General features: G+C 39.3%; 3 protein-coding genes across 11 annotated transcripts; 1 reads left to right on the top strand and 2 right to left on the bottom strand.

Annotated features, from left to right (window-relative positions):
• Positions 1–1,219: 1,219 nt before the first annotated feature.
• On the bottom strand, positions 1,220–3,739 carry LOC145791870 (PKS-NRPS hybrid synthetase cheA-like). The gene is made up of 3 exons (XM_082872328.1): positions 2,859–3,739; positions 1,482–2,700; positions 1,220–1,396 (listed from the first exon to the last, which is right to left on the bottom strand). The coding sequence occupies exons 1-3, from the start codon at positions 3,737–3,739 to the stop codon at positions 1,220–1,222; spliced, it is 2,277 nt and encodes a 758-aa protein (XP_082728454.1).
• Positions 3,740–66,146: 62,407 nt separating this feature from the next.
• LOC114292290 (putative RNA-dependent RNA polymerase 5) lies at positions 66,147–137,791 on the bottom strand. Of its 9 annotated transcripts, none has more exons than XM_082870444.1 (21): positions 137,044–137,639; positions 136,878–136,946; positions 136,665–136,760; positions 135,021–135,171; positions 134,794–134,929; positions 122,008–122,082; positions 121,124–121,316; positions 79,586–79,784; positions 79,387–79,474; positions 79,127–79,270; positions 75,508–75,582; positions 75,334–75,405; positions 74,263–74,369; positions 73,523–73,671; positions 72,948–73,173; positions 72,394–72,619; positions 69,797–69,945; positions 68,553–68,715; positions 67,551–67,689; positions 66,722–66,891; positions 66,147–66,644 (listed from the first exon to the last, which is right to left on the bottom strand). In XM_082870444.1, exons 1-21 carry the CDS (start codon positions 137,345–137,347, stop codon positions 66,399–66,401), a joined length of 3,177 nt encoding a protein of 1,058 aa, XP_082726570.1. In that variant the 5' UTR covers positions 137,348–137,639; the 3' UTR covers positions 66,147–66,398. The 9 variants fall into 9 exon arrangements, with proteins under 9 accessions (XP_082726570.1, XP_082726571.1, XP_082726572.1 ...); XM_082870445.1 differs by having other exon boundaries at positions 75,508–75,552; XM_082870446.1 differs by having other exon boundaries at positions 73,523–73,641; positions 75,508–75,552.
• Positions 87,616–89,160, top strand: LOC145790988 (uncharacterized). Its single transcript, XM_082870449.1, has 2 exons — positions 87,616–88,712; positions 89,027–89,160. The coding sequence occupies exons 1-2, from the start codon at positions 87,698–87,700 to the stop codon at positions 89,059–89,061; spliced, it is 1,050 nt and encodes a 349-aa protein (XP_082726575.1). The 5' UTR covers positions 87,616–87,697; the 3' UTR covers positions 89,062–89,160.
• Positions 137,792–144,179: the final 6,388 nt, after the last annotated feature.

The raw sequence follows: 144,179 nt of genomic DNA, 5'->3' as shown, positions 1-144,179 counted from the left end.
GGCGGGTTCCTCCATTGACCATTTGAAATCTTTTTGAGCCAAGCTTGACAGTTTAGTAGCTACTGATGTAAGTTTACTTATCCTGCGATAATTTAACACTTCCATTTATCTTACCCTTTATGTATTTTAATGCAAAAACACTTTACGTTTACAGGTTATTTAGGATCCATACCACAGCTGCAGAGACCGACATCCATGTAACCCAGTTACGTTCTACTATGGATGCTTAAAGTGCTTAGACGTTGTCGAACCCTATCATCCAGATAGAGTTTTGAGGCAGTTTGGCAGGGTTCAAACCATTCCAGATGCACCGCTAGCTCCCAGTCGTGGTGCGCGAGGCAACATATCTGCACGATATACAGTTATGTACAGATACTTGGATAGGATCTGGGAGGCTTGGGATAACCACGTATTATCTGAGCAACGGAGGAGCACACCAGTTCGTCAGCCTTGGGAATGTGTTCCGGGTTATATGGATTGGTATAAGAATATCACGCACCTATATGTCGAGCACACTGATGAACTGCGTGTCCATGACCATCAGGATTTCAGCGAACATGCGGATGTAATCTATTATCCTCTCTTATGCATATGTAACTTTTTTTTTTTTTTTTTTTCCTGATATGTTCCCTAAAATGTGATATTCTTTTCAAATGCAACGTATTGCACTTGCACTGCAGATTTCACATCCTATTATTGATGCTGGTTATCAGGAGGGAATTCGCCATCCTTATCGACTTTACCAGGCTATCGAGAGTATGACACATGTTCTTGAAGGTCAACACATTGACGAAGCTGGACCTAGTTCTGCTGGAGGTCGCTTTCCATCTTCGACATTGACATACAGTCGTAGGCCTAGGCGTAGGTATACAGCTGATTCGTGACATGTTATTTTGTTACATGTTATTTTGTTAGTTGATGAATCTTTTTTGGTGTTTTTTGTAAGATGACACTGTTGTAATGGTAACAGTAGTTAATATTTTCTTATTAGAATTGAATGGCAACAATGGTATTGTAATGACATTGTAATGACATTTTATTATTAGAATGGAATGGTAACAATGGTCGTTGATTTTCTAAATGATATTTTCTTATTACAATGCAATGGTAACAATGGTCGATAACATTCAATCCACATTGTAAAACATAACACATCAACATAAAAAACACATCCATTAATTTCTTCCATAATTCTAACATTGTCAAATGCATACATGTGTCATGCGACATCAACAACATCAAAAGTCTCTCGAGTAGCTACATTATCATAAATAATGTCCTTGAAATGTTGAATGCGGCGCACATATGCATCATCCCAGTCGACAGCGCAAGGGTGACGGTATTTTCTCCAATTAGTGACAATAAGAGGAACTAGATGGCCTGGCTGCAACAAAACCTGCACCAAATATCAATTGACTTAGTGGTCATACCTCATAACTTCTTGTACATGCACAAACCCAATTGATAAGTTTCTATTATACCTGGACAAAATGATTTCCGTTGACAAACCCAATGGCAATCTCACGTCTATCAAGTTGAGGTATTGGCACTGTTCTAAGAGGTAAAAAGGTGAGACATTGCTGTAAAGACAAGTGGTATAACACAAGATTGTAGCACGATGCAACAAGATGCCCCATGTCTGGCATAGTCATCCAATGTGAGTATCCAGGACTGTCTTCAAAGTATGACAATATGCTTGTCAATTCTTCAAACCTTTCATAGGACCCATAAAGTGTAATGTATTCCTCTTTGTGTGTGTGCAGCTCACCCAATAGGTCACGCCTAACTTGAGCCCAATCATCTTCTGTATGACCAATTGAAGCAGCTATAGCCCTGAAACCACAATTCCCATCTGCAACTACATCCTTGACAAACTTAATGTATGGTTTCAATCCAGCAGGGAAAGCATCAACATATGCACCAGGTTTCACTGTTCTAGTAATGTATGCCTTCCCTTTCGGATTCACCTTCTCCTTTCCCTTAACAGGTCGCTTCTTCTTGGTTTGCAAAGTAGAAGCTAATGTAGTGATTTCAGTGTCCCTAGGTGAGAAGGAATCATGTCCGGATTGCACTAACTCAAATGCACACGGGTTATGACGAGTAGAAACATTGATCTTCTTATGATCCCGAGGACGTGTTTTGGGTTTCACCTCCGGCTCAACAAGAAAAGTGCTTCCCGGATACACAATCTCTTTCAACTTTTTCAAAAGCTCCAACCGTATGGTTCTATCACTTTCATTAAACTTGTTCACAAACAACTCTACTTCTGCATGACAAGTCACCTCCGTTTCCTCTTCTTTCTTACATATGGAGATATGAAGTTGCCTCCACTGTGAGTGTATGGTAGCAAGTGGTATAGGACGATCTTGTCTGATGTAGTCAGCAATCTCATGGGCGCAAGGTAAACCATGAGTGTGGCGAAGGACGCATCCACAAGCTTCAACATCAATACCAATGGAATTGGCTCTCTTACTCTCAACAAGCAAATACTCCAATGCAGAGATAGACACATTACCCCGTAGCTCCCTGAATTGAGAAGGTTTAAATTGATGTTGCACAACAGTTAGACTTTTCTCAAATGAAGCCTTGATATCAGTGTGTTGCAACTCAAGCAGACTGTGTATTTTCTCAAATGATGCCTGAAATGAGACTTGACATGAACCCAATTGTCTTTTAAGTTTTGCATGTGCACTCTCAGCCCTGTTCAATTCAATGTAAGTCAAAGTTAAAATCAAGTACCTGGCACTTATTAATAACATATTGAAGAAAAGTAATCTTGCCGGTTCGTTGTAACATTGCCACAATGCATACATGTGTCTGTCCATGCCGCCACAAATTTGTCCTTGTAAGGAACCAACCAAGTATCCATGACGTATTTGACTGCATCAAGATAACTACTGAATTCCTTAAGTAATGATTTAAGACGCTCCTCGTATTGAATTTCAGAAGATGAATACACTACAGAGTTCCACTCATGGTTGAACTTCTCCCATTTTTGCTGTGTCTCAAACATTTTCTTGCATTTGGTCAACACATTCTTACTGATATGCCAACGACATAATAAATGTCTGGCACTCGGGAATATCTTCTGTATGGCATTCATCAAGGCTAGCTCTCTATCAGTAACAATAACTGTTGGCACAACAAACCCATCCATGACATCACGCAATATAGCTAACACCCACGTATAGTTATCGACCCTCTCATACTGTAAGTATGCAAAAGCTATAGAGAATGTCATTTCAGTTGATGTCACTCCCACAATTTCAAGAAAAGGAAGCCGATATCTGTTGGTTTTATATGTGCAATCCATAATTAATATACGTGGGAAAGACCGAAATAAGTCCAAACTGGTAGGATGTGCCCAAAACAAGTCCGTCACAGTCATCGTGGACTCTTCAGACCGATGGCGCTCAATGTAATTATACTTGGACAATTCACCCAATAAGTGTTGCATCTGTGATCTTCCAGCTCTCTGTACCACCCTGTTTCGATGGCGTACATTGTAAATGGTTTTAAGTGTGCTTACATTGAAGGCATCTCGCTGTTTCAAGGTTACTAGGATTTCTTTTGGCCGAACCATGCTCTTTGACATATCCATTAACAATGCTTTCTCATCCTTTGATAGCCTCCCCGCATATGAATGTCCTTCGAGGTGCTCCGCAGGTGGATGATTATGCAATCCGCATACTACGGTCAATGTCCATTCATCATGTGTGGTAAACCTGTGAGCCCTCATATCAAAAGGACAACCACACTTCTTCGTACCGGTTATTCTTGATGTATTGTTGCCATCATGTTTTAACTTCTTTGTTGCTCTATATTGGCCACTCCTCTCACAAGCAAGATATATCCTGGGTCTTTTTTTCCCTCCACCATAGTCTGATGTTTTGATTACAATGACCAAACCATTTCTCTTTCCAACTTCACGTACCCAGTTGAGCAATTCATCATTACTTTTGAATACCTACAAAGTTAAATAAATATTATCAAACATTTACATTTGGTGAGCAATTCGAAACATAATTGTTATAATTTCGTAGACTGAACCTGTTCAGTTGTGAATTGAGTGGTGTAATCTAACACAAAATCCGCGCAAACCTGACTTCCTTGAGTTGACACATATTCCTGCATGTTTTGTATAACATTACAAATTTTTAATGGCATTATAAAGATAATTTGCAATTTGAAACTGTAAATTTGGTATGCAGTTTGCAAATTTGGAATATAAAATGGAAAAAAAAAAATTACTTCATTCGGAAGTAGTTGTCCGAATTTTTTTTAAAATTTCAGAAGTTGAATGTTGTAAAAGTTACCTTTGTTCGGACAACAACTTCCGAATTTAAATATGTTGTTCAGACAACAACTTCCAAAATTTATTACTTTGTTCGGACATCAACTTCCGAAAATACATAATTATTTCGGTAGTAGATTTCCGAACCAAATAACACAATTCGGCTCTGGTTATCCGAACGACGCTGGGAAAAAAAAAAAAATTTTAACTCACATTTCCTTCGCTCTGCTTCACATGAACACTTATTTGCTGATTTTCAGAAGGCAAATCCTCCATAACAATGATGTTTTCCCTACGAATGACGAAGGTTGATGAACTTGGAAATGCCAAAGCCCTTTGGTTTCACTTCTACCTCAATGAACATCACATACAGAAATTGATGGAAGAAGCTATGAATGAGCATCCACAAGCTACACACACACACACACGATGCAACAGATGTGAATTCACATCTGAGGTGTGCATTGAGATGTTTTCAATTAACAATGGTGTCTAAAATAGTAATTTCACTTAAGGATAAAATTGTAATAAAATTAAATATCATTAAGTGTGTGTATTGAGGGGATTAGGTGTGTGTATATAGAAGCTCCCCGATAATTGGTTAATCACATGGATAAAAAAAAAATGATGTAATTATCTTATTTACAATAAAAGGTATATTTTTTTGGACCTAGATTGTCTCTTGTCTATAATCTAGATTGGAGGGTGTTATTGGGGGTATGTGTAAATCATCATGAATCATATTTCAATGACCTAAACTATTCATTTTCTCGTGACTTTCATATATATTATTCACAAAAAAATTAGTTTGATTCGATAATTATAATCTATGATGAGTGTGTTTTTAAAAATAGATCATTTATTTTATTTTATTTTTTGTGACAAATGAGATAAATTCAATGGGTTACAAGCATCATATTGACTAATTTTTTTTTATGAATGATATACAAAAAAGACGGGGCATTCTATTTTAACCCAAAAAATATCTTAGTACCTTCAATTTAAGTTTATAAATTTTAATTCCTTTTATATCTTAATGTGAATTTACTAATAAGGACAATCCATATTAAACCCTAAAATAAAATTTTTTTTTTCTCATGGTACATCATAATCTATTATTCCTATTCAAATCTCTACATCTTCTTTCCCAAGAAATCAATGTTAATTTGTCTTCTTCTTCTTCTTCTTTCTCACTCCAAAAGTCCAATCCACCTTATCAAAACGCACTATTATAATTAATATTATTGTCTTTATTATTATTTTGAAACTCTAAACCCTAGAAGAAAGTTTGAACAATCAAACAATGGAGGAAACACAAGTTTGGAAACCCTAATCCACCATTATTTGATTGTTCAAACTTTCTTCTAGGGTTTAGGGTTTCAAAATAATAAAAAACAATGATGTTCATGATAAATGGTGAGTTTCGGTAAGGTAGATTGGAGTTTTGGAGTGAGAAAGAAAAAGAAGAAGAAGAAGAAGACAAACTAACTTTGATCTCTTGGGGAAGGAGATGTAGAGATTTGAATAGGAATAATGGATTAGAGTGTACCATAAGAAAAAAAATTATTTTAAAATTTAATATGAATTGTCCTTATTAGTAAATTCACATTAGAATATAATAAAAATTAAAATTTATAAATTTAAATTTGGCATACTAAAATATTTTTTTGGATTCAAATAGAATGCCCTGCAAAATAAAAAGTATAAATTATCAAAACAGGCCCATTGTAGGCTTCACAGAACCCGGACAACATCCTCTAGATTATGGGTTGGAGAGGAGTCTAGTCCTATTTTTTATTAGTTATTCTTTTGTTCTTATACCATCAACATTAGTTTTTGTTTTTTTAACTATATTATAAAAAAATATTGCTATAAGTATGTCAAAACTATAATTTACTATATATATTTTCAAATTTGAATAAAGGTTAATATAATTTACCTTTTATATTTTTATATAAATTTTACACATATAATGTAGGAGTATTAAATATAATTTTTTTATATATATTTTTATACAAATTTTACACATATATAATGCAGGAGCATTATTACACATTCATAAATATTTTTTAAAGGCAAATTATACTCTTAGCTTTTCTGAAATTTGAAAAAAAATACAACAAATTTTATAATTTTGGTATAATTTACCTTCCTTTTAGTAAGGTCGATGGTCTGAAAAAATATAAAAAGAAACAAATAAAATATATATTTCAATATAAAAGATGTAATAATATCATATTTTCATTCATGTAACTAAAAAATTTCTGATAAACATGAGTCCAAATATTATATGAATTATAACCTTATAGGAGTACTATATAATTATATTAAATCTGTGATACTTACTATTTTTTTTACCAAATTTTAGGAAAAGTCAGTGTAATTTACAAAGGATAAAGCTTGGGAGCTCGAATGAGCTTCCCCCCGAATCCCCCGAAAATGGAAACAGAGGGAAACAGAGGAAAAAGAAGGGGAAAAGAGGGTGAAGGCGAGAGAGAGAGGGAGAAAGAGAGAGAAGAGGAGAGAGGGAAACAGAGGGAGAGAGAGAGAGAAGCTCGGCCGATCGCCGATCGTCGCAGCAGCTCGGCCTCCGCCTCGCCTCCGCCGCGCCTCCACCCTGGTTTATGCCCCCTCCTGTCCAGTTCTCCCTTCTCCCTTCCCTTCTTCTTCTTCTTCCTTCTTCTTCTTCGTTTCTGATTCAATCCAAAAAAAAAAAAAAGAAAAAGAAATGGAAAAACGACGTTGTTTTTTAAATTAGGGGGATTCCGAGGGGGTTGATTTCGAGCTACGTAGCATTACTCAATTTACAAATCAGTTATTCTACTTAAGCATAAACTAAGGGTTATTTAGAATGATCTAAATAGATATACTTTTTGACTTTTTGCGAAAAAAGATGTGTAGAAAAGTAAAGAGGTGATGTGACTTAAAAAATATAAAAAGACAGAAAGTGTACTTATATAGCATACCAAAAATGCTAGAGATTCCAAAAATTTTACTAAATTTTTTACTAAATGTTTCACATGGGTGTGGAACCCACATAGAATCCATATGGTATGGATCTCACACCCATATAAGACATTTGGTAAAAATTTTAATAAAATTTTTAAAATCTTTAATATTACTCATAGCACACAAACTCTAATTATAGAATCAAATTCAACAAAAAGATAGAACGCACCTTATTCCAAGGGGTTGTCTGAATTTGGATGGGTTTCTGTTTTCTAGAGTTTTTCTTTATAAATATATATTACACATTTGAATATTTTTATGCTAAAAATGACATTAAAAATAGGATTACAGCTTGCTTAGTTTCATTTTTCTAAAAACACTTTTTAGAAAATTTTACTTTCTTAATTTTTTGTTTTTTTTTTGTTTTTATTGTATTTTTTTAATATTTTAAGTAATTTTTTTACTTTTTAGACACACTTAATATAAACACACCTAAAAAATAAAAAATTATTAAAAAAATATTTTAAAAATTCACTAAATACCTAAAATACAAAAAAAAATAATACAAGAATTTAGTACATTTTTTATATTTTTATGTATTTATTAATTTTTTAAAATATTTTTTCATAAATTTTTTACTTTTTAGATACATCCAAGTAAGGTGCATTTAAAAAACTAAAAAAAATGTTTAAAATTTTAAAAATATTCACTAAAAACAAAAAAACACGAAAACCAAAAAACTCAATTTTAAAAAAATTTAATCCAAAAAACTCAAATCAAACACACTAAATCAGGATTTTTTTTTCTTCAAGTGCTTATATCTTAATTAATGCATAATATATTCTTGTTTTTCAATATGTCCTATTATTTAGAGATTTGATTCATTAAATCATAATTCTCATATTTAAGGTATTTTATGGATAATTTTATTCATATAAATATTTTTTAAACGTTAAATAATTTGGTGATGTAAACATTCACATTCAGATTCACACTAAGTGGTAACTATCCATAAGACTTGGAATATAAAAAAATAATTTAAATTAAATGGAACATCTATATAATAAGGCACAAAGGTTTTTGAAAAATGTATCAAAATGTATGTGAGATACATTTTGATCCAATGGCCAAGATCAGTTCTAAGAATATATTAATGGTACAGATCATGATAAAGGACAATGTGATTCCCGCTTAAACATCTCTTCCTCAGCCTTCCACCTACCCACGTCTCTCTCTCTCTCTCTCTCCCACTCTGTTCTCAGCCACGTCTTCTCCCCATTTCCTCTTTACCTCTCTCGCCCTCTCTGATCTTATTCTTCCCTCTTCATACTGACACTGCTCACTCCTCCCCTTACAACCCTCCCTCATCGCTCGGCTTGCAAGGTAAGATTTCCTCGATTTCTATCTCTCCACTCTCCCTCTGTTTCGATTTCTTTTTCCCTGTTCGATGCTTTGGCGCTGCTCTCGAACTCTCTCTCTATCGGGTGAAGGAGATTCCACATTTGTGATCGATTTAGTGAGATGTATGATTGTTGTTGATAAATTTATCGGAGAGTGACTCCGAACCACCAGAAAAGATAGAGAAATCAAAAGAATGGTGATGATGGCTGCTACCGCTGTGGAGGGTGCGGCCTCGACGGCTCTGTGAGCGGTGCTCCACCGAGTCCGCCAGGTTGCTGAGAGATCAGGCCGCATAGCCAATGATGTGAGGGTGGTTGCAGTGAGTAAAACCAAGCCCATCTCTCTCATCCGCCAAGCCTACGACTCTGGTCATCGCTGTTTCGGCGAGAACTATGTCCAAGAGATCATCAAAAAAGCACCTCAGGTTCTCTCTCTCTCTCTCTCTCTCTCTCTCTCTCTCTCTCTCTCTAGAAGTTTGTTTTGGAATTGAGATTGTGTGGAGTAAGAAGATGCTTGATATTGAAATTGTTGAACATTTTGCAGTTTCCTGAGGACATTGAGTGGCATTTTGTTGGGCATTTGCAGAGCAATAAAGTGAAATCACTTTTGGGTGTGGATCTCTTTTGATTGTTCAGTTAACATTCTTTTCATTATGTTTGGAGTTTCTATTATAAATTATCATTGTTGCAAGATTATTGAATTATTATTCCCTCAAATCAAATGTGTGGAACTTTTCTTGATTCTTCATCAAAGTAAGGAATCTTGATTTTATGATTTCTGAATTATTGCTCCCCTGAATAATGCGCAAGTTAGTTGCTACTAATTGTTTGAATACATAACTAAAACCTCGAACTCTCTCTCTATCGTGAATGAATTTCTTGAATCCGTAAGTGTAACTCCCACAGCTTCTGTGGTAGATTGGGGTAAATAGGTATTTAATCAGTGGAACATATTTTTAACTACTATTTTTGTCATTCAATTTCAGCTTCTGTGATAGATTGGGGCAAATAGGTATTTAATCGTTTGGTTTATATTGAAGCAATTTTTACTTCTTCATCCCCACCCCCTGGCAGACATGCAGTGAGTTGCATATTTCACTAATCATAGAAAACATGATTTGGCTACCATTGTGAATATAGTTTGCATGTGTAATTTTCTTTGTATTATATTCTTGATTTGTTGAGTTATATATGAGTGTCTCACATGTATTTTTTATAGTGTTCTTAATATAAGTTTGTATCTGATTTGTATTTCAGGATGATCTTTTTACGTCCTTGATTTTCTTTTGTAACAGCCAAAGATTGCGTCCCACAATTCACGACATTATCACTGGCAAGATCAAAGGTTATGCAGAGCACTTTAGTTGCTGAAGGGTTGGCATTGGTCAGGCCGCATTATTTGAAAGGGCATTTGGAGAGCTACCAGTTGCCAATTGGCTGGAATATCATTGGATGCTGGAACGCTATTGGAGAGCGACAGAATATGAGTGTCTCACAGAGCTACTATTTGGAGAGCGACATAATTTGATTTGTTGAGTTATATGAGTGTCTCACAGAGCTACTATTTGGAGAGCGACAGAATGGAATATCATTGGCTGGAACGCTATTAGCTGTCAGCCCTGTCTCACCTGTGATGGCTCCCATTGGAACAGCACAGGCTGTAGCAAAGGAACTTCTTAATTCGATTTTGGATGCTGTTGTTCGGATATTCGGTGAGATATAATTATGTAATACTTAGTTTTGGGTATTCTTTTCCCTTTTGTTGAATTTAAGTTTGACCATATAAATGTTCAGAGAAACATGTTATTGTTGGAGAGCTTCTAGAATCAAAATCCTCACAACAAAGTGACATGAACACACCAAAGTCAATGGCAGAGATAAATTGGAACCCTGATTCTGATGCATCTCATGATACTGGAGGCTACAGTATCGGCTTTTCATTGACAGTTTTGCTGGTAATGTCTGCCATTGTATTTGTCATTAGCTTTCTGGTGCTAATCTAGCGACCAATTGAAAAATTTTCATTTTCTGAATTTCAACATTGTCCATTTAATTAAAAATATTGGTTCATAGATTTAGTTCTCATTGAGTCTATATTTTTCTAATTTTGTATAATAGAGTGAATGCCAACAGCTTATATGTGAGATTCTGCAGGCAACTCCTGAAGCTGCATTTGCAGATGCTGCTGTACAAACAGCTAGACTTGCAAACAAGGCTCCTTCCAAAGAAAAGAGGCAGGAAACTAAAACTTTATTTTTCTTTTATGTTGTATGCATACCTTTTTGGCATTCTTTTCTCTGTAATTTCCTTCTTTGTATCTTTGAGGCTCCTTTTTTTTTTTTTTTCTTCCCCCTCTCTTGAAAATGCAGCTGGCAAGGTGTGACACCCCTGTTCCGTAGTATGTTAATTGGTCCTTAACATGATGTGATTATGTATTTTGATATGATTTTGTGTTCCACTATGTGAAAATATGTGGTTCGAAATTTTATCTGTTCATCGTAGGAATATCTGTTTGAGTAGTCTGCTTTGGAAATTTAATTGAGGGCCTTATCGGCCACGGAACCCGAAATTGATTACGCCATTGTGGTTGGCGTAATTTTTAGGGCCTACGGTGAAATTTAATTGAAATTTGATTCTGGTCAATTTAAACTGATTAAATTGATAAATTAAGTACCCCATTATTTTATATTAAAATATTTGTTAGTGGGGCTTGTTGTATATTTGTATTGCACTCTCCTTTAGCTCTCTAAAAACTCAAAATCTGAGTTAGACAATTGAGAGTGAGAGAGAGGCCGGCCATGGAGAGAAAAAGGGAGAGATTTGTGTAATTTGGGCTCAAGACTTGGGAATTTGAAGATCTAGCTCAAGATTTGGCTAGAGCTTGAGTGTTGATGCTCTTAGGTAAGTGAATTCATGGACTCTTACTTGTAATTTGTAAGTTCAAGGGTTGTTTGTGATCAAGAACATGTAATGAGTTGATTTTTGTTGAGTTTGAGGTCTTAGAACTCATGCATGTAAGAAATTACTTTGAATTTGCATGTTTGAGCTTGAAACACTTGATTCATGTAGAGTTTTGGTTAAAGCTCATGTTGTAATCACCATTTGTACCATCTAAGTTGAGAATGATGAGTATCTTCCACATGCATGTACAAATGATGGGAGTATAAGTCTTGAATGTTTGAATTTGAGCATGTTGATGATGGGTTTGAGATATTTTGGGACATGCATGTAGATAAATCATGAAATTGAGCTTCCTAATGTTGTAATCTTGTATTAGTAGCATGTGTAAATGTGTAATTTGAGCCATTGCATGCAAGAAATGTAGATGGAAAACCAATTGGGAGCTCAAGAACACGATCTGGGAAACCCAGATTTTTGAGGTCCGCTCGAGCGGGGTAATGGCCGCTCGAGCGGGAAAATCGTGCTCCCAGCATTTTTGCAGAGTTGGATGTCCGCTCGAGCGGGACACCTCACGCTCGAGCGTGGAGTTTTGTAGACAGGCCTTCAGCTCGAGCGCTCTATTCCACGCTCGAGCTCATCCTTCATGCAACCAATACTTTTGCAGGCCTTAAGGGTCCGCTCGAGCGGATAAGTTTACGCTCGAGCGGGGACCCTGTTTCCTGGAATTTTGTTCATACATTCTGTGTTTCGTTTTCCGTTCCCTTTCACTTGTAAGCACTCTTAGGCATATGTTGAGCATTGTAAACGAGTTAATGAGATATAAATAAAGCCTAAAGAGGAATATGTGAATTAAAGAACGGATTGAACTGTTAATGACCCTTTTGTGTTCATGAAATATGTAGGGTCAAGCGCCAGGGCGAATCCACAAACCGATCACTGTGAGTAATATCGATATTTGAATGCTTGTGCATGTCCAATTGTCTATTCCCTTATAAGCTTTACGAATTGCTAATTGGGATTATGGACGCAAGTCCGATACGAATAAACACAAATGGACCCAAGGTCGTTCTGATAAACATAAATGGACCCAAGGTCGTTTTGACATGAATGAATGGGCCGAAGGCCGTTTTGATATGAATGAGTAGGCTAAAAGCCGTTTTGATATGAATGAGTAGGCTAAAAGCCGTTTTGATATGAATGAGTAGGCTAAAAGCCGTTTGATATGAATGAGGAGGCTAAAAGCCGTTTTGATACGAATGAGTAGGCGAAAAGCCGTTTTGATATGAATGAGTAGGCTAAAAGCCGTTTTGATATAAATGAATGGACCGAAGGTCGTTTTGACATGAACGAGTGGGCCGAAGGCCGTTTTGACATGAATGAATGGGCCGAAGGCCGTTTTGCCACGAATGGAAACCCGAATGGACAAGAAGTCAGAATGTTTGGAACTACAGTTACTTGATTCGCATTTCGTATAGTTATATACATTGGTTAAATAGAAGTATGAATTGGGCCCAAGGCCGTTTGGAGCATGTTGTTCTACATATGCAACTGTCATATTTGATATTATTCACTGGGCTATCGCTCACGCTCATTCATGTATTTGTAGGTGAGCCAAGGGAAGTCCAAACCCAGCCCCAGTGAAGCCTGCTAGGAAAAATCCGAGTTTTGAGGAAGTCAGCCTTGCGTCTCACTCTGGAGACCTATCCTCGCCTTTGCTATGAAATTACATTTTGTCTTGCCGGCGGGGTCTTTATGTATCTATGTAAATAGTTGTCATAGGTTGACTCATTTTGGATGATCCTGTCTGTAATGAATTTTGTGAAAACTGTACTTTTGAACTGTGGGTTATTAACGTAACTGAATATGGTTTGTTGATGTGCATGTAAGCACGGCTCTATGGACAAAGTTTTTATTTGTTGCTTCCGTTTGGCCCCTTTACTCTGACAAACTATGTCTGTTTTGGTCTGAGGCCGTAGGTAATCTCAGGATTACTGGCCGGTTATGTCCTTAACCCATAGGGGCGGGTTCGGGTCATGACACAAGGGCTCTTGGGCTACAACCAAGACAAATAGCTATATGGTTTCAGAACAGGAGGGCTAGGTGGAAGACAAAGCAGTTACAGAAAGACTATAATGTTCTTAAGAGACAGTTTGATGCTATCAAGGCTGATAATGATACTCTCCAATCTCAGAACCAGAAACTTCAAGCTGAGGTATGGTTTTCGAAATTTTTGTTTTTTCAAAAACAAAAATAATGAGGAGTTCAGAAACACTCATCGTTTTCGTTTTTGTTTGAAAACAGCTGTTGAAAATTTGGAAAAGTTTTTGAAAGTGTTTTTCTAAAAGACGGGTGTTTTTAGAAATTGCCAAACAAAGTTTTCAGATCATTTTTTTTTAAAACAAAATTTGAAAACAAAACCAAAGGGAATTAATTCCAAAATTATTTTGATGCTTTGGGAAGATGCATGTGTTGATAACTGTTAGATTTTAGTTTGGACAAAATTCCCCTTCTTTATTGCCAATTGAGTAAGCAACTTTTCTTTTCTTTTGTTTTTGTTTTTGTATTTTTTTTTTTTGGTGGATTGATTAAGAAGAAGAAAAAAAAATCAATTTGAATCACTTTAGATAGCCATAATTATGGTCGTCATTTTGGGTGTTGTTTCTATTTTTCAAGTTTTCAGAAACAAAAACAATGAGTAGTTCAAAAACACCAATTGTTTTCATTCTTTTGTGAAAACAATTCAACTAAGCTTTTTTCAAAAAACTTTAATTTTCAAAAACAGTTGGCAAGCAAATTTTCTGAGTCAACTTCTATTTTCTGTTTTCCAAAGTAAAAGACAATACTAAACTCACCCAAATAGTTGTTGATTTTCATCCCATTCTGTTGCAAACACAGAAAAGAGCATAAAACATGCATTAATGAAATAAAATTTTATAAAATTCGCTGATGAGGCCCACTTTAAAAAAAAAAAAATGTCTTTCATATATAGTAATGCTACAAATCCAGAAGATTTACTTTAGAAAATCACATAGAAAAAAAAAAAATCAATAGTCTACATCTATTTTGAGTGTGTGTGATCTACATTCCATCAACTTTAAATTTACATCACACGCTCACTTTTAGAATAATATTCAAGATAAATTTTCGTGAACCATTGCATTTTATTCCATATATATTTTATGTCCGATCCTATAATCAGTTTTTATGTATCCAAAACTTCTTGATTTTTCCTATCTAAAAAACGAACTTCCTGATTTTGAATCGAATGAATGCAGATAATGTTACATGTAATCTCATTTGTTATCTTATTTTCTCACTTGAGACCCAATTACTGTGTTTAGAGATGAGAAAATTCGATAAGAAATCTATATAATAAGGGAAGAAGGTTTTTGAAAATATATAAAATGTCATAGAGATACATTTTGATCCAATGGTTTAAATTGTCTCATCTCAACTTCAATGGTTGAGATGTCTTTATTTCCCGCCCAAATGCTCTTTGAGCATCAACCGAGATCTAACGGTCCAAAATGTAAATTGAAGAAAATCTCTCATCTTTGATTCAACAAACCATTATACTTCTATAATTAGGTCTCTATACGAGTCGGAAGATCTAAGAACACACACACATGGATAACATATTAGCCAAAAACAAGAACAAGCTAAGCTAAGAGTTATTAGAGTTATTAGTATACTGGTATAGAGTTATTAGTATACTGGTATAAGACAGTTATGTCATAAAATATTAGCCAAAAGCAAGCTAAGCTTCTATATAATCCTTGAAGCATATTGATATTAACTATCCCTGTTTGGCTCCCATTTTTTTGGTATTTTTCTTCTGTTTTTAATTTTAGTAAATTTTATATACAAACATATATATAGGTTGCTAATATAATTGGCTCTTTGTAATACTTCTGCAAGTGTTCCTTATAGACATATGTTTTGATGCTTCTTCTATCTATTTCCTGCAATATAAAAGACCCTGTAATTTTTGAGTTAAAAGTTGCATTATTTGTGCTAGGAAAAAAAATTAGGCAAAGAGTACATTGTAACTACTATATTCGACAGAATTGAAATTGCACTTGCTGAAATTACAGATCTACTAACTAAATCTCATGTTCCAATCATTGGTTCTGGTAGCAGTCAGCCTTAGTGACTCCTTTGTAAACTTTGGTTCTCATATGTTATCCATGTGTGTGTGTTCATATGTATTTGTATTAGAAAATATTCAGCAGACCACTATACTTCTATAATTAGGTCTCTATACGAGTCGGAAGATCTAAGAACACACACACATGGATAACATATTAGTCAAAAAGAAGAACAATCTAAGCCAAGAGTTATTAGAGTTATTAGTATACTGGTATAGAGTTATTAGTATACTGGTATAAGACAGTCATGTCCTAAAATATTAGCCAAAAACAAGCTAAGCTTCTATATAATCCTTGAAGCATATTGATATTAACTACCCCTGTTTGGCTCCCATTTTTTTGGTATTTTTCTTCTGTTTTTAATTTTAGTAAATTTTATATGCAAACATATATATAGGTTGCTAATATAACAGGTATGGATCCAAATTCAATAAAGAACTTAAATAACATCTACATTTCAAGCTCCGACTTGATCATCCCAAATAGATAGATATCTTTTATCTATCTATTCTGCATTTATACTTGATCATCCATAATAAATCTGTGTATACTACATTTATATCTGCAGTATACTTGATCATCCATATTCTGCATTTATATTTGTGTATACTACAATTTCTGGAGGGATTGTAAGACTGATACACATATAGCACTTTGTACAAACTTCATTTCCTTCCATCATCAATCTACTTAGTGACAAGTAACAAAGGGTGTAATAGAGATTTGATTTTTTATTTAACATCTTTTCCCCTCCCCATATTAGCCTACATTTTCATGTCCTAATTTCAATCTCACATCATAATAAATATATGGATACCAAATTGGTAATAGTAAATATTCACACTCACTTTTTTGTCTAATAGATATTCATTTTCCTACCTCAACAAAAAGAAAAGATGTTGTCAAAAAAATAAAAAAATAAAAAGCAAATTGGCTGTTAACACTAAAATGTAGAGCACATATGTAGAGCACTAAAATATACTACATTTGAATATAGATTTAGATATTCTACACCGTGCCTTTAACAGCCAATTTGCTTTATGTAGAGCACTTACTGATGTGCTTTAGTGCTCTACATTTTAAATGTGAAATAGATATTCTTCTCTTTCTATTCACGTTTATGTATTTGCTATATTAGGATTTCATGCTTTAGGATCGTGTTTTGTGAAATGTGATTCGAGGTTTTTGCGAATAGGGTGAGTGATAAGTGTCAGAAAGAGAAGAGGAAGACGATCAATGGTGATGATTTGCTTTGTGCAATGGCTACTTTTAGGTTTGAAGATTACATTGTTTCGCTTAAAGTGTATCTAACTAGGTACCGGGAGGTATAATTGTCTCTATCTTTGATTTTGTATTGGTTCTGCATATGTTTAGAATCATGATTTCTAAACATTTTAAGAACTCAATTCTCTGAAGCCATTTATTGTAATAGCCACTGTCGGCTGGAGGTTTTGTTTGTTTAATTTTCTCTGCAATTGAACCAAGGATTAGCTTATATTCTTATCTGATTTTCTGTTACTTTGCATAATCATTATGAATTTAAACTGACACCATTTTTTTTTTCTTTTCTATTTTGCTCGGTTGATTTTGGGAAATAATTGTGGTTTCTCAGTTGGAGGTATTTGAGCCAATTTCTTGCCGGAATTACTATTGTTCCTTATTTTGTTCATTACTAATTCAGGCAATAAGTTGTAATTTTTTGACATGGTAACACAAAGGGATCTGCTAGCGGAGGTGATCGGTCCTCTAAAAGAGATATAGTTGGTGCTCAGATTGATCCAAATGCATTGGTAAGGCAGCAAATAGCCTTTTTTTTATTTTGCCACATGAGTGTGTAAGTTTAAATGTAATTGTCCTTTTGATCCGGTGGAATGAACTTCAAATAACAATTTCATTTTGTTGTCTTCTGTTTGCATCTGTGGTGGATAAATTTGGCAGTTTGCTCATCAACAGTCCTTCACACAAGGCATGAACTATTTGAATTCCGAAGTGTGAATTCCAAGTAAGTCTGTTTGTGTCTGTGTGATTAGCCTAATCCAAATGTAATTCTTGCTAAGTGAGCATCAACTTAGAAGTGGAGCAATTATGTGGAGATTTTTGGATACCCATGGAAGGTCACATTTTACATTACCATTTCACGCATTTCCAGCCCTCTCCACTTAAACAGTAAAGAAAATAATCAAGGAACGTCTTCATAGTGGCCCTCTAACTTCATGTTAAATTGCTTGCTTTGAATTTTCTCATTATCCACTGACCCACTAATAACTTATCAGAGTAGCAAATGCTTGTAATTATATGATTTTTATCATATTTGTTTTAAAAAAAAGTAAGTGATAAGCATAATTTTATAATAGACTTTTCATTTCTTAACGATAAACATGATGAAATTAATTAACTTATTTTATCAAATTCAAACTAGTGGTAAACCCTACTAATCAGATTACGCCTTTCCAGTTAATACCAGGACTGAAGTGAGCTGCTATGGGTGTAATTTTGTGTTGTGACCTTGAAGGAACATCTTAAATAATTGATTATTAGGCATATACAATTATGTCATATTTTATCAAATTGAAACCAGTGGTAAACTCTACAAATCAAATTACACCTTTCCAGTTAATACCATGACTGAAGTGAGCTGCTATGGGTGTAATTTTGTGTTGTTACCTTCAAGGAACATCTCAAATAATTGGTTGTTATGCAGATACAATTATGTCATATGGCTTGCTTGCATAATGTTTAAAGGGCCACCACTTTCATGGTCCCAAATTGAGAGCTTAACTCAGAAATTTTATATTTTTATCATTGAACAAAATTGTTTTCATCATCTAGAACAAAATTATTTTGTTTTCATAATTTATGTATGCTTGACAGATTTGATTCAATATCTACAGATTTTATTTCCATACAATATATGTATGGTCGACAAATTATTTAGTATAGAGCATAAATTTTTTTTCTTAATAGTCTCTACCATTTCTACATCCAAAAACTACTCTCTTGATAGTATGGTCGACCATACATACATCCAAAAACTAGAGTGAATTTGTTTTTTAACATCAAAATAACTGTCAAAAATAAAAATTTGACCTAATTCTGTTGTATGTGTATTTTTTATTTTTATTTATTTATTTATTTTTGTTCTAATTTTGTTTCCACATTATGTCATTTAGTTTTCACTACTCATGAATTGCAATGTGCGACATGGAAATTGCTCTCATTGTTGTCATTATTATTGTTTTATTTCGTTTCAAGTGTCATCTTTCAATCGCAATCTGAATTCTGCAAAGTTTCAATCAAGCATTTTTGGTACTGTTGTTCCTGGTAAGCCATCTTCCTTATAGTTGAGTAATCCACTGTTTCCTCTTTGTGCAGTTGATATTGATGTTATTTAGACTCTTCCCATTGTTATTTTGATGTCCTAAAATGCTTAACAAAGCCAAGATAGTTAGCTTTGTGTGAATGCATTTAACAGAGGGACAACGTTAAAACTTCTTAATATATTGAACGTTAAAACTTCTTAATATATTGAAAGTCAAGTTACTTATGTGTTCATGGGATATTTATGTGTTTTTTTGAATTGAATTAAGTGAATTGAATAGTATAGCATATTGCTCCATGCACCAGTTCATTTTTACACTGCCATAGCCCTATGAATAGAGCTTCAAGCCCATGACCCTTGCTTTGAAAGGTTGGGTCTCTACCAACTGTTATTATACCCAGTGTGTTAGTGTTCCCCTTCAATTATTATGTATTTGTCTACACCATTAACATTTATTGTATACAGTTTTTATTTATTTATTTATATTTTTATTATTATTATTTTATGGTTAATTGATGGAATGCTTGCAATATATTTCAGGGAGGAATTTAAGGTGAGGAGGTGGTTGATGTGAAGGCATTACACATCCAAAACTTTCTCTGAAGTTGAGTTTGTTGGTTGGTACTTTGCTTTGCATTTAACAATTGTTAGGATACTCATATCCAACAATTGTTTCTCTATCTTCTTTGATTGAAATTCATTGATTACCTAGGGACCTGTCTTAAAAAGAGATGTAATCCTAGATTTAATAATAAACCACTTGATTATCTTTTCGTCTATTGTTATTGGCCAGTTTCCAGACAAAAGAAATTTAAAAACTATGCCAATATATTGTAAGAATGTGATGGATCGCAGCCCTCTAAATCTCCATTCTCAAATTTTCACAAAATCTTAAAAAAGGGTAAATTATAAATATGCCCCTGATGTTTGTAAAATATTCTTACTCTCTCTATGGGAGCTTGCATTTTAAGATTAGTATCCAGAGTTTGGTAATGAGGTGCGGTGTTCCCTTTGAGTCAAACTTGGTTCTAAATCATGACACAATGCAATTATACAATTGGATTTGTTGATTGGGATTTTATTTTATTTATTTATTTTTATTTTTTGTCAGTCAAACTTGGTTCTTATGTAGTTATAATTTGATTAGCAGCAGTAGCACTAACTGGTGTGCATTTAAGTTTTAATTTCTTTTAAATTGCAGAGCACTGGCTGGTGTGCATTATTTGATATTTTAATTTTTTTATATTTGATTTGTTTAGAATTGTAGAGTACAGTCTGTTAAATATATTTTTATAACTGCATTTTAATCTTAATATTATTTATACCGTGCCTTTAGGCACGGGCATACGCTAGTAAGTAGATAAAGAGAAATTTATAAATAAATATCCTAATATATATATATACAATTTAAGTATTTTATCTTGGTGCCGAAAATTTCCGAGTTATTATAGGATGCACAATGACATTATACTTTTTGATAATTAGGTGTGCATAGTAATTTACACGTATCTCGACTATTAAAATTTTATAATTATTTAAAAAAGTAAATTCTATATTTTTTGAACAGGAAGAAAATGTCATTTCTATATTTTTTTTTTATAAAATGAATTCTAAAATTTGTGGTTAATAAACATTGAGAATATGTCAAGTATAATTCTTAACAATAAAAACAAAATTTCGAGTGTATTTATATATAAAAATAAAAATAAAAATAAAAAGAATGAAAGTTGAGCAATCATAGTAACTAGAGAATATTAAATAAATGATAAACGAAAAAAAAAATCATAAATTAATAAAGTATGAATCATACATGTACAGTTTTTAATGTGCAACTCTAACCTAGAAAATAATAATGTGTCCTGATGTTTCTGTTTTATCTATGTGTTTCAATATTGTTGGAGAGACTAAAATAAATTAACAAATCATTTTTAAAAAGCTTGTTGGAGATTTTTTTACAAGTCTAATTTGTAATTGTATTGCAAATGAAATGTATATATATATATAATTATTATTGAGAGGGAAAAATATAGTCTGGATTGGGCCATGGTAATACCAGGCAAATTGTGGGCCGAACACATTTGGGCCGTGGTATCCCGGGTCTACCCAGAAGTGATTTTTGCTCGGCAATGGCAAGGGCATGTGGAACCGGGCTACTTCACCTTGTCGGCATGGAGGCCGGTCAAGTAAGGATTTCACGGTTTATGCGTTGCGCGGTTGGAAAGCACACATTCATAGCTCGGCGTGAAGGCTCATGCTTGAAGCTCGGCAAGAAGGACTTTGGTTGACCGGTATGACCAATCTCAAGCTTGGCTTCGCCGGAATGTAGTTGAGCATGGCTGGAAAGGAGCTCGGTTGTTAGGGGCACCTGGGCATGAAACGCAGCATGACCGTTGACAGCCGAGGCTATAGCCCGGCTGCCGAGCTCCCAATGCATTGGGCTGGCAGTCGGGTTAGGTGATGTTCAGCAAGATTTGTGCTGACAGATGGGATAGCAGAACCACGTGTCGAGAGATCACTGGGAGTAGATTTGGGGCGCAGAAGGTATATAAGTAAGTCTGCGCCCCCCATGCTGGACACACGAACATTCAGTAAGAGAAATACTTACACTCAACCCAGTCCTCTCTCTCTCTCTCTCTATCCCTGTGTGTGTGTCTAATTTGATCGTCGAAGGGGTTTTCCGGCCACACACCACCGGGTAGCTCACTGCTGTTGTGCACGCAGGTGATCGGACGGCAACGGAGCTTGGAAGAAAGGAGTGCGGGCTTGCCTGAATATTTGCTCCCCGCACAATTGGCGCCGTCTGTGGGAAGTTTGCAGACAAAACCTTGTCTTCCAAGCTCGTTTGATCACCGTCCATGGCAAACAACGAAGAGATTCCGCTGTCCGCTGTCGACGGAGTTACCCTGGAGTCGGGGAGACGGAGAGAAGGGCATCCCACCATCGTTCATCCGATGGCGGACCTGGAGACTTCTCCAGGAGGACATTCAAGAGATGTGCGGGATAAGCGTGGAAGAAGTTATGGTCATTCACGGAGTCCAGACGGTCATCGGCGGCGGAGAGAATCATATGCCAGATGTCTGGAACACAAGTTAAGGGACCAGGACGCCGTCATCCGGTGAATGGCGGCAAAGATGGAGGAGCTGAAGCGGCATGTTAAAGGGAAGGGTGTAACTGGAGTGGGAGACCATAGTGAGCGCACCCAACCCCACCGTTCAGGCAGTCAGAGTCAGCGACACACTGCATCCATTTCCATCACCAGAAGTTACAAGGTTGGAGAGTCCGACCTGCACGAAGAGAAGTCCAGCGCACAAGACAGCACCTATCGACCCTCGTGTCCGGCGACGACGTCGAGGTATTCTTATTCCGCTCGTTCAGAGGATTTGCGGGCAGTCTTGAAGGAACGAGCTCTCCGGCGGGAGGCGCAGAGGGTGCCGACGTTCCAGCGGCTATCCTATGGGGTTCACGCCAGCGAGGAGGTCGGAATACCTCCACCCCGCCAAGCAGCGCCACTCCTAGATATAGACTTGGCAAGGCTGAGCGCCATCCCTTTCTCCTTGGAGATAGAAGCGACATCGCTTTCGGCAGGCTTCCACCAGCCTAAATTCACACTCTACGACGGGAAAACCGATCCTTACATGCATGTGAGTCACTTCCGACAGGTCATGGCTGGGCATAGGCGGAATGACGCACTTATGTGCCTAATCTTCCCGTCAAGTTTAGGCGAACTGGGCTTGAAATGGTTTGAGAAGTTGCCGGAGGGGAGCATAGAAAGGTGGCATCAGTTGGCCGAGGCCTTTGTGACACGCTTCAAAACCAACACGAAAACACCGAAGGAAGTTGACCACCTACTGAGTGTCAGAATGGAGCCGTGCGACACATTGAAGGCATACAACTCCAGATATTGGGAAACCTTCAATGAGATTTTGGATTGTCCGATCAACCTTGCAATCACACAATATAAGCGAGGTCTCCCGGTCGGACATAGACTGCGGGACTCGTTTACCATGCACCAGCCGACATCCATGGGCTAGCTAATGCAGCGCATCAATGAGTACATTCGAGTGGAGGATGATGCGTCAGCATCTACCGTGAAGGCAACTCCGGTAGCAACAGACAAGCGGTCAGCTGGCAAAGTGCACGCGGTCGGGCAAGAGTCCGGCCGATCCAGCGACCGCGTTGAGGAATCGGACCATGGCAATAATCGCAAAAACCGGGGTAGGGGACGTCGGACTGACCGAGATGACTACCCCCGGGATGACGTAGTTGATGCTAACAGAAGGTAGAAAGCAAGGACAGGCATCACCACGGTCTTTAAGATTCCAATCTATCGCATACTTAGTGAAATCCGTGACGAGGAGTATGTCCGGTTTCCTGCTAAGTTAGGCGACGGACAGAAGGGCTTCAATCCGCGGTACCGTTGCACGTTTCACTAGGAGCGGGGCCATCGGACAGAGGATTGTTTGCCTTTGAGGCAACACTTAGAAAAGCTAGTCGCAGCCGGACACTTGGACCTTTACATTGATGGCAGCGTGAAGGCCAATCAAGCTCCGGTTGACCCACGGGGACCGGATGACCGAGATGCACCTCCCCAAGGGGTTATTAATGTCATCCACGGCATAGTGGAACCGGCGCGTGTATGCAAGCTCCGAGGAATGATCAAGAAGGCAGAACACATGAGGGAAGTTTTGTCGGTTCAGCCTGCGATTAAAAGGGGGAAGACCGAAGAGAAAGACCTGATCAGTTTCTCCTCAAGAGACCTAGAGCGCATTCAGACGCCGCACAACGATGCCTTAGTGGTAACACTCCGCGTCAAAGAATTTGATGCCAAACGGATCTTGATCGATTAGGGAAGCTCGGTCGAGATCATGTACTACGACGCTTTCAAACAGCTCCAGCTCCGGGATACAGATTTGGCCCCGGCAACTTCGCCATTGGTTGGTTTTAACTCACAACCGGAGTGGCCTTTGGGAAAAATTATCCTGCCGGTCAAAGCGGGATCCGTGGTTAAACAGGTGGAGTTCTGGGTATTGCAGGTGCCATCCACTTACAATTTGATCCTTGGAAGGGGATGGCTTCACGCTATGCAAGCCGTAGCGTTAACCTACCACCAGGTGGTGAGATTTCCCTCAGTTATGGGGGCAATCGAGGAGATTTCAGGCGATCAAGTCATGCCAAAACAATGCTTCGTGGCGGTCAACGGGAACCGGGCTGCCAAAGGCTTCGTTCAAATGATTGAGGGACCGGAAGACCGAGGAGTCCTAGACGACGTGGGCACCAAGGCCGAGGACAAAGCTGTCAAGGAGTTGGTGGAAGTGCGCATTAATACAGAGCATCCGGACAAGTTCTTCTTGCTCGGCTCAAGCCTTACAGCCCAAGAACGGACCGACATGGTTGAGTTTTTGATGGCCAATATCGAAGTTTTTGCATGGTCACCTTACGACATGCCCGGTCTCGATCCAAGTTTTATATGCCATCATCTCAATGTCTTCCCCGGTGCCAAGCCGGTCATTCAGTGAACAAGGAGATTGGCGTTGCATCACGCCGAGGTAGTTGTGGAGGAAGTGAAGAATTTGCTTGAGGCGCGAGCAATTCAGGAAGTGCATTACCCTCGGTGGATTTCAAACACAGTCGTGGTGCCCGAGAAGAATAGGAAGTGGCGAGTTTGCGTTGACTACAAGACCGTCAACCAAGCTTGTCCGAAAGACAGCTTCCCTTTGCCTAGAATAGACCAGCTTGTGGACTTAATGGCTGGACATAACAGGCTCAGTTTCTTGGACGCCTACCGCGGCTACCATCAGATTGCCATGCATGGGCCCGACCAAGAGATCACCTCGTTTACTATGCCAAGGGGACTATTCTGCTATCGAGTCATGCCTTTTGGTTTGAAGAACGCCGGGCAACTTTTCAAAGGATGGTGACCAAGATGTTCGCTCCTTTGCTAGGCCGGATAATGGAGGCTTATATTGACGATATGGTGGTTAAGAGCCGGCATCAAGCAGACCATTTGTCCGATTTGGCCGAAATGTTTGCCATTCTCAAAAAGCACAAGCTACGCCTGAATGCGTCTAAGTGTGCCTTCGGCGTGGGATCTGGTAAATTTTTGGGTTTCCTAGTCACGAACCGAGGTATCGAAGCAGACCCTACACAAATCCTAGTTGTGCAAGAGCTAAAACAGCCTAGCTCGGCTAAGGATATGCAGCATTTGGCCGGAATGGCCGCCGCGCTTAACCGATTTATAAGCCGGTCATCAGATCGCTGCCGCCCTTTCTTTTAAGCCTTGAAATCAAAGTTCTCATGGGATGAAGAGTGTGACCGGGCTTTGGCCGAGCTCAAGGAGTATTTGTCTTTCGCGCCGTTGCTAGTCACACCGAAACCCGGAGAAGAACTTTACCTTTATCTGGCCGTATCGCAGCATGCAGTCAGTGCAGTGCATGTCTGGTCGGAAGGAATCAAACATCTACCCATCTTCTACGTCAGCAAAACCTTGCTACCGGCAGAGTCGAGGTATTTGCCCTTGGAAAAACTTGCGTTAGCGTTGATGATGGCTTCAAGGAAGTTGGCACACTATTTCCATGCCCATACCATCATCGTCTTGACCGAGTTCCCTCTCAAAGCATTGTTTGAACGGGCAGACTTCTTCGGTCGGATTCTTAAGTGGGCGGTCGAATTGGGACAGTTTGATGTGAAGTTCCAGCCGCGCACAGCCATAAAAGCCCAGACTCTGGTCGATTTCATTGCTGAATTCTCACATGGAACTCATCTGGTATGCCCGGTCGATATTGCCGTGGCAGATGAAGAGGTGAATGCAAGCTCGACCGAAATACCATAGCTTGACGGCATTGGCGACACGGAACTTGTGCGCCCCGCCGAAGCCCCTTCAATTAATACGATACTACAGCCCGGTGATGCGATGACGGAGTTGGCTATCACAGACCAACTCGCTTTGTCCGACACCACATCACCGAGGAGGGAAGAAATGGAACCGCTCAGCACAGAGCCTGCGGCTGGCATAATACCGCAACCTGGCGATTCGCCTACGGACTTAGGCATTGTGGATCAACTTGTTGAGTCCAGCGCCGAATCACCAAGGGGGGCTGAAGTGGAACCGCTCAGCACGGGACCGGAAGCCGAACAGCTGAGCAACCGTGATCCCATCAACCTTCAAGCTTCTCAGGACCCCTCAGAGTGTTGGAAGCTCTTTGTCGACGAAATGTGGAAACCTTTTGTTGATGGCGCCTCGAACCGTCATGGTGCTGGGCTGGGTATAGTTCTGATTTTGCCAGATGGACTGATTATAGAACATTCTATCACTCTTGGCTTCCCAGCATCCAACAACGAGGCCGAGTACGAGGCGCTATTGGCCGGCCTCAAGAGCGCGCTTCAGATGCAAGCATCCGAACTAATGGTTTACAGTGATTCCCAGCTTGTGGTTAACCAAGTTTCTAGGATTTACGAGGCAAAGGATGACAGAATGCTGAAGTACCAAGCTCTGGTCAGAGACCACATCAAGCGATTTCAGGCGATTAGGGTCTAACAGATTGGCCGAGAAGAAAACGACCGAGCAGATGAGTTGGCCGGCCTTGCTTCTATGGTCGACAGCACATCTCCCAACCCTCTTTTGATTGAATTCCTTCTGAGGCCCAGCATTGAGGAAGCCGGGCAGACAGAAGTACTTTGCGCCGAGCTAGGTCCTTCTTGGATGGACCCCATAATCCTCTTTCTCAGAGAACGGACCCTTCCAGCCGACAAGAAGGAAGCGCATAAAGTACGGGTGAAGTCCGAGCGGTTTTGGCTCTCTCCATCAGGCGCTTTATACATGAAGTCTTTCACTGGTCCCTACCTGAAGTGTGTGCACCCGAGCAGCGTGGAAGCCTTCCTTTACGAAATTCACAAAGGCATTTGTGGCAGTCTTATAGGGGGCAGGTCTTTGGCCTACCGAGCTATTTCGCAAGGCTATTGGTGGCCGTGCATGTAAGCCGACGCCCAGAAATATGTTCGCAAGTGTAAGAAATGCCAGAAATTTGCCCACCAGATCCACCAGCCGGCCAGGGAACTTCTTCCCCTCACTAGCCCTTGGCTCTTCGCGATGTGGGGGCTAGATATAGTGGGGCCGCTACCAACCGCACCAGGCAACCAGAAGTTCTTCATCGCGGCCACAGACTACTTCACCAAATGGGTTGAAGCGGAGCCTTTGGCATCAATCAAGGAGAAAGACGTGAAGCGGTTTGTCTGGCAGAATGTGGTCACGCGGTTTGGCGTCTCCAAAATTCTGATCTCTGATAACGGCACCCAATTTGACGGCCGTTTGTTTAGGGGGTTCTGTGAAGATTTGAAGATCAAATTCTACAACCCTACTTCAGCTCACCCGCAGTCCAACGGTCAAGCCGAGGCTTCGAACAAGACCATTCTTGATGGACTAAAGAAGAGGCTTGAGAAAGCCAAAGGAAAGTGGGCTGAAGAACTCCCCAGTGTCCTTTGGGCATACCGAACAACCCCGCGGTGATCTACCGGGAAAACTCCTTTTGCTTTGGCATACGGCATGGAGGCAGTCATCCCTTTGGAAGTTGGTATGCCCATCCTCAGAAGTAAAAGTTTTGAGCCCGAGCTGAACGCCGAAGCCATGGCCTTGGAATTAGACCTAGTGGATGAACGCCGGGAAAAGGCTCTTCTCTATGCGGCCATCTACCAACAAGAGCTTTCCAGGAAATACAACAAATCTGTGCACCCCAGACCGTTCAAAGTGGGTGATTGGGTCTTGCAGAAGGTCATAGGCAATACCCTGGTGCCAAGCGATGGCAAACTAGGGGCAAATTGGGAAGGACCCTACAAGATAACCGGTCTGGCGGGCAAGGGGGCATATCACTTGGAAGACTTGGATGGTAGAAGAATACCCCGGCCATGGAATGTAGCCAACCTCAAGTTATATTATTTCTAGCTTTTGCTCTCTTTTTTGTGCAAAGAAATTTTTTACCTTACCCTTCATGTAATATTCATTTTTGTCAATATATAGAAGTGACTCATCTTTGCCTTGGCATTTTTTGTTGCTTTGAGTTTTGGGTATTCTCAACCGAGATGTTTACTCCGGTTGAAAGAGTTGATGTTTTGTTCAAATTAGGTATTCTCAACCGAGATGTTCACTCCGGTTGAAAGAGTTAATGTTTTGTTCAACTTAGGTACTCTCAACCAAGATGTTCACTCCGGTTGAAAAGTTGATGTTTTGTTCAACTGAGGTGCTCTCAACCGAGATGTTTATTCCAGTTGAAAGAGTTGATATTTTGTTCAACTTAGGTACTCTCAACCAAGATCTTTATTCCGGTTGAAAGAGTTAATGTTTTGTTCAACTTAGGTATTCTCAACCGAGATGTTTACTCCGGTTGAAAGAGTTAATGTTTTGTTCAACTTAGGTATTCTCAACCGAGATGTTTACTCCGGTTAAAAGAGTTGATGTTTGTTCAACTTAGGTATTCTCAACCGAGATGATTAGTCCGGTTGAAAAGTTGATGCTTTGCTCAACTTAGGTGTTTTCAACCGGGATGTTTATTCCGGTTGAAAGACTTGAAGTTTTGCTCGACTCTGGGTATACTACCGAGATGATTTATTCCGATTATATGAGTTAATTAATGAAATTTGTCTTGCCAACATATTTTGTCCGGTTGAAGTTACTCAGCTCTAGGCCCGTGCAAACACTTGGTGAAACTAGATCTTTTTCATTAATGTAAAACGTAGTACAAAAGGAGGGGCAGAGAGCCCCGGTTACATGTGCCAAAAAAAAAAAAACTACACAAGGGGGGAAAGATTAGTGAATTCGTCATCAGTTACCTCCAGGTTGACCGTTGTTTGCTCTTGGACACCGGTCTCAGTTTCTCCGAGCTGCTCTTGGCTACTTCCTTCCTCAGCATTGGCCTCGGTTTCTTTAGCAAGCTTTTCTTCGGCCTCAGCTTGCAACGTGCTGAAGACGTCGTTGGCATAGGGCACGAGGTACACCGGCAGGAAGGTAGCCGGCGGAGAGGTAAATACGTCGGTCTCGGGACCTTGACTGAGCTGAGCATAGGCAGACTTCCAGCCCGATTTGAAATAAATGTCTTGAGTTGCGAAGACCTGCTTCTTGTAGCTGTCCTCGGCTTCCTTGAAGCCGACGTTGTTGGCATCTTCGCACTCCTTCTCCCTTGACTTCTTGAGTCCATCCAGCTCGGCCTGGAGCTCATCCCTCTTCTTCTCGGCTTCGTCAAGCTGGCCGAGCAACCTGTTGTCGTCAGTATTGGCGATTTGAAGTGAGGACTTTGCTCGTCCGAGCTCGGTCTGAAGACTCTGGACTTCGCCGGCAGTGTCATTCGCCTTCTGCCGCAGTCGATGGATTCGCTCCATGACCAAGTGTTGCTTCTGGATGGCCTGCAAGAAAAAAGTCTGATTAGAGAGGAAACCGTGCAAACACTTCGTAAAAATTTCAGTGAAAGATTGAGACTTACCCTGGCCATGGACTTAACAGACGATTTCACCAACTGGGTGTCAGGAACGTGGTCGCTGCCGACCACGTCACTCGGTAGGAGAAAGGCTTTGGAAAGGTCAAAGGCGAGCAGGTGCTCTTTGTCGCCCTTGATGGAAGTGGTAGCCGGCATGTCCTTTCCCCGGTGCTTTAGCTGCGGTCGCCACGGTGGTATTGGGTCGACAGTGACGGTGGGTTGCTCGGTGGTTAGCTCGGTAACCAGCTCGGCGGATGGGTCTGCGCGAGGCCTTTTGCCAGCCCGGCGAGCTTCTTGTCTGGGTTGCCCGGCACCTGGAGATACCAAGGCGACCACGGGGCCGCTGGATTGTCCAGCAGCTTGAGAATGGGTGATGATGCTCGGCATCTCGGTTGAGGTTACTGTGAGGAGGTTCTTGATGCGGCTTCGTTTTGCCATCTCTTGTTCTTCGGTCAGCCGGATTAGCGGCATGTCCGGTAGAGTTGGATCCGGAGGAGGTGTTGGAGCACGGAGAAAGTCTGTAACTTTGCTTCGGCGTGGAGCTGAGTATTTGTAGGTTGGAGTGTAGCCGAGCAACTCGTTGCAATCCCGGTGGCTGTAACGGAGCACGGTCTGGATGGCTTCTATGTTGGAATATTGGTAGTTGGATTGCAAGGCTTGAATTGCTGCAAAGGAATAGGAAAAATGGTTAAGTACAGAATGTTGAAAGCAGGAAATTGACCGAGCAAATTAGCGCGGCTTACATGTGGAACCAAAGTTCTTGCTGATGAACCAGCCTGGTATGTCGGCTGTTTCATAATTGCCAGATATCCAGAAGAAGTCGTCATCATGTAAGTCCTTGTCTGGGGTGCCGGTCACTATTTTCTCTTTGCCCGGTCTTATTTTTAAATAATAGGCCAGGCCGTCGCCGGTGTGACCAAGGGTGTATTGTCGTAGTATCTCGGCTAAACCTAAGCTTATTCCTAGCCGTTTGTTTAGCTCGTGCACGCCATTGTAGACACCCCATTTTTGACCGACCTTGAGACTCAGACGTCACCAGTTGAGCGCTCGGTGATATTGCATATTGTGCTCGTTCAGAAGTTTCAGAGTCTCGGCTGCGAGCCTTGCTTCTGGACTTCTGGACTCTTTTGTACTTTGTCTCGGTTTGCGAACCAGGCTCCGTTTTCTCTATTTTCTCTTCCCGAAGGGAGGGAGAGGTCTCGTAGATCATCTCTCAGTGGCCGTAGGTTACGTTTCGTGGTCGTAGGCCGTTTTGCCCGTTTGGAGTCTGGTTTCCGATTTTTCGGAGCCGTTGGCCGTGTGCCTCGGTTCGGGACTGCTTAACCACCTCCGTTTGCTTCAATTTTTGGCATACATCTTATTTACTCCCTTTTGAGGGACACTGCGGTCCGAGAGACCAACTTCGTGGTCGGACACCACTTCCGGTGCCTAACAGCCCACTTTCGGGGTTCCAAACTGCGTATTTTGGCTCCTGAACCTTCATTCTGCATTTTTGGGCTCCGACCCGAACTTGAGTTAGTCATATTTCAAGGTCCTTTTCATGTTTGATTAAGGACCTTTTTCTGTTTGAGATCTCCTACTGCCACTTGCTTCTTTACCCCTCTTTTAGGCCTTTTCTTGCATGATAGTTTAGGCCTACTTGTATTTATTTTCGTGGCTTGTCATAAACTACAAAGTGTCTTATTTTGAGCCCTTCTTCAACTTTGTTGAAGGGATCTCTTCGGTTTGAGATCTCCTACTATCACTTACCCCTTTATCTCCCTTTTAGGCCAATTTTGGGGGAAAATTCGAATTTCATTTCCCCCCCATTTTTCCCCCTCTTTTCCACCCTCTTGTGTCTATATAACGGACCCCCCAGCTGTGTTTTAGGGGTTAGAAAATTTTGGTTTGGAGCTCTCACATTAAATCTCTCTCTCTCTCTACTCTAAGTCTTAAAAAACCCTTTGATTCTTACACCATTTCCTCACCATCACCTAGCACCACTCCATTCCAGCAGCTTGGAGGGTCTTCTCAGAGCTTAGGAGGCAGCATTTCTTGGTCCAAAACGCTGTCAAAGATTAGTCTTCAAGGGTAAGTCCTCTTCTCCCTTTTTTGACCCTTTTCTTGGTTCACATCTTAGCTCTTTGTGATTGCATGTTGGGGCTCCGACCCTAACTGAAAATATTATTTTTTTGAGCTCTATTTCATGTTTGTTTAAGGGTCTCTCACTGTTTGAGGCTCCCTTTTTGCACTTGCTTCATTACCTCCTTTGTATGCCATTTTCTTGCATATTATTTTAGGCCTATATGTAAACTGTTTTGAGCTCTAGTATGAACTGTAAAGTGGCTTATTTTGAGCCCTTCTTCAACATTATTGAAGGGCTCATCACTGTTTGAGGCTTCCATTTGTCACTTTCTTTTATATCCCTCTTTTGTCCTTATTTTTGCATGTTTTGTTAGCCCCTTGTGCTTATATTTTTTGGCTGTGGTCCGAACTGTAAATAACCTTATTTTGACCCCCTCTTCATGTTTTATCAAGAGTATTTAGCTGTTTGGAGCCTCCTTTTTACTCTTTGTGTTTAAACCTCTTTTTAGGCCTTATTTTGCATAGTATTTTAGGCTTGCATGAGCACTGTTTTGGGTTTGATCATAAACTGTAAAATGCCATGTTTTGGGTCTCTCTTCAACATTGTTGAAGGGCCCTCTCCTGTTTGGGGCCATCAGCTGTGACTTGCTTCTTTATCTCACATTTAGGGCCATTTTTTCATATTGGTTTAGCCCTTTTTGTGTTCATTGTTTGGCCTTGCTTAAAACTGTAAACATGTTTTTTTTGAGACTTCCTTGAATCTGTCTTCATGCTTCATGATCAAATAATGCATGCTTTGTATAGCTATAGGTCATTGCGTATGCCTAATTTTGCATTTCGGGTACCATTTCATGCATCGGGTGCCATGTTTCCATGATTCGGGGCTGTTTTGCATCATATTTCGCTTCTGAAATTTGCATGTTTGCATATCATATTTTATGCCTTGCCATGTCTTGTTAGAGTGGCATTTGGTGCCTTAGGGTCGGTCCTCGGTTTGCGTGCATGCGTGCACGCATCTCGAGTGTCTCATTTTCATCTCATGGCCTCTTATGTGAGTGTGGCTGAGGTCCACTCATGTTAGTGTAAGCCTATATTGCATTGTGTATGCCATTTCATTTCATAGCATTGCGTATGCTAGGTTGTATGTTACCGCATTGTGTATGCCATGTTACCTCGTGCATCGTGCATGCCATTTCCTAGCATTGTGTATGCTAGGTTGTATCTTAGTTGCATTTCATGCATATCAAGCATATCATGCATATTGCATCGTTCTTGGGATATGAGTTAGCCCGAGCACGGGAAACGAGGGGCGTTTCGTACTTCGAGTGATGGAACGTGTCTCAAACGCCCCGGGAGCGACGAGCTCCCGTTCCGTTCGATATTGGGCTCACTACAGCTCAGGACTCTCAAATGTCATGGTTCTTAATCTGAACCAAAGAGTCCAAATCCGGCAAATCGTTTTGAGAAAACAGATTTTTAGAAAAGAAGTGCCAAACATGGACTGCTTTGCCAGATACAGAGTCGCCACCTAAATATTTTATTTTGGAAAATTTAGAAAACCCTGACTCGTTTGCCTAAGGCCACGTGTCCGTCATCACCAAAGTTGCCTCGGCTCGGGAACTTGGGTACGATTGGGGAAGGTCACTTCGTGAGCACCCCCGCTCGCCCGATCAAAGATCGGCCTCTACTAACCATGATATCAAGTTTTGAAAACATTGTGTGTTCTTATTCCGGTTATTAGCCTAGATTTACTATGTGATGCGTACAGCATACAAGTATAGACTGGATCGTCTGAATTGGAACAAAACATTTCATGTTTTTTGTTTGAAAATGGTTTGATGGTGCTACTCGCAAGTAAGCTAAGACGTGAATTTGCCACCCTCGGGTGGGCTTAGAAAAGATGGTTTTGCCACTATCTAGTGGGCTTAAAACTCACAGTCAATGATTTGTTCCAATCCAAATAACCCAACCTTCACCAACAGGCATTCAGGCAGTTATATCACATAAGCACATAGCCTCATGGTAAGCATGCTATTCATGGCAGTCACTCACACACATGCAAGGATGCTAAAGCATAAAACTTACCGAGTACTCCAAGCCAAAACAAAAGCTAATTAGAAATCCATGCATGATCCTAATTATACAGAAATGCCTAATGCAACACATGCAAAAATGCAACTATAGCAGGCTCGGCTATTCTAGACATGGCATATGAAATGCTACAGCTAACATGTATTCAATTTGGAATTGAAAATACAATGCAGTTAGTATGATGCGCCGAGCCCGGTGCATGCAATACAGATGAATGAATGCAAACATGCTATCATACTGTATGCTAATTGAAATATGCCCTAATCTAACCATCATAAGCAGGTAAATAAAAGAGAGAAAGACGTGGGGTTGGAAGATATGCATCACACACACGCACACTTATTACAGTTGTGCCCTCGCACGGAGGATCCGAATAAATAAGTACAGTCCTGAATAAATATTACAGTGCAAATAATTACAAAATCCTAATTAATTAGCAAAATTAACTAAGAAAACAACAAAACTGGCATGCAAGCCAGGGACTGCCTTGACTCTTCTCCGAATGAAGAATGATGCATGCTCGGGTTGCCTTGCGCGGAAATCCACGGCGATGCCCCGATTAGCCTCTGTTTGCGATTGATTTCTTGGAAAGCGCGTCAAGTCCCGGAAGACTGTTGATTCTTGATTTGCTGCAACAGAGAGCAGGAAAAGGGCATGGCAATGTATTTTCACAAATGTATGCATGCCTCGATCCTCGTGCCACCAATCACGCATCTCGATGCATGATGGCCGAGGAGTCGAATTGTGCAACTCAATATAGAATGAATGCACATGAAAACAAAACAAAACCTAGACTCCATTATGGATAATCCGGAGTGTCGGCGACTGGGAATTGAGACACGTTCCGTCACTCGGAGTCTGAAACGTACCTCGTTACTCATGCCTGGGCTAATTCCTATCCCAAACACAATGCTATATGCATGATATGCATGAAATGCAACTAAGATACAACCTAACATACACAATGCTATGAAATGGCATACACGATGCACGAGGTAACATGGCATACACAATGCGCTAACATACAACCTAGCATACAAATGCTATGAAATAAAATGGCATACACAATGCATAATGGACTTACGCCAACATGAGTGGACCTCAGCCACACTCACATCAGTAGCCATAAGATGAAAATGAGACACTCGAAATGCGTGCACACATGCACGCAAACCGAGGACCGACCCTAAGGCCCCGAATGCCACTCTAACAAGACATGGCAAGGCATGAAATATGATATGCAAACATGCAAATTTCAGCGCTAAAATATGACCCGAAACAGCCCCGAATCATGACAATATAACACCCGATGCATGAAATGGTCCCGAAATGCAAGATTAAGCACATGAAATGACTTGTAGCTACATCAAGCATGCATTATTTGTACATGAAGTATGAAGAAAGATTCAAGGCAGCCCCAAAAAAAACCTTTTTACAGTTTTAAGCAAGACCAAACAATGAACACAAATGGGGCTAAGCTAGTATACGAAAATGGCCCTAAATGTGAGATAAAGAAGCAAGTCACAGCTTCTGACCCCAAACAAGAGAGGTCTCTTCAACAAAGTTGAAGAGGGGCCCAAAACATGATATTTTCCAGTTGGTGGCCAGACCCAAAACAGTGTACAAGAATACTCAAAATGCTATGCAAAATAAGGCCAAAAAGAGAGCTATAACACAAAGTATAAAAAGGATGCCTCAAACAGTGAAATATCATTAATAAAACATGAAGAGGGGGTCAAAATAAGGTCATTTGTAGTTCGGACCAGAGCCCAAAAACAGAAGCATAAGAGGCTAACAAATCATGCAAAAATGGAGCCAAAAGAGAGATATAAAGGCAAGTGGCAAATGGAAGCCACAAACAGTGATGAGCCCTTCAACAATATTGAATAAGGGCTCAAAATAAGCTTATTTACAGTTTATGACTTGCCTCAAAACAATTTATACATAGGCCAAAAATACTACACAAGAAAATGACATACAAGGGAGCTAATGAAGCAAGTGCAACAAGGAGGTCTCAAACAGTGAGAGGCCCTTAAACAAACATGAAAAATACCTCAAAATAATGCTATTCCCAGTTAGGGTCAGAGCCCAAAACGGCAAGCAAGTATGGCTTATAAATAAATCAAGAAAAGGCTAGAAAAGGGAAAAAGGAAGCTCACCCTTGAAGACTATGCCTTGACAGCCTCTTGGCTTGAGTTTGGTGACTCCTTAGCTCTGGAAAACAGCTTCAAGTGGCTGCAATGGAGGTTGGAGGTAGGGGTGTGCATAATACCGCCGAAACCGTCGGAACCGCCAAAACCGCACCGAACCGCACCGCCAAGGCAAATTCGTTATTATTTGCCAATCGAACCGCCGGTTTTTTGTAATAAACATGGCAAATTTTAATGACACTTTTATCAATCCGCCGGTTTTCTATTTTTCTTCCAAACCGCACCGACCCGCACCGCTATTAAATCATGTTTTATAAGATTCTAAAAATTCTTTTTTACTTAAGATTGCTTGTTGTTCTATACCTTAGAATATAGTATTACATTACTGCTTGAGGGAATTCAAGATGTTAGTAATCCAAAATAAAGTTGGATTCCAATTCACCTTTCAATCTTTTTTTTTTTTTTCTGGCCATGTTGCAAACTTGCATCAGCTCACTTTTCAATTAAATACTTTTCAACAGTAAGCATTTTCAATATATTGTAAACCCTGAATGATATTAATTTTATGTATTGTATTTGATCATTGTAACTTCCATAGATGCTTGTAATGAACTGATGGCATAGTCGTTGATATTATCATGTTGTTGCTACACTTGCTGCATCAGAAGAAAGTTTTGCAAGATGCTTAACATCACGTTATCTCGTCTTTTTTTTTACTCTTTGATTTAAGTTTTGTAATTTGAATTATATTTTTTATAAACCGCCAATCCGCCCGAACCGCCAAAGCAAATCCACCATTATTTGCCAACCGAACCGCCGGTTTTTGATAAGGAAAATGGCAAATTCTAGTAACACTTTTATCAATCCGCCACCCGCCATACGGTTTCTATTTTTCTCTCAAACCGCACCGACCCGCACCGCGCACACCCCTAGTTGGAGGTATGATGGTATGGATTGGTGAAGAAATGGGTGTAGGACTTGAGAGGTTTTAAGCTTGGAAGTGTAGAGGGAGAAAGATATAAGGCAAGAGGCTTGGGGGGAATTTTTGTAACCCTAATAACAGAGCCGGAGCTGCTGTTATATAGACAAAAGAGGGGGGGAAAAGGGGGGGAAAAATGGAGGGAAAACAATCCAAGTTTCCCTCCAAAAATGCACCCCCCCGGATACACAATCTGGGGGGAAAAGGGATGCATATTTGGAATGTGCCTGCAACAAGGAGCATGGCCGGCCAGTTATTGGGACTGCAGGTGGCCGGCTGGCCACCCCCCATGGCCGGCCGGCCAAGGGTCAAAACAGTCAATGAGAATTAATGGCCGGCCACCACAGAAAGAGGGCCTCCCATGTGTTCACAACACAACCCTGTGGTAAAAAACTGGAGAAAGTGAACCAGGAGAGAGAACAACCCACTTTTCAAAGGGGTTCAAAAGGTTCAAAAGCAATTACTGGCCGGCCACCAAATATTGGTGGCCTCCCAGATGTGTACATCACAAATATGGGGTTTAGGGTGCAAGAAGAAGGCCCAAGGGTGGTCAACATTGGCTTTGAAGTGGGAGAAATCGGGCGACGGAGGGCGATGAAGGGATAAAGTTGGCTGACAGAACAATTACTGGCCTCCCACCCTTCTACGGCCTTCTTACCAATGAAACAGAGGTTCCTGCCAAAAATGAACCAAAACCGATGCAAAATGAAGGTTCGGGGGCCGAAACGCGCAGCCCGAGGCCCCAAAAATTGACTATTAGGCACCGGAAGTGGTGTTCGACCACGAAGCTGGTCTCTCGGACCACAGTGTCCCTCAAAAGGGAGCAAATAAGATGTATGCCAAAAACCGGGGCAAACGGAGGTGGTTAAGCGGTCCCGAACCGAGGCACACGGCCAACGGCTCCGAAAAACCGGAAACCGGGCTCCAAACGGGCAAAATGGCCTACGACCACGAAATGTAGCCTACGGCCACTGAGAGATGATCTACGAGACCTCTCTCTCCCTTCAGGAAGAGAAAACAGAGAAAACAGAGCCTAGTTCGCGAACCGAGGCAAGCACAAAAGAGTCCGGAAGTCCGGAGGTAAGGCTCGTAGCCGAGACTCTGAAACTTCTGAACGAGCACGATATGCAACATCACCAAGCGCTCAATCGGTGACGTCTGAGTCTTAAGGTCGGTCAAAAATGGGGTGTCTACAGTTGCCCCTCTTTGACAGAAGTCGAAAGTCATAAGTGACAGGAGTGAATGTCAAAGCCCAGAGACGACCCATTTTTGACAAGGCCGAAGACTTAGACAAACATACAAAATAACACAGATGTGCCCGCAGGCATGCCTGCAGGCAGGGGGCAAGATGCAAAATGATATGTAGGAAGATTTTGATAATTGGACTTATACGCTACGCGAAGCCGGTTTGAAAATTGGACTTATACGCTACGCGAAGCCGGTTTGATAATTGGACTTATACGCTACGCGAAGCCGGTTCGAAAATTGAGGATTCATGCAATGCACTGTAATGTAGTGGCTAAAATGCAATGTAATAGCTAAGAGGTAAAGGTACCTTACAGGGACAATTGGCAATGACTTACCTCATGCTGCTGGGGATCTTTCGCTTCTTCTTGGTTGAACTGCAGGTACTACTTTTCTCCCTGACTATGGTCGCAGCTTTCCCTATTCTCCAACAGGGTGACAGACTAGGTTGGATCAGTATCCAGAATTGAGGTGCATACAGATGCTATCTCAATCTATGGGGCTGCCATACAGATTTCAAGCCGAGAATACACCCCTGGGTATTTAAACTAGACTTTAGTCTCGGAAATCCCGAACCTTTGCGTTCTAGGCATAAGCCATTCGAACTCTAGTTTCCACCGTCTCAGTTGGTCTCCTAGGAACTCACCATAAACACAGGCAGGTGGCTATACCAGACCACCAGAAGTCGTTCGGGCACGACAAACACCAAAGGAATTGCACCTTTAGAGGATTTAAGGTCTCCTAGACCGGGGAGTGCACAAGACAGTGCGAATAAAGATGCAGGATTTAAGGTCTCCTTAGACCGGAGGATTTAAGGTCTCCTAGACCAAACAGTAAAATAGATAGAATGTAATAGATGTGATGCAATAGATGCAAAGGGTGAACACACGCCAACCACGCTGGACTCGCGAGTGGAGGAAGAACAAAGAAAATCAATCAGGAGCGCGCTCCATGCAACCTAAGATAAATTCCAAACACGCTGAAATCGTGTGAGGAAGGGAAGGCTCCAATCACGCTGAAATCGTGAGAGGAGGTCCAAAACTAACCCGCCCAGCGCGTCTACAACGCAACCTGGGATAAAATCCAAACGCACTGAAATCGTGTGAGGAAAAGAATGCTCTAACCACGCTGAAATCGTGAGAAGAGGTCCGAAAACAACCGTCCAGGTGTACGCACAACGCAACCTGAGATAAAATCCAAACACGCTGAAATCGTGTGAGGAAAAAAAACCACTTTAACCACGCTGAAATTGTGAGAAGGGGTCCGAAAAAACAACTGCCCAGGTGCGCGCACAACGCAACCTGAGATAGATTCCAAACACGCTGAAATCGCGTAAGGAACGGGACACTCAAACCACGCTGAAATTGTGAGAGGAGGCCCAAACAACAACCGCCCAAGTGCGCGCACAATGCAACCTGAGATAAATTCCAAACACGCTGAAATCACGTAAGGAACGGGACACTCAAACCACGTTGAAATCGTGAGAGGAGGCCCAAACAACAACCGCCCAGGTGCACGCACAACGCAACCTGAGATAAAATCCAAACACGCTGAAATCGATTAAGGAACGGGACACTCAAACCACGCTGAAATCGTGAGAGGAGGCCCAAACAACAACCGCCCAGGTGCGTGCACAATGCAACCTAAGATAAATTCCAAATACGCTGAAAACGCGTAAGGAATGGAACACTCAAACCACGCTGAAATCGTGAGAGGAGGTCCAAACAACAACTGTCCAGGTGCGCACACAACGCAACCTGAGATGAATTCCAAACACGTTGAAATCGTGTAAGGAATGAAACACTCAAACCACGCTGAAATCGTGAGAGAAGGTCCAAACAACAACCGCCCAGGTGCGCACACAACGCAACCTGAGATGAATTCCAAACACGCTGAAAACGCGTAAGGAATGGAACACTCAAACCACGCTGAAATCGTGAAAGGAGGTCCAAAAAAACAACAGCCCAGGTGCGCACACAACGCAACCTGAGATAAAATCCAAACACGCTGAAATTGTGTGAGGAAAAGAACACTCAAACCACGCTGAAATCGTGAGAGGAGGTCCAAAAAAACAACCGCCCAGGTGCGCACACAACGTAACCTGAGATGAATTCCAAACACACTGAAAACGCGTAAGGAATGGAACACTCAAACCACGCTGAAATCGTGAGAGGAGGTCCAAAAAAACAACCGCCCAGGTGCACGCACAACGCAACCTAAGATAAAATCCAAACACGCTGAAATCGTGTGAGGAAAAGAACACTCAAACCACGCTGAAATCGTGAGAGGAGGTCCAAAAAAACAACCGCCCAGGTGCGCGCACAACGCAACCTGAGATAAATTCCAAACACGCTGAAATCGCGTAAGGAACGGGACACTCAAACCACGCTGAAATCATGAGAAGAGGTCCGAAAACAATTACTCAAGTGCGCACACAACGCAACTAGAGATAAAATCCAAACACGCTAAAATCGTGTGAGGAACGGGACACTCAAACCACGCCGAAATCGTGGGAGGAGGTCCAAAAACAATCCGCCCAGCGCGTCTACAACACAACCTGGGATAAATTCCAAACATGCTGAAATCGCATGAGGAATGGAACACTCAAACCACGCTGAAATCGTGAGAGGAGGTCTAAAAAAAACAACCGCCCAGGTGCGCGCACAACGCAACCTGAGATAAATTCCAAACACGCTGAAATCGTGTGAGGAAAAAAAAACACTCTAACCACGCTGAAATCGTGAGAAGAGTTCCGAAAAAACAACCGCCCAGGTGCGCGCACAACGCAACCTGAGATAGATTCCACACACGCTGAAATCGCGTAAGGAATGGAACACTCAAACCACGCTGAAATCGTGAGAGGAGGTCCAAACAACAACCGCCTAGGTGGCACACAACGCAACCTGAGATAAATTCCAAACACGCTGAAATCGCGTAAGGAACGGGGCACTCAAACCACGCTGAAATCGTGAGAGGAGGCCCAAACAACAATCGCCCAGGTGCACGCACAACGCAACCTGAGATAAATTCCAAACACGTTGAAATCGCATAAGGAACGGGATACTCAAACCACGCTGAAATCGTGAGAGAAGGCCCAAACAACAACCGCCCAGGTGCGCGCACAACGCAACCTGAGATAAATTCCAAACACGCTGAAATCGCGTAAGGAATGGGACACTCAAACCACGCTGAAATCGTGAGAGGAGGCCCAAACAACAACCGCCCAGGTGCGCGCACAACGCAACCTGAGATAAATTCCAAACACGCTGAAATCGCGTAAGGAACGGGACACTCAAACCACGCTGAAATCGTGAAAGGAGGCCCAAACAACAACCGCCCAGGTGCGTGCACAACGCAACCTGAGATAAATTCCAAACACGCTGAAATCTTGTAAGGAACGGGACACTCAAACCACGCTGAAATCGTGAGAAGAGGTAAACAACTCGGGAGCGTATTCCACGCAACTTAAGTTGAGTCCCGGGGGACAACGATCCTAAACGCTGCACGGCGCAAAAGGATATAAGATAACACAAGATGCAAATAAACGCAACAAGTGCGATGATACAATACATGTTACAAGCAATGTAGAGCATGATGTTTAGGGAATGCAATGAATAGACAAAGCGGCACTCTAGAAAGCACCTCATGTAGTGAGTGGCGCTGAACCGCTTTACTCTGACGGGGAACGGTACTCAGGGAGAGCACTTCTGATCGCCATTCTGGCTTGAAACAGTGAAACAGTAAACACAGTATTCTGTTCACTTTGAACACGCAGCTCGTATCGGCATACTGCTTATTCTGAACACGCAGCTCATAACACAATATTCTACTTATTTTGGAACATACGGCTCACGCAGGACACCGCTGATTCTGAACACACGGTCCGTTCTGAACACAACTCATTCTGAACTCACAGCCCATAACACAGTATTTGGTTTATTCAGCACACAGCTCATTCTGAACAGACAGCCCATAACACAGTATTTTGTTTATTCGGCACACAGCTCATACAAGACACTGCTCATTCTGGACATACAGGATGCAATGACGAAACTTGCAGAAGTTGAAACAATCTCGGATGCCCGACATTTTCCCTCTTTTCTTTTGCTTCGTAGCCTGGAACTTTCATAGCTTCAGATGGGTCCTGATTTTACTGTTTTCACATGACCTGGGTTGAATCCCGCGGCTTTATGAAAGAACCAATCCTGATTTGCGCAAATGTGGAGAACGACACGGCACTCTGAGCACAAAACGATTTTTGAAATTGAAATGAGAAATGGGTTCTCAACCGGGTATTGAGCCTACAACTGACCACAGCCAAAACGACTCAACAATGGAAAACAAAGGTAGAACGACCTAAACACAACTCAACAAAGGAAAAACAAGGTAAAATGACCTAAACACATTTGTTGACACTCAAACGACTTAAAACAAGAAACGAGACAAACAAAATGCATAAACACAACACTTAGCTGTGTTACAAAGACGAGAGACCTCTCGGTGCACGAGGAGCTAGTTTCTCCGGGTATTGTTTCCCACCCTTTCTCATTTGTGATTCTCACATCACTCGGCCCTCAGGCTCTGTTTTTCTGAAAAAGCCCTTTTCTCACTTTTTCTCTCAGCGCACATCTCTCTATTCTTCAATCTCTCATTTTTTATCCCTCCCCTGGGTGGTTGATGGACAAACAGAAAGTTGCAGGCTCTTGCCCCTAGCATTCCGATAGATTCTTCTTCTTGTTCACAACAGTGAGTTTCTCCCACAGAGGGGTTGTGATGCGGCTGGATGTGCAGCAGATCTGTAATTGACATTGGTTGATGATGCTCCACCAGGGAGTTTGGACGTGATCAGATCATTCCAGTTCGTGCTTTGCACTTGGCTTGATACCTCGCTGCTTGGAGGATGTTGAGAGCTTTCAGCCCTTTTCTGCTAACTTCAGTTGTGCCCTCTTCTGGCGAATACGATGCCCTTTTTGGCAAGTAGAGTGCCCTTTCTGGCAAATGCATTGACAACGAGGAAAAGACAAGAAGCCTGACTCAACTATGCCCCTAGTTCATCAATTTGACCATTTTTTGTTTTGGCTTTCTAAAACAATTTTGATCAAAATGAGAGTTAGATTAACGCGCTTATTCGATTTTCTGATTTGAAATCATGCAAGTTAGGCTGTGAGCACTGAAAATTTTCCCTTTTTGGGGTCCAAGAAATGGTCCAGTTTTGGAAAAATGGAATAATTTTTGAGAGAAAATTAGTCAACTTCATTAAAAATTCTCAAAAACTATTTTTGTAAACGGCCACTGCTCAACGAGCACGGAACCCGCTCTTGAGATGCACAACTTCAGATTCGAAGAAAAATTGCCCCTTTGCTTGAGGGGAATTGCATGGCAACGGAAAGTTGCCCCTTGTTTGAACGACACCGCGGCGCATTGAATGGCAACGGAAAGTTGCCCCTTGTTTGGATGGCACCGCAGCGCATTGTAGGCAGTCCTCAGAGTGACGAACACAACCAAATCCTCAGATACAGAGAAGACAAAGATGACCAGAACCATCGCATAGACACAATCGAATTGTTTTACGGATGGACTTCAGAATGAAGTTGCCTACGTATCCCAAAGATGGGAATCAAGCCTTACGTAGTTCGGGGTTAAGGTACACTTGGGTATTTAACCTCTCCTTTTTATGCTCTAACTTTTGCCAAGGCGCCTGTTGCGGGTTTTCGACCTTGCGAGCTTTGTTTTTCATTTCTTTTCAATTCTTTTCATTTCTTTTCTTTTTTGATTTTCTTTTTTTTGTTCTTTTCTTTGCATCTTTCTTTTTTTTTGTTCTTTTTCTTCTCTTTTTTTTTTCTTGCCCTAACTTTTGCCTGGGTCGCCCTTCCGGGTTTTCGGCCCAGCGAGCCTCAAGGATAAAAGTGTAGCTTTGTCCATGTCCAATGATTTTGAGATCCTGAAGTCGTCTGAATGCAGGAGAATGGCTGTTATTTGCTGACGAAGTAGAAGTGCATCCAATGGGGGCTGAATTTGCCCCTAGTGTTGTGGATAGGAACTCGGCTGTCCTTCAGCAATACTTTCTTCTTTCCTCCCTTCTGGGATTTGGCATTCTTGTCGATCTTCATTGACTTGTGGAATGATCCACCTTTGGCTCTTCGAGCTGTCTAACATTTTTTTTTTTGCCCCTAGTTCAAAGGGTGCTTCTGACCTAGCTTCGCAAGCTTCTTTTGATGACATCTGGTCTTCTTGATCTTACTTCTTTGCCTCTTGTTCGAGGGCTGCTTTGAATCTGGCCACACAGGCCTCACATTGTAGTTGACCGTCGAACGTTCTGAATTCGAGTTCAAGGTTTTGAAAGCAGAGGGGTCAAGTCTTGAGGCTGAGAGTGATCCTAAGCTGCACAATCTCAAGAGCGATTCTACACAGGTCTTCGCAGGACCACGCAAAACATTTTTTGAAATCTTTTAAGAAAGCGACCAGTCGCTCGCGCTGAAGACAGTGTAGAACCAATCTGGATCAAGCCAGGATCCTTCCCAGTACTCACACTAACAAGCATGATTTCATTCATTAAGGGCTTAGCACGCCTTTCTTTCTCTCGAATGATCAAATTTTTGCAAAACCCGAGGAATTCCTTCATCTTCGTTTTCACCGCAGTGTTCGAAAAGTTTTGAAAAACTTAGGTCGATGCAATGAATTCAAAGTACAGAAAAGACATAGCTTCTAATCAAATACTGCCATCTCATTTGGAATTTCTGGTACAACTGGCACAAGGCAGAAGCAAATGTGAGAGCGTGAAAATCACTGCTGTTTCATTCAAAATCTGTTGGCACAACTGGCTCCCTGATAGAAACAGACTCAAAATAAAACGAAAAAACAAACACAAAACAAAATGGTGATGCCCGAGGCAACACCCCCTAGAATCACCCGACTTCTATACAACAGGACTGACTCGATACAACAAGACAGACCCAAAACAAAAAAAAAGACTGACTCAAAACAAAAAGACAGACTCAAAACAAAACAACAAGACTGACTCAATACCCAAGCCAGAAAGCACAAAAGCTAGCATTCGCAAATGCTCAAAATAGTGCATGCCATCCACCATATCTGGAGTAAACTGAGCGCTGCTCGCAGGTGGTTCATCCCCCCAATCACATCACATTATTCTCCCAAATTCACTGATCAAGTGCCGATAGGCTTCGCAGGACCTGGTGCGGGGATGACCCCGTTGTCAATCAAATTTTGTATCTCGTGGCGGAGACGGACGCAACTGTTGGTGTCATGACCGGTTTGTTGATGAAAAGCGCAGTACTGGGTAGCATCATGCATAGCCGGAAGAGGGTTCGGGAGAGGCCGAGGCTCAAGGGGTTTGAGATGGCCTTGTCCAACAAGGATTTGAAGAGCTTTGGACAAAGGCATATAGAGAGCATGGAAGACTCTCTGACCTCGGGGTAGATACTTCGAGGTTTGTGGATTTTTGCTGGACGCACCAGTAAAGGGATTGGCAGGTGCTGGCCTGGTTTGTTGATCTCTTGTGAGTGCAGGATTATAACTGAAAGGATCGTTTCTGATACAACGACCCTTCTCCCGGCTTGCCCCTTGATTCAAAATGCTCTCATTCTGAGTGGCAAAAGTGTCGTCCACAGTTTTTGCAACAACTGCGAGCACTTGTTCTTTGTTCAGTCCCTCGGCTTTCAAAGCCTCAACAGCCAATAGAAGATGTTCATGGGGATCCATGTCCGCCCCTATCTTGTTTTTTCCACTCGCCTCCACTTTGCCAAGGGATTGGCATTCCTCAAATACAACCCGTTCCAAGATTGGGGAGCCTTTTGACATGAACTCCCTGGTATGTGATGTGGTTGATGACGGAGCCGATGTCCAGGAGGCCAAATCTGTCACAGTTTTCTGAAGATCTTCGATCATTCTCTTTAGCTCAGAAGTAGTGGGCTCACGGGTTTAAGATGATTGGGGTCCAGGTGCATCCATCATGCATAAGTCCATGCTTTCTGGAATGAACACCTCAGGCTTGGGTAAATGGGCTGGGGTGATGCATATGCTGGGGTCGAAGGTGGATGGCAGTGTATGAATGAGGTTGAGATGGGGAGGTGACGAATCAGTACTAACCTGAGGTCCTTTTGGTGGAGCTAGGGTCTCTTCGTCAATAAGATCCTGAATCTTATGACGGAGGCGGATGCAACGGTTCGTATCATGACCGTGTTGTTGATGATAGGCACAGTATTTAGCTGGGTCGTATCTTGGTGGAAGAGGATTTGGAAGGGGTTGGGGTTCTAGGAGTTCTAGGTGTCCTTCCTCTTGTAGCTTTTTCAAAGCTTGGGAAAGACTCATGTAAAGAGGGTTGAACTTTTGGGCTTGGGGTCGAGTTGAAGTGGTTGGTTTTTGGCCATTGAGGGAAGTGGTGATAGTGTCTACTTTTGAGCATTTCGCAACTGTGCTACCATCAGTAGTAGCATTGGAACTGCGAGCAACATTCCTCTTCAAAGGCTCATTATCTTCTCCGAAGACCCCCTGTTTGATGGCGTCCTCGATTTGAACCCCCATTTCATGAAGGGCTGGAAAGGTAAACAGAGGTAGAACGACCATCTTTTGTAGCAACTTGCCATGCAGATTCCGGATAATCATCCTGATCTGATCTTTGTCGGAAGGCCTTGTAGTCATCATTGAGGCCTTCGCTCTCCATCTCGTTACGAACTCTGAGAAACCCTCCTTTGGCTCTTGGCGGGTGACTTCAAGATTACGAGTTGTGACCTCGATCTGTGTGTTGTAGGAGTATTGAGCAATAAAGGCCTCAGCTAGCTCTTCCCAGTTCCATTTCACAGAGTTCTCTAATTTTGCATACCAGATTGCGGCTATCCCAGACAGGGTTCAGCCGAATAGTGACAATTTCTGGGCTGTGGTCAAACCCATTGGCCTCAAGATATCAGAAAACAGCTGGAGGTGCACCATTGGCTCTTCAGAGCCATCGAATCGATCGATATGTGGCATCTTGAACCGATCCGGTAATGTCACCACTGAGTCAGTATAACCATCCTCTATATCGGGAATAGAGTGGGCCCCTTGAGACTTTTTGAACAATTTCTCAAGCTTGCTCACTTTCAATGCCATGGGATCCGTCTCGAACTCAAAGGGGGAGTCCGGTAGGTTGATTGGTGCTTTAGACAGCTGGGGTAGAACAGGGGGCAGAGCTGGCCCGCCTGGAATGTCCGTATCATCCTGGACGTGGGTTGCCTCCCCGAGTATGGAAACTCTTGGTGGGAGAGGAGCCTGGTGTGAAGTAGATACTCCGGTTTGCTGCTCTAACCTGGCAATTGTCTCTGCCTGTTGGGCTATGACCACAGCCTGTTGCTTGGCGAATTCCGCTTGACGGACAGCATCTTGCTGCATAGATTTCATACTATCCTGGAGCTGGCGCACCATCTCTTCTAAGCCTGACATACTGTCCTGATCTGATTGAACCACCAGTATATCTATCTCTACAGTAGACTCAAAATCTCAACCTGGCTGTTCAAAGACCACTGAGCTGGTAGCTACTGTACTGGTGGTCTGTGCCTGACTGACCTTTTTACCCTACCTCTATTGCCCTTGAACTGAATCTCTGACCCGACAAAGTCTATCAGCACAAGTTCGGTGTACCTGGGGGATATTGGAGCCTTCTGAAGCTATGGTTCCAGGACTATCTAGCAAAAGAGAAAACATGCAGCATCTCAGCCTGATTTCACCAGAACAGATATGAGCATAACGGGATGACTGTACCCTCTACTGAATTCTGCCCCAAAATTCGGCCTGTAAACTGTTACCCTCGGGTAAACTGAATCCCAAAATACTGAATTGGTGCCCGCAGGCCTGATGCCCAAACTTGCAAACTGATACATGTATTCCTGTAGAGACGCACTCTAAAAGCACATAATAGATAAGTGAGAGCCAAAACACCCCTATGCTGGGGTAGGGTTTCCCTGTCCTATTTTGTCAGGAGCTAGGGTTTTACTACGCACACAGCGGCTTCAAACAACGTATATTGGGTAAGTAACCTGTCCTTGCTTGGAAATGTCACTATGGATCCGAATATGCACTAGGTCGAGTGGTCAAAAAGGGTGCCCCGGTAAAACCGGGGTTTGTGTTCCCATACTGGCAGAGCCTACAACCGGTCAGCCTTATGGTCATGCCTTGACAAGACAAGCCTCCGGCAAACCGTTCAGGAATAGCAGATGGCAAACACGGTGTCCTAGGCGCACCAATGCAAATGCAATGCGAAGAAACACACAAGTGTAGTCAAAAACAGATATCATGAGTTCGAGTCAAGTCCTCTAAATCCCCAGCAGAGTCGCCAGAAACTGTAGACGTCCCCGAACGCCCTGGGAGGGACGAGCTCCCGTTTCGTTCGATATTGGGCTCACTACAGCTCAGGACTCTCAAATGTCACGGTTCTTAATCTGAACCAAAGAGTCCAAATCCGGCAAATCGTTTTGAGAAAACAGATTTTTAGAAAAGAAGTGCCAAACATGGACTGCTTTGCCAGATACAGAGTCGCCACCTAAATATTTTATTTTGGGAAATTTAGGAAACCCTGACTCGTTTGCCTAAGGCTACGTGTCCGTCATCATCAAAGTTGCCTCGGCTCGGAAACTTGGGTACGATTGGGGAAGGTCACTTCGTGAGCACCCCCGCTCGCCCGATCAAAGATCGGCCTCTACTAACCATGATATCAAGTTTTGAAAACATTGTGTGTTCTTATTCCGGTTATTAGCCTAGATTTACTATGTGATGCGCATAGCATACAAGTATAGACTGGATCGTCTGAATTGGAACAAAACATTTCATGTTTGTTTGTTTGAAAATGGTTTGATGGTGCTACTCGCAAGTAGGCTAAGACGTGAATTTGCCACCCTCGAGTGGGCTTAGAAAATATGGTTTTGCCACTATCTAGTGGGCTTAAAACTTACAGTCAATGATTTGTTCCAATCCAAATAACCCAACCTTCACCCACAGGCATTCAGGCAGTTATATCACATAAGCACATAGCCTCATGGTAAGCATGCTATTCATGGCAGTCACTCACACGCATGCAAGGATGCTAAAGCATAAAACTTACCGAGTACTCCAAGCCAAAACAGAAGCTAAATAGAAATCCATGCATGATCCTAATTATACAGAAATGCCTAATGCAACACATGCAAAAATGCAACTATAGCAGGCTCGGCTATTCTAGACATGGCATATGAAATGCTACAGCTAACATTTATTCAATTTGGAATTGAAAATACAATGCAGTTAGTATGATGCGCTGAGCCCGGTGCATGCATTACAGATGAATGAATGCAAACATGCTATCATACTGTATGCTAATTGAAATATGCCCTAATCTAACCATCATAAGCAGGTAAATAAAAGGGAGAAAGACGTGGGGTTGGAAGACATGCATCACACACACGCACACTTATTACAGTTGTGCCCTCGCACGGAGGATCCGAATAAATAAGTACAGTCCCGAATAAATATTACAGTCCAAATAATTACAAAATCCTAATTAATTAACAAAATTAACTAAGAAAACAACAAAACTGGCATGCAAGCCAGGGACTGCCTTGACTCTTCTCCGGATGACGAATGATGCATGCTCGGGTTGCCTTGCGCGGAAATCCACGGCGATGCCCCGATTAGCCTCTGTTTGCGATTGATTTCTTGGAAAGCGCGCCAAGTCCCAGAAGACTGTTGATTCTTGATTTGCTGCAACAGAGAGCAGGAAAAGGGCATGGCAATGTATTTTTACAAATGTATGCATGCCTCGATCCTCGTGCCACCAATCACGCATCTCGATGCATGATGGCCGAGGAGTCGAATTGTGTAACTCAATATAGAATGAATGCACATGAAAACAAAACAAAACCTAGACTCCATCATGGATAATCCGGAGTGTCGGCGACTGGGAATTGAGACACGTTCCGTCACTCGGAGTTCGAAACGTACCTCGTTTCCCGTGCCTGGACTAATTCCTATCCCAAACACAATGCAATATGCATGATATGCATGAAATGCAACTAAGATACAACCTAACATACACAATGCTATGAAATGGCATACACGATGCACAAGGTAACATGGCATACACAATGCGCTAATATACAACCTAGCATACACAATGCTATGAAATAAAATGGCATACACAATGCATAATGGACTTACACCAACATGAGTGGACCTCAGCCACACTCACATCAGTAGCCATAAGATGAAAATGAGACACTCGAAATGCGTGCACACATGCACGCAAACCGAGGACCGACCCTAAGGCACCGAATGCCACTCTAACAAGACATGGCAAGGCATGAAATATGATATGCAAACATGCAAATTTCAGCGCTAAAATATGACCCGAAACAGCCCCGAATCATGACAATATAGCACCCGATGCATGAAATGGTCCCGAAATGCAAGATTAAGCGCATGAAATGACTTGTAGCTACATCAAGCATGCATTATTTGTACATGAAGTATGAAGAAAGATTCAAGGCAGCCCCAAAACAAACCTTTTTACAGTTTTAAGCAAGACCAAACAATGAACACAAATGGGGCTAAGCTAGTATACGAAAATGGCCCTAAATGTGAGATAAAGAAGCAAGTCACAGCTTCTGACCCCAAACAAGAGAGGTCCCTTCAACAAAGTTGAAGAGGGGCCCAAAACATGATATTTTCCAGTTGGTGGACAGACCCAAAACAGTGTACAAGAATGCTCAAAATGCTATGCAAAATAAGGCCAAAAAGAGAGCTATAACACAAAGTATAAAAAGGATGCCTCAAATAGTGAAAGACCCTTAATGAAACATTAAGAGGGGGTCAAAATAAGGTCATTTGTAGTTCGGACCAGAGCCCAAAAACAGAAGCATAAGAGGCTAACAAATCATGCAAAAATGGAGCCAAAAGAGAGATATAAAGGCAAGTGGCAAATGGAAGCCACAAACAGTGATGAGCCCTTCAACAATGTTGAATAAGGGCTCAAAATAAGCTTCTTTACAGTTTATGACATACCTCAAAACAATTTATACATAGGCCAAAAATACTACACAAGAAAATGGCATACAAGGGAGCTAATGAAGCAAGTACAACAAGGAGGCCTCAAACAGTGAGAGGCCCTTAAACAAACATGAAAAATACCTCAAAATAATGCTATTCCCAGTTAGGGTCGGAGCCCAAAATAGCAAGCAAGTATGGCTTATAAATAAATCAAGAAAAGGCTAGAAAAGGGAAAAAGGAAGCTCACCCTTGAAGATTATACCTTGACAGCCTCTTGGCTTGAGTTTGGTGACTCCTTAGCTCTGGAAAACAGCTTCAAGTGGCTGCAATGGAGGTTGGAGGTATGATGCTATGGATTGGTGAAGAAATGGGTGTAGGACTTGAGAGGTTTTAAGCTTGGAAGTGTAGAGAGAGAGATATATATAAGGCAAGAGGCTTGGGGGGAATTTTTGTAACCCTAATAACAGAGCCGAAGCTGCTGTTATATAGACAAAAGAGGGGGGGAAAAGGGGGGAAAAATGGAGGGAAAACAATCCAAGTTTCCCTTCAAAAATGCACCCCCTCGGATACACAATCTGGGGGAAAAGGGATGCATATTTGGAATGTGCCTGCAGCAAGGAGCATGGCCGGCCAGTTATTGGGACTGTAGGTGGCCGGCCGGCTACCCCTCATGGCCGGCCGGCCAAGGGTCAAAACGGTCAATGAGAATTAATGGCCGGCCACCACAGAAAGAGGGCCTCCCATGTGTTCACAACACAACCCTGTGGTAAAAAACTGGAGAAAGTGAACCAGGAGAGAGAACAACTCACTTTTCAAAGGGGTTCAAAAGGTTCAAAATCAATTACTGGCCGGCCACCAAATATTGGTGGCCTCCCAGATGTGTACATCACAAATATGGGGTTTAGGGTACAAGAAGATGGCCCAAGGGTGGTCAACATTGGCTTTGAAGTGGGAGAAATCGAGCGACGGAGGGCGATGAAGGGATAAAGTTGGTTGACAGAACAATTACTGGCCTCCCACCCTTCTACGGCCTTCTTACCAATGAAACAGAGGTCCCTGCCAAAAATGAACCAAAATCGATGCAAAATGAAGGTTCGGGGGCCGAAACGCGCAGCCCGAGGCCCCGAAAATTGACTGTTAGGCATCGGAAGTGGTGTTCGACCACGAAGCTGGTCTCTTGGACCACAGTGTCCCTCAAAAGGGAGCAAATAAGATGTATGCCAAAAACCGGGGCAAACGGAGGTGGTTAAGCGGTCCCGAACAGAGGCACACGGCCAACGGCTCCGAAAAATCAGAAACTGGGCTCCAAACGGGCAAAATGGCCTACGACCATGAAACGTAGCCTACGGCCACTGAGAGATGATCTACAAGACCTCTCCCTCCCTTCAAGAAGAGAAAACAGAGAAAACAGAGCCTGGTTCGTGAACCGAGGCAAAGCACAAAAGAGTCCGGAAGTCCGGAGGCAAGGCTCGCAGCCGAGACTCTGAAACTTCTGAACGAGCACGATATGCAACATCACCAAGCGCTCAATCAGTGACGTCTGAGTCTTAAGGTCAGTCAAAAATGGGGTGTCTACACCCGAGCACGGGAAACGAGGGGCGTTTCGTACTTCGAGTGACGGAACGTGTCTCAATTCCCAGTCGCCAACACTCCGGATTATCTATGATGGAGTTAGGTCTTGTTGTGTTTTCATATGCATTCATTCTATATTGAGTTGCACAATTCGACTCCTCGACCATCATGCATCGAGATGCGTGATTGGTGGCACGAGGATCGAAGCATGCATACATTTGTGAAAATACATTGCCATGCCCTTTTCCTACTCTCTGTTGTTGCAAATCAAGAATCAGCAGTCTTCCGGGGCTTGGCGCACTTTCCAAAAAATTATTACAAAACAGAGGCTAATTGGGGCATCACAGTGGATTTCCGTGCAAAGGCAACCCGGATATGCATTATTCATCATCTGAAGAAGAGTCAAGGCAGTCCCTGGCTTGCATGCCAGTTTATTGTTTTCTTAGTTAATTTGGTAATTAATTAGGATTTTTGTACATATTTGGACTGTATTATTTATTCGGATTGTATTATTTGGGACTGTATTATTCTTTCGGACCCTCTGCGCGAGGGCAATGTTGTAATAAGTGTGCGTGTGTGTGATGCATGTCTTCCAACCCCACGACTTTCTCCCTTTTATTTACCGGCTTATGATGGTTAGATTAGGGCATGTTTCAATTAGCATACAGTATGATAGCATGTTTGCATTCATTCATCTGTTTTGCATGCACCGGGCTCGGCGCATCATACTAACTGCATTGTATTTTCAATTCCAAGTTGAATATATGTTAGCTGTAGCATTTCATATGCCATGTTTAAAATAGCCGAGCCTATCTTAGTTGCATTTTGCATGTGTTGCATTAGGCATTTCTGTATAGTTAGGATCATGCATGGATTTCTAATAAGCTTCTGTTTTGGCTTAGAGTACTCGGTAAGTTTTATGCTTTAGCATCCTTGCATGCGTGTGAGTGATTGCCATGAATAGCATGCTTACCATGAGGCTATATGCTTATGTGATATAACTGCCTGAATGCCTGTGGGTGAAGGTTGGGTTATTTGAATTGGAACAATTCATCAAATGTGTGTTTTAAAGCCCACTAGATAGTGGCAAAATCATGTTTTCTAAGTCCACCTGAGGGTGGCAAATCCACGTCTTAGCCTACTTGCGGGTAGCACCATCAAACTATTTTCAAATAAACAAACATGAAATGTTTTGTTCCAATTCAGGCGATCCAGTCTATACTTGTATGCTGTGCGCATCACATAGTAAATCTAGGCTAATAACCGGAATAAGAACACACAATGTTTTCAAAACTTGATATCATGGTTAGTAGAGGCCGATCTTTGATCGGGCGAGTGGGGGTGCTCACGAAGTGACCTTCCCCAATCGTACCCAAGTTCCCGAGCCGAGGCAACTTTGGTGATGACGGACACGTGGCCTTAGGCAACGAGTTAGGGTTTCCTAAATTTTCCAAAATAAAATATTTAGGTGGCGACTCTGTATCTGGAAAAGCAGTCAATGTTTGACACTTCTTTCAAAAATCTGTTTTCTCAAAACGATTTGCCGGATTTGGACTCTTTGGTTCAGACTTAGAACCGTGACAAATTTTAGAATCCTGAGCTGTAGTGAACCCCAAATGAACAGAACGGGAGCTTGTTCCTCCCGGGGCGTTCGGGGACGTCTATAGCCATTGATTATTCGGTAAGTATTAGTCGAAACTTGGGTGGGTGCTAGACCGGTGCGGCGCAGAAACTCGATCATCAAAGGATTGACCGGGAAGCGGAGGCCTCCTTCAATTACTGATAGCACGGTGAAGGGGCATTGGTCAAGCCTGTCCCAAGGGGTTGTTTCCATTTCAGCGAGCTCTAAATGGACATCTGCCGGGATACCGTATTTTTCCCTGAAGGCGGCCAAGGCAGCAGGTGTGTCCACAAGGAAGCAGAATTTCCCCATGTGTGGCCGACCAATTTAGCTCGACTGAGGTGGTTTGGCACAGGTTGGGAATTAATGGCTGCTCGGTCCTTGAGAGCCTCAGAATTGGTCTTTGGTCCCCTTGGACTCTACAGGAAAACGGAGGGTAATCGTAAGTGGGAGCGCGGTCGCGCAAAACGAGCTAAACTTGAGCTCGGACTTGGATTGTGCCAAACCACCTCGGTCGTAAAGGCTAGCCAAGGAGCTCGGTCGCCCAAGCGGACCAGATATTAGCCCGGTTGAACGGCCAAGTCATTTGGTTAGCCCGGTTTCTACTAAGGTTGGGACAAACTGCGTATTTGTTCGGTCTGAGTGGTTTTTTTAGATCAAAGGAAGACCTGGAGCCCGGTCCGCCCCAAATCCTCAATGTTCATCAGAGAAAATGAAGAACAGCAAGGAGGGTGAAGGGTTAGGGACGTTTTGGGTGCCTATGTCCTAAAACCTACGGATTTAGTGCCCTAATATGTGAAATGTCGATTGAAATAGCGAAAATGAGGTTCAAGGAACTTACCAGTTGAGAACAGGGCCTACTTCTTCGAGCACAAATACAAGGAGTGGCAGGGACGAAGTTTTGCTGGGGAAGCTTGAGCTCTGAAACGTCGAAGGCTTGAAGAGAGGTAGTAGGAATGAAAGGAAGCGAGAAGGGGTATATCTATAGAGGGGGAGAAGCCGCCCAAATTCAAATTTGAGGGGACGGTTGGGTTGGTTGTTCGAGGACCAATAGGAGATTGACACGTGCCCCCATTAATGGCAGCGTCAGAGTTGAAGAGACAGGAAGGCCAGACGAGGCGTCGACCGAGCAAGACAAGGAACCGAGCGCAGAAATTAGCCCGGTTTGCCTCTTGTAAATTATCAACCGAGGAAGAGTTTATCTCGATCGGAACAGGTAATCCCGGTCACGCTGGCACGGACGGAATTAAGGGGCAATTGAGAGGGAAAAATATGGTCTGGATTGGGCCATGGTAATACTAGACAAATTGTGGGGCGAACACATTTGGGCCGTGGTATCCCAGGTCCACCCAGAAGTGATTTTTGCTCGGCAATGGCAAGGGCATGTGGAACCGGGCTACTTCACCTTGACGGCATGGAGGCCGGTCAAGTAAGGATTCCACGGTTTATGCGTTGCACGGTTGGAAAGCACGCATCCATAGCTCGGCGTGAAGGCTCATGCCTGAAGCTCGGCAGGAAGGACTTTGGTTGACCGGTATGACCAATCTCAAGCTTGGCTTCGCCGGAATGCAGTTGAGCATGGCTGGAAAGGAGCTCAGTTGTTAGGGGCACCTAGGCATGAAACGCAGCATGGCCGTTGACAGCCGAGATGCTACAGCCCGACTGCCGAGCTCCCAATACATTGGGCTGGCAGTCGGGTTAGGTGATGTTCAACAAGATTTGTGTTGACAGATGGGATAGCAGAATCATGTGTCGAGAGATCATTGAGAGTAGATTTGGGGCGTAGAAGGTATATAAGCAAGTCTGCGCCTCCCATGCTGGACACACGAACATTCGATAAGAGAAATACTTACACTCAACCCAGTCCTCTCTCTCTCTCTCTCTCTCTCTATCCTTGTATGTGTGTCTAACTTGATCGTCGGAGGGATTTTTCGGCCACACACCGCCGGGTAGCTCATTGCTGTTGTGCACACAGGTGATCGGACGGCAACGGAGCTTGGAAGAAAGAAGTACGGGCTTGTCTGAATATTTGCTCCCCGCATAATTATAAATTTTAAATTCAAATACATTCTTAATATACATAATTGAGTATGTACATTTATGTGAGTGCCTATAAAACAGAATAGTTTACTACCAAAAAATTCGCTAATTGTGTTTTCGTTTTTGTTTTTTTAGATTTTTTTAAATACCAAAATTTGTTTCTTTTTTTACTTTTGCTTTCATTTTCATATTTTGATAAACAAAATTGGGTTATTTAAAAATTGAGATTTTAGTTTAAAATTTTTGATATTAAACTTTTATAAGATAAACAATATACAATATTTTCATAATATTTTGGGTCTCTCAATATTTTTACAAAAAAATTTGCCATAAAAAATTTCTCTATGATGAGTTAGAAATTTTATAATAAGGAATCTTAACTAAGAAAAAAATTATTTTAAACCTCTCCTATTATCAAAAGTTGGAGAACGATGCTTGATTAATTTTTTCTTTAAGAAATTCTATAAAATAAATTTTGAAAGCAATTTATCAAACAACTGTTTTTGTAATTTCTAAAACGAAAATGCTTTAGAGCTCTAATATAGGAGCTCTAATAGCTCTAATGGGAAGGTGGGTCTCACCCTGATGTGATGTTTGTGCCTTGTTTTGTTTTTATTTTTATTTTTTTTTTAGTTTGACACATCATTAAAGCTCAAATTAGAGCTTTATATTTAGAGCTCTCTATCATTTTCCTTTCTAAAAAAATGAATAAAAACCAAAAACTGATTTGCCAATGAAAACTGATTGCCTGTATCCACGCAGATGGTCACGGAGAAGAATTGGAGAGAGAGAGAGAGAGAGAGAAGCGAGAGAGACGCTTTGATTTGTCTTCGTTAGTCGGCGGACAGAGAGAAAGAAAAGGGATGGTGAAAGGACCCCACTCACACATGTCATGTCTAGTCATCTGACAGCATCTATTTGATTTAGGGATATGATTGAGACCCCTCCAATCACCACTTCCACAACTCCACATATATGTGACGAGTGGTGATTATAGGAAAAAAAAAAAAATTGGCCAATCAAAAAGAGAAGGGGACAAAGGGGTGGAGGAAAAAGGGGTCCGGATCATTTTTCTTTGATTTAACAGCAATGAATACATTGCTTAATTTTAGAGATTTAGGAGTTGTTTGAGGTATTCTAAATAAGTACACTTTTTATTTTTTAGACTAAAAAATTGAGGAAAAAAATTATAGATATTTGGGTTAATTTTTTGACTTTTTATGAAAAAATGTGTATTAAAAAATTGTATAAATTAGTGTATAGGGAAAAATTAGAATTGAGAGTTATGCAGTCGTAATTTTTGACTTTTGGTGAATAGTGATAACTTTTTAACTTTTTGAGTAACTTTTTGACTTTTTAACTTTTTTGTAAGTTGTCAAACTTGGCCTTAATTGAGTTATGATAATGTGAAAAAAATAATAATTATAAATACATTTTTAAAGGTTTGCTTAAAATATAAATTTTTTTTTGTGATTTAAAAAATTATAAATATTTCTTTTTTAAAATTTTTTATTTAGCAGAATTAATTAAAAAAAAATTCATAATTGTTCTCCTATACAATAATAAAATTACCTAAATTATTAATTGAAACATATTTCTAACATCATTAAAAACTATTAATTGATTTAATAATTTATTAATAAAAGGGATGATTTGTTATAAAATTAAAAATCTCAGGGGTTGGAATGTAATTTTTAAAACTATAGGGGCAATTTGTATTTTAATCAAATCTCAGGAAATGTATTTATAATTTATCCTAAAAAAAACCAAAAATATTAAAGACTTCAAAAATTCTACCTAAAGTTTTATTAAATGTCTCACATGGGTATGGGACCCATATGTGAGAACGAGTTTTGACAAATCGAAATAGCCCGAGTTCAAACTTGGTGAGCGGGTCCACTCGGCCAAAGATTGCTGACAAATCGGAACGGTAAAGTATGTAAGAGCAGTGGGAGGCTACTCCTAGTGTTGGATCAGTGTCGATTGGGACAATGGCGATGGAAAGCATGATGGCTCCATCAATGGGGTTCGCTATTTTCTTTCCAAATCCCAGAAATCAACTTCCTTTGTTCACCCCTCACTTGAGTATTGGGATCACTTTTTTGCAAGCTCTTGAAATTAGATACAAAACCATTTTCACTAAAGAAAATGAAGGTATCTAATTAATTCAAATTTTTTGAGAATTTCTTCGAAGAGAAATTCTTGGAAAAGTCCAGAATTTCTATAGAGAGTGAGAAATTTAGAGAAATTTTTTGGATCAAATTTTTTCTAGATTGATATTGAGAGAGCTTACATATTATAAAAATATTGGGTGTCTTTTATACTATAACATCTTAATATTAGGAATCTTCAAAAAAAAAAAAATATCCCAAAAAATTACCACAATATGAAAAAAAAATTACTAAAGTGAAAGAAAATTAATCAAAAAACACATACAAGTTTTGATTCGGATTTTCTTATATTTTTAGCAATTTTTTAAGGGTAAATTATAAATACACCTCTTGAGATTTGCTTAAAATACGAATTACTCCAGTGGTTTGAAAAATTACAAATATCTCTCTGTCATAATTTTTTATTTAACTGAATTAATTGAAAAAGTAAAATTTGTAACTGTTCACCTATACAATAATAAAATTATATGAATTATTAATTGAAATAAAATTTTAATATTATTAAAAACTGTTAATTAACTTGATGATTTATTAATAAAATGACCTATTTGTTATGAAATTAGAAACCTTAGAAGGCATAATATAATTTCTAGAACCATATGGGATAATTTATAATTTAAGTAAATCTCAGGGGACGTGTTTGTAATTTAACATTTTTTTAATATTCTAGTCATTTTTTAATTTTTTTAAAAATTATATAAATTAGTTACATTTAATTTTTTTTTTAAAAAAAACTAAACTATGAAGAAAATAATTACTAAAAACAAATGAAAATTTGTTTAAAAATATTTTTTTAAAAATGAAATCAAATAGAGCTTAGATACTCAGAACTGGATGCGAAAAAATTAATCTAAAAAATAAATAGAGAGTTGAGATTCAAATAATATATTATCGGTAGTGCTACATGTATCAATTGGTATATCAATTAGTGTATTAATATCTTATGATATTATTACTGACATCATCTATTATATAAATTATAAATATTCAAAATCTCTAAAATTATGTCACATTATCAATTAGTACATTAATTAATATATCTATTGATGCTTATCGCATTATTTATATATTATAAATGTATATATAGATTACACATATGTAAAAGTACCAAAGATTGTCCAAGTCAGCAAATTAGAACCCGCTATTAATGAAAATAATGAGAAAGAATACTTTAAGGGAAAATGCGTGGGAGCTCGAATGTGTAGAGTTCGAATGGCTCGAAAATATTATTTTACCGGTAAGAGAATAAAAAAATACCTTAAAACGACGTCGTTTTAAAATTTCGAGCCATTCGAGCCATTTAATTTTCGAGCTACGTAACAGTGTCCTACTTTAAGCGGACCTCACCGTGTTGATAGATATTTTTAATATTTCTAATGATTTAATTATGTGTTTGTAGACTTACATACACTTTTGAAATCATTGTGTGTTTTTAGAAGTGAGTTAGTATAGTCAAAAATTTGAGATTCAAATAACATATTATAAATATATATATATAAATTAAATTTGAATTACATATTCATAATTTTTAATGAAATTCTGAATATAGGGTTTGCTTGGAAGTGGATTGGTTTTTTAGTCTGGAGTTAAAAGTCTTGTTTGAGAATGACTTTTGACTTTTTTTAATTTTTTGTGAGAGAAAAAATATAATAATTATTAATTAAATACGATGTTTTATCTTATTAAATTAAAAAACTTATTTTGTTTTTTATGATTATTTTAGCAAAAAAAATCTAACTTTTTCCTTTCCAAACGAAGCTATGATTGAGAATTTTTATGTCAATTTGGTGTTAAATTTTTAAAAATGTATATTAAGGCCTCGTTTGGCAACATGTTAGTTTAGTCAAAAAGTTACTAAAAAGTCAAAAAGTCAACAACTCATACTAAAAAGTCAAAGATTCTCTTTTCTCTCTACTTTTTGCACATTTTTCTTAAAAAATAAAAAAATCATCCCAAACATATTAATTTTTTTTAGCTCATATTTTAGTCAAATAACTAAAAAATTACTAAATTAACATGTTCTCAAATGAGGCCTAAATGTTCCACATTCAACCATGTGGTATTCCCATGTGTTATACAATCACAAATAATTGACCTCTCCTGGGGGGGTCCTCCATTACAAGGGGTTATTGAAAGGTGGTAAATAAGTGTATTTTTTAATTTTTTTATAAAATATGAGTTAAATTTAAAGTGATGTGATAGAGAGGTGATATAATTTAAATAAGATGGTGTAACTTAAATAGGATAATGATTTTTTAATTCTTTTAAGTTATGACAAATAAGGGCTAACCCTCGTTTTCTATTAATAGTACAAAAATGGACAGGAAGTTTCTTTTTATAAAAAATAATTGTACTTTTCATTTTAAACTCAATTATTTGGTTTACATTAATGTTTTTATTTTTATTTAATTTTTTTAATATTTTAAATAATTTCTTAATTTTTTTTAAATATACCTAATCCAGATATACCTAAAATATAATATTTGTGAAATAAGTGTTTAAAAAATTCACTAAATAAAAATTCATTATATTTTTATATTTTTGTGTATTTATTAATTTTTAATATATTTTTTTTATAAATATTTTTACTTTCTAGGTGTATCTAGGTAAAAAAAAATTATCTAAAATATTTTAAAAATTCACTAAAAATATAAAAAACAAAAACAAATTTTTTTAAAAAAAAATCAATCAAAATCAAACAAGGTAGTTTCGGGAAAATTTTATAATATCACTTTTTTGGGGCGAGTTTTCTTGTTTATTTATTTTAAACTTAATGGTTTGGTGGAGAGACACAGAAAAATTATTGGTTAGGTCGGAGGTATTAGGTGACAATGTTTCAAGTAAATCACAAATATTCATGACGTTTCGTGTTCTCTAATTATTCAATATAAAATTATAAATCTCACTCTCTATCAATCAAAACACACTTATGGTCATATTTGTTTGGACAGACTGAATTAGGTTAGATTAAAATTTTCATGACTAATAGTTTTAGGATTACGAATTCCTTTGAATTGTGTGTCCTATCTTATGTTTGGATTGAGTTAAGATTATAAGAGCAACTCCAAAGGAAGAGGCATATTGATCCTGTTAGCTATTTTAGCTATTATTATCCAAATATTCTCACTCTAATGAAGGGATTAATAGTACAGATTTTAGTCCTTTAATTTATATCACACCTCCCCTATAGGCGCTGTTTGGGAAGTGCCTAAAGAGGCTATTATAGCCTAAAAAATTTTTTTAGCCAAAAAGTCACTTTTGCAAGCTGCTTCTTCTTCTTCTTCTTCTTCTTCAAAATATATATATATATATATATATATAGGACTGCACAGCCGACAGTGTAGTAGAGAAATTGTTCCATCAATGAACATTTTATGATTTTACCCCTTGATAGCAATTTAAAAAAATATTTTTTTAGGGACAAATTTGTCATTTTAATTTCAAACATCATTTCAAAACATTTTTTAATACAATAAATCAAATAAAATCCATCTCATCTTCCCAAACACAAAAACTAAAATAGCCTACTAAAATAGTCAAAAAGCCAAATAGCCTACTAAAATAGTCACTTCCCAAACAAGATCATAGAATTATATAGTCCATCATATATGAAATATTATATCCAAATAAATTATTAATTCATACTTCAATTATTTAATTAAATATCAAATTAATAATTTTATTAAACAATCAATCCAAATCCGAACTCACATTCACCCAAACAAAAATAACCTCCGTCTATAACCCAGGACTAACGAATAACTTTTGAGAGACACAACACAACCTTATGATGACCAGGTTCAAAGTCTTGATAAAAAAGAAACATTCGAAGTCTTGTTGTACTATGCAGTCATTTATTATTTAATTTATTTTTTCTATAAATTATTAAAGGGATTATAAAAAATTAAGATAAATTATATTTCTTAAGATTTGATTAAAATATAAATTGTCTTCTGTAGTTTTGAAAATTATATTTTACCTCTTGAGATTCTTAATTTCATAACAAATTATCTATTTTATTAACAAATCATCAAGTCAATTAACAGTTTTTAATAATGTCATAAATATATTTCAATTAATAATTTAGGTAATTTTATTATTGTGTAGGAAAGTAATTATAAATTTCTTTTTTTTAATTAATTCTGTTAAATAATTTTTTTAATAAAGAGGTATTTGTAATTTTTTAAATTATAAAAAAGAATTTATATTTTAAACAAACTTCAAAAGTATATTTGTAATTTATCTTAAAAATTAAAAATAAATTATAAATATCAGAAACGGACAATAAAGTGGCTCTAGACTACTGGACTTACCGGCGAGATAGCCAATTGGTCAACTTTCATTGACAAAGATGTTTACTTGTTTATATTAGATGATCGGCTGAGGTTGCAGAAAGTATAATAATTTATAATTTTATTGACAAAGATATTTACGCACCGTTTGAGAAGATAGTTTAGGAGTTTTTTTTTTTTTTTTTTTTTTTTTGGGTTATTTTTATCATAAAAGATAAAATAGGCTATTTTAGTCACAATAAATAAAATATTACATTCAACCCATAATCATTACACTCTTCTCTCATAAAAAGTCGAAAAAACCAAAAAGCCTTCTCAAACTAAACTTTTTAACCCAGGTTAAAATAGTCAAAAAAAGTCAAAAAAATCAACCCACTTTCCAAACGACACCTTATTTGTTCAACTTTGGTAGAGCCCCCAGTACTTTTCCTCCACCACAACCACCACCACCACCACCACCATCACGTGGGGGTTGGTGATTGAAGAAAAAAAAAAAAATATATCTGACCAACCAGCACCTAGTGGCAGGGGTGAGCAGCGGATGTACCGATCCGTCAAAATCGACCAAACCGAATCGATCCGCCGCATTTTGGACGGATGCGTGATGACGAGCGGACGGTTGTGGATTGATTTTCTCCAATCCGCCAATTTGGCAGACGGATGGTGGATTTGAGATTTTTTTGACCGTAACTGAACCGCTAAACCGTGAGCACCCCTATAATTTATAAGATTTTGTGTTTTCAATTTGTTTAAATATTATGTTTGTGTTTTCAATTGAAAAATAGTTTAAATATTCTGTTCAAAAAAAGTTTTCAACTTGAATATATTTTTTGAATTGAAAAAAATAAACGTATTATTCATCTATATTTTTTGGTTTTTAAATCTAACTCTAAAAATAATAAATAGAAAATATGATATATGCTGGTTGGTTTTTATTTTCAAAAACATATATAGATGTAACAATATAGAGACATACAATCTCTACTATTGTTCTGTTCATGATTTTGGTGGTTTGAATTGTTATTATATTTTAAGAACCACAGATTATAATACTTTATGTGGATGAATCATGCTGTGATTGTAATATGTGGATGATGCATGATATTCTAAAGTTTTAAACTTTCTTTCTTTAGATAAGGCATATAGTGATTGTAATACTTTTTTAAGTCATTGACTGTAATACTTTTTTTTTTTTAGGAAGTGCACAAGTTGAATTATGTTGAAAATTTATAAAATTTTTAACCGCCAAACTGATTCGCATCCATCCGCCAAACTGCTAATCCGCTCAATCCACATCCGCCGAATTGGCGGATGGATGCGGATTGATTTTTTTCAATCCGCCAATCTGGCGGACGGATGGCGGATTGGAGGTTCCGTAGTCGTAATCGACTCGCGCCCACCCCTACCTAGTGCGGGTGCTGGGGGTCTCCCCGACTGTGGGTGCCAACCCTTTTCCTTATTTGTTTATATTAGATGATGGGCTAAGGTTGCAGAAAGTATAATAATTTTACAATTTTAATATAATTATATTAATTTTATTTTTAATAAAATAATGTTGAAATAAGCCGAGTAAGTTATTTAAGGTTGACTTAAAAATTTATTTGAGATCGACTTATCATTTAAACAAGTTAAGGTTAAACACAATTTAAACTCGTTTAAATAATAAGTCAATCTCAAACGAATTTGTAATTAGCTAAACACGAATTGAGCTTGAGTAGCTTGGTTCGTTTAACAACCGTAGGTTGAAAGAACCGAAACTAGTGCAATGGTATAAAGATACAAAGATAAATGAAGTAAAAATATACATTTTAGACATGACAATATAATTTTTGTTTCATTTACAAGACTAACCGATTTCTAATGAGAAGAGAGTTAAAGTATTATGGGCTTGTTTAATGAGCACTGCTATAGACCCCTAGTAGGGGGTAACCCCACCACCCTCACATACACGTGGGGGGTGAAGCAAGGAGAAAAAACAATTTTTTTTTTTTGGACCAATCAACACCCACTGGGGGCGCAAGGGGTCTCCTCCAGTGGGGGGTCTCCCCCATTTTCCCTTGTTTAATTGAGCGAATTATAACAATAAAGGTTGAGACCTTCGTTGGGGGTCACCCCCTTCACCCCTTTGCATTTGATTGGTTAACTTTTTTTTTTTTTTTTTTTTTGGATCTCCCAATCCCCAACCCCCGCGTGTGTGTGGGGGTGGTGGGAGTGGGACTTTTGAGGGGGGATGAATCATTGTTGGAATTATAATATGAGATTGAAATTATTAATTCATGAAACTCACATTTCGATTGTTTAGTTACAAATTTTATTATTTAGATTAGATTCTAGTGTCTATTCTATCTAACAAAATTGACAAATTTTTTAATCCTACAAGTAATAATGCAAAACATACATATAATTGGAATTATATATTTTCACATTTATTGCAAAACAAATGTAAACAAAAGGAAATTGTGTGTCTCACTAATCCCACTAGATAAACCAATGATACACTAATCTCATGAATTTTTAATTCTCTCACTATTAATTTTGCTAATGGAACAGTCCTAATTAAAATTTTAAAAAAACTTATGCCAAACATCTATAAAATTACTTCATTTTTTTAAAATTTAAAAGACGTCTAGATACTTTATCCTAGATAATAAAGCAAGGGAATTTTTTTTATGTCAGTGAAAAGTAAAAAATATTTACAAATTCATGAGATAACTCATAATTATACTTTTCAATATTTTTAAAATTTATTATAAATTTAAAAATATTATTTCAAACATCGACTAATTTGAGGACCACATGCCACTAGGCACTTGTTGCCCTCACCATCCATCACAAATTGCTTTGACCAGTTTTATTGAGGTAGTTTATAGTGGAAATTACGGTCAGTGTTACTTTCAGAAAATTATAATAAATTCATTAAAAATATATATATATATATATATTTTTAATTATTAATATTTATAAAATCTATCACTTAATTATAATTATTTTTTAAAACTACCTTTGCAGTGAAATTTCTCCTAAATTATTTTCGTTAAATCTAGTTAAAATTCACAAATTTCATATATGTATGAAAGTTCCCCTAAATTATACTCATTAAATGTAGTTAAATTTTTCAAATTTCACATATGTATAACTTTATGTAGATCCCAACTATGGGGATTTGAGAAAATAACTTATACTTTACCTACTAAAACTAACTTTGTTTAAACTTTTCATTATTAGAAAAGATTTTAATATAATTATGTCAAAACTATAACCTTTATTTTATTTTTCCAAAATTTCAAAAAAGTTATCCATTTTACTTTTAAACACGCATTTCTTCCTAGAAACAGATCTGCCATAGATGCATCCACATTTATTTGTTTAAACTCATCCTATTTGTGTTTCTGCAGTTCAACATTGTTTTCCAAACAAAAAAACAAAAAGAACATAAACGTATAGAAATGAGCTCTCTAATGCAGAACCAGGTTCATCAGTTTTACACTTATTGATCTAACAAAACTAAGTGTTATCTATATATATATATATATATCACACTTGCTTCACAACACTACATTTACACACATTTGAACTTGCTTAGACATTGACATGATCATACCAGTCTATGACATTCATATACACTACAAACTTAGATTATATAATACGTTTTCATATCATGAAACTCTTCGAACACAACTGGTATAGCCTTCTAATTCAACACCTCACGTAAGACCGATGGCAAACAAACTATGGGTTTTTCCATTTTTTCACTCTGCTTAATGGCATGGAGCTTAAAGAGAGCCGAACCTGCAACTCTCCAAGCAAAGCCACAATTCTTGACATTTCGATACCCCATTGCATGATCATAAGTTATATTGTAAATTGCGAGGGCCTCATTGTATATATCCTCAGTGTTCCTTGGACTTTCTTCAAACTCCGCAGCTCCATATAGCAACTGAAATTCAAACAATGTTAAATCAATAAGCTGCTGGATATAAATTGAGTATAAAAAAAGAATTTATTGATCGTCACCTGTTTATATCTCTTGGTCACTACATTTGCGGCATCATTCTTTGATTCATCGTCTAAGTTCATAGCCTCGGTCATCTCACATCTGTACTGAGAATACCTCTCACCCCACAACTTCATGCAGGATGTGGGGATTTCAACATCGAAACAAGGCAATTTCCAGACTTCCACATCTAGAGAGCACAATGAACACAGGTGTCATTATGTGCAAGCTATGTTTTTATCTGCTCACCACATAATGGGGCTGTTTGGTGCAGCAGCTTATATGAGCCGCTTAGAGCAACTCCAACCATGCTATTCCTTTTTTACTATCTAACTGTCTATCCAAACTAATTTATGATTGATAGTGTTTTCCAGTATGCCACATTAGTGCTAGAGATGGAGGGAAATAAAATAGAGGATTCCTTGTAGTTTCAAGAGCCTTCAATGGCTCTCAAAATGTAGAGCAGAAAAAGAGGGAGCTAAATTAACTACGCATTTATAGAGCCCGTTGAAACAGTAAAAGTTAAATTAGCTATTTTACCTAACAAGTCTCATTTGAAGAGCCCATTAGTAGACAGAAATAGCTTATTAAATAAGCTGAGAAAAAACTGATAATCTGAAAATTGTGGGAGGTGTTTTGGCTTCTACTTCATGATTATTAACTTTCAGTTTACAAAATACTGCACCAAATGGTGCCCAATATTTTGAAGAACTCTTGCAACAGGAATATAAAAAAATAAAATAAAATAATAATAGTAAGATATCGAAGGCAGAAAATTTGTATCCAGTGATCTTAAACTATTTTGTTATCAAGGAATTTAAGTGCAAGGATGATTTGCAGAATTCTCACCTTTTGCTGAGAGATCTTGAGATTGAAATGACTCAACCATCTCATAAATAAGTCCTAAAACAGAAGTAGAGTGATACTTATTTGGCTTTCCCATGTAATGTGGAAATTTTTCTGCCTTCAATTGATCTGGAATTACAACCTAATTTCAAAAGAAAAATAGAAGGTTAAGGGAAAGAATTGCTAACATCAAGATCATAATTAAACCAATCTTCTGAAATTGAAACTTTCTGTAATACACAACTGTCAATTATACCACTCACCAACTCCAATACCAATTAGAATCATGTTGTTAATTAAGGTCAAACTTATAAAACTGATTTGAGATGCCCAGTTAAGATGACTATCAATTCCGCTTAATAGAATCCCATCCTCCACATTACACGCTGCTTTTCATTATTTACCTATGAAACCTCAAAATCAAGAGGATCTAATATGCCAGTGGGCAGTGGCAAAAGCAGATCAGTATCACACTTCTGACACAAGGCAGAGCAGATATTGTGCCTATTCAAGATTTCAAGACAGCACTAGTGTTATCAGTTCCATAACCAAGATTTCAAGGCAGGACCTGTGTAACTCACATAAATGTTAAAGATAATGACCCTAATTTCGAAGCCCTTTTTGTTTTATTGTTATAACCACAAACAAATGGTCAGGATAATCATTCAGCAGTGTTGGTGGCTGGTTGACAGTAACCTGATCTATACCATAAAAGCAGGAGCCTTGAAAGTTGAAATCGACATACAGCTCAAGACGAAGGAAGAGCCTTGAAGTGAGTCTGACAATGAAATGTAGGGGGAAAATTGCTAGTAGTATACATAGGAGAATTGCAAAAGTCATAGCCAAGTGCACCATAATTGAAGAAAGAAAAACAGTGACCCCAGACCATTAACACATCTAAAACTCAAATCTTCATCCAGAAAATATAGAAACAGTGACCCCAGACCATTAACACATCTAAAACTCAAATCTTTATCCAGAAAATATAGAACTTTCAAAACTAACCTTTTTCCCACTCTTGGGAGCATCTAAAGCCTCATAGTATATGTCAATCAAATGGTGCATTGTTTCTTTCATGCTGTCCTTCTCATCAGAACAGCTGTCCCCCAATATAAGAAGTCGATCCATAAATGCCAGCCAGCTATCAGCAGCCACACTCATATTGTAACTGGAATAGCAAAAAGTATTTCAAAACATTAGCAACATGGATAAAAACTTAGGTATTTCTTATTATGATAAATCAACAGTGCAACACAGGTTTGTTTAAATAAAGAGGTCGTGTCCTGGAGCGATGATAAGTTCTATGCTAACCACTCCAAGTGCAATGGCGCATGCTCTAGTCACAGGAATCAACCTCTCCACCAAAATGTGAGGGTAAGTCTACCTACCTACTATCTCTCCTAGACTCCGCTATAAGTGGGGGCCTTGTGCACTGGGTACAACCTTTCAGTTTGCTTAAAAGAGCATACACTAGCAACTTTAGTGGACACAGATGGTTTACAACATAAAAAGGAGTCCATAATCTATTTCAACCTCAAAGTGCTCTGAAGTAGCATATCTGATATCAGATTATCCAGTCAAGTCACAAGTAGTTTATTAAAGGGCAACTTGATTCCTCTGCCATTTGGGAACAGGATGACGTTAGCCAATATTATTACAAAGAATATATGGGGTGGAGGTGGGTTTGGGGGATAAAACATCATGCCAGCTTCTTTTGACCATCTCAATGAGTGACTAGGTAACAATAACTAGGTCTCATTAGCAAATAACCAAAGATTACAGCAGATGTTGATAGCCTGATGGTTACTGCTTCATATACAGTTAAACCTCAAAAGTTCTTATATCATGAATGCAAACTCCATTAAAATCAATCTGTAATAAAAAAAAAAATAAACAATTCCAAACTTGTAGTTTCTGGAGGTCATGAGCTATGACACCAACACACAATAAATAACCATGAAATTCAAAAATACCCCAGCCCAAAGAAATAACCTTACAAAATGTTGAGCCTTTAATTCAGTGGTCAACCAGTAACTAGGCATGTAGCATGCATGCTCATAACAACATTCAAAAGTTCAATTAATCACACAATGAGATGATATGATACAAGCAATAGTTCAAACATAGCACAAGGGTAGCTCAATTCATAGATATACGCTTTACAGCCACAATAAATGGCTTTGGCATTAAACAGAATTCCCACTATGCATAACTAAAATGTTTCAGATTAATGAACTGCATTTGCAAACCTTTGCTGAAACCTTGTTCTTTTGAATAGCTGAAAAAGCTCATGTTCTAATTCCTCAGCCGAAAGCTCACTGGGTTTTTTTGTGTTGCATGCATTTGGTGTTGAATAGATACGGCTCCAAGGATAACTCGGTTTGAAATGCCTCAACAGCTGAAGAATGCAACCAAAAACATTCAATTGTGAACAAATTTCAATTATACCAATCTTGGACGATACTCGAGCTATAAAATAAACTTCTCCGTCAATTTTTGTGCAAACATTCTGCCATTCAAAATAAAACAACAATAGACCACTTCAAAGATCAGTGACAACATATAGGCCACGTTTGGTTGCAAGACAAAAAAGGCAGGATCGGATTTGTTATCCATGGGACCCATTTATACCACATTTGGTTGCACAACTTGACAACGGGATAGTGTGGTCGGATTGGACACTATATTCCACAAATGGGGGACAACTCAATCCTATTGGAGGGGTGGGGACACAGTGGGATAGGATAAAACTTATGGACAAAATTACAAACATACAATGATACAACCAACCATGGCCATAGGAAAAAATCAAAACTATAAGAATGAAATTAAAGGCTGAAAGAAATGAATTTACAACAGAGAACATAATGCATGTTGCGCCCAGAATTCCTGACCCCAGGGTACATTCAAAGAAAACAAAATCTTGGAATTGAAGAAGAACAAAGATTTATGCGGTACTAGTGCACAGCAGATGGTTTAAGACTCTAATCTAATGATGAATATGGTTCAAAGTTTAAAGACTAGCATAGAGTTCGTAAAATATAAGACACAAATAAAAAAGAATTTCCAAAGAAGCCACCAAACTGCATAAACAATAAATCAAGCATTGAGGGCACTGGCAATACTAATCATTCTTGTGTACAGTATCTAAATTATATAGTTGCTGTGAGCATAAAAAATCATAACCTTTCAAAAATGACAGCAGATTGAAGAATCTCCTTAGTCTTCAATCATATAAATGCAATACAAGCTATAATCTAAAAAGTAAGCAACCAGTGAGGGAATGTTTGCCTTGACAATGAGATGAAAACAGACAACATACTGATACTATATGTTAAGACAGGAACATGTACACATACAAACATAGATCTACATCACGTGACAAAATGAGTTAGGGGTAAATGTAATATCAATGTTTATGTTCACTCAGCATGCGCATTGAGGGAAAGAATAGACATGTCAAGTATATAGTTGTGGTGATCAGCTTTAGTTTTTTAGACTGTAGAGTGAAGTGAGATCACATGAGTGTCTATTTTCAAATATTTATGTGTCATAGCACCAAAATATGTATTGTACAGAATCATATACCTGCACTTTTTTTTTTTATAAATGAGCATGTACAGAATTATATACCTGTAAATTTTTTATAAGGAAACCTCAAATATAATCTAGTACTCCAAGTGCTTCAAAAAATATATTATTGTTAACTACTTTCAAAATTCATGGTCTAAGGCCCTCACTGAGAAGTAGGACGTCCTACAGTCTAAGGTTGATATATTGGGTTCAACTCCCACAATAAACACACTAACATTTGGATGAATTCATAAGAATAAGAAGTCAAAAACCTTTTAGAAAAGTCAATCCAAAACTTACCCTTGCCTAATACTTGAATTCATAAGGATTTTGCTCTAAAATATAGAAATCAGGGGATTAAACAGTAATTGGCTTCCTCTTGTGACAGATTAGGTATCCTAGAATTGCTAATGTGACATCCTTTTGGCTGAAGCTAACCTATGTCACATAATAGTGCAAGGTGCAGCACTATTATAGCTTGCATCCACAAGAGTCCCAGAATATTCCAATGATGAAACTTATTCATGTCAAACAACATAACAAGGTTTACTATTTGAAGATTCTCATCAAAAAAGAAAAGATCCATAATAACATTAAAATATGTATTTAAAAAAATAAAAATAAATAAATAATAATAAGAAGAAGAAGATCAACTGCAATGCTAGTAAAAACACACAATGAATCAGACACGGCCCCACTTCTGGACTCATAGAGTACCTATGAGATCACCACTAGTCCCAAAAGCTTATGCTGTTATGGAATGGGTCTGATAATGTATATCATTATCAAGTTATCCAACACCTTCCCTCATGTGTAATCCTGTCTTACACAGAGAGATGCAAAAGACATACATAGAGAGAAGCATAATGCAAATGGGAAACAAATGCAAACATAAAGACTAGAACTCAAGGCCTCCACCAACATGAGATCACCATTAGTCCCAAAACTTATGCTTTTATGAGTCCGATAATGTATATCAAGCTATTCAATATACCAACTAATAACAACCCACATACATGCAATTTTTGAGAAACCAAGATAAATAGTTCAAAACCCAATATACCCAAAATTTAGTCTCCTCTTTTGCGCTCAAGGAACTACCTGTTCCATCTGTCCCTAATGCTCTTTCGAATTATAAACAGACTGCATGCTCATGCATGGCACCCACTAGCAGCATTCTCAATATAAAAAATTTCAATTAAAAACAAGACATCTGAAGAAAGAAAAAACATACTAGTAAGAAGGAAAAAGAGAATGGAGTATAAATGTCAACCTCTGGGTTCCTGGAGACCCAATACATATCCCCATCAAAATCACCATTTGCAATTTCACTGCCTACTGATCTCCGGCCCTTAGTTGAGAAAAATATAGCATATTTAGCATTTCCGACAAAGTCTTCCAAGGCCTTTACATAGACAGCTTTCAAAACATGAATATCCCCAAAGTGAAGACCTGGGTTCCTATACACTAATACTTGCCCTGAGATTTGACCGTTATCTCTGCATATCTCATTAGAACAGGAAAAGATAAAATGATTACCTTCTTCATTTGTTCTGAATTCTTATATAACTGCATAAATAATCACAGAAGTTTCAATTGTAATTACTTACATAAGAAACTAAATTCTTGTATGAATACAGTTCATTTATCAACTTGTCTATCTCCACGGAAATTTTGGTTCAAAATTGTTTGATATGTGGCAGACTTTGGAGAGTGGATATCATGAAATTCAATTTTTACTTTTTGAGCTTCTTATTACCATCAAATAATTTGCTCAACTAAGTTACAGTTAGATATTATAAACATCTTGGCAATGAATATACATACAGGATAACACAAACTTCATCACTATTTAACTCTTCAGTTGGATCAGCTGTGCCCATTAAGTAAAAGCTTTCACTAATAGGAAGCTTTCCTCCTTTAAGCCCCTTTCTTACTTCCTTTGCCAACACAGACAAACGATATTGTATGTATGGCTCATCCAAAGGAGTTCCAGATAAAATCATTTGTGCCACAGTAAAATTGTCATCCATTTCTCCATGATTAATGGCAACTGCATGAAGAAAGACATAACAAAAATACTACTTAAAAAGAATCAGCCATTATGGGAAAGAGGGAAACCAAAACATAAGGACAAAAGGAGCTAAATTATGCAAAAGGGATTGGAGTGGATCACATTCTGGAGATGTAGAAGGGAGTCATGAAATAAGGGAAAGAAAAATTAATAAAAAAATAAAACAAAAAACCAAAAAATATTATCAACACATTAATAAGTAAGAAAATCTCCATACTTGATGTCAACACAAGCAAAGAAACAATCAATATGGTCTCATAAAGGGGGGAAGAAAGGATTAGAATTTACAACAACTTTACAGAGTAGGAAATAGGATCTTGAAAAGTACCTTTTAATGCGGTACGCTTATTGGAGTAAACACACTGAGCATCTTCCAAAGCATTTGTCAGTATATCCAAAAAGTATTTTTTAGGGACCCCTCCATAGCTAAGAAGTGCAATCAAGTTCCTTGACAGATAATTTTTTTTGGGTTTATTGCTGGTAGATGAAAAATGAAAAATGAAAAATGAAACTTGGGAGTGTGTTAATTCTAACAATAGAATTCAAACCTAAGATAATTTACTTGTATGTCCTATCTCTATCATGATAAATTATTGTCACCCAGTCAAGTATTATTATGATACCAATTATGGAATTTGTAACCCCAATCCTGAAGTAAAAATTAGATAAATTTGTTGGTCTAACTCAAGTACAATGACAATTTGAAGATGTAGAGCATTTATCAACATAAGATACGAAATACAACTAATTATATCAAGTGCCACTAGTACATGACATAGTGATTGTTAAGTCACAAATTTTCCAAAAAGACTTAAGCTTTTAGGAAATGAGCCCAACAATGTCTGATTCATTGTGTGTTTTTACGTATTTGTGTACATGCTTTCAAAAAAAAGTCCATGTCCAAGAATCCTTCTTAATTTTAGTGTTCATATATATTTGGTGGTCGTAAAGGAAGACCTCATGGCAATATGTCCACTGAATTAAGAAAATTTAACAAGTGGCAATCAAATTATACATGACCACGGTACAAAGTCAATTTTCCAAAACTGTAGCAAATAAAGCACATACCTAATTCCAACTATCTCCAGTGAGTTAAAAGTTTGCACATTTGAGAGTCTTGAATCCGTCTCAACCTTTATCATTGAAGACCTAACCTGAATTGTTTTTTCTGGAAGCTACAAATATTTGAGAAGAAATTTGTCAACTTAAAAAAAAAAAAAAAGCCTAGAGGCAAGAACTTAAACCTATAATTCAAAAGTGAGTACAAGATTGTCAATAGCAACAATACAGTGATTAACAAAATGTTTACAACAAACTCTTCCTTCTTGGAACATAAGGAAACTAATTGATTTTTCCCTAACCTGTTATCCTCAGCTCAACTCTCCTCCACCATCAACAACTCTATTGCCACTAAAGCACACTGTCAGATAAATGGCTGGATTTCTGTTTCTCAAATTTCTTTCTAAAGATTATGTGACCCTGACATCATGTTTGACAGTCACAATCATTTGATCTCAGTTCATATATAATAAGCAGGTCAATGTGAAGTGGTATAAAAAATGAAGGAATAATTTGTGTTGTGAGGGCAACAAAGATAAGGTAACCCGTGAGTAGTTATGGGCCAAAACAGGGTGAGCTCAAACATAGTGGGAGCAGAGCAAGTTTGGGTAAAGAAGTCAGGGGTGGCAGCATCTGGTACCTAATCTAATTGTCATTCCTTATAATTCATTCGATTTGAGTAAAGTAAAACAGGGATGGAACCAAGATTTTTACCTTTGGAGGATGGAGGACACGGGAAAACTACAACTATTAAGATAAGTGGAAATGATAATATTTTCATTTCATTTGCTTAAATTCTTCATCCACAAACTTAATAACAAATAATGAATAAAAAACAGAAAATAGTAACTAAAAATTTATCCTTATAACATCCTCAACCACAAAAATAAAAATATCAAATTATAACTATATATTTTCGATTTTTCATAGTATCACAATTGCTGCCAGCCAGTTTGGAAGGCCAAGTAAGTTTGGAACTAAATAAGGTTTGACAAGGCCGGACTCTAGCAGCACCAGCAGAATTAAAATACGTCCAAATGCCAAGATTAAAATACATTTGAAAAAATTGGCAACATATACCTTTCTATTGACAAGAAGGGTACCCTTGACAGCACGTCCATTGTAAAACAAACGGATCTGCATCAGCAAAGGCTGCAAAAAATGCAAATGACAAGTCCAAAAACTTAATTAGAAAGAGTAAAAAGATTACATCATCCATAACGTATTAACATAAAACAAATAATAAAGACATACCGGTTCCCTGGTATGAGCTTCCGACCCTCTCAATTCCAGTGATTTCTGCTCACAATTGGCATGATTAAGAAATCTCTAAAGTTAAAAATGTTAGAATCCAGATAAAACAGCAAGAATATACATTAAATGTAACCAGCCATAAAATAGGAACAAACACAGCAGGCACAGAATGTCACATCTGCTGCATGAGATGATTCATGTGCACCATACCCATCCACACACACTACCATACATTGAAAATGCAATGTATGTTCATCAAACATAAACAACAAACTTTTGATGACCTTTTCATTGGATATTATTTTAAAACATATTAACAACCTTCTCCATTGTAACCTTGTAGAGTAGTAAACCGATACCTTCTTTCCACATTTGTATCTATCATTGAGAAAGTCTTAAGAAACTGTAAATGCATTCATGCAAATTTTTTATTTATACAATAATATATTTTTTTTAATCAACGACAAAGAGAAGATTATCAGAAAAGAAAAGAAAGGAGATACACAAAAGGTGCAAGGATGACAAGGAGTCCACCAAATGGGAAAGGGAAAAAAACCAAAAAAATTAAAAATCACACATGGTTCTCCAATCTCTAGTTAAAAATAAAGGAATTCCCTTAAAACTAGAAGGCACTGAAGCTGAAAAAGTAGCCAAACAAAAAAAAATTATTCCATAAGCGCCGAATGTTTTCTAATTTTATCTCAAAGACTCTAAAAGTTCCTTTCCAACCCAATAACACATTTCCAAAGAATCCAGGTCTTTGTCTTAGGACTGAAGCCCCTAATAACAAGCACTCTCCACCATAGGGCCAATATCAGTAGGCAATGCAAAAATAGGTGATCAATACTCTCCACATCCCTCTTACACATGACGCCATTGCAGATATAAATAGCAATTTGGTCCCCTTTTGATAAACATAATCATTGGTATTAAGTATCTTCTGAGCCACGATCCATGCAAAAAAGCACATTCATTGCACTCCAAATCATTTTATGACGATCAAAGACCAGCGCATTTGGGTCATCAATTATCTTATCGGAAAAGGATTTACATGAAAACACTCCCAATGAATGAGAATCCACAACTTGTTGGGATTTATACCATATCCCACCAACGCGAACGGAAACACACCCACACACATCAAAAAGAAAAATAATCACACAAATTTACGTGGTTCGGCCCAAATTGCATACATCTACCGGAGTGAGAGCTTCCACTAATGAACGAAATGGAGAATACATATGGGACGGCCAAAACACTTGAAACCTACACCATTACCTGAACCCATACTCAAGGGTAGTTGAGCCCTTGCTCACCTTGGTGCCCACAGTGTTTTTTGTCTCACCTCTTGCATCTCTATTTGTTCCCTCAACTTAACCTCTCAATCTCTCTTAAAGAAACCCTATAATCCACATGACTATTTATAATAGTCCATCCATGAGAATCCTAGCTCTATACAATCAGGAAACCAAATCTTACATATATTAAGTTTCCTAGTAGATTCCAGACTCGACTATCCTAACCCAAATATATGTATAAACCAACCTAATAATTTTATAGGGCCCACATTTATCACATGAGTAGAGTAATACTAACACAATCTCTTGTCATTGGGTTGAATTGTTCAAAGAAACACTTCAAGGATAGATAACAAAGAAGCAAATTCATAAACTTCATGATCATTAAGATTTCTGAAAAAGAGAAAACAATATCGCACCAATTATGCTACAAAGCAAACAATATACACATAAAATTAGCCTACAAAGCTTAACAGACCTTTCCAACTAAATCATGGGTAATGAATTTGCAACTCAGCCATTCAAAAAGAAAGGGGGGAAGGGGGGGAATGCATGTCATAGCTTGTACAAGCATGTGATTCTAACAAGCATCCGTCTGAAGTGGTCCCTCTTTTTGACTAAATTAAAACATATTAACTTAAATAATGGCATTCCCATATGAAAATTAAACAAGATAATTATTACTGTACATTTATATAATCTGGGACACTGTTAGCAAATAAATGGACCTCTTATCAAACCACCAGAACGTACTCTTTCAATATATACCCTTTTCCTAGCTAGGAGAAATAATGGGAATTTCTCAATCTAAAATTAGAGGGTAGAAATGAGTGATGGAACCCATTTTTAATAAGACTTTCTTGCCCCATAACCCATCAAGGACAAATCTGAACCTTGCTTGGATACTTCAAGAGTCCACAAGTATTCACCAACAAAATTGGCAGATGATAGTGTTGAGGGTTTCATTAAGAAACTTGCTATACAGCTAGAGTTTCCATCAAAGCTTTTCTCTTTGTGGCTCATGTGCACATACACAACTTGGACATAAGCACACAAGTATAACTGTTGTCCAGTCTGGACGTTCGAGACTTTGCACATCTTCAGATCAAAAGTAAACACTCTCTCCCATGACAAAAAACAGTAGGTATTGCCTCTAACATCATTTCTGAAACAAACAGCCAATTGATACTAAGGTTCATCACCAAGTCAAACATCATGTTCATCCAACCTTCTAAGGGGCAATTAAAAACTAGGTAATAAAACACATTAAAATTGTAAAAGCTCTCATACAGTGAGACGAGGGCCAACTAAGATCTAATCTCAACTGAACAGTCCTGGAAGTTCATGAAACCGGGGCCAACTATGTCCTTACATCCATTGATCTCCCCTATAAACCATGGCCAATCTAAATGAAAGAAATGCAAGCAACTTGCTAAAAACAAATTTAGATTCTCTTTTTGTTGCAAGTGATGATAACATATGCATTGAGAAATAGACCAAGGGAAAAAGGAAAAAAGGCATCTTTAACAATTTGGAGAGAAAAAGTAGTTTTCCAAAAGAATTGCAAGTTGGGGACAGGTAGGCTTCTGGTCCTGGGCTTCATAAAGTAAAACTTGAAGATCAGACATTCCATGCGGTTTTTTGTTCGATTTTAACAATTAGAAAAAAGAAAAATGAGGAAAATGGTCTTATATACGAATCTATAAAATAAAATAAAATAATTTGTCTTGTGACTATTGTGGTCTTTATGTAACGATTTATGGTTATGATTTTCAGTCACACCACTATATAGGCCGTAATAGGTGGCATTATGTAACAGTTGTGGCCGCTTTTTAAAACCATGATCATAATTTGACAAAATCTTAATGTTGTAAAATTACATCAAATTCACTATGAGAAAGAAGTCCTCCTTCAAATTTCTCTCCACATCTTCTTGCTGCAGTAACTCATTAAAAAAAAAAGGGATGAAAGAAAGGGAGAAGAATTCTTTTTCCACATATAGCAAAAATGTGTATAATGACCAACTAAACGGTGATGCAATCAATGCATTATTCAAACTAGTAATAAAACAAATGGTTAAAAATGGTAGAAAAGTTTACTTATCAAACATTAATGCAACACGAAGTATTTAATTGAGAGAGGCACCAATGACGGGGAGTCACTAGATCTATTTTGGTCAAATACAAGGCTAAAAGGATTTATGAATGAAAAGGTAGAAGCAGATGATATGCAAAATAAAATAAAGTAAAAAAAAAGTAATTCTCTATTATTCATATGGACTAGAAAATATGTTCTCAGAGAAACCAGTCAAAATCATTAACCTCAAAATTTTCATCATTTATATACTTTGCTCTGGAAAAATCTTTGGGAGCCTTCAATGCAATATCTACTGAAATATAGCCAGTTCCGTCAGTATGTATAAGAGGTTCTCTATCTTCATTATAGACAACACATCCATTTTCATCCTGTAATTACGGAAACACCAGTTATTTGGCTTGACAAATGGATTAAAGAAAGAAAGCCTAGATCTACATGGTGGTGCAAGTGAATATTAATGGAGAAATGAGAAAAAAGATTATACTCGGCAAGGAATATCTTCAATATCTTTAATAGTGATGGAAGCAAGATCGACTTGAAGTTTTATCGTCTTTGATAAAACAAGGGAAAACCTGCATTCTCAACAATGTATAGAAACCCCATATTTCAAAATAGAGAAACTCCATACTTCATAAAATGGCACTTATATATGGATAACAAACAGGAAGGTCTAAGCAGTATACCTAGGCATATATTTTGTGAGGCTGGAGACCATTTGTACATGCATGAAGAGACACCTTGCTTCATAGACTGTTTTCTTAGACAAAATGTAAGATTCTGTCTCGTCGCAAGGGGCAAGAGACTCCATTCTTACAAAGTAGCATTTTACAGATGATGAAGTTGGGCTTTTCTTCTTCTCCTCTTTGCCTCCATCTTTAAACACTGATCAATAACAAGAGTGAGACACATAAATCACCATGTAGGGGCTCTTGATAAATTAGCAAGAAAATGCATGAAAAAAGGTATGTTTTCAGAGTTATTCCAGTTACCACAGTAGAAAATCACTTTGTTAATGTCTCAGGCAAGATCCCGATTGAGAAAAAAGACAGCATTTAGTTTCAAGATAGGAAACTAGCGACTAGGGCTACAAATGAACTGAGTTGTTTACGAACAAACTCAACTCGTTTAGTAAACAAGCTAAGCTCGAGCTCGAATAAGCTCGGCTCGTTTATCTTTATTTACATATTAAATATATTATTTGCATATTAAATAATATAAATAATATTAAAAAAAATCTTATTGAGCTGAGCTGAAGCGAGCTCAAGCCTAATTACTTATCGAGTAGAGGTCGAGCTCAATAAATGAGCTCGATAAACAAACAAGCCGAGTTCGAGCTTAGCAAAGCCGAGCTCGAGCTTAGCAAAGCTCAGCTCAGCTCGGCTCGTTTACAGCCCTACTAGCAACCTGACCAAAGATATTGGGCTTGTTTGGTTTGTTTTTAGGAGAGTTGTTTTTGAAAAAATTTTTGGGGAGAGAGTTTAAAATTTTTTTTGGCTTGTTTGGTTGTATATTTTGGGAGAGTTGTTTTTTTGGGAGTTTGGGATGATTTGATATTTTGGGAGAATTTGAGTAGATGTGTGTGAGAAAAAAAGTGATTGAGAAGGAGAGAGGAGAGAGAAAAAGTGGTTGATTGATGTGTAAGAGAGAGAGTGTGATTTTGGAAATTTTTTGAGAAAAACTCAAACCAAACAATTTTTTAGAATTTTTTTTCTAAAACTCATCTCCCAAATGCAAACCAAACATACCCATTGGTTCTGGCTTAAGAAATGCACAAAGAACAATAGGGCTGTCGAGGCCCAGTGTTGAGGGCAGTAAATTAATAATATAGCTATTAACTCAAAATCTGTAATCCTATAAGTTTAATGGAGGACCATGAACAAGGATCCGTTGAACCACAAAATCTTCAAAATGAATGAGACAATAACTCCATCCTATAAAATTCACTTCCATATGTTTACTAAGAAGACCCATAAAATGATCTAAATTTTAAAATAAATAAATAACAAATAAAAAGAAGTAAAGAAAGAAAAGAAAGGAAAGAAAAAAGAAACCTAGATAAATCACTATTAGGCCCTTTTGTGAAGAGCTCTAGATGGTTGATTGGATTATATTGTAAGTTTGGAGAAGAGAAAGAGTAAGGGAATGAGTTAGACTTCATTCCCTTTTATATTGATAATTAAGCAATTACATGCATAGTCTAATTAATCGAAAAAGGAATGAATAAGAATACAACCAATTATTTTCTATTCTATTATAATATTTCCTATTCTAACACTTCCTTCAAGCTGGTGTGAAGATATCTCTCATGCCCAACTTGTTGAGAATGCCATGAAAGGATTTGCTCCCTAATCCCTTGGTGAGAACTTAGTTGCAGGAATCGTGCAACCAGGACACGAATCTTCGTAAGAAACGAGATTCTGCATTTCTTAGAAAGAAACGTGTAAGAATCGCGTTTCTGTAATGAGAGAAACACGATCCTATCCAAGATGGGATCGTTGGTGGCTATGAACAAAAACCCTAACTTGTTGGTCAACAAAGAGAGAGGAGAAAGAAGGTGAAGAACCTGAAGGTCATCTCTGGTCAGGGTATGCCCTGCTTCTTTGCTTCATTTTTCTTGTCTCTCTGGCAGATCGTCTCTCTCTCTCTCTCGCTCTCGCAGATCGTCTTTCTCTCTCTCTCTCGCAGTTCGTCTCTCTCTCTCGCTCTCGCAGATCGCCTCCTTGTTGTTGATCGTCATCGTCTTCTCCTTCGTTTTTCCTTCTCTCAGTTGTGCTCTCTCTCTCTCGCCTGATATGTATGATTCTAAGTAATAAATATATAAGATAAAACATATATAATCTTTATATAAATATATATATATATATATTTAAAAAAAAAAACATTAACAAATTATTATTTAATATATATAATAATAAAACATTAATTAAAAAAATAAAAATATTAATATATATAATCTTTATAATATATATAAATAAATAAAAACATTAACACGTATAAATATTATATATATATGAGTATATATTATACATATTAATTAAAAAAACACAAATAAATATATGTAAAATAAAATAAAAAAAATTAACAATAACACATTATTTAAAAAATATAATAAATAAAAAAATAATTAATGTGTATTAAAATAAAAATATTTATAAAAAAACTTCTAATGTGTATTAAAAAAAATATATATATATATATATATATTACCGCTCCCCGAGGCGCTCCCAACCTAAGAAACTTCTATCGGCTCACACTTCCCCACTCCCGCTCCCGCTTCGTGCAACTTAGGGTGAGAACATCAACTAGTTGGTCCCTAGTCTTCACAAATGGAATAGATATGGTGCCACTAGTGAGTTTTTCCTTGATGAAGTACCTATCAATCTCCACATGCTTAGTTCTATCATGCTGAACTGGATTATGAGTGTGGGAGAGAGGTGTGGTTAGAGGTAGTCTGGGAAGATGGCGGGCACTTCAATGGCCTAAGATCACCGGAGGTGGAGAGGAGGAGGTCAAGGCAAGTTTAGAAATGGAGAGGTTGGCAGTGTTAGACCTTGAACACTAATGTAGAGTGTGAGAGAGGGTGTTTAAGCATGAGACTTAGTTGTATTGTTGTTGTATCTCGTTGCATATACGATACGTTATATAGGCCATAGGAGTATTGGAACCCAAGCAAACTGTTAAACAGGTGGTTCGTTCTCTTCAACTCTGCCAGAAGTGATATAAGTCCTTCTGCTGTCTGTGGCTTGACGGCAGGTGGAGAGCAACGTTTCATGGCAGGCGGAAAGTAACGTTTCGTATATGCATCGGATGACATGAACATAAGGTTATTGTTGCCTCTTCTCCAAGCCTGGTCGAGATGGAGTTGTCTTAGCAAGAAGACAACCATATCGACGATCCCATGACCTCAACCGCCAATCCAGTATCCTCTGATGATCCCGAGCAGTAATGCCTGGGTCCTGCTCTCCACCTAGGCATCCAAGTAGGTGAATGGGCTAGGGCCCACCTTAATGTTTAGGAGAGCCAGGGACTCGCTTCCAAGCAACCAAGTAGGAGAATGGGCCACAGGCTTATCTCAATGTTTAGGAGAGGGGCTCCCTTCTAAGCGACCAAGTAGGAGAATGGGCCGCAGGCCTATCTCAATATTTAGGAGAGACAGTGTTTATCAATCCAAGTCCAAGTGAACGGGGGGCTGATTGTATTGTTGTTTGGTATTGGAGTGAGGTATGAAGGACCATGGGCCCTACGGGGCCATGGTGCTGCCTGTTGCAGGGCTTTTCATATTTGGATATATTTGGGCTTATATGGATGCTCCCGCTTAGGCTAAGCATATAGTCTTGGTTTTACGTAGTGCCTTGGCACATGGCTCCCGTAGGGCTCGCCATGTATGCCCGCGTGGTGCCTTATTGGTCTGCCACGTGGGTGGGGTTTTGGTGATGTGGCACCTGTAGGGCTTGCCATGTATTGGGCTTGATACAAGTACCCACAATAATGCCCCCCCTTTACAGATGCTCTTATAGCTAATGAGAGTATTTGTACATGACTGTGTTAGAAGTTTTGATAATATTAGCTCATGTAGACAAGTATTCAAATAGAGTCGTCTAAAATTAGGCTTTTGATACAATGGGAGGATTTGGATTGCTCATGGAGAGTTTACATTTTAAGTTTCATCTGGTGCGAGCCGGTAGGATGAAGATGTGGGCTTGTTGGGCGATGACTTGATTCCACGGAATCTCCACCACTTCACAGGAGATTTCAGCTTCGTTCCATAGACACCAAATTCCACCCATCACCCATTCCATGCCTTCAGGAGGGGGGGCCATGGTCTTGGTGTTAGGATAGCCCATGATTTGGCTCATGAATTGGGTCTTGTTTCCCCTTTTTTTCGTGTTTGTGATGATGACGAGGTGGAAGCGTCCGCTAGAATGTAAGTGCATATAGTGTTGGAGGAAGTTAGGGCGAGCGACGCCCTCAATGTCGAAGAAGAGGATGTTGAGCGAAATATTGTGGGGGATGCTTGGCTGAGCATTGCGGGAAGTGCTCTCTTCTCCCATGTTGAGATTTGCAAAGTTCTCTATGTCCCACCCACGTCCCAAATCTTCATTTGGGTTTTCTAATGGTGCTGACATGATGGAGATGTGCCAGTCCAGATCTCTCTCTGTCGGTCTTTGCGAGAGGATATTAATGCGGATCCTCTCGAAATGTGGGATTAATACCTGATTTGCCTGGCAGGTGGATCCCTGGAGAGTGAGGTTGATTTCTTGGTTTAGCAAAAATCACATGTGGGATGGTGGTATTGTGTAGAGTTTTGGAATAGTTAGTGCTTTGTACCATCCTCTTATTTTATCCCAAAATTCTTCCAGCACCTCTACGGCTGTATAAGTGGATATTAGGTATTGGATCCAAGGGGATTCGAATAGCAGATCTTGGAATTGCCATGGAGGCATGGAGAGCATCTTTCAAAAGAATTCACATACCAGGCGGCGGCGGTGGTGAGTGGGAGTGGAGCTTGAAGCTTTATATTTTGAACCACTTTGGTTTAGAGCCTTGTTCACCAGCCGCCAAACGGTGTTATCTCGGTGCCCCTCTCCTCCGAAAGCCATTTAGAGAGAATGGGCTGTTAAAGTTGAGAGGAGAGTGTTAGTGAGTGGATATGAATTTGCTTGCGTTTTTTGTGTTGTTGTCCTGTATTTGCTCTCTTATAAAGACGGGGTTATATTGGGAAAGAGGGGGTGAATTTACTAACTTTTGCAGCTTTTTGTTGGGAAAGAGCAATCTATGGAGAGGACAACTCATCAATTGGAGTTATAGGTTTAGAGCAGACCATTAATAGCTGCTGATTTGGAGTTGCCATGGTAGCGTGCGATAGCTTTTTGGAGAGTCTAAGGTTGTTGCAGTCTGTTTTTAGTGTTTGTAATAAGCAAAGAGAATTTTTGATTGGTTTAAGGATTTTTCCTTGGGAAGGTACAATCTCGGTATGTATATATATTTATAAATATATATAATTTTTTTTTTTTTTTTGGGAACTCCTAGTTCTGCTTGAACATTGCATTTTTGCCACAAAGAACCTATACTCCATATGAATTTTTTTAAAAAAAAAGCTTGTGTAGATTCTGGCTATAGTTTGAACTTGTTCGAACCGTTTGAATAGGGAGCTGCCTTTTTGCAGAAATATGGATTTTGTGTACATATATGTATACTCTCTTTTTTTTATTATTTAATTTATTTATTTTTATAGAGGAACTCTGTATTTTCCGGCTGGTTGCCCTGTCGACTCCTTTTACCCATTGTACAGAAGGGTGTTTTATTGACATGGTTACCCGTGGTTGGGTTTCTTAGATTACTGTACCAAAAAAAAAAAAAAAAGGTTGTTTGGAAATTCTAGGGTTTTGTGTACCATTCTTTTTGAGTTCGGGTCGAAGTGGTCCACATTCTCTTAAGCCAAGTTGATTGCCGGGTTGCTCTATACTTTTCTCTCCCTGTTTGGTTCTGGATAGGCTTTTGCTCTACAGCGGGTTCTGGTTGCTGTATATTTGTTCTCCCTCTAAGTTTGGTGTTGGAGTTTTGGGTTGTTAGAGAGAGAGAGGAGAGGAAGGGAGTCTACAGCTGCGAAGGAGGAAGAAGAAAGAAAAAGTTGCCATCGAGGGGCTGTGTGGTGAGAAGGAGCCATGGCAGTCGAGCTCCAAAATCACGAAGGGAGAAGAAGGGTGCTGTGTGGTGCGAAGGAGCCACGGCAGTCGAGCTCTAAAATCACGAAAGGAGAAGAAGGGTGTTGTGTGGTGCGAAGGAGCCACGACAGTTGAGCTCCAAAGTCATGCAGGGAGAAGAGGGGTGCCGGCGAGTCGCTGTGAAACAGTTGCTTGGAGGTTTGATTTTGGATTGTTGCTAGGTTTGGGTTATTGCCGATCGCTAGGGTCGTGATTGAAGAATCGGTGCGTAAGCCATCATCAGAGAGGGGCTGGGGTTTAGATCTTGGTGACTCAGGGAAGTTGGGTTTCTAAGTGCTATGGCCATGGGTGAAGCTTGAGAGGAGCAACAAACCAAGAAAAGGAAGAAAGAAGAGCTGCAGATACTCCCGGAGCTCATCGCAGTTGAGGCTGCCGTAGGTTGTAAAGGTACGTGTTCTCAGTTGATTTGTATATATTTATATATATTGATATATATATATATATATATAGATAAGGTATGGGTTTGTGATAAAATAAAAAGACAGAAAAAAAAAACCGCTGGAGAGTAAAAAAAAAAAATGAGCCACGGTTTTTTTTTTCTTTTTTGTAAAATTGATGAGGTAATACGATAATAGAGGGCTGTGTTTCAGAGAATTGGAGAGGTCTATAATAAAATGTTATTTTGGTAAAGAGTCAAAAAGGTTGGAAAGTTGTGAAATTAATAACAAATATTGGAGAGGTGTAAGGTTAGAAAATAATAATATACTGTTAGAATAAACTGTTAGAGAGCTATGGAGTTGGAGACCTGTACTTAACGTTGAAGCAAGGGACCAAAAAAGTTCGTGAATAAAAAACAAATAAAAAATGAGGCGAGGAAGGTTCAAGAAAAATTTTGTAGGTTATATAACAAAAAAATTGAAGCGAGGGAAGCCCACAAAAGGATTTCGTGAAGTATGTAAAAAAAATGAAGCAAGGGGCTAGAACCAATGTTTTTTGTTTTTTGGTTACTTTGATGCGAGGGAGGGGTGAGGTGAAGTTGCGAGGGATGGGTAGGATTGGTGCGAGGGATGGGTAGGATTGGTACGAGGGATGAGGGTGGCTGCTCGGTTATTTATTTATTTATTTATTTATTTTAACATCGGTGAAAAAAGGTTAATGAGGGAGAAGGTTGAAAAGAAAGGCAGCAAGAAAAGTATTGTAGGTTATATAAAAAAAAAAATTGAAGCAAGGGAAGCCCCAAGTGTGTGAGGGATGACTGCGAGGGAAGCTACGATTGTGCGAGAGGTAAGGGAGCTGCTCTTTTTTTTTTTTTTTTTTTTTTTTTGACTTTGGTGAAAAAAGGTTAAGGAGGGAGAAGGGTGAAAAGAAAGGTAGCAAGAAAAGTATTCTAGGTTATAAAAAAAAATTGAAGCGAGGGAAGCCCCAAGTGTGCGAGGGATGACTGCGAGGAAAGCTAGGATTGTGCGAGGGGTGAGGGGGCTATTCGTTTCATTTTTTTTTTTTGTTTTTTAAACTTTGGTGAAAAAGGTTAATGAGGAAGAAGGGTGAAAAGAAAGACAGTAAGAAAAGTTTTGTAGGTTATATAAAAAAAAAATTGAAGCGAGGGAAGCCCCAAGTGTGCGAGGGATGACTGCGAGGGAAGCTAGAATTGTGCGAGGGGTGAGGGGTTGCTTGATTTTTTTTTTAAACTTAGGTGAAAATGGTGCTGGAAATTGTGTTCATGCATATAATATGATAGTGGTGTTGGTGGTAGATAGTGGCATGTATAGAATATGATAGTGGTGTTGGTGGTAGATAGTGGTATGTATAGAATATGATAGTGGTGTTGGTTGTAGATAGTGGCATGTATAGAATATGATAGTGGTGTTGGTGGTAAATAGTGGCATGTATATAATATGATAGTGGTAGATAGTGGTAATATATAATATGTAAGTGGCATATAATGGGTTATGATGATGTTTGTAATATCTCCTATATAAGGAGTGTCATTTGGTCTTGTAAGATAAGAAGTTTTGAATATAACACAAATATATTCCTTCTTCCTCATATTTTCGGAGTTCTTCTTCTTCATATTTTCTAAGTTGGTATCAGAGCAACAAAAAACACAGCAGCCCTAAAACCGTCATAGCCATGTCGGAAGTCACGTCCGGAACCACTTCAACCCCTGCCGCTGCCATTCCGGTGAAAACGTCCAACTCTCACTCTGTCCAAATCACCACCATCCGCCTAAATGGTGATAATTTTCTCCGCTGGTCACAATCTGTCCGGATGTATATCCGTGGGCAAGGAAAGATCGGTTACATCACTGGTGACAAGAAGGCTCCTGCTGTTAATGATCCGTTGTTCGACAATTGGGACGCTGAAAACTCCATGGTTATGACATGGTTGGTCAATTCCATGGAGGAGGATATAAGCTCTAATTACATGTGCTATACTACTGCACAAGAATTGTGGGATAATGTTAGTCAGATGTATTCTGACCTAGGAAATCAATCTCAAGTTTTCGAATTAACTTTGAAGTTGGGAGAGATTCGTCAAGGAGATGATTCCGTCACCAAATATTTCAATTCGTTGAAAAGGTTGTGGCAGGATCTTGACATCTTCAACACATACGAATGGAAATCGGTTGACGACTGCAACCACCACAAGAAAACTGTGGAAGACAGCCGTATTTACAAGTTTCTTGCCGGCCTCAACATTGAGTTCGATGAAGTGCGAGGAAGAATTATTGGCAGACCTCCTCTCCCATCCATTGGCGAAGTATTTGCCGAAGTCAGAAGGGAAGAGAGCCGAAGGAGCGTCATGCTTAAGAAAAAAGGTAATGGTGAATCAATTGAAATTTCTGCTTTAATTAGCGATGCTGCGGCCAACAAGGCTGCAAATTACCAGCGCAGGTTTGATGATAAGCCACGGGTCTGGTGTGATTTTTGCAACAAGCCTCGCCATACACGCGAAACGTGTTGGAAGATTCATGGCAAACCTGTCAACTGGAAAAGCAGCAAACAAGGAGAGAAGAATCGTGGCTTTCCTACCGCTAATGAAGCCGATTCAGGTCCCTTCAACAAAGAGCAGATTGATCAACTCTTAAAGCTGATAAAATCCAACTCCTCAACCGGTACTCCTAGTGTTTTGTTGGCACAAACAGGTAGAAATCCTAAAGCCTTCTCTTGCCTAAACTTCTCTCCGTGGATCATAGATTCCGGTGCCTCCGATCACATGACTAGTTTTTCCCATTTATTTAGTACCTATTTCCCTTGTTCTGGTCATGACAAAATCAGAATAGCCGATGGTAGTTTTTCACCTATTGCAGGAAAAGGATTTATTAAACTAACTGAGAAAATTAATCTCAATGCTGTTCTTCACGTCCCCAACTTAGCCTGTAACCTTTTGTCTGTCAGTAAACTATCTAAGGATTCTAATTGTCGTGTTACATTTTTTGAATCCCATTGTGAATTTCAGGACCAGAACTCGGGGATGATGATTGGGCGTGCTAGGATGCTTGAAGGTCTTTACTACTTTGATGAAGTACCTGTTAGTAATAAAAAAGCTCAGAGCTTTAATAGTACCAGTTCAATCTCTGTTCGAGAAAAAATAATGCTATGGCACTATAGGCTAGGACATCCTAGTTTTCTTTATCTGAAACATTTATTTCCAGAATTATTTAAAGGGATTGATTGTTCTTCTTTTCATTGTGAAAGTTGCATTTTTGCAAAATTTCATCGCTCTACTTATTTGCCAAAACCTTACCAGGCTTCAAAACCTTTTTATTTGATTCATAGTGATGTTTGGGGCCCTTCTAAAATCACTACTCTTTCTGGTAAAAGATGGTTTGTTACATTTATTGATGACCATACCCGCTTATGTTGGATTTATTTGATGAATAAAAAATCTGACGTGAAAAATTTATTCACAAATTTTTACAATATGATTGAAAACCAATTTCAAACCAAAATTGGTATTTTACATTCTGATAATGGAACAGAATATTTCAATGAGCAGTTGGGTGAGTTTTTGGAAAAAAAGGGAATTTTTCATCAATCTACATGTCGGGATACCCCTCAACAAAATGGCATTGCAGAACGAAAAAATAAACATCTACTTGAAGTAGCACGTGCTATAATGTTTTACATGCATGTTCCTAAATATTTATGGGGTGAAGCAATTTTAACAGCCTCTTATTTGATAAACAGGATGCCTACAAAGGTGTTAACATACAAAACACCTTTTGATTGTCTCAAAACTTTTTTTCCTGACACGAGGTTGTTTTCTGATTTACCCGCCAAAGTTTTTGGATGTACTGCCTATGTTCATGTTCCCAGTCAATTTCGTTCAAAACTTGACCCCCGTGCTATAAAATGTGTTTTTTTGGGTTATTCCTCAAACAAAAAGGGGTATAAGTGCTTCGATCCTCAAAACAAGAAATTTCATGTGAGTATGGATGTGTCATTTGTGGAAACAAAATCCTATTTCTCCAACACTTCTCTTCAGGGGGAGACAAGTGGAGTAGAAGACCGTTTTTGGGATATTTCTATCCCGCTCCCCAATGTCATTTATCCTACACAAAAACCACATCTGTCTGATAATGATCACTTAGGAGAACCAAGTTCTATGGTGCCTAGTCAAGAAGATTCTTGTTTAGGGGGAGAAGTACTACAAAATGATCTAAATCCTGAGCTTCAGGTTTATACTAGGAAGCGATTTCATCTGAGGAATAATGACCCGAATGTCCATCCTAATGACCCGAATGTCCACCCGAGTTCTGGCATCGAAATTTTAGGTAATCCTATTCCTTCTATTTCCGACCTTGATGTTCCTATAGCAATTAGGAAAGGTGTCCGAAATTGCATTAAACATCCTATTGCAAATTACCTCTCCTATCAAAGACTGTCTAAAAACCATAGAGCTTTCACATCTAGGATTTCACACTTGTTTGTTCCAAGGAATATACAGGAAGCATTGGATGATCCGAATTGGAAATTAGCAGTCATGGAGGAGATGAATGCTTTAAGGAGAAGTGGTACTTGGGAGATAGTTGATCTACCCAAAGACAAGAAAACAGTTGGGTGTAAATGGGTGTTTACGATAAAATGTAACGCAGATGGAAGCGTTGAGAGATACAAGGCGAGACTGGTGGCTTAAGGCTTCACTCAAACTTATGGGATCGACTATCAGGAGACGTTTGCTCCTGTTGCTAAAATAAATTCCATCAGAGTACTGTTATCTCTTGCAGTAAATTCAGATTGGCCTCTACATCAACTTGACATTAAAAATGCATTTCTCAATGGTGATCTTGAAGAGGAGGTGTTCATGAGCCTACCGCCGGGATTTGAGCAGAGACTTGGAAGTAACAGAGTATGCAGATTGAACAAGTCATTATACGGACTCAAACAATCACCAAGAGCGTGGTTTGAACGCTTTGGGAAGGCAGTTATCAGTTGTGGCTTCTCGCAGAGTCAAGCAGATCACACAATATTTTATAAACATTCAAAAAACAGTAAAATTGCAATTTTGATTGTTTATGTTGATGACATCATTTTAACTGGTAATGATGAAGCAGAGTTAGCAGCCCTCAAAGAGAAACTCGCAAAAGAATTTCACATTAAGGATCTGGGAGCCCTCAAGTATTTCCTCGGAATGGAATTTGCAAGATCCAAGGAAGGTATATTCGTTAATCAGAGAAAATATGTTCTTGATCTCCTTGGAGAAACAGGTATGCTTGGTTGTAAGATGGCGGAGACTCCGATCGAGCCTAACTTGAAGTTACAAGCTGCTAAGGCTGAAGAAGTCAAAGAGAGAGAACAATATCAGCGACTTGTAGGGAAATTGATTTACTTGTCTCATACGCGACCTGATATTGCCTTTGCAGTCAGCATGGTAAGTCAGTTCATGCACTCACCAGGGGCAGAGCACTTTGAGGCCGTTTATAAGATCTTAAGATATTTGAAAGGAACTCCAGGGAGAGGCTTACTATTCAAGAAACATGGACATCTTCAAGTTGAAGTATACACAGATGCAGACTGGGCAGGAAGTGTTACAGACAGGAGATCAACATCCGGATACTGCTCCTTTGTAGGTGGGAACCTAGTTACATGGCGGAGTAAAAAACAGAATGTGGTAGCTAGAAGTAGTGCAGAAGCAGAGTTCAGAGCTGTTGCCCATGGAATCTGTGAAGTAATGTGGATTAAAAGAATTCTTGAAGAATTAAAGCTTTCTCACCCGACACCTATGAAGGTCTATTGTGACAACAAAGCAGCTATATCTATAGCTCATAATCCAGTTCTACATGATCGCACAAAACATATAGAAGTGGATAAACATTTCATCAAGGAGAAAATCAATGCTGGCATAATCTGTATGACCTACCTTCCAACAGGTGAACAATTAGCTGATGTGCTAACGAAGGGACTACACAAGAAGCAATTTGATAAGCTGACTAGCAAGCTGGCTATGGAAGATATCTTCAAACCAGCTTGAGGGGGAGTGCTGGAAATTGTGTTCATGCATATAATATGATAGTGGTGTTGGTGGTAGATAGTGGCATGTATAGAATATGATAGTGGTGTTGGTGGTAGATAGTGGTATGTATAGAATATGATAGTGGTGTTGGTTGTAGATAGTGGCATGTATAGAATATGATAGTGGTAGATAGTGGTAATATATAATATGTAAGTGGCATATAATGGGTTATGATGATGTTTGTAATATCTCCTATATAAGGAGTGTCATTTGGTCTTGTAAGATAAGAAGTTTTGAATATAACACAAATATATTCCTTCTTCCTCATATTTTCGGAGTTCTTCTTCTTCATATTTTCTAAGTAATGGTTAATGAGGGAGAAGGGTGAAAAGAAGGCAACAAGAAAAGTTTTGTAGGTGTGTGAGGGATGACTACGAGGGAAGCTAGGATTGTGCGAGGGGTGAGGGGGCAGCTCGGGTTTTTTTTTTTTTTTTTTTTTTTTTTTTTTTTGTACTTCAGTGGAAAAAAATTAGTGAAGGAGAAGGGTTAGAAAATTAGCAAGGGATATAAACGTACCTTGTACCTGTACGAAGGTGAGGGAGAAGAGGAATTGCGAGGGAAGGGTTACTTCATGCGAGGAAAAGAGGCCTAACTCAAAATAGTGCCTTAACGAGGGGAAGAGGGCTTCTTTTTTTTTTTTTTTGGGAAGTAAAATGCACCTCAATGGTGAATGCCATTTCTGGTTTGTAAGTCTTGTGTTGATGCAGGAGAGGCGAGGTTTTGTGATATGGCTAAAGTGAAAGGGGGAAGTGTTGTTTCCCGCCACGGCGCGTAACAATCACTAGCGGGTTCTTCTGGCATTTCCAAGTCGAAAGTGGGTAAATCCAAGAAAAATCTTTTTAAGGCCAAGAAGGACACAGATCCCCCTATCGTCCCTCCAGCAAATTATTGGTGTAGGGCACATTTCTTTGGTGCAATGGATTTATTTTGGGCGAAGGTGGACTTGTTTGATGACAATGGCGGGGGCCTAACTGATTTTCCTCTTGGTGGGGTTGAGCTAGAGAAAGGGGTTGAGGCTTTTGTTTCCCCAGAGTCTATTGTGCGTTTTCATGTGGAGAGGGGCACTTATCCTTAATCTTTTCCTGCTTTTGAGGATTATACGGGGCCCAAAAATGACTTTGATGTATGGAGCGCAACTATCTTTCGCCATCCCTCATATTGTGAGGTACTTGTTGGAGCTAAAATTGCTACTGCTATTTCTCAGTGTATGCGGATTAGATGGGAGCCATCTTGGCTGGAGTTCGCATTGTCACGTTGGAGTTCGAGCTCTCACACTTTTATTGCGCAGTGCTCTAGAGGATGTAGCTATTTGATGGGGTTAGAGCACCTTGGATCAGCGAATCCTAGAGCAAGAAGTTTGTCCCTTAACCAGATGGCTATTGTTGGGAGGTTGGAGGAGGCCGTGGCACCAGCAGGGAAGTTATTGAGTCGTTATCAGAATAAAGTGTTGGTTACACCTCGATCGCAAAAACGACCGAAAAACACTTTTGGGAGATGGCTTCAGTACTGGTTTCGAGATCTTAGCCATTAGGTCCAAGCAAATGTAGAGGATGGATTTATAGATAAGTGGGGGAGTGTTGAACATTTAGCTGCTTTCATTATCTATTAGCTGTCACGGTACGTCTTGATGGGTAGGCCTCAGGACGGTATTTGTCATAAGCTCTTTTCTCTTGCTGCGATTCTTACTTCCGGCCGTCCGATTCCGTCGGCTCCTATATTTCTGGGGGGGCTATATAAGAGGTTGGATATGTATCAGGAGGGTGTTGATCGTTCCTACTAGCTTCCTCCCTACTACCTTTCTTCAGTTATTTTTGTATGAGAGATTTCCTAGCTTGGCCCCTATGCCCAGGGTATTTTCCATTGAAGAAAGTCTGCTAGGTGGGCTGAGGGATGTGTATAGGGGAGTTTGGCCAGCATTTTTGATTTTAAGAACAAGTTTATTGCTCTTCCTTATGTCATGCCAGTTTGTGGAGTATCTTCTACCATTGCCTACCGCCCAGATGATTGCAAGGTTGTTTTTAAACCGGGTGTATCTTATTTGGAGGATGCGGATTCAATGATGGTCCTTAGTACCCTTTATGGGTATTTACCTTATTTTGTGGATGGCATATACGGTGTGGTAGCCTATAGTCCTCTAAAGGTTAGCCTATAGTCCTCTAAAGGTTAGCCTAACAGTTTGGTTTGGACCAAGGGGTTCCTCAACATCTTCCTTCCCCAATGCCTTTTACGGCCGATTGTATGCAATTGTATGTGTACTCTTTTCTTTCAGAAGAATTACAGCGTCGGGGTTGAGTTGTGCTAGCAAGGATAGTATTGGCAGAACCACCCCTAGTTGGACTAAGTATTGGAGATGCAATCTTATATCATTTCGGGATTTCTTAAGTAGCGATCTTTCTTAAGTAGCGATCTTGCGCCCGTCCATGTAGAGCTCATCCCGTTTGACGATCCTGAGTTGTGTGTGGCTCACGGAGAGCGGGGCTTGTTAGCTGCAGATGGAGGGGAGCTTAGCCCACTAACTCGCCTATCTGAGGTGGCTATTGCTTTGGAGCAAGCCTAGATAGTTTCTCCTGATCGTCCCTCTTGTGCCAAGCGTAAAAGGCCGCCCCCTGCTTCTGTTCTTATTCCAGTGCCTGGGAGAGTACCTCCGAAGGCCGGAGGTATAGATCCGCCAACTAAAACTAGGGTTGCTCGACAAGCGAGGGGTCGCTCGACTGACACCATTGATTCATCACAGGTAAACTCACATTTTGTTTTTTGAAATCATTTATGTGTTTGTGGTGTTTCCAATACGTTTGTATTAAAATACCTGTATTGTTTGCAGGGGTCGGCTGGCGTGTGTCAGATAAAATTGTTGCAGCGTAAGGCCTTGCCCACAAGTGGAGGCGGGTCTCATGATGGTGGCCTCTCAGTCCCTCTAGATCCCCTCGAAGGGCTTGATGTTGTTGGTGACACAACTATGGATTTGAGGACGGAGTGCCTTCCGAAAATTAGTGCTTTTCCTTCGATAGTTCCTACTTCTGATATGGGTAAAAGCAAGGCAAGACTTTATGCTTATAGACGGTCAGGGGGTATTAAGGATGATGTAGAAAATTCGGAGGATGATGAAGAGGGTTTAGATCAGTCTTGAAATTATGGGGGAAAGGCATGATGTTGAAGATAATATTGGATGTGACATGGTTAATGCCAGGCCTTCTTTGTTGGATACACTGAATTCTAGGGATGCATTGGTTCCTTTGCGGGCCAAGATTAGAGGTGGTGTCCCTATTGCTCGCTTGTTTGAAGGTGGTTGTAATTTTTCACATAGCAATGTGCCTATCGCACGAGTTGGGGGTGCGAGTACATCCGTGAGCTTGTCATGTGGTGTTGGCTCTTTTGCACCCATTTCTTTACATGCTTCTACGACCTCTGCGAGCCTAAAGAGTAATGTGCCCACCATTCCTTTGAGCTTTGAAGTTAGAGTCAACTCATCTATTGTTTCAGCTAGTTTGGACTTGGGTAGTGTGCTCGTACACGAGTTGTTTGGCTTTATTCAGAATGGTGCCAGTGATATTGGGGGTAACCTTTAAAAGCCATCACTGCCAGCTATTGATGGAGATTATTCCCTCATTCATGCTACTGATGGAGATTTTTCTCCTATTCATCTTCCCCGTGGCAGTGTGATTCTTAAAAGGATCAATGGGAAGTGTTAGAATTTACCATCACCTACCACCACTACCACCTAACCTACTCCACTAAACCTAACCCACTACACCACTACCACCTCCACTTCACCTACTCCTCACCTACTACACTCACCCTCTCCTATATAATGAGCCACTCACCATTTGTAATATCAATAAACATATCAATCAATAATACATACATTTTAACATGGTATCAGAGCAAGGTTAACAACCTAGTCATTCTGCTTCACCGGCGGGCGGCAGCCTTGCCTTGGCCGCCCGCCGGACCTCTACACATACCTCTCCATCGTCGCCGATGTTGTCTTCGATCTCCCTCCTCCGCCGTTGCACTCAAGAGGGTGTTCGAGCAGGAGTGAAGGCAGCTTCCATTGCTTGTGTTGCCAGTGCCGTGCCTACTTTGGTTGCTGTTCGTGTGATTCCTTGGGCAAAGGCAAACCTCAATTATACAGTTCAGGCACTCATCATATCTGCTGCATCCATTGCTGCATACTTCATCACTGCTGACAAAACCATCCTGGAATGTGCAAGGAGGAATGCACTTTATGAAGCACAACGGCCACCCACCGACCTCACTTCTTCGCCTATTCCGCCGGTCTCTTCTTCTTGCCTCCGTCCTGGGCGGCCCTTGCCGGTGTTGCCTCCGTGTTTCCCACTCCACTGGGCATGATCACTACTCCCTGCTCCTCCACTGCAGCATATGGCAGACCTCTAAAACGGAACATCACGGTGGCCTTCCGCTTCAGCTCCTTATTTTCTGCCTTTAGCACACTTATCTCTGCTCGCGCATCCTTATACATGCGTTGGAGCAGAGCCAGCTGGGAGTTTAACTGCTGCACCTCATTTGCCCTACTCTGCAGCCGGTTCGACAAATTTGTAACCGCAGTCATGGTTTCCACACATGACTTCAATGTATACTGATTGGCCTCCACATCCGACTGCACTGCCATTCTTTGCTCCACAGACCGCATAGGAAAGTTCAACGGAGCAAACTCCGGGGCGCTTGGTTGAGGTTCCAGTGCCACCGCACCAGTTATCTCTCTTGTTGACTCGTTGAGGTCGGGAAAAAGAGTGAGCAGACCACGGGACGAAGAGGCCATATTCTGGGTAGCTGAACGGGAAGACGAGGCCATGTTATGGGTTGCTGAGTGTTTCAGAGAAAGGTTGGTTACAGAATGGCAACAGAGTGTTCCAGAATCTCTTTCTCAGAAACGGAAGAGTTTTTTCAAAGGATTTTCGGCAGTTTCAGACTGGTTTGCACAGCCTCCGCCTCAACCTTGGTTAAATAGCCGAGGCCGACACGCCACTCTGTCGCTCACGTGCCTCGCCGCGTCTCCGGCTCACCTTTTGATGGCTCGACGCTTTCTGTCAGGCACGCCTTTTGATGAAGTGGGCGCGCCTTTTGAGGGCGCGACTTTTGAGGGCTCACTATATATATCCATATATATATATTTGGGCAGCCTATATACACCATCATACAGTGTATTTTTTAAGGGTCCGACAAGACTCTGTAAACTGTCCCGACATTGATTCCGGTTAGCTCCTTTAAGGATCCGACAAGACTCTGTAAACTGTCCCGACATTGATTCCGGTTAGCTCCTTTATGGGTCCGACAAGACTCTGTAAACTGTCTCGACATTGATTCCGGTTAGTTTCTACAAGGGTCCAGCAAGACTCCGTAAACTGTCACAACAACTGTCACAACAGTGTCTGTTACAACGGTCCGACATGACCCCGTAAACTGTCATCTACATCGGTCCGACATGACCCCATAAACTGTCTTCTACATCGGTCTGACACGACCACACAGTGTCTGCTACAACGGTCCGACATGACCCCATAAACTGTCTTCTGCATCGGTCTGACAACGCCATCCAGTGTCTTCTACACCGTTATGACACCACCATACAGTGTCCTCTACATGGTTATGACACCCCCATACAGTGTCCTCTACAACGTTATGACACCACCATCCAGTGTCTTCACCAATGGTCTGACACGACCATACAGTGTCTCCTATCCTTTTTTATTTTTATGTATTTTCTTGTTTTGTTCCTCTCTTCAAACTCAAGTTGGTTAGTTTCTATCATCCTTGAGTTTGCGGGGGGCTGTTAGAATTTACCATCACCTACCACCACTACCACCTAACCTACTCCACTAAACCTAACCCACTACACCACTACCACCTCACCTACTCCACTAAACCTAACCCACTACACCACTACCACCTCCACTTCACCTACTCCTCACCTACTACACTCACCCTCTCCTATATAATGAGCCACTCACCATTTGTAATATCAATAAACATATCAATCAATAATACATACATTTTAACAGGAAGGAAAAGCTACTGGATCCAGCTGTGTTGTTTGTCGGGGTAAAAGTAGAGTTAATTTCTCGACTGCTTTTTGTTCTTCATTATAAACCCACCACTTTCATGCACTTGAGTAGCTCCTATCTTCAGACTTATTTTTTGGACGATTTTGGAGAATTCCTTAAGGGGCTTTACAAGTTGTCCTTGGAGACAACTTCTCTTGATGAGGTGTTGGCCCAATGTGATGTTTTGGGCGAATTTCGAGATCGCCGAATTAATAGATTGGAGGTGGGTTGGCTGGATGATTGGTTATCTTTTCTTGAATCCTAGGTCAGGAGGAGGATGACTAAGGCTGAGCTAGGCGAGGTAGATAAGGCTTTGGTTGATGCTATGCGATTGGAGGAGGAATATAAGCTATCTTTTGAGCGAGCACAGAAAGCTTTGAATGAAGCAAAATTGGCGACTTCCAGTTTGAGGGAAAAGAAAGCGATTCTTGAAGCAAGACTGGCGGGTGAAGAAAAAAGCCAAAGAGGGAGAAGATCAAGCTTCCAAAGGCTTGATTTGATTTAGTTAGATCATAGCTTTGTAGCATATGATAACTTTATATGATAGTCTAAAACTTTTTTGTATGTTGGAGATTTGGGCTTCCCTTTCTTTTTTTGTAATTGAAAATCTTCAACTACTTAATGGAACCGACTTTATAGTTCGAGCATTTGCTTTTATATTTGTGATTATAGTTAGAATAAGTGTGGGAAAGGACGATATTCATTGAAGAAGCCTGAATGGGCACAATACATCTTGGTGTAGTACATCATTTAGCAATGAGTAATTTCTAAGGATAGTAAGCCTTTAACCATTTTGCATTGATGGGGTTCAGGAGGATTTGAGAGTTAGGCTCAGGAATTCTGTAATAGCCATTTTCATTGACTTCCCTTACTACACTAGGGCCCTGCCACTAAGGTGTGAACTTGTGGGTAGATGTTCCCCTCATGACGTGAGGTGCAGCCTTTAACACTAAATCACCTTCTTGGAATTGTCTTGGGTGTACCAGAGTATCATAAGCTCTAGCTAGACGGCTTTGGTAAACTTTAAGATTAGCCTGGGCTTTGTCCTTTCTTTCATCAAAGACTTTCAGCTCTGACGGTCTGGAGAGCGAGGTAGTTCCACTACAGAGGGCCATGCGAGCTGAGGGTATGGCAATTTCCACTAGGAGGACTGCTTCTGTGCCATATACCACCGAAAAGGGGGTCATTTGAGTTGGCCTTCTTTTGGATGTTCTGTATGCCCAGAGTGCCATTAGGAGCACATGTGCCCAATCCCTTTGATAATCCTTGAGTCTTTGAAAGGATTCTAAGGAGTGTTTTGTTAGTTGCTTAAGCTTGTCCATTCCCCTGGGGATAATAAGGCATTGATTTATGGTGTGTGATGTCGTAGGAGACCAAGAGTTGTTCGACTTGGTGGTTGACAAAAGGGGTCCCATTATCTGACAGGATTATTCTGGGTATACCATAATGACATATAATGAATTCTCGAATGAAATTGGAGACGATGGCTCCTGTTGTCTTCTTTAGGGGGATAGCTTCTACCCATTTAGTGTAAGTCTACGCGGCCGCTACAATCCATACGTGTCCCTTTGACGGTGGAGAGATGGGGCCAATAAGATCCATAGCCCAAGTGTGGAAACGCTATGGTGAGCTTGAACTATGCAAATTGGTGGCTGGTGCATGAATAAGGTTTCCATAGAGTTGACAAGGTTTGCAGCGTTTGGCATACATTTTGGCGTCTGTTTCCATGGTAGGCCAATAATAACCTATATGCAAAAGATGTTGGAATAGCTTGGCTCTACCTTAGGGGTTGTTTGGGGTGTTCTAAATAAGTGCACTTTTTGACTTTTTATGAAATATGGGTTGGGTATGGGTTGGGTTTGATGTGATGTGATAGAGAGGTGATGTGACTTAAATAAGATAGTGACTTTTTGACTTTTTGGATTTTTTTGAAGATGCCAAACTTGGCCTTAGTGCTCCGACCCGTGAGCAAGTTCTAAAACTTTATGGATTTCTGCTCTTGATAAGCAGCGTAAAGGCTTCTCATCAAAGACATGCCTAAAAAGTTGTCCTTCCTGCAAAAAGAATTTCGGAGCTCGCTTTTTAATTATTGCAACTGCGGAGAGGTCTGGCGGCAATGATGCTTCTTTGAGGTAATCTATATACACCTGACGCCAGTCGGAGGTGATTTCTGTGAAATTGCATTCAGCTTTTAGAGGGAATTCCTGACATTTGGTGCACTTTCCTTGTAGGTTGTTTGCTTCCTTGGCCATGGTAGGCCAATAATATCCTTGTCGTTGTAGCCTCCTGTAGAGGCTCATGTCTCCTGTCCCACAAGAACGGTTGTGAACCCCTTCTAGCTTAGTCTTGGCTTCGGTAAGGTCGATGCATCGTGCTAGTAGACCCCCAGGCCCTCTGTAGTAGAGGACTCCTTGGTAAATCGTGAAGTGTTTGATTTCGCACAAAGGCAGTTTACCTGAGGGGACGCGGAGCTTGTCGATGATTGGGGCTCTCCAGTCGACGGGTTCTTTTTCAGGAAAGATACTTGTTACCGAGCATGGCATGGAGCGCTTCAGAACTTCTATCTTAGTTGATTCTTCCGCGAATTCTACCTTAGAAGCCAAGGAAGAAAAGGCGTCTGGGTGTCGATTGTTGGAGCGAGGAGCATGTTCTGCCCTTACCGTGTCAAATTTGTCTGTCACCCTTTGGACAATGGTTCTGTACGAAGCCAAAGGGGGCTCTTTGACAGCATAGTCTCCATTGGTCTGCTTGACCACCAGATTAGAGTCGCCTTTGATACATAGAAGACTTACTCCTAGGTGGAGTGCTGCCATAAGCCCTAATATCAAGGCTTCGTATTCCGTCTCGTTGTTAGAGCATTTAAAATCTAGTTTATATGACAAATTGACTTTAGTTTGATTTAGGGAAATAAGGACTATTCCAGCTCCTCCCCCTTTAGAGGTGGACGATCCATCGAAGCTCAAACTCCATTCTCCTTCGGTGTTTACTTTAACAGCTTGGAACTCATCTCCTGACAATTCATCTGAGGGCGGCTCATGTTCCCCACTGGGGAAGTGAGCCAAGAGGTCTCTTGATGGCCTTGGGAGCTTTGCAAGTGATCTCATATTCTGCTAATGATAGAAGCCAGCGGGCCAGCCTGCCGGAGAGCGCTGGTCTAGTGAGAAGAAATCGGATGGGATCACTCTTAGTCATGAGATGGATGGGGTAAGAAAGAAGGTAATGGTAGAGCTTTTTGGTGGCAAAGACTAGGGCGAGGCAGTGCCGCTCAATGGGGAAATATCGGATCTCAGCCCCTTGGATGACTTTGCTCATGTAGTACACGGGTCGTTCGAGTCCGTCAATTTCCTGGGCGAGCAGAGCTCCGACTGATTTCAGCGCGGAAGTGATATAGAGGAGTAAGGATCTCGCCGACTGAGGAGTCATGGAGAGAGCTTCGAATGCTTTTTGGTGTTTCTCATTCCAAGTGAACCTAACATCCTTCTTTAGTAATGAATTGAAAGGTTGTGTTATTTCAACCATAGCTGGGATAAACCATCTCAAGTAAGATGCTCGACCAAGAAAGGTTCTCAACTCGTCTAGATTGGTTGGTCGTGGCATATTTTTGATGGCAGCGACCTTTGCTGGGTCAGGGTCTATCCCATGGCGATGAACGATGCAGCCAAGGAACACGCCGGCAGTGACTCTGAATGTGCATTTAAGCGGGTTCATTCGGAGTCTGTATTTCTTACAGCGTTCAAAGACTCTTTGGAGATCTCCAAGGTGGTTAGTCTCTTCTTTGGATTTTACTACCAAATCATCAATGTAACATTCTGTAAGAAATAATGTATAGAGAAAGAGAGAGAATAAATTGTATGTATTATTATTGCTTGATGTAATGTTATATCAATTACAATGATTCATGATTCCTATATATAGAAGAGGGTGAGTGTGTAGTAGGTAAGGAGTAGGTGAAGTGGAGGTGGTAGTGGTGTAGTGGGTTAGGTTTAGTGGAGTAGGTGAGGTGGTAGTGGTGTAGTGGGTTAGGTTTAGTGGAGTAGGTTTAAGTGGGTGAAGTAGGTGGAGAGTAGGTGGATTTTAACAACCCCCCGCAAACTCAAGGGGGATAGGAACTAACCAACTTGAGTTTGGAGAGAGTAACAAAATAAGAAAATACATAAAAATAAAAGAGGATAGGTGACACTGTATGGTCGTGTCAGACCATTGGTGAAGACACTGGATGGTGGTGTCATAACGTTGTAGAGGACACTGTATGGGGGTGTCATAACGTTGTAGAGGACACTGTATGGTGGTGTCATAACGGTGTAGAGGACACTGGATGGCGGTGTCAGACCGATGTAGAAGACAGTTTATGGGGTCATGTCGGACCGTTGTAGCAGATAATGCTGTGACAGTTGTTGTGACAGTTTACGGAGTCTTGCTGGACCCTTGTAGAAATTAACCGGAATCAATGTCGGGACAGTTTACAGAGTCTTGTCGGACCCATGAAGGAGCTAACCGGAATCAATGTCGGGACAGTTTACAGAGTCTTGTCGGACCCTTAAAAAGTCGCACCCTCAAAAGGTGTGCCCAATCCATAAAAAGGCGTGCCATCAAAAGGCGTGCCCAATTCATAAAAAGATGTGCCATCAAAAGGCATGCCATCAAAAGGCGCGCCCACTTCATCAAAAGACGTGCCCGACAGAAAGCGTCGAGCCATCAAAAGGGGCGCCTGACACGCGGCGATGCACGTGATTGACAGAGCGCGTGTCGGCCTCGTCGTCTCTGTCTTTATAAACCAAAGCGAAGTCTGAGGCTTGGAAGCATAACAAACCAGTTGAAACCTCTTCGTTCTCTGTAACATTCTGTAACCAACCCTTCTTTGAAACACTCAACAACCCAAAAACATGGCTTCTTCTTCCCGTTCAGCTACCCAGAACATAGCCTCTTCTTCCCGTGGTCTGCTCACTCTCTTTCCCGACCTCAACGAGTCAACAAGAGAGATAACTGGTGCGGTGGCCTGTGAACCTCAACCAAACACCTCTGGTTTTGCTCCGTTGAACTTTCCGATGCGGTCGGTGGAGCAAAAAATGGCAGTGCAAACGGATATTGAAGCTAATCAGTATACATTGAAGTCCTGTGTTGAAACTATGACTGCGGTCACAAACTTGTCGCACCGGCTGCAGAGTAGGACAAATGAGGTGCAGCAGTTAAACGCCTAACTGGCTCTGCTCCAACGCATGTATAAGGATGCGCGAGCAGAGATAAGTGTGCTAAAGGCGGAAAATAAGGAGCTGAAGCGGAAGGCCACCGTTATGTTCCGATTTGGAGGTCCGCCATATGCTGTAGTGGAGGAGCAGGGTGGAGTGATCGTGCCCAGTGGAGTGGGAAACACGGAGGCAACACCGTCAAGGGCCGCCCAGGACGGAGGCAAGAAGAAAAGACCGGCGGAATAGGCGGAAAAGTGAGATCGGTGGGTGGCCGTCTGCAGAAAAGAAAACAAATCTTGTGGTTGTTTTTTTTTTTTTTTTTTTTTTTTTTTTTTTTTTTTTTGGTGTAAAATGGTGATCGGGGTGAGCCCCAACATGAATAAAATAAGGGAAGGTTTGGTGTGCAAATTTGTATTTTTTTTTTTTTTATTTTTAAATATATATATATATATTCTATATATTCTAGTGGGATGAATGATGAGTTGTATGAAACGATGGGAACAAGTCCATGTGGGTTAGGGAATGGCGATGATAATGTGTTGTGGGTGGTGGAAAAAGTAAAGTGAGAGAGAGACACACTGTAACATATTAACATAGTTTATCTTAGGTTTACCGGCACATTCCTTTTCTGAAGGTATGCATTCCAGCTCAAACCACTTCAAATAATTCACAAATCTCATCATCACCTCACGTGATAAGAAGACAAATTTGCAGCTGTAACACTGCCCAACGTGGGTGAACAGTTGGTTGATAAAAGTCCTTTGGTGAAGTGATGGCGAATCATCCTCACTCTTGAGCCCCTCCATTACACCAACTTTGGTACCGTTTACCTTGGAAGGGGCTTGTGCATTGGCCTTAACCTGCAAACCCCCAGTGGCAGCAGATTTTGATTTAATCCCTCGTGCATCCACATTTGCTGGAGGTCCTCCAAGCTTGCTGGATGTCTTGGCACCAGAATCGGGTGGAGGAGATGCAACTGGAAAAAATGCAGAAGTAGCGGCGGTAGCAACCATTATGAAAAATCTATCACCAAGCTGAGAAGAATCTGGAAGAGCACGGTAGAAAACGTCAGAAATTGGATGTTTTGGTGGCAGATTCGAAGCTGTCTGAGTGCGGAAAAGCAGTTGAGAATTGCGTGATTAGTGAAGGTCGTTTGGTGGAGAACGGTGAATCAGAGACGACGTCTGCGAAACAGTGTGCATCTCCGACTTCAAATGTGACAAACAAGCCTGAGGTGGCTCAGAAATGCCCTAAGTTAGGCATGACTTCTGTGCGTGGAAGGAGGAGAGATATGGAAGACGCTGTGGCCATTCACCCCTTGCTTTGCCGCCGGAGTAGTCAGAATCCGGCGGATTTGCACTTTTTCGGCGTTTACGACGGCCACGGTTGCTCACATGTGGCGATGAAGTGCAAAGATCGATTGCACGAGATAGTGAGAGACGAGCTCGAAAGCCACGAAGAAGATTCGTGGAAGAAAATGATGGAGCGAAGTTTCTCTTCTTGCAGAGTTACGGCTGTGGAGAGTGGAAGGTATGTGTAGAAAATTCCAGCGGGCAGCAAAGGCAAAGGTGTCGGCCGGCTGCCCGCCGGTGAGAAAGAAATACAGGCTTAAATCTTATCGCTCTGATACCATGTAAGAAATAATGTATAGAGAAAGAGAGAGAATAAATTGTATGTATTATTATTGCTTGATGTAATGTTATATCAATTACAATGATTCATGATTCCTATATATAGAAGAGGGTGAGTGTGTAGTAGGTAAGGAGTAGGTGAAGTGGAGGTGGTAGTGGTGTAGTGGGTTAGGTTTAGTGGAGTAGGTGAGGTGGTAGTGGTGTAGTGGGTTAGGTTTAGTGGAGTAGGTTTAAGTGGGTGAAGTAGGTGGAGAGTAGGTGGATTTTAACACATTCCAAAGATTTGTGCAACATGTCGTGAAAGATGGTTGTCATAGCTCTCTGGTCTGTTACTCCTACATTTTTTAATCCAAAAGGCATTACATTATAGAAAAAGTTACCTATGAGAGTGCGAAATGCTGTCTTGGAGGCATCCTCTAGAGCCATCTTGATCTGGTTGTACCCGCTGAAGCCATCCATGAATGAAAACATATGGTGCCCCGCCGCTGAATCAATCAAAGTGTCTATGTTTGGGAGTGGGAACTTATCTTTGGGGCAAGATTTGTTTAGGTCTCTGAAATCGACGCATACTCGAATTTAACCGTTCTTTTTGATAACTGGGACGATGCTAGAAAGCCAGATGGGATGTTGGATGCGTTTGATAAATCTTGCTCTAAGCAGCTTCACCACTTCGTCCTTGATGTTGAGCTCCACTTCAGGCTTGTAAAATCTTACACCTTGCTTGATTGGGTGAGCCAGGGGGATGACGTTCAAACGGTGCATGGTATTTCTTCATATGTCCATGCAAAAATGTCCGAATACTTCTTGATCAACTCAATGAGGGGCCCCCTTTGTTTTGCTGGCAGATCTTTGCAAATGAAGATAGGACGCCTGAGTTCTCCTTCAGGGGCTATGTTGATTTCTTCCAATTCTTGCTTTTGGGGCCGAGGGCCATCTTGTAAACACTCTGGAGCAGGTTGAACTTCTTGCAATCCATCTTGCATTAGGATTGCAACCGAGTTGGCGAGGACTTGGTTAGGAGATGAAATGGCTGCCTTGGCAAAGGATTTAACTTTTGAGCCTTTGGCTCCATCCAAATGAGTTATTGCAGGACAATTGGATTTGTCAAAGTGTTTATTTGTTGTTAGAAAAGCCACAGCTTTTTTTCTCCTTCTACTCTTCTTGTCTCTGCTTTTCTTATTCTTTGCCATTGGCGGTCGTTGGGCCAACGCAGACAAAGTGTAGCAACAGTGATCTTCTCCACTTGGTTCACGATGGGCGATTGCTACTTTGTCTAGCTGGGGGTCGGCATTGGTAAGATTTGCCAACCCCACGCACCGTTATAAACGGTATGCTACTCTGCCATCTTTTGTTTGAAACCTGGTGACTTTAGGGAGCTTTCTTGAGGGCTCTGATTTGGTGAATGTCTTTCTGCAAGGTGGTGATGAATCTTCTTCAGAGAGGTCATCCCAGTTGGGTATGGGAGTTCCTTGAAGTGGCAGGGGAGGTTCATCTTCATCGACATGATTGTAAAACACCGCATCTGCCATGTGAGCTTTATTTACTGGAAAGGGTTTTTGAGAGCCAACTATGGCTACTACCTCATTGTTGTGGATTGCTTTGACACATTGATGGTAGGTGGAGGGGATCGCAGCATCTCTATGAAGCCAAGTTCTCCCTAGAAGAGCCTCATAGGTCGTCTCTGCTTCTATAACATGGAACTTAGTGGTAGAGCGGATTGGTCCCACTGCTAAGTCTAACTGGACATGACCTATGGTTTTGATTTTTTGGCTTCCAAAACCGGTGATGGAGATGGGTTGTTTGACTAAGTGCTTTTGTGGAATCCCAACTGCCTGGAAAGTAGAATATGACATTACATTGAGTGAAGCCCCTCCATCCATGAATCCTCTTTGAAACTCCATCCCATTGATGAATACTGCGACGTAGAGGGGACGGTTATGTGGGAACAATACTTGTTTATCTGCCTCGGTAAAGGTTATCGCCAAGGAGTTATCCCGAAATACTTTCCTTACTAATCCGCTTACATTCATGCATGCTTCACATTTTGCGCAGCAAGTCTTAAAAAGGCCTTGGTGGCTTCAAAACGTGTTGCTTCAGACAGGTTGAATTGGTCGAAGAACCATTTGAACTTTGTCGATTTCTTAAGCACTATCACACGCCTGGTCTCAAAGTCCGGGCAAGTGGGAGTTGCTAGTTCAGAGAGCTCACACACCATCGGCTCTTCCATCTCGTCATAATGCGAAAGACCGTCTTGCCGTTATTCTTGTGGCGCGGGAGAGGGTCTTTCAAGACATCTTCTGTTTGGCGGGGTAGCTCCAAAGCGTCGTCAGACATCATTTTTCGAACTAGGGATCTGAGTGCCTAACATTCCGTAGTAAAATGTTTGATGGAATGGTGGTATATGCAATAGTCTACCTGCGCTTGATCCTTTTTGGTGACAGGTCGCCTTGGCTCGGGGAGGTAAACCTTTCCATCTTCTACCCAGGCGTTAAGGAGTGCTTGTGCCTTGTCCACTGAGATAGGTAGCGGAGGGGGAATTTGATCAAACTCTCTCTTTTTTGCTTGCGGGTCTCCTTTTCCTCTAGAGGAGCCTTCGGCTACATATACAGTGTGGTTGCGTCGGTTAGGCCTCCATGAGGAAGGTTAAGGTGCTGTTGGCTGCCATGAGTGGAGTGTGATGCTGTCATTTATGCCCCTGATCTTACTGTTTCACTTACGTTTCGGGCCGCATCACATAGAGCGGAAGAGTTAGGGAAGTAGAGGTTGACCAACTGGAGTTTACAAGTCGTGAGCATCCCTTCCATGCACGATGACACCAGTTGGTGTTTTTCCATCGGGTCTTGAATGTTTACTGCTTTTTCCCTGAAGCGTCGGACGTAAACAAAGATGTCCTCCTCGAATCGTTGGGTTTCCCTTATAAGATGAAGGGGTGGTTAACCTTTCTTCAACGTAGAAAAACTTGATATAAAACTTTTTTACCAAGTCCTCCCATGAAGAGATAGAGCCATCAGCGAGGTTGGTGTACCATGAGAATGCTCGATCTGTGAGGGATTTGGAGAATTCTCTCATGCGGAGGTTTCGGTCCTCTCGGTGAGCTCCAAGAGCGTCAAGAAAACGTGAAACATGTCCCTTGGCATTCCCTTTTCGGCCGTCAAAACGAACAAACTTGGGTATTGTATATCCCACCGGATATGGAAGACTTGCAATGTGAATAAGGTAAGGGGGACGGAGGTCTAATTCTGGAGAGGCAGGGATGTGACCTTTGTTCATCTGGAATAGGCTGTGTATATGCTTTTTTACTACATCCAGTGTTAATGGCTGGGAAGGAGGTTGATCCGGCAAAAGAGCTGGACAACCAGTCGAAGCCACTGCGGTGGGAGCTCCGCTAATGGATCCAACTTGTGGTGGAGGTATTTGGTTGGAAGCTAATGGAGGGAGTGGGGCGACTGTTTGTCCTCCCACTTGGGTTTGCAAGTTGTTTTGTGGAACGAGGTTGGCTTCTGAGCCATTCTAGGCTAATGGCGGAGCGCCATTTTGTGATGAGGAAAGAGGGTTAGGTGATGATGGAAGCGTAGGTGTCCTTTGTAAGGCTAGTAAGGCCTCCATTAAGAATTGCTGGTTTTGTTGAAGAGAGGTGACACTCTTAATTAATACACGTAGCTAATCCGCTATGGCCGGTTGAGAGGATTGTTCTTCTAGAGAGCCGCCAGAGTTGTGTTCTGAGGTCTTTGCCAGGATCTCCCTACCGCCACCTTGGGATATTACTGCTCCAGTTCTAGTGTTATTTTTGGGTGCCATGTGAAGTGAGCACCACTCTTTCCCAGCAGAGTATAATGTGGAAGAGGTGTGGTTAGAGGTAGTCCGGGAAAATGGCGAGCACTTCAATGGCCTGAGATCATCGGAGGTGGAGAGGAGGAGGTCAAGGCAAGTTTAGAGAGGGAGAGGTTGGTAGTGATAGACCTTGAACACTAATGTAGAGTGTGAGAGAGGGTGTTTAAGCATGAGACTTGGTTGTATTGTTGTTGTGTCTCGCTGCATATACGATACGTTATATAGGCCACAGGAATATTGGAGCCCAAGCAAACTGTTGAACAGGTGGTTCGTTCTTCTCAACTATGCCAGAAGTGATATAAGCCTTTCTACCGTCTGTGGCTTGACAGCAAGCGAAGAGCAACGGTTCATGACAAGTGGAAAGTAACGTTTCGTATATGCATCAGATGATATGAACGTAAGGTCATTGTTGCCTCTTCTCCAAGCCTGGTCAAGATGGAGTTGTCTTAGTAAGAAAACAACCATCTCGACGATCCATGACCTCAGCTGCCAGTCCAGTATCCTTTGATGATCTCGAGCAGTAGTGCCTGGGTCCTGCTCCCAACCCAGGCATCCAAGTAGGTAAATGGGCTAGGGCCCACCTTAATGTTTAGGAGAGCTAGGGGCTCACTTCCAAGCAACCGAGTAGGAGAATGGGCCGCGGGCTTATCTCACTGTTTAGGAGAGGGGCTCGCTTCTAAGCGACCAAGTAGGAGAATGGGCCACAGGCCTATCTCAATATTTAGGAGAGCCAGTGTTTACCAATCTAAGTCCAAGTGAACCAAAGGCTGATTGTATTGTTGTTTGGTCTTGGAGCGAGGTATAAAGGACCATAGGCCCTGTGGGGCCATGGTGCTGCCTGTTGCAAGCCTCTTCATATTTGAATATGTTTGGGCTTATATGTATGCTCCCACTTAGGCTAAGCATATAGTCTTGATTTTACGTAGTGCCTTGGCACATAGCGCCTGTAAGGCTTGCCATGTATCAAACATACGACATGCCCGTGTGGTGCCTTATTGGTCTGCCACGTGGGTGGGGTTTTGGTGATGTGGCACCTGTAGGACTTGCCACGCATTGGGCTTGATACAAGTACCCACGATGAGCTATATTGATTGCGGCCTTATTGTCATAGTATAGTCGCATTGAGTCAGTCTGATGAATTCCCAAGTCTCCCAACAACAGTTTAATCCATAGTAACTCACATACATCCTGAGCCATAACCCTAAATTTTGCCTCAGCACTAGATCTAGCTACCACATTCTGTTTCTTACTTCGTCATGTGACTAGGTTGCCACCCACAAATGTGTAGTATCTGGAAGTTGATCGTCTGTCAATGACTGATCCATCCCAATTTGCCTCAGTAAATTACTTGGCCATGTTTTGAGAAATAAAGACCCTTTCCAAGAGAAGACTTTAGGTATCTCAGGATTCTCATAACAGCCTCCAAGTGGAAAGTTCTAGGAGCATGCATAAACTGGCTCACTATGTTCACGGCAATGGCAATGTCTGGACGTGAGTGTGATAAGTATATGAGCTTGCCCACTAATCTCTGGTATCTCCCCCTATCCACAGGATCTCCCTTTTGATCCTCACTCAGTTTCTGGCCTGGTTCTAGAGGTGTATCACATGATCTACCTCCAAGCATTCCAGTTTCTTTTAGCAAGTCAAGTACATATTTCCTCTGGCATATGAAGATGCCATCCTTGGATCGAGCTACTTCAATGCCCAAAAAGTACTTCAAATAGCCTAAATCTTTGATTTCAAACTCTTTGGTTATGTGTTCTTTCAACCGATGAATCTCCTCAACATCATCACTTGTCAGAACAACATCATCACCATAGACAATAAGAGCTGTGGTCTTACCATGTGAGGAGTGTTTCGCAAATAAGAGGCTATTAGCTTGACTTTGCTTGAACCCATATTTCAGCATAGCTTGAGTAAACCTTTCAAATCAAGTCCTAGGAGACTGCTTCAGCCCATAAAGTGACTTTCGGAGCCTGCATACTTTACCGTTGGACTTAGCATCTACAAAACTAGGAGGAATATCCATATAGACTTCTTCTGCTAGATCTCCATGAAGAAAGGCATTCTTCACATCAAATTGATGAATGGGCCAATCCAAATTTGCAGTAAGAGAGTAAAATTCTCACAGAATACATCTTAGCAACCGGTGCAATGTCTCTTCGTAATCCACCCCATAAGTCTGAGTGAAGCCTTTAGCAACCAGTCTTGCTTTGTATCGTTCTATGGAATCATCTGCTTTATGTTTTATCGTGTACACTTACTTACACCCAACTGGATTTTTACCTCTAGGTAACTCCATTAACTCCTAAGTGCCACTCTTGCTGAGAGCTGTCATCTCTTCCATCATGGCATGTTTCCATTCAGAAATAGAAAGAGCATCCTGAAAATTGGTAAATAGACTCATAGAAGACACTTTAGACAGAAAAGTTTTATATGAGGAAGACAGATAAGAATAAGAGACATGATTACTAAAAGAATGCTGAGTACATGACCTTGTTAATTTTAGAAGAGAAAAAAGGTTAGGGTATGAGTGGTTAATCATACCCTTTTATATTAAATCATAAACATAAGCTAAGGCCTAAATAAAGGCCCATTACAGACTGAATAAGAATAAAATGGGAAATATCCTAACACTTCTAACACTCCCCCTCAAGTTGGTGCAAAGATATCTCTCATGCCCAGCTTGTCGAGAATGTCACGGAACGGTTTAATCCCTAATCCTTTGGTAAGAACATCAGCCAATTGATCCCCACACCGCACGAAAGGCATACATATAATGCCACTAGTAAGCTTTTCCTTGATAAAATGCCGATCAATCTCCACATGCTTGGTCCGATCATGCTGAACCGGATTATGGGCTATATTAATGGCGGCCTTATTGTCACAGTATAGCCTCATAGAATCTGTGTGATTAATCCCCAAATCCCGCAATAATAATCGAATCCATAAAAGCTCACACACACCTTGAGCCATAGCTCTGAATTCGGCCTCTGCACTAGACCGCGCAAAAACATTTTGTTTCTTGCTCCTCCAAGTAACTAGATTTCCGCCAACGAAGGTACAATAGCCAGAGGTGGATCTTCTATCAGTTACTGAGCCAGCCCAATCAGCATCTGTATATGCCTCCACATTGAGATGACTATGCTTTGAGAAATAAAGACCCTTACCCGGAGAAGATTTCAAGTATCTCAGAATCCGCATAACCGCCTCTAAGTGAGTTGCACGTGGAGCATGCATAAACTGACTAACCATACTAACTGCAATAGCAATATCAGGCCGCGAATGGGATAAGTAAATAAGCTTACCCACTAGTCTCTGGTATCTCCCCCTGTCTACGGGCTCGCCTCCTTCATCCTCACTAAGCTTTAGTCCGGGTTCTAGTGGTGTATCACATGCTTTACTTCCAAGCATTCCAGTTTCTTTTAGCAAATCAAGCACATACTTTCGTTGACATATGAAGATACCATCTTTGGACCGAGCAACCTCAATGCCTAGAAAGTACTTCAATTTGCCTAAGTCTTTGATTTCAAACTCATTAGCCAAATACTCCTTTAATCGAGGAACCTCCTCAACATCATCCCCTGTGAGTACAATATCATCCACAGACAATGAGGGCTGTCGTTTTACCATGTGAGGAGTGTTTCACAAACAAAGTATGATCTGCTTGACTTTGTTGAAACCATATCTCAGCATGGCTTGAGTAAACCTCTCAAACCAAGCCCTAGGAGACTGCTTAAGGCCATAAAGTGACTTGCGTAACCGGCACACCTTTCCTGTGGTTTTAACATCCTCAAAGCCAGGGGGAATGTCCATGTACACTTCTTCTGCCAGATCTCCATGGAGGAAAGCATTTTTTACATCAAATTGATGGAGAGGCCAGTCAAGATTAGAGGCAAGGGAGAAAAGGACTCTGACAGAATTCATCTTAGCAACCGGTGCAAATGTCTCCTGGTAGTCTACTCCATAAGTCTGAGTAAAACCCTTGGCCACCAATCTAGCTTTGTAACGTTCAATTGAACCATCGGCTTTATGCTTTACAATGTACACCCACTTACATCCAACAGGTCGTTTGCCCTTAGGAAACGCAGCCAATTCCCAAGTGCCATTTTTAGCAAGCGCTCTCATCTCCTCCATTATGGCATGCTTCCACTCAGGAGTAGAAAGAGCATCCTGAAAATTGGAAGGAAGACTCACAGAAGAAACTTTAGACAAAAAAACTTTATAGGAAGAAGACAGATTAGTGTAAGAGACAAAATGAGAAATAGGATGCTGAGTACACGACCTAACCCCCTTCCTTTTAGCAATGGGAACATCTAGATCAGAAATAATTGAGTTACCTGGACCAGAAGGAGAGGATTTTGGACACTCATCAGAAGAAGAAGATAGCAGTGGAGAATCTGAATTGGTCTCTTGTACCCAAGTAACTTTCTGTCTACCCTTGTCCCTGACATACACTTTGCCGTCTTTCACTGCAGATGGAAAGTCAGCATTCTCAATAGTTGGATCATCAGTAATAATAGTCTCAGGAGCCGCAATAACTGATGGTGATGGTAGTGATACAGGAGTCTCAAGAGGTGCAATAACTGATGGTGATGGTAGTGATACAGGAGTCTCTTCACACCAAGGCTCCCCCTGAAGAGATGACGGGGACACCGGGGATGAGAGAAAATACGACTGGGATTCAAAGAAAGACACATCCATAGAGACAAACCATTTGTGAGAGGGGGGATGATAACACTTGTAGCCCTTTTGAGTGGCGGAGTAACCCAAGAAGGCACACCGAAGAGACCGAGGATCCAACTTACTACGGGTAGGAGAATGATTATGAACAAAGCACACACACCCAAAGGTTTTGGGAGGAATGGAGAAGGCAGCAGAAGCGTGGAAGCCAAACAAAACCTGAAGAGGAGTTTGTTTAAGAAGAACTTGGGTAGGAAGCCGATTGATGAGGAACGCAGCAGTGAGAACTGCTTCCCCCCAATAGGATCGAGGAACGCGCATTTCAAAGGATAAACAACGCGCAATATCAAGAAGATGCCGGTTTTTACGCTCGGCAACACCATTCTGTTGAGGGGTATTGGTACAAGAAGTTTGATGAATAATACCATGAGTGGCAAAATAGCTGGCAAGTCCAGAATCAATGTATTCCCCCCCATTATCAGAACGCAGAATTTTGACAACTGCCCCAAATTGAGTGCAAAGCATTTTATGAAAATTTTGAAACACAGAAAACACCTCACATTTGTCCTTCATAAGATACACCCAGGTAGTCCTAGAACAATCATCAATAAAGGTGACAAACCATCGTTGACCCTTTAAAGACACAAAACGAGAGGGACCCCATACATCAGAATGAATCAAAGAAAAAGGAACTAAACTTTTATTAATAGAAGGAGCAAAAGAAGCTCTGTGTTGTTTGCCAAGTTGACACGACTCATAATGAAACTCAGAAACATTATGTTTCAAAAAAACAGAGGGAAAAAGATGCTTAAGTAACAAAAAAGATGGATGCCCAAGACGGCGGTGCCACAGCCAGATGTCTTCCTTGGTAGATGGAGACTGAATGGATGAGTGAGCCAGCTTGTCTGCTTGATCCAAGATATAGAGACCATTCTCGTGTCTACCACTGCCAATCATCTTCCTCGTGATAAGGTCCTGAAACAGACAATGGTCAGGGAAAAACGTCACACTACAATTTAAGTCCCGTGTAATACGACTCAAAGACAAAAGATTAACACTAAAATTGGGAACATGTAGGACAGAAGATAAAGGGAGAGAAGCAGTGGCATGAATTAAACCTTTCCCAGACACAGAAGAAATGGTACCATCAGCAATGCGAACTTTATCCTGCCCTGAAGAAGGGGTATACGCGGAGAACAAATCAGAAGAACCAGACATGTGGTCGGAAGCACCAGAATCGATAATCCAAGGTAATGTTTGATGAGAGAGAAAAGCACTTGTAGAAGAAGCTAAGTTACCTGACTGGGCAATATTACCTGAAGATGAACTAGAGGCCCGACGGTCTAGCAAGTGGCGAAGAGCAACCTCCAACTCAGAAGTAGAAAACCCCGAGATAGCAGCAGATGAATCAACTGGAGCTGTGGACTGTGGCTCAACTGTATCAGAATGATGGGCTCGGGCATTGGGCCCACGGCCTCGAGACTGTCCGGAGCGACCCCCTCGAGAACTAGAACGGTCTCCACGACCGCCAGATGGTTGCCCATGCAACTTCCAACAAGTCTCACGGGTGTGGCGAGGGCGACGACAAAAATCACAGAAGAGTGTATCCTTCTCAGAAGGAGGGCGAGAACCACGATCCCCATCTCGAGAAGGAGCAGAAACTAAGGCAGATCGATCAGAAGAGGCAGCCGGAAGCATAGCAGAACGACGACTCTCCTCATTCTGCACATAAGCAAACGCTTCTTGGAGAGAAGGAAGAGCATCCATACCAAGCACACGACTCCGAACAGGATCAAACTCCACATTCAAACCTTCCAAAAACTTGAAGACCCGCACTTGTTCAACAAATTTCCGATAACCAGCAGAATCTGTGGGGCAGACAGGCTTGTAGTCTTGAAGATGATCAAGTCGCTTCCACCCATTGCTAAGGAAAGTAAAATACTGGAGAATAGTCATCTCACCCTGAACAGACCGGTCAATAGAGCGTCGTAACTCAAAAGTCTGCGAGAAATTACCTTTGCGAGAATACGTAGTGGCCACAGCCTCCCAAATATCCTGTGCTGTGTCCATAGACAAGTATCCCTCACCGATCTCCGGAATCATAGAGTGTATCAACCAACCCATGATAAGAGAATTGGTAATCTCCCACTGATCATAACCTGTATCGGTGATACTGGGAGCCTGAACACGCCCATCAACATATCCCATCTTCCCTTTGCTCTTCAAAAATATAGTCAAACTCTGCGACCACGCTAGATAGTTCTGACCATTAAAGAGAGGTGGTGATTTTCTGGCCAGGGTGGAGGGAATCGGTCATCGAAGTGGTCAAAACAGGACTCGCGCCTTGTGTAACAGGCTGCAAAGTAGCAGACTCACTAGTCAATTCGGCCATAATGACGTCACGACGGAACCCTCACAAACACATCCAGAGTGAATCACAAACCCGAAAGATGGGAAAATAATAATGAATTGTAAAAAAAAATTTAAGAGGACATTTTTTTTTCTGTTTTTTTTTTTTTTTTTTTTTTTAAGAAAACAAATTAAGGAGAGACAGAGATTACGAAGATAGAGAGAAAGATGAAGACGAAGGTGTTACGTGCAGAGACAGAGAGATGTCATCGAGGACAGACCACAGGACTCCAAGCTAGCCGAGAAAGAGATGAGCCTGTGCCTTCGACAGGAGTCGCGACTCCGACTGGGGCTGTCGGAATCCTAGGTGCCTTCGACTGGGGCTGTCGGAGCCCTAGGTTGTGCCTTCGACTGGAGTCGGGATTCCGACTGGGGCTGTCGGAACCCTAGTTGCCGTCGACTGGGGCTGTCGGAACCCTAGGTGGCTTCGCCGGAGGCTTGCAGGCTGGGGTGGTGATGCTGTGGCTGCCGGAACCCTAGACAGGTTTTGTTTGTTTTGTTTTTTTTTTTTTTTTTTTTTTTTTTTTCTCCTTCTAGGTCTGCTCTGATACCATGTTAATTTTAGAAGAGAAAAAAGGTTAGGGTATGAGTGGTTAATCATACCCTTTTATATTAAATCATAAACATAAGCTAAGGCCTAAATAAAGGCCCATTACAGACTGAATAAGAATAAAATGGGAAATATCCTAACACTTCTAACAGACCTAACCCCCTTCCTATTAGCAATGGAAACATCAAGATCTAAAAAAGCAAGAATAAAATCACTAGAATCAGATTTACCTAGACTCCCAGTAGAGGTGGGTGACGCTGGACACTCATCTTGAGAAGAAATTGGCAGTAGAGGAAGAAAAGTAGTCTTGCAACCAGGTGACTTGCTGTCTGTCCTTATCCCTGATATAAACTTTGCTTGCTTCCTTTTCCTCAACAATTGCTGGCTCATCATCCTCTATTTGTTTAACAAGAGCAGGAATCTCTTCACACCAATGTTTTCAAACCCAGACCGGACTGGTTGAACCGGGCCTTGTTCCGGTTTGGTCTGCCCCCTAAACCTGGGATGGGAGCAAAACCGGGAAAAATCGATGACCCAGTGGTCGAACTGGGAAAACCGATGACCCAGGCCGAGTCAAGAGGGTCGGACCGGATTGTTTTTTTTTGATTTTTGATTTTTTTGATTTTCTTTCTTTCTTTTCTTTCTTTCTTATATATATATATATATATATATTTTAAAATTTTGACTAAAAATTCTTATTTCAAGAGCCTCCTCTCATAAGGAAGAGTCTCATTGAAAGCTTGAGAAGATTATGAATTCTATTCCTATTTATAGGAAAAGATTTTTCAAAGAGAACCTACAAAATTCTATGTGGGATTTAATCAAATTATTTGAAACATATTGATTGGAGGGAGGGTTGAAAATTTCATTTCCTTCCAAAATTAAATCTAATATTCAATCAATTTGTTTGGAGGGAATGTTTAAAAAATTTAATTTCTTTAAAATAAGTGATTTTTTTTTTTTATCAATTATGACTTTATTAAATATTATTAATAAATACTACGCAACAATTTTTATTTTTATTTGATTATTTATATATATTTTTATTTATTTATAATTTATAGTTATATTTTTTTAATTATATAATATTAATTATGACGTCACGGTTCGACTGTTTTGACTCGACGGTTGAACCGGTGACCCGTCCACTCGGTCCCTTTTCCGGTTCGCTCACCGGTCCGGTTTTTAAAACATTGCTTCACACCAAAGCTCCCCCTGAAGAGATAATTGTGATACCGGGAGGGTCGGAAAATAAGGCTGAGACTCAATGAAAATGACATCCATGGAGACAAACTATTTGCGAGTGGGAGGATGATAACACTTATAACCCTTTTTTTGTAGTAGAATAACCCAGAAAAACACATTTAAGAGACTTGGGATCCAATTAACCATAAGTGGGTGAATGATTATGGACAAAACAAACACAGCCAAAAGTCTTAGGAGAAATGGAGAACCCGAAAGGGGTAGACCTAAACGAAACTTGAAGAGTGTTTGTTTTTGAAGAACTTGGGTAAGAAGACGATTAATCAAATAAGTGGCAGTGAGAACTGCATCCCCTTAATAGGATCGAGGAACCCGCATCTCAAAGGATAGACAACGGGCGACACCAAAGAGATGGCAATTTTTGCGTTCTACAACACCATTTTGTTGAGGGGTATTAGTGCATGAAGTCTGGTGAATAATGCCATGAGTGGCGAAGTAAGCGACAAGACCAACGTCAATATATTCCCCCCATTATCAGAACGTAGAATTTTGACAACCGCCCCAAACTGAGTACAAACCATTTTATGGAAGGTTTGAAACACAGAAAAGACTTTACTTTTATCTTTCATCAAATAGATCCAAGTGACCCAGGAATAATCATCGATGAAGGTAACAAACCATTTTTTACCGGTCAAAGACAAAAAACGGGATAGGCCCCAAACATCAAAATGAATTAAAGAAAATGAAACTAAGCTTTTATTAATAGGAGGAGCAAAAGAGGCTTTTTGTTGTTTTCCAAGTTGACAAGCCTCACAAGGAAAATCTGACACAGTATGTTTCTCAAAAACAGAAGGAAATAAATGCTTAAGAAATAAAAAAGAGGGACGTCCTAAGCGACGGTGCCACAGCCAAATATCTTCCTTGGTGGATGGTAACTGAATAGATGAATGAGCCAGCTTGTCCGTTTGATCCAAAATGTAGAAACCATGTTGCTCTCTACCACTGCCAATCCTCTTTTTCATGTCAAGGTCCTCAAAAAGACAATGATCAGGAAAAAAACATTACGGTACAATTTAAATCACGAGTAAGACGACTCAAAGATAAAAGATTTAACACTAAAATTGGGAACATGGAGGATAAAGGACAAAGGAATGTAAGAGGTGGCATGAATTAAACCTTTCCCTGACACAGACAAAATAGTACCATACGCACTTTTTCCTGACCTGAGGAGGGGTTATACTCTGAAAATAAATTAGAGGAGCTAGATAGATGGTCAGAAGCACCAGAATCAATAATCCATGGTACAGTCGTATGAGAAAGCAACGCACATAAGGAGGAAGCCAAATTACCTGAATTGGCAAAGAAAACAGAGGGTGCACCTGTAGTAGAAGTGGAGGCTCGACGGTCTAGCTAGTGGCGAATAACAATCTCAAAATTCGAGGCAGATAACTCCGAAACATCAACAGTGAATGAGACAACTGGAGGTGAATATGGTGGCTCAACAGTGTCTGAAAAATGTGCCCAAGCATTGGCCTCACGGCCTTGAGACTAACCAGACCGACCCCCTCGAGTGCCTCGGCCACCAGAAGGAGTTCCATGCAGCTTTCAACAAGTCTCTCGTGTGTGGCGAGATCGACGACAGTAGTTACAATAAAGATTATCCTTCTCAGAGAAAGGATGAGACCTACGAGTCACACGGTCGCCATTGTAAGAGAGTGCAGAAACCAAAGCCGAGTGATCAGTAATAGCAGGAGAGAGCATCGCCGAATGGTGACTCTCCTCATTCTGCACAAAAGCAAAGGCTTCCTGGGGAGAAGGCAGCACATCCATGCCAAGAACTCTGCTCCAAACTAGATCATACTCCACATTTAGGCCTTCCAAAAACTTGAAAACCCATTCTTACGCCACAAACTTCCGGTAACCAGCAGAATCAGTGGGACAAACAGGTTTGTAATCTTGAAGGTGATCAAGCCGCTTCCACCCATTGCTAAGAAAGGTAAAATACTAGAAGATAGTTTGCTCACCTTGGACCGACCTTTCAATGGAGCAACGTAACTCGAAAGACTGTGAGAAGTTCCCCTTCTCGGAGTAAAGAGTAGCCACGACCTCCTCCCAAATATCCTGAGCAATGTCCATAGACAAATAGCCCTCTCTAATCTCCGGAACCATAAAATGGATCAACCAACCCATAATTAGAGAATTGGTGATCTCCCACTGGTCATAACGAGGGTCTGTGATACTGGGTGCCTGGATCCTCCCATCAACATATCCTATCTTCCTTCTACTCTTTAAGAAAATAGTCAAGACTCTGTGACCATGCTAATTCTGACCGTCGAATAGAGTGATGGTGATTTTAAGACCAGGGTTGAGGTTATCAATCATAACAGAAGGGATAATAGAACTCTCGCTCTGAGATGGCTGAGAGATATGAGATTCACTGGTCAAATCTGCCATGGAGACTCCACTAACTATGCCTCAAACACGATACCAATCACAAACCCAGAAGATGAGTGAAAGGAAAGACCCAACTTCTCCTATAAAAGCATAAAGAAGAAAGAAAAGAACCTTTTGTTTTGTTTTGTTTTTTAAAATTATTATGATTATTTTTTTTTACTGCATTTTTTTTAAAAAAAAAAATTGAAAATAGACCTCAACAAAAAACACACGACAAACGATCAGACCAAGGCCATTCGTGAGGCTCGTTGACCACACAGAGAGGACCGAAGGCCCTAGGCGACCAGCGAGGAGGCCACAATGGCCTTAGTTGAACCCCAGGAGCAAGCGACTGTCACCCAACAGCCTAGTCGACTAACCAGGAGACCACAATGGCCCTAGTCGAACACCCAGGAGCAAGCGACAGCCACCAAAGAGCCTAAGCGACCCACCAAGAGACCACGACGGCTCTCTACAAATAGAAGAGGGCTGCCAACTGTCCCAGGCAAGGATTGAGATGGCCTGGGCAGTCCTGCGGTGGAAGAGAAGTAGGTTTGTGATTGACTTTAGATTTGTGATTGACTTTAGGTATCTTCTAATGAGGCTCTGATACCATTTAAGTTTGAAAAAGAGAAAGCGTTAGGAAATGAGTTAGACTTCATTCCCTTTTATATTGATAATTGAGCAATTACAGGCATAGTCTAAGTAATAAAAAAAGGAATGAATAAGAATACAACAAATTATTTCCTATTCTAATATTTCCTATTCTAACAATTTCCTATTCCAACATATATGAATCAGAAAACAGTACTATAAACGTATGATTATATAAATCAGAAATTTAGACAAATACTCGCACCTAAGACTCGTGCCCAAGTCCATGTAACATAGAAGGAAAAAAAACAAAGAAACAAAAAAGAATGTGTTAGCTTGAATCCATAACAAAAGTACAAATTAAACTATGGTCATCATAGCTTGAATCAATGTGCCCCAACTAATTTAGCATAGAATTTTGAAATGCTTCACATCAAGAGCATGAAAAGAAAAATCACCAAAAAATCGAAAGCGCCTCAGACCAACAAGAATTCCTTCTTCAGCAATCTTGTTGAATGCAGCATCATAATTACTAGAACCAGTCACCCTATTATTACAGCTTGTGGCCTCTTCGGCAAACTTCACAATCAATACGTTCTCATCGCCTAATACCCTTTGTAGGTGAGTTCTGGTGCAGTTCAAATACGGTCCCTGAGGTATAAAGGCAATGGATGTCACAATTGAAATATTTAATAGAAAACACATCTGAGAATGTTCAATAAACACTAATTTTGTATGAGAAATTTCAAACAATAATCTACAAATACACCACACACTATGTTGCCAGCCATTATCAGAAAGTAACAAAAGTAATGCAAGTCTATCTTGTCAAAGGAAGAACAAGCAAGGATATACACACCAATCAAGTGGAACAGTCAGAGTGAAAGTGACTAAAGAGCTTTTTTTTTTTTAATGACAAATAAAGAGCACTTAAACTCAAGGTTTATGATAATAGGTAGAGGTGGGAATTTGCAATTTTTTTTAATGACAAATGAAGAGCACTTAAACTCAAGGTTTATGGTAGCAGGTACAGGTGGGAATTTTCTGACTAAACACAAATCTTATCTGTATCTGAGCTTCCTAGCATTTTAGTGCATACATTACGGAGGTGATCACTAAGGTGCCTACATAGCTTAGAGAAACAAGAAAAAACTCAATGAAAAATTCAAAAGTACGGCAAAAGAAGAACACACAACAATATAAGTAACAAAAAAAATCACAATAACAATGCAACTTAAATAGAATGAAGGGGCAAAGGGGAACATAAATCTCTATCTAAATTAAAAATGAAGCAAATGAACATAAATCTCTACTGAATTAACAATGAAGCAAACATACAAACCTTGAAAGTATAACTTCCATCTTGATAAACATGACAGTAATATAGATGTGTCTTTCCAGAATCCCAATCTAGATACTGTGAGACAAAAACATAAACAAAAGAGAGTTACTGCAAATCAGGATACAGACCAGGTGCTGCTCTAGTACAAAAGCTCATGATTTCCCTTTTGTGTATTTTGAGAATATATCAATCTATAATGTTCATACTATTGGAAAGCCAAATTTAAGTACATAACTTTGGGCACTAAAAGGAACTAGATTTAAAAATACAACACAGTTAAACCATGGTGTGTGTGTGTGTGTTTTCTTTTTTCTCTGTTTTTGGTAAGTGAGAAATTTTTATTTTAGTACTTTTGTACAGAGAATGCTATTAATTTATGCAATATGATATTAAACCCATGCAATATGCTACTCAGTCAATGCACGGAAAATTTTCTTGCAATACCAAAAAAAATCTCAAGATAAAATAACATGATTGTATTTACTCTACAAAACTATAAACAACACTTATATTATGTGTCAACAAAAACGTTATCACTCTGGTTGCAATGATCACTATCAGTAATTGCAATTTGGCCAATATACAAACAAGGTTCCCTTAGAGCATCTCCAACTTGAATCAAAAATTTCATCAAATTTGAATAAAAATTTGATGAAAAGTTTGATTTGATACCGTTTACTCCAACGGTAAATTAGAATTTTTATCAGATTTTTTCATATGGCAGTTGTCCAGGAGAACGTCTGGAGGGATGTCCTAGAGGTTGTCCGGACATGAACGAAAAATTTGATCAAATTTTCTTTTGGGTGGACACCAAGGAGAATGTCCGGCCCAATGGTAATACTTTAAATTTGATGAGGATGAAATGCTCTCTTCATTTGATGAAATTTTTGGTTTTCCCCTCATTTGATATGGGTTTGATGCATCAAATTTAAATTTAAATTTGATGAAAAGTTTGAGTAAGGGTTGAAGACACTCTTATTGCTTTACAAATCAACCCAAAATCCTATAAGGGAAATAAAACCATTACTTACTAAATAGTAATATTAAAGAAAAAAATCTAGGAACATACTAAGCAGAATCAATGTAGAAATTATCAGCTCAATTAGTGGGAACACAATTATACTCATATTTTGAGCAGTAAATAGTATGATTTTTGACAATCCATGAGAATTTAATAGACCTCAACTTATTGAGAGAGAGAGAGAGAGAGAGAGAGAGAGAGAGAGAGTCTGTCTAATGGATTGAGAATTCTTGACTAAGTGTTTGCTGGACAAGATAAGGATATCTAGGTAGCTTATCAACTTAAAGGCATCAAATTGAGAAATAAAACCATCAGGTAAGTGATGTTTTTGAGAATACAAGATTAGGGAATGCGTAGGATATCATTCCCTATTTTTATTAATGAAGATTAATAATTACAATGAAGCCCTAAGGTATAAAATAATTACAAAATAATAACCCAAATAATTATATATTATTCTAACACTCCCCCTCAAGCTAGTGCAAAGATATTTCTCATGCCCAGCTTGCCTAAATGTCATGAAATGGCTTACTCCCAACTCCCTTGGTGAGGATGTTAGCAAGTTTTTTACCAGACTGCACAAAGGAAGTACATATTGTGCCACTAGTGAGTTTCCCCTTAATGAAGTAACGATCAATCTCAACATGCTTTGTCCTGTCATGTTGAACCAGATCGTGAGCGATGTTGATAACGGCCTCATTATCACAGTATAACCGCATGGAGTCCGTCTGATCAATACCTAAATCACTCAACAATAACTTGATCCATAAGAGCTCGCACACCCCTTGTGCCATAGCTCTAAACTCAGCTTTTGCACTTGACTTGACAACCACATTCCATTTCATACTCCGCCAAGTAACTAAGTTGCCTCCAACAAAGGTGCAATGCCCTGAAGTCAATCTCCTGTTAGTCACCGATCCAGCCCAGTCAGTATCCGTATAAGTTTCCACACAAAGATGATCATACCTTGAAAAATAAAGACCCTTACCAGGAGTAGACTTCAAGTACCTCAAAATTCTTATGACAACCTCGAAGTGAATCTAATGAGGAGCATTGCATAAATGAGCTAACCACACTGACAGCAACAGCAACAACAACAACAACAACAACAACATCAAGACGAGAGTGAGATAGGTAAATGAGTTTGCCCACTAATCGCTGATAGTTTCCCCTGTCAACAGCCGCTCCTCCTTCATCATCCTCCAGTTTCTGATTGGGTTCCAGTGAAATGTCACAGGCCTTGCAGCCAAGCATCCCAGTTTCCTTTAGCAAGAGCATCCTGAAAATGGTTAAGAATGCTAACAGAAGAAATATTGGACACAAACGCTCTATATAAGGACGACAAATGAGAGCAGGACACAAAATTTAAGATAGGATGTTGAGTACAAGACCTCACACCCTTTCTCTTGGCAATAGGAGCATCAAGATCACTGGACTCAAGAGATTCAAAATTACCTGGACTCTCATCAGAAGCAAGAGATGGCAGTAGAAGAGCAGAAGTGGTCTCTTATATCTAGTTAGCTTTCTGTCTGTCTTTGTCCCTAACATAAACTTGCCCTTCCCTATCCTGGGAGACATTGGGTGCTGCAATCCCAGTAGGAGGTGGTGGTGCAAGAACTAGTTCCACTATAGGAATCACAGGAATTACTTCACACCAAGGCCCCCCCTGAAGGGAGGACTGTGACATCGGAGAAGACAAGAAATAAGACTGGGACTCAAAGAATGTGACATCCATGGACACAAACCACTTACGAGGAGGAGGGTGGTAACCCTTATACCCTTATTGAGTAGGCGAGTACCCAAGGAAAACATATTTGAAGGAGCGAAGGCCCAGCTTACCACGAGTATAAGAGTGATTATGGACAAAACAGACATAACCAAATATTTTAGGAGGAATAGAAAACAAAGATTGGGAACTTAAGAAAACTTAAACAAGAGCTTGTTTGTGCAAGACTTGGGTAGGAAGACAATTAATAAGATGGGCAGTGGTGAGAACAGCGTCGCCCCAGTTTGACCAAGGCACACTCATAGAAAAACACATGCACCGAGCCATGTCAAGAAAATGGCGATTCTTGCGTTCCACCACCTTATTTTGTTGAGGGGTATTGGTGCAAGAGGTTTGATGGATAATGCTATGAGTAGAAAAATATTGCCCTAACCCAGAGTTACCCCCATTATCAGAATGAAATATTTTGACAGTGGCCCCAAACTGAGTACAAATCATCTTATGAAAATTGCAGAAGATAGAGAAAACCTTACTCTTGTCTTTCATGAGATACACCCAAGTAGTATGAGAAAAATCATCAATAAATGTAACAAACCAACGATGATCTTTTACAAACACAACACGAGATGAACCCCAGACATCAGAATGTATTAATAAGAAATGAACTAAACTTTTATTAAAATTGGAAGCAAAAGAAGCTCTGTGTTGTTTTCTAAGTTGGGAAAACTTACAAAGAAATTCAGACACATTTTTGTTTGAAAAAGCAAATGGAAATAAATGCTTAAGTAAATAAAAAAAAAGATGCCAAAGACGCCGATGCCACAGCCATATATCATTGGTGGTAGTAGGACGCATGGTGGAAGAATGAGCAAGTTTGTCCGGTTGATCCAAGAAGTAGAGACTATTTTTTGCACTACCACTACCAATCGTCCTCCTCGTGACAAGGTCCTAAAAAAGACAATGATTAGGGAAAAATGTCACATTACAATTCAAATCCTTTATAATACGACTCAAGGATAGCAGGTTTACAAAAAAATTGAGAACATGGAGAACAAAAGAGAGGTAAAGTAGGAGTGACATGGACTGAACATTTCTCAGAAATAGAAGAAACAATACCATCTACAATACTAATTTTGTCCTGACCAAAAGAGGGCTTATAGGCAGAGAAAATATAAGAGGAGCCAAACATATGATCTGAGGCACCAGAATCAATAATCCAGGGCAAAGACTTATGAGACAGGAAAACATAAGAAGAAGAGGCTAAGTTACCTGAGCAGGCAAACGACAAGGAAGATGTACGCACAGCAGTAAAAGAATGGCGGTCCAGCAATTGACGCAGAACATCCTCAAGCTCATGAGTAGTCATGCTAGAGAGACCATCAGAAGCCTAGCCAACAGAAGCAGAAGTAGAATCAAGTGTATTAACGACACTAGATTAGTGAGCCCAGGGATAGGAGTCACGTCCTCTAGGCTGGCCTTGTAAAACCCAAGTTGTGTGTAAGATTATTTTATTGGATAGATTAGTAATTAAATTAATTTATATGGGTCATTTATTAATATCAAAGAATTAGTTATAAGATGGCATTATATTTCCTATTACTTAGATGGATAATTTTGTAACTTTGAGAAATTAGGTTAATAAGCCCACCTATTGTGGCTTTAAGTCTTGGAAAACAAACAAAACAGAGGCTGGGAATTGCTCCATAGGCGGCTAGGGTTTGAGAAGGTAAAAGAAAAAAGAAAAGAAAAAGAGAAGAGAGGTTCAAGTGAGGCTACAATAGGGATTGGAGGCAGCACGTTGGTGATTTTGGGACACCCATTAGTTAAGGTAAAATCTGTCTTTACTGTTAATTATTAAGTTTATGTTGAGGAATTTAACAATCAATGCATTAAGGGGATTTGGAAGATCTATAGGTGCCTACTTAGGTTTAGAGAATTGGGTGCAATGTGTAAGTGTAACTTTGGGTGGGTAATAGAAACAATGGAGTTTTGTATCATGGGTAAGGGTGTGTTTGGCTATAAAGTTGGGTTGAATGGTTTAATCACTTGGATATTAAAGCAATACATTAATCTAATATGGGGGGGCTTTTGTGGGTGTATGTAACACGTAAAAATATTAATTTATTTGAGGTTTTGTTTATTAGGTTTGTGTGATTGAAGTGGTGGAGCTGGGTGTTTGGAATTGGTGTTGGAATATTAGTTCTAAGCGTTTGGTGTAAGTAACCTTCTATCACTGTTGATTCATTTTTTATTCTTATTGAATCGATTAAAATTATAAATATTTATTTATAGCCTTCTTCTCTTAAAATAAAATATGGGTCAAGTATAAAACAACATCGAATATTATTATGAAAGTTATTTGAATATTTTGTGAAACTATTCTGAAAATTGTACCAAATGTTTATTCTGGAAATATCGAATATTTTATTTTAAAGTTGTGTATTGTTTGAATGTTTGAACATCACTCTAGTCTGACTATGATTTGGACCCTAGCCAATGGGGGTTATTTATTGGCACAGAAACTAGTTTCTTTTGGGGCTTTACCACCGGCCTATGTGTGGTTCTGGGCCTTGTCATGGGCTAAGTGACCGTAGTCACCAAGACTTGGGTTTTGTGAATCAAATCATTGAACCATCTAAATATCGAACCATCGATTTGAACAACGAATTACTTTGAATTATCTTGTTGGCTTTTCATTTAAAATGTATTGTACATTGTTTATTTTTAGCTATGAAACCATCTTACAAATAATTATTCATTTATTGAACTGTAGAAAAAATTATATTTATTGGTTATCGATTTATTTATTTATTTTTTTGTATACTTGATCCAGCTAGCAGTGATGGTTGGTTATTTACTGGGCTATCTAGCTTACCCTTATATTTTTTTTAGATTCTGAAGAGTAGAGCTGCGCGGGATTTTTACATGTGGGAGTGCCGAGAGTAGAACTATGATTTAAGTACTTGGATTATTGTCTTGTTAATGGATTTTATTAGTGGACTAGGTGGATAATTTCATATGATAAGAATAATCAATTTTTATGGATTTTAGCATTATGATAATTAAGGATTTAATTGGAGTATTTTACATTGTTGGTTATGTGTTAGACTCTTAGCCTTGCATGCTCACTTAAATGAGTGTGCGGAGTTGTCACGGAGCTTGGGGCGTGACAATTTTATGGTATCAGAGCCAGGTTGTAATTTTAAAAGCTGGTATAGAATAGTAGTGAGATTGGGTAGATGTAGGATTGGGAACGCTTATAATTTAGTATAATCTTAATTTTAATTACTTACCCCAAAAAAAAAAAAACAAAAAAAAATGTTAATTTTAATTACATGTTATAGGGACTTGAGAATAGAATAAGATGAGGTTTTATTATTGATCATATAGGTTGCAATGGAACATGAGGAGACATTGGCAAATCTCGTGTGGTTAGTATAGATGGCAGGAGATTGCTTGTAGACTTGACTGTTTTAGATATGCGGGACTTTGACATAATTCTTGGAATGGATTGGTTGGTAACCAATTATGCTTCTGTTGATTGCCGAGGCAAAAGGGTAGTATTTCAGATTCCTGATCAACCAAAATTTTGTTTTGTGGGTAGTGGAGTTAACACTCCTCCTTTGGTAATCTCAACTTTGCAAGCTAGATGATTGTTGAGGAATAGTTGCGAGGGTTATTTAGCTTCTGTGAGAGATATTCGTGAGACTGAATTGAAGTTAGAGGATATTTTAGTTGTAAATGAATTTCCCGATGTTTTTCTTGACGACTTATCGGGGTTGCCACCAGATAGAGAGATTGAGTTTGCCATCGAATTGATACCCGATCAGATGGCCCTAGCAGAGTTGAAAGAGTTGAAGGAACAATTACAAGAGTTACTAGATAAGGGCTTTATTAGGCCTAGTGATTCTCCTTGGGGTGCGCCCGTTTTATTTGTGAAAAAGAAAGATGGTAGTTTTCGCCTTTGCATTAGTTATCGAGAGTTAAACAAGGTGACAATTTGAAATAAATATCCTTTGCCTAGGATAAATGACCTATTTGATCAGTTGCAAGGAGCACAAGTCTTTTCTAAGATTGGCCTTCATTCTGGATATCATCAGTTGAAGGTTAAGGCGGAAGATATACCTAAGATAGCCTTCCAAACTAGGTATAGGCATTGTAAATTTTTAGTGATACCGTTTGGGTTGACCAATGTGCCTGCAGCTTTTATAGATTTAATGGACAGAGTATTTAAACCCTTCTTAGATCAGTTTGTGGTAGTTTTTATTGATGACATTCTTGTGTACTCGAAGAGTAAAGAGCAGCACGAAGAACATTTGAGAATAGTGTTGCAGATATTAAGGGAGAAGAAATTATTTGCTAAATTAAAGAAGTGTGAATTTTGGCTCGAGAGTATCATTTTTGGGTCATGTGATATCTAGAGATGGGGTGTCTGTTGACCCCAAGAAAGTGGAGGCGGTGGTAGAGTGGAATAGGCCTACTAGTGTCACTGAAATTCGTAGCTTCTTGGGTTTAGCAGGTTATTATCGAAGGTTTGTTGAGGGATTTTCCCGAATTTCTATGCCTTTAACTCGTTTAACACAAAAAGGGGTTAAATTTGAATGGTCTGATGATTGTGAGAAGAGTTTCTAGGATCTAAAAAGTCGATTGGTGTCTTCTTTAGTACTTATAGTTCTGTCCGGAGATGAAGGTTTTACCATCTATAGTGATGCATCGAAGATGGGTTTGGGTTGTGTCCTGATGCAGAATGATAAGGTAGTGGCATATGCGTCTAGGCAATTGAAGCCATATGAGTAGAATTATTCTACGCATGATTTGGAGTTGGCTGCAGTGGTGTTTGCATTGAAAATCTGGAGGCACTACCTATATGGGGTGAAATGTGAGATATTCACTGATCATAAAAGTCTAAAGTATATTTTCACTCAAAAAAGAATTGAACATGAGGCAAAGGCGATGGTTGGAGCTATTAAAGGACTATGATTTGACTATCAATTATCATCCAGGAAAAGCTAATGCAGTGGCTGATGCCTTGAGTAGAAAGACACCGAGTAATTTGGCTACCTTGATCACTGACCAAAAGAATATCTTAGAGGACTTGCGAAAGTTGAATAATGAGATTAGATGGCACAACCATGGAGTGCAGTTGGCAAACCTTAGGGTTCAACCCACATTGATTGATAGAATTAAAGATGCTCAAGGAAGAGATCCTCAGTTGTAAAAACTTAAGGCTGAAATGGAAATAGGGCTACAAATGGAATTTTGTATGCATAAAGATGGAACCTTGAGATTTGGAGAGAGGTTGTGTGTGCCTAATGATTTAGAGCTCAAGAGAGAAATCCTGAGAAAAGCTCACAGTTCAGGGTATACTGTACATCCAAGGAGCACTAAAATGTATAAAGACTTGAAGAGGAACTTTTGGTGGAATAATATGAAGAGGGAAATTGCTCAGTATGTTACTCAATGTTTGGTATGTCAAGAGGTGAAAGTTGAATATCAGAGACCTGCAGGTAAGTTACAACCTCTTCCTATTCTTGAGTGGAAGTGGGAACATATTACCATGGATTTTGTGACAGGGTTGCCTAGGACCTAATTGGTAACAATGCTATTTGGGCTATCGTTGATCGATTGACCAAATCCGCTCACTTTCTAGCTTTTATGGTAGGGTTCTCCTTAGAGAGGTTTGCAAAATTATATATCAAGGAGATTGTGAAGTTGCATGGTATTCCGGTGACCATAGTGTCAGATAAAGATAGCAGATTTGTATCTATGTTTTGGAGGAGTTTGCATACAGCTTTGGATACTAGTTTGAATTTTAGCACGACCTTTCATCCTCAAAGTGATGGACAGTCAGAGAGAACTATTCAGACTCTTGAAGACATGTTGAGGGCCTGTATTAATGATCTTGGAGGTTCTTGGGATGAGCATTTGGCTTTAGTGGAATTCTCTTATAATAATAGTTATCATGCGAGCATTCAGATGGCACCATATGAGGCTTTATATGGACGAAAGTGTAGATCACCTATTTGTTGGGATGATGTGGGCGAAAGGAAGTTGTTAGGGCCTGAGATTGTGCAACAAATAATGGACAAAATCAATCTTATTAGAGAGCGACTTCGCACTGCACAGTGTAGACAGAAAAGTTATGCAGATAACAGGAGACGCGATTTGGTGTTTGGGGTTGGAGACCATGTGTTCCTTAAGGTGTCTCCTATGAAAAGAGTAATGAGGTTTGGTGTTCGTGGTAAATTGAGTCCTAGATTTATTGGACCATTTGAGGTTTTAGATCGAATTGGAGAGGTAGCTTACAGACTTGCCCTACCACCTTCACTAGTTGGAGTTCATAATGTCTTCCATGTTTCGATGTTGAAGAAGTATATACCGAATCCCAATCATGTGATTGATTATGCACCGTTGCAATTTAAGGAGGATTTGACCTATAAAGAACACCCTGTAAGAATTGTTGATAAGAAGGAGCAGGTTTTGAGGCGTCGAGTCATCCACTACGTTAAGGTTCAATGGAGCAATCACTCGGAGAAAGAAGCTACTTGGGAACTTGAGGATGAAATGAGACAAAAGTATCCATAACTTTTTGAGACTACAGGTATGTCAAATTTTGAGGACGAAATTTCTTTTAAGAGGGGAAGAATGTAAAACCCAAGTTGCGTGTAGGATTATTTTATTGGATAGATTAGTAATTAAATTAATTTATATGGGTCATTTATTAATATCAAAGAATTAGTTATAAGATGGCATTATATTTCCTATTACTTAGATGGATAATTTTGTAACTTTGAGAAATTAGGTTAATAAGCCCACCTATTGTGGCTTTAAGTCTTGGAAAACAAACAAAACAGAGGCTGGGAATTGCTCCATAGGCGGCTAGGGTTTGAGAAGGTAAAAGAAAAAAGAAAAGAAAAAGAGAAGAGAGGTTCAAGTGAGGCTACAATAGGGATTGGAGGCAGCACGTTGGTGATTTTGGGACACCCATTAGTTAAGGTAAAATCTGTCTTTACTGTTAATTATTAAGTTTATGTTGAGGAATTTAACAATCAATGCATTAAGGGGATTTGGAAGATCTATAGGTGCCTACTTAGGTTTAGAGAATTGGGTGCAATGTGTAAGTGTAACTTTGGGTGGGTAATAGAAACAATGGAGTTTTGTATCATGGGTAAGGGTGTGTTTGGCTATAAAGTTGGGTTGAATGGTTTAATCACTTGGATATTAAAGCAATACATTAATCTAATATGGGGGGGCTTTTGTGGGTGTATGTAACACGTAAAAATATTAATTTATTTGAGGTTTTGTTTATTAGGTTTGTGTGATTGAAGTGGTGGAGCTGGGTGTTTGGAATTGGTGTTGGAATATTAGTTCTAAGCGTTTGGTGTAAGTAACCTTCTATCACTGTTGATTCATTTTTTATTCTTATTGAATCGATTAAAATTATAAATATTTATTTATAGCCTTCTTCTCTTAAAATAAAATATGGGTCAAGTATAAAACAACATCGAATATTATTATGAAAGTTATTTGAATATTTTGTGAAACTATTCTGAAAATTGTACCAAATGTTTATTCTGGAAATATCGAATATTTTATTTTAAAGTTGTGTATTGTTTGAATATTTGAACATTACTCTAGTCTGACTATGATTTGGACCCTAGCCAATGGGGGTTATTTATTAGCACAGAAACTAGTTTCTTTTGGGGCTTTACCACCGGCCTTTGTGTGGTTCTGAGCCTTGTCATGGGCTAAGTGACCGTAGTCACCAAGACTTGGGTTTTGTGAATCAAATCATTGAACCATCTAAATATCGAACCATCGATTTGAACAACGAATTACTTTGAATTATCTTGTTGGCTTTTCATTTAAAATGTATTGTACATTGTTTATTTTTAGCTATGAAACCATCTTACAAATAATTATTCATTTATTGAACTGTAGAAAAAATTATATTTATTGGTTATCGATTTATTTATTTATTTATTTGTATACTTGATCCAGCTAGCAGTGATGGTTGGTTATTTACTGGGCTATCTAGCTTACCCTTATATTTTTTCAGATTCTGAAGAGTAGAGCTGCGCGGGATTTTTACATGTGGGAGTGCCGAGAGTAGGACTATGATTTAAGTACTTGGATTATTGTCTTGTTAATGGATTTTATTAATGGACTAGGTGGATAATTTCATATGATAAGAATAATCAATTTTTATGGATTTTAGCATTATGATAATTAAGGATTTAATTGGAGTATTTTACATTGTTGGTTATGTGTTGGACTCTTAGCCTTGCATGCTCACTTATATGAGTGTGCGGCGTTGTCACGGAGCTTGGGGCGTGACAGGCCTGACCGGCCTCCTAGAACTTGACCGATTACCTCGACCCCCGGATGGAGGCCCATGAAGCTTCCAACACGTCTCACGAGTATGCTACGGCTTCTTACAATAATCACAGAATACAGAAGCGACAGACGGAGGGATGAGAGTTAGGCTGAGGCCATCCCTAGAGGTAGACAATAATGCTGAGCAGTCAATAGAGACTGGGGACATCATAGCAGACCGGCGACTCTCCTCATTTTGTACATAGGCAAAAGCCTCTTGAAGTGAAAGAAGAGTGTCCATACTCAAAACCCGTCTACGAATCGGATCATACTCCATATTGAGATCGGCCAAAAACTTGAAGACCCTTGCCTGTGCAATGAACTTCTGGTACCCAACTAAATCAGCAGTGCAAACAGGCTTATAATCCTGCATGTGATCAAGGCGTTTCCAGCCATTGGTGAGGAAGGTGAAGTACTGAAGAACCGTCTGCTCCCCTAAACAGAGTTCTCAATAGAGCGGCGTAACTCAAATGCCTGTGAGAAATTCCCTTTGCAGGGAATAGGTGGTAGCCATAGCATCCCAAACATCCTGGGCAGCCTCCATAGATAAGTAGCCCTCGCCAATGTCTGGTACCATCGAATGAATAAGCCAACTCATAATCAAAGAGTTGGTAATCTTCCATTGGTCATAACCCGGGTTAGTTGTGTTAGGTGCCTGTATTCGGCCATCCAGATACCCCATCTTCCCTCTGCTCTTCAAAAACATAGTCAAATTTTGCGATCACGCGAGATAGTTCTAACCATTAAATAGAGAAGTAGTGATTTTAAGACTAGGATTGGGGTTATCAGTCATAGTAGTAGGTATAGGGAAACTCTCACTCCTAGGTGTTTGAGAAGTAGTGGGCACACTGGTGGAATCTGCCATAAATACTGTACTACCGACACCTCAACAAAACTAGTGTCAATCACAAACCCGAAAGATAGAGAAATACAAATACAATGACCACTAAGAAAATTACAGACTTAAAAACTCATCAACCCTTTTTTTAAAAAAAAATAAAAATAAATAAAGAATAAAAGAAGAAAAGCAAAAACAAAACAAGGTCAACACCTCATCAAAGAAGGCAACAAAAGGTCAAACAAGGGAGACAGCACAGAGGAAAACGACGGAAGCCAAAGAAAGCCTCGGGGCTGTCGGCTAGGTTTGAGAGACTGCCAGGGGCAGTTGGCAAGGCAGACGACACAACCACAGTGGTAACTTAAGCCAGAATGGTTGTCGATAGGGACCAAACACGTAACTGGGGATCTGCGATAGTGAATGAAGAGTGCGACTAAGACCCCAAGCGTGCGACTAGGCACGATGGCCTGTCGGCTGGAACCACAGAGGTCGACTTAGACTAGAAGGCCTGTCGACAATGACCAACCATCGTGTGGGCACCTGTGACAGTGGTTGACATAGGGTTGACTCTGGCAAAAACAGTCAAACCATAGACGGGAGCTTTGTGGTGGCTGTGTGGTGGATGGGTTTAGAGTTTAGGATTGTGGCTCTGATACCATGATGTTTTTGAGAATACAAAGATTAGGGAATGATTAGGATATCATCCTCCATTTAAATTAATAAAGATTAATAATTACAAAGAAGCCCTAAGGCATAAAATAATTACAAAATAATAACCCCACTAATCATATATTATTCTAACAATGAGAACAAGCGAAGAGTCACCTTAGGCCGGTCTTTATCACTGCAGTGTTTAATCTGCTCACCATAATCATCCCAAACTTTTTCCTCAAAACTCCACATTGGAAGATTTTTTAGATTTGAAACGTCATCGGCTGACATGAAGTCCTCCAACTTGTTACTGCAGATAACAAACAGCTGCTCAATTTTCCCAACCTGGTATATGACAATAGACTGCAATTAACAGTGAAATGAAAGACAAAAAATGTCACCTCCCAATGTAACTTAGAATCAAGAATCCTTTCCTGAACTCTAGTTCACTCAGGGCTAGCAACTGAGGACTCAATTTCTGAGTGCTTGCCCCCTCCGAACTCGGTGAGAATACTGGCCGCATTGAGACTTGTGAGTGAGGACCAACACCATCTGCGCCCACATAAAAATGTGAAGAGAAACTTGACACAAATCTCATCTCTACAGACTGGAATTTAAAACTCATCTTCAAAAAAAAAGACATTAGACCCATCTAGTTGAGTTGAGTGCATTTAATGCAAAATTAAAATAAAATAAAAAATACAACAGAATAAAATCTAGGTGTGATATAAAATACTTGACTCAAACCTACATCAAATTTAAATTTAGGTAAAAAAATCACTCAAAACACCCTCCACTCGCTGGACCCAAACTAATACCAAATTGTGTTTTACTTAAATTTTTACTCAAATCAAGGGAGACTCATCACAGTCAAATGCATTCTTTTTTTGGTACATCGGAAAAGGACAGTTAAATGCATTCAATGCAAAGAAAAAAATGAAAATTACAACACATGATCTAGATGTGTGCATATAAGCTTAACAGGCTTTTGAAACCTGTCTCTTGGGTCCCTGATGTCATTCTCTAGAGTGCGAATGTCTATACAAATGCATATGTGCCCACAAACTTGCAAAGAAAAACCAGAAACCATAGGAAATTTTTGGCAACAAATGGTCAAAACATTGAGATTCCTCCATCAACATACTTAGGCCCCCGTTTGGAACAGCCAAAATACCCAATCACTACAGTCTATACGTTCTTTATTAAAAAATTAAACAGTTAATTAAAATAACTACTTCTCAAACACCATCTTATACATATGCTGCATGCATATATGCATCACAGCATAAGAAGCTAAAATATAACCAATTTCTCAACATACACATTAACGGCTCTGTTTGATTAAAAACAATACAAAAAAAATAAAGTATATATATATTCCTATACGAATTTAATGAGGATAAAAATTTTACAGAAAAAAAAAAAGAAAAATTCTATAACAAATTTAAACTTTCTTTTTATTTTTATATGTTTTTGCAATAAACTAAAAATTTGATTGCCAAGCTATCAAGAGTTGTACAAAAATATTAACTTTCTCGTGACTTCCACACCACAGCTTCGGGGGCAAAAAAATACAGCAGCAATGGTAGGTGGCCCGAAATTTAGTGATTCGAATGGCTCGAAACTGTCAAAACAACGCTGTTTTGACAGTTTTGGGCGCAAAACGATGTCGTTTTGACAGTTTCGAGCCATTTGAGCCACTGATTTTGTGGCCTTCAAACATTTTTCAAATTACAGTTTCCATCATTCTCATCCTAATCTCCTAACCAAACTTTGGACAAGAAATTCCGGGCGGGGACCACGTCAAATTCATTTTCCGAGAAAACAAACAGATCTAAACTGTATAAAAACCGTTCAGAAAACCCAAAAGTAAGCAAAACTCCAATCATCACAACAAAGAAATTCCGGGCGGGACCACATCAAATACATTTTCGGAGAAAACAAACAGAGCTAAACTGTATAAAAACCAGTTCAGAAAACCCAAAAGTAAGCAAAATTCCAATCATCACAACAGACAGCATTGAAAAAAAAAAAAAAAAAGTTACCTGGTGAATTCACTGGACTATAGCAATCATCTGAGCTCCGTTTATGAGGTGATTGATAAATGCCTTGTTGAGTAGGAGCTCCAGCGTAGTCCTTGGCTAAATGCATTATGAAACCACTCAAACTTTTGCGAATTTTTTGTGTGCATATTATTCCGAGGATCTCAAGAGACACCTCTTCGCCGAGCAATTCAAGCTGTTTTCGGACAGAAGTACCTGGAGGCGATTGATATTGCTCGACACAGATTTTCTGGAGCACCGATTCGACGGATTGGGGGAGACGGACTTCAGAGAAAGGTAATCATCACAACAGACAGTATTGAAAAAATAAATAAATAAATAAATAAATAAATAAATAAATAAATAAACAAGTAAAAATTACTTGGTGAATTCACTGGACTATAGCAATCATCTGAGCTCCGTTTATGAGGTGATTGATAAATGTCTTGTTGAGTAGGAGCTCCAGCGTAGTCCTTGGCTAAATACATTATGAAACCACTTAAACTTTTGCGAATTTTTTGTGTGCATATTATTCCGAGGATCTCAAGAGACACCTCTTCGCCGAGCAATTCAAGCTGTTTTCGGACCGAAGTATCTGGAGGCGATTGAAATTGCTCGATACAGATTTTCTGGAGCATCGATTCGACGGATTGGGGGAGACGGACTTCGGAGAAAGGTTCAGCCATAGTTGGTTTCCGCTTGTTTCCTGAGAAAAAACAAATTAAGGAGTTGCGATTTCAGAGGATTTGGAAGGAGATTGAATTGAAGAACAAATTCGAAACTCTGGCTGGAGAGATGAGAGGGAAAGCTGATTGAGAGAGCTAGTTTTTCAACGACATGGGAAAGTGATGAACAGGATTAATGATTGTTTCCCAAGAAAATTTTGGAGTTAGAGATTTTCTCACAAAGAGCAACAAGATTTTCTCACTCGGTTTCTGTTTGGATTCTGGAATTGAAATTCCCGCTCTTGGAATGAGTGATTGTAAGTTGAAGTGATGTGTATTTATAGGATTTTTTAAATATTTTTTAAAATATATAAAAAAAAATAAAGAAGTATTTTTTAAAAAAATTAATAAAAAAAAACTGGCTTTTGACGTAGTGCCAAACTAGGCCATAGACTCATGCACCCCAACTCAAGCGACGGTTTTTGGAAATAAAAATATTTCAAATCTCCTTTTCCTTTTATTGGTCAATTTTTTTTTTTTTTTTTTTTTATCCTTCTTCTTCAATTATCACCCGTTATGTATGTGTGGAATGATGAGAATGATAATTGAAGAGGGTCTCTATCAATGTTGATTTTGGAAATAGTAGAGATTATAAAAATTTTATCAAATATTTTATATAAATGTGAAATTTATATTATGTGAGTCTCACATCTATATGACATATTTAATATAATCTTTTAGATCTCTAACATTATCCTTTAAATTCGAATGATTTAAATTATTTTTGTTTTATTTTTCTATTAAAATTATTGATTGAAATTTAAAATCGCTCTATTTATTTGGATAAAAAATATTTTTTTACAAATAAAAAATTCACTGAATACAAAAAAAAACTCAAAAATTTAATATATTTTGGTATTTTTTTGTATTTATTAAATTGTTTTTAGATTCCTTTTTATAAATATTTTACTTTTTTAAATATAAATTAAAAAAATAAAAATATTAAAAGAATTTATTAAAAATAAAAATACATACAAATTTAAAATTTCGAACAACTATTTTTAAAAAGGAGAAATTACTATTCATGACATACAAGCAAAAATAATTACCCATGCAATTTTTCTTGTAAATTTTTTCATTAAAAAAAGGTTGCACTCTACTCTTTTTCTTTTTTCCTTTTTTCTTAAGGAAAATTACATAAAAGGTCCATCTCAAGAACAGTTATTTCAATCAGTTCCATGTTTTATCTATTGCCCTAATAAATCTGTTGTTTGGTAATTTTTGTTAAACGGTTGTATTCTTGTTTACTGTGACATCTACTTTTTTTTTTTCTTTTTCTTTTTTTTCACTATAACACTTAACAAAAACTCAACTAATGTGGCATGTAGCATGTTTCCCTACATGGCTTATTTTGGCATTTAGGTTAAAAGTTGAGTTTTTGATTTTTTTTGTCACATCATCTCTCTTATTTTTTGTACAATTTTTAAAAATAAAACTAAAATATTGGTTCTTCACTTACTTTTCTTCTTACTTATCAGTTTTTATTGTTCACTCCAATTGGGTTCCAAACATAAGAAAATATCATCGTCAAGCATAATAATTTTTTGAAGTCCCAAAGTCATTTCCACTGGATTTATCGACCAAGTCTAAAGAGTTTAAAAATTTTTGATTTGATGCGGAGTTTAAATTGATCACATAAAATTTAATGTGGTTTTTTAAAAAAATTTAATGAGACTAAGGTTTCAAGATTTACTCACAACAAGTTAATGGTGTCTGCCAACAATTTTAATTTTATAACTCAATTGAGATTTATATGAAAGTTGAATCCAATCAGAAAGTTTAATAATTTTTAGTTTATGAAAAATATTTTTCATAATATGATTTCATAAAAACTTGACTGGTTTAACATGTCAAAAATTAATAATTTAATTGGCAGAGAATTCTAAGCATTCACTATATTCGAAATTAATTATAGATCAAAAAATTATAGAGAATAAAATACTTTTTCAAATAAGATAACTAATAAAATAAAATAAAATCTTACATTGAAACTATAAAAAAAAAATAATTAACAAACATCAAACACGCCATGATTTCACTCTTCACCTTAATAAAATATTTAGCTACTCAAAATTAATTCAGTAATGATTTAATTAGAGGTCTAAATAAGGTGCTCTAAATTCACCACTAGTGAGATAAAAATTGCAAAAAAAAAAAAAAAAACACAACATATATTGTACCACTATCACATCATTAATGGTGACTTTAATTAGAACTCCCACGCATTTTTGAAATTAATTATACAAATTTATAGAACAAATATGAACTGGAAGGCTCTCTGCCCGAGCTCCTCCTCTCTGCTGAATGCTGCTGCCTTTTGTAAGCATCAGTAATGCAACGCATAAGGCTGAGTAAGGAATCCGTGAAATCCGTAATCTGATCCAGTCCGGTCTAATTCGATACGTTTGGATTGGTTTTTTAAATCCGCGGTTCAGTTCCGGATTGAAGAATTAAAAATCCGTAGTCCACAGATTGGTTTCGGATTGAACCCCACGGTTCCAATCTGGAACCGATCCAGACCGTATACAAATAGTCTATATTTTTATTATACATCCTCCCATAGTATCTTCTCTTATTCTATATAAAATCTAAACTCAAACCTAAAACCGTATAATATCTTCTTTTATTACTTTTGTTTGGTAGTTTTTAGTTTTAATTTGTAATGGTCTAAATACTTATGGTGAAATCAGTTTTTTTATGATTTTTTAAATTATAGAACAGTATGTCGCTATTATAGAAAAATATGTTGCTATTGTGGAACGAATATAGCGCTATATTTATATTTTTATGAAATTAAAGTGTTATATATATAGATATATATATATATATATATATTTGTTATTTAATTATGTGAATCCGTAGTCCTAAACCAATCCAATCCGTATTTAAATGGATTGGTTCGGATTAGTTTCATGATTTAAACGGATTGGATTAGTTCTAATTTTTCAAAAACCGTAGATAACGGATTGATTCTGATTTTACCTCAATCCGATCTAATCCAGACCATGCTCACTCTTAGCAACGCATGCATAAAACAAATGAATTAAATAAATAATAGAGAGGAACAAAAGAAACTGGAGTTATTATCTCAAAAATAAAAAAAGAAAAAAAAAAGAAACTGGAGTTGGATGCTGCGGTGGGAGAATGATGTGTTGCTGGAATTGTTCCTGTGCTTTTGATTTATTATTTATATTTATTTTATAATAAATATAATATAATATATAAAATATTTAAAATATATTATTTATACAAATTTATGTATAAACATTTAAAATATATAAAATTACATTTAAATTAGTAGACAAATATATAAAATTACATTTAAATTAGTAGACAAATAAAATATATGTTATCGAATTGTGTAATATTTATATACCAATAAGTAACACTCAACAAAATTTTAATGTGCCATGTGACATATTCCATCATAAAAAAGATTTCTAAAAGAAGTCACAGTGTATTTTTTTACACGATAACATTCACTTTTTTTTAGTTTAACACCTAATAAAAATCGAATTTGGGGTGGTTGCTGTGCACCCCGCACAACAACCATTGTTGTGAATCTAAATTGGCATATTTTGAGACCTATTTTAATGATTCGAACTGTTTATATTTTAAAATACATCAAGTATAATATATTTGTAAAAAATCAAATTAATTAGATATCGTTTATCCTTTTATCTACTCACATTAGATTAACTCACTACAAAAAATAGCACTTTTTGTGACTAAATTTTTAATTGCCAAAAGTAAGATTTTTGGTTACCGAAACAGTTTTCCGACCAAATTAAATCTTTAGTAGCCCAAAGTTCAGACTATCATCGACTAATAGTTTTTTAGTCGCCTATTAGTGAATATTTAGCAACTAAATATTTTCTTTAGTCACCAATAAATAAGATATTTCGACTAAAATAATATAGCTGAAACTTTAATCGTCGCCGACTAATTTGGTTTTTAGTCGCTAATTGAATCATTACAACAGACCTTGAAATGAGTAGGGCTGAGCAAGTGATCCGTGAAATCCGTAATCCGATCCAGTCCAGTCCAATCCGATAGGTTTGGATTGGTTTTTTGAATCCGCGGTTCGATTCCGGATTGAAGAATTAAAAATCCGTAGTTTACGGATTGGTTCCGGATTGAACCCCACGGTTCCGGATTGGAACCGATCCGAACCGTATACAAATAGTCTATATTTTTATTATACATCCTCCCCCATAGTATCTTCTCTTAATTCTATATAAAATCTAAACTCAAACATAAAACCGTATAATATCTTCTTTTATTACTCTTGTTTGTTGGTTTTTAGTTTTAAGTTGTAATGGTTTAAAGTTTTAAGTTGTAATGGTTTAAATACTTATAGTGAAACCAATTTTCTTATGGTTGTTTAAATTTTAGAACAGTATGTCGCTATTATAGAAAAATATGTTGCTATTGTGGAACTAATATAGCGCTATGTTTATATTTTTATAAAATTAAAGTGTTATAAATATATTTTTGTTATTTAATTATGTGAATCCGTGGTCCTAAACCGTTCCAATTCGTATTTAAATGGATTGGTTCGGATTGGTTCCATGATTTAAACGGATTGGATCGGTTCCAATTTTTTAGGAACCGTAGATAATAGATTGGTCCTAATTTTATCTCAATCCGATCCAATCCGGACCATACTCACCCCTAGAAATGAGCCCATTTAAATGTAGTGATTGATGTGCCAGATGTATATCTACCGCTCCAAATTCATAAAAACCAACAAAAAATTGGATCATTTTTCAAACCGATGTACAAAAAAAATTAAAAGATCAAAAGAGCGTTGATGTGACATATACTATTTTTTCACCGTAACACCAACTACTTCCTGTTATAGCATCCAATAAAAAAAAATAAGATCTTATTTGTCATAATTTAAAAAAATTAAAAAGTTAAAAAATCACGATTCTATTTAAATTATATTATTTTATTTAAATCATATCACTTCTCTATTATATCACTTTAAACTCAATTCATACCTAATTTATATTTCGTAAAAAATTAAAAAATATACTTATTTAAATTATCTCAAATTACCCCTAAATTTAACACATCTAATAAGGCTAAACAGAAACCTAAGAAAAAGAGATGTGATTAAGACCCCCTTAATCACCAACTTCTACCACCCCACACGCGGGCGGCGCCCGCCGGCCACAGAGAAAAAAGAGATGTGATTAAGAATCCCTTAATTACCAACTCTCATCACCCCACACGCGAGCTGCGCCCGCCGCCCGAGGGGGTTGGGGGGGGGGGGTTGCGGATCTTTTTTGTGAGAAAAATTTTGAGATCATTTTTGTAAGAAAAATTTTGAGACTATTTAACTTACAATTTGAACATTTAAGATTGGGTGAATATTCCTATTATCTCTTAGAGTGGTGATTCATCACATTAATTTTTAGACCATTAATAGTTCTAATGAGTTTAAAAAAAACAAACTTAAGCCAAAACATCACATCATTTTGGTGGGAGTCACTGTGCCACATCATTAATGATGCTCTAGAACTCCCAATTTAATGCTCTGAAACATTATTCTATCTCTTAAAAAGTCCAAGATCAAAAAGTAGGTGGGAATCGTACACTGTTGTTTCTTTGAATCCGTAAATCAAAGCCGTTGATGCATTTTTATAAAGCATAAGAACCCTGCAACAACCGTTGGATCTTTTATTACTTTTTGCCTGCAACCACCTTTAGGATCTTTTATTACTTTTTGCCTGCCATCATTTAGAAGAGCATCCTAATGGTTTATTAAATAAATTATTAAATTTAATTTTGATAAAAAAATTATTTTTTATTATTCTAACCGTTCATCATATAAATTATCAAATTTTTAAAAAAATTTCAAATCTTTTATTAAACTGAGGATGGATATATCTTTTATCAAATTACTATTCATTATCATTGGATTTTCATCATCAGAAGTCCCTCCAAACGACCATCTCCAAATAAAAATTTGTAAAAAATTTACACTTGCTGGACATCTATTCAATCGTCTACCAATTGACTGATGATTTGATGAAACTCCACTGATATATGTGATATCAAAAAAAAACTTTTGTTCAAATTCTTATTTAAATTTAATTAAAAAAAAAGAAAGATAAATCATTAGAGATATCTTAACGCAGATTTCTCCATTGACAATTGACGTGATGACTTTACTGTCTCCGGAATTGATTCAGCTTTGTCTGGCAGTGTTTGATTTATATATTTAGATTGAAATTTTAAATAAAATAAAATTATATTATATATATATATTATTATTATTATTTCAATTTATTTAAATTTATCAACCAAATACAATATAACAATATTTAGAAAGTCACTAAAAAAAAAGAGGTAATATGACTTAAAAAAATAACTAAAAAAAGTGACTTTTAGTTGAATTGCCAAAATAAGCCTAAGTTAGTTAAAAAGTTAAAAAATTATTCAAAAATCAAGGAGTTAAAGATATTTTTTTATGCAACTTGTTAATAAGGGATTGTTTGGAATGACCTAAATAAGTGCACTTTTTGTCTTTTTATGAAAAAATGTGTAGAAAAGTAGAGAGGTGATGTGATGGAAAAAAAATAAAAAGATGGATTATATTGGGGTTGCCAAACTTGGCCTAAATATCCTTAGGCTACGTTTATTTTGAGAATTAGGTTGGATGAGGTTATTAGTAAAAGAATAGTTAATGAAAAGATTATTAATGTGCGGATTGTTAGTGAGAGATTAAGTAAAAGTGTATTTATTTTGATGATAGTGTGGGAGATGGTTAATGATGGGATTG

Source organism: Camellia sinensis, chromosome 5, assembly GCF_055761805.1.
Source record: "Camellia sinensis isolate YWXY chromosome 5, ASM5576180v1, whole genome shotgun sequence".
Classification (NCBI taxonomy): domain Eukaryota; kingdom Viridiplantae; phylum Streptophyta; class Magnoliopsida; order Ericales; family Theaceae; genus Camellia; species Camellia sinensis.
This window is presented reverse-complemented; position numbering and strand designations above follow the sequence as displayed.

Bases quoted from the DNA above. Each gene is read 5' to 3' on its own strand.
- LOC145790988 (XM_082870449.1), top strand. From the start codon at position 87,698: ATGTCGGAAGTCACGTCCGGAACCACTTCAACCCCTGCCGCTGCCATT. The intron at 88,713-89,026 runs GTAGAAATCCTA...TGTGAATTTCAG, and splicing joins TGTTTTGTTGGCACAAACAG to GACCAGAACTCGGGGATGAT.
- LOC145791870 (XM_082872328.1), bottom strand. From the start codon at position 3,739: ATGAGGGCTCACAGGTTTACCACACATGATGAATGGACATTGACCGTA. The intron at 2,701-2,858 runs GTTGGTTCCTTA...TGAATTGAACAG, and splicing joins AAATACGTCATGGATACTTG to GGCTGAGAGTGCACATGCAA. The intron at 1,397-1,481 runs GTATAATAGAAA...TATTTGGTGCAG, and splicing joins ACGGAAATCATTTTGTCCAG to GTTTTGTTGCAGCCAGGCCA.
- LOC114292290 (XM_028236203.2), bottom strand. From the start codon at position 137,347: ATGGCTGAACCTTTCTCCGAAGTCCGTCTCCCCCAATCCGTCGAATCG. The intron at 75,406-75,507 runs GTATGTCTTTAT...CATTTTTTGCAG, and splicing joins AAGCTCATACCAGGGAACCG to CCTTTGCTGATGCAGATCCG. The intron at 74,370-75,333 runs GTATATGTTGCC...AAATATTTGTAG, and splicing joins CCCTTCTTGTCAATAGAAAG to CTTCCAGAAAAAACAATTCA.